Below are 144179 nucleotides of genomic sequence, written 5' to 3'. Positions count from 1 at the left end.
GTTCAGGAGACCTATCCATAGACCTTTTGCTATTCAATATTGACTCAACAGCACTTAGGGAGAGGGAACAGAACATGCTTTAGTGCTACCTTAAGCCAGGCTTTTGTAAACCAATCGTTTTTTCACAACTATAGCTGGGAGCTGCACCTTTGATGTGTAAGCTTAAAAATTATTTTAAAAATAATACAATTCCGATGCACATGTTATTAAACAGAAGTATCCCTAAAAATCAAAGAAAAGAAAGGCATGCAGCTTCCTTAACAGCTGTAGTTGCAAAATCTGCAAGAGCTAGACAGGCATCTTATTCTGGGTTATGTCTTTTCCTGTTCCTTTAAATGATAAAATGATAATGATATGAATATTATTACCCTAGCAGACACTTTTATTCAAAAAAGTCTACAATATTTGATAGATTTGTCTATTATTCAAAAGCATTTCATGGAAAGCCAAAGGTATTGCAGTAGTGGTACTTGAACCAGCAACCATTAGGCTTCATGCCCCTGCCCTTGAACTGCTATGGTACCTGTTATGTAACAAGCTGCATCATTACTTTTCTAAGAGGAATAAGCACAACTTTTTCAAAATACAGTTTGTTGGAGAAGTTAGTATTTTGGATTTGTTAAGAGTTATGGCATACATAATGTTCCAGCATGCATTTCCCAGTGCTGTGCGAATGACTGGGCGTTGACGTCACAGCATGGAGTGCACCCTAAATCAGGGTTCACCAATATAGATTGGAACATGCGAAGGGCGTAGCACTGACCACAGCCCTCTAATCACGATGTTGGGTGGGGAGAAGTTCCCAGGAGCCCCCCACTTCATTGGCATGCAATGGCCAATAATGGTGTAATTACAAAGCGTGGATGAAATGCACTGGAGTGGTTTCATCTCAGCTCCTTGGTGTATGGGGGACCTATCCCTGCGCTGTGGGCCCATGATGTGTTGTTCCGCTGTCTGTCACTCAGTGCTCTGAAACACAAGACTTCCTCAGCACCTACAAGGAAACATTTTGCATGCCTCCCGCCTTAATGAGACAGTGGTGACAGGCTTGCTGTTTCTGGGTAGTAGAAATATCTTTCTAAAACAAACTCCTCTGAAAGAATTTTCCAGCAATTAAGTAACTACAGTATTTTGTTGGACTCTATGTCAGACTGAACCAACACAATGGTTTCTTTTTCAAAAACAATGTTCAGTCTTTATGAGTACAACAGGTGTAAATACATTTTACATGCTTCTTTAAATATCATTTTATTGATCTTTTTCAATGCCATACAGTCAGTGTTGACTCTTGGTCACCATATGTATGGAGTGCCTCCAGAATTTTCTGTTCTCCACTTGTTCACTTTGAAAGGGATGTTTCCATTGTTGTGATTGAGTTCATCTATCTGGTTGCTGGTTGTCTTCTTTTTTTAAATATACCTATATATTTCATTTCAGCTGAACTGTTTGGGCAGATTCTTAAACAGGGAAAAAAAATTTTTGATAATGTATGTTTGCATCCAAAGTAACACACACACACACATTTTCAGAACCGCTTGTCCCATACGGGGTTGCGGGGAACCGGAGCCAACCCGGCAACTCGGGGCGTAAGGCTGGAGGGGGAGGGGACACACCCAGGATGGGACGCCAGTCCGCCGCAAGGCACCCCAAGCGGGACTCGAACCCCAGACCCACTGGAGAGCAGGACTGTGGTCCAACCCACTGCGCCACCGCACCCCCCTTCCATAGTAACAATCTTTAAAAATAAAAAAAAAAAATATCGATTTGCATCCAGATATTATAAACACATGATGAACAAGCACACCTTGCATCTTGCTCCTGTGAACACTAGGACTTGTCAGGACTTCTGCTGGCATGTTGCTCCACAGTCGCTTTACTGGCCACAACAAAAGACTTTTCTGGTGCCATGTTCCCCATGTGAACCCACAGCAACCCCAAGCCCTGACGTGAACTAAACCACTATTTGGCCTTTTTTGTGTTATTGACCCTTTAAAGGCTTCACACAGTACATTCATTGAGACACCACAAGAGAGGGAATGAGTAAACGGTTCCTCCGTTTTGGCTTGACATCATGCTTTTCGCACTGGCATACTGGAAATAAAACCTTTAACTTTATGATCAAAGCTTTTTGCAGAAGTTATTACCATTTCTGTCTCTATGGATTCTATTTTAATACAGATTAAACAAATCCCTTCATATTTGATATGTATTACATAACTCTCTAGGCTCATTTTAGCTCTTTAGCCATTGAGTTGAAGTCTTGAATCATTCAAAAAGACTTTTCTATATGTGTTCATACTTTTGTCCTTTCAGTTTCAGGCACCAATAAGCACTGTTCTTGATGACATAGGTGAGGATTTGTTCATGTTACACTAACATTAGATATTAGTACATTTAACCACCTTACTTTGTGGTAATTAGTGAGATGCAGGCTAAATATCATGCCGGTATTACACATTTCACATCTCGAACAGTACTGGTTTTAGTGGAAATAGAGAAGAAAAGATGAAAAATAATTTGCCCCCTTTTTTTAAAATCAAAACTAAAATGGCTTGATCTTGACAATTAAAATGAAGTCATGTCCAGCTATCTGTCATCTTCTGAATTTTCTTCCAACAATATTAGAATCCATTCTGTAATGAATCCAGCACAAGTGAACTGATAGTGCAATCTGAGGGACCACATAAGAGGTTGGAAGGATTGTTACCACCTAATGCTTGTTTCACGTTTGAAAATTGATATACATTCTTAGAATCCATTTCTTCAGAAAGGGTCTTTTTTTTCTCTCGAGACAGGTACAAAACAAGGCCCACTATTATGGTCCCACAAATCAGAGTCAGCAGTGAGACTTCCAGTCTTCTCCGTTACCCCTTGCTGAGATCAGTGATCCCATTGTCTTTTCAAAATGCGATCTTAATCTGAGCTGAATGGAGTTCTGTTGCAAAACCCTTTCAACCGAACCGCCCTGAAACGAGTTCGACAGAACTCCTTCCATCTTCAAGGCATTTTACAGAGGGATGTTTGACAGATACACAGCTTCTACCTGAGTTAGGTGATCACTTCTCAAGGGAAACAAAATGTCCATTTTCAAAGAGCCAAGTTCTGACTGCAAGTATGCAGAGGGTATATACAGTATGTACATGCAAAAATAAAAGTATTAAATCCATCTATACTTTGGAATTTTGAAATTATCTTTTTTCAGAGTTTGGTGTTTTACAAATGAGGGAAGAAAGTCGATGTTTGTTTTTTTTGAGATATCGCTGTTTGCTTAACTGTGTAAAGGAGCGAGGAGCTTCACTAGTCCATCGCTAAAAACAAAGGGCTTGTAAACTTTAAGCAAAGGAAATGAAATATTCACTACCATAGTTGTAATTATGACAAAATTAGAGTTCTGTTGTCTTCTGTAAAATAGATCATGCGATGCAGGCACAGCCTCCCCACAGTGTCTTTTCTTATTACACACTGTAACACTCAAGAGTTTTATGCCTTCTTATAAAAGAAACTGCATTTTCTTTGTTGGAGCAACAACAAGGCTGTCTTTACCCTTTCATTTGTCTGGGGTAATTCTGCTTGGCAATGGCAACCAGGAAATGTACAAATGAATCTTTTGGCAACCTAAATTTAGTGATTTTTAAAGCTATGCCAGTCCTTGTGGTTATATTTCCAATATTCTTTGATAGACACTTTGCCTGCCAAAAAGGAACTGCAAAACGTTCTGAGATTGTTGGTATACGATTGGACACATGAAACACTTTCTGTCTATTATAGGCACCCATTTGATCTTCTCAAAGTATTTAGACATGTATAAGCAAACCATGCTATTTTTCTTTTCAAAGCCGATCTAAATATTGCAGAAAAAGGTAAATATTATTCTCCTTGATTTTACTAGTCACGTTAGATAAGTACCCAGCACAAATAAAATCCTCAGATTTTACCCTGGTATGTGACACACAGATTAAATGGGATCAAACATTTTTTACCATCCATGTCAAGAAATATCAACAGTGCTTCAATCCAAAAAGAGAAAGTTTGTTAGATTTGCCCCTTTAAATGGATCTGCAGTTTAATGCTCAACATCAGTTCAGGCAAGCTGAGAGTCTTAAAAAAAAACATTTTTGTTTGGTCAGAAATGATCAGTGCATGGCTGAATGAGTAAAAGAAACTGCTACACCAGAAATGCTGTTGATCTGAAATGCTGGGACATGGCAACATCATGGTTCTCCTCCATGCCTCCCAATTCTGTTGTGGAGTGAATTGACCCCATTCGATCTATATGCTGATGTCATGACAAGCAGGGTGACCCCTTTGGCAATCCTAGGCAGGATCTATACCTTCATATCCTAAATATCCTATCCATATCATTCCTTGGTCACCATGGTGATCAACTTCTTTGAGAGACCTGTCAGTGACCACCAGGAATTTCAGGGTTTGCTCATAAATGAATAAACAGGAATTCCAGGATTGGGAGGAGTTATTGGAATTCCTGCTTATTAATTTATGAGCAAATCCTTCTGACCATCCTAAGTGTATTGTCAATTCCACCCTATAAGGTATTACTGTAAAATAGTAAACTTTAATTTCATCTGGAGGGGGTGTGGTGGCGCAGTGGGTTGGACCACGGTCCTGCTTTCGGGTGGGTCTGGGGTTCGAGTCCCGCTTGGGGTGCCTTGCGACGGACTGGCGTCCCGTCCTGGGTGTGTCCCCTCCCCCTCCGGCCTTACGCCCTGTGTTACCGGGTAGGCTCCGGTTCCCCGCGACCCCGTATGGGACAAGCGGTTCTGAAAATGTGTGTGTGTGTGTGTAATTTCATCTGAACCTTATCTGATCAGTATGGCACCTAGCTATGGACCATCTCTCATTGAGGGACTTCTGTTTTAGAATTACTTGAGGGAGGGGTTTCAATTTAAGTTTCTGTTCACTGGAATGGAAATCTGTAGTTATTCAATCTTTATTTATGCTGAACAAAATTAAAGTACATTTTTGTGCTTATGTGGTAGTACAATGTAAACTACAACCTGGTCATGCAAAGTTCATTTATCTTGTATGAACTGATTGGAACAAGTATTTGTGGAGTCGGCGTGTTCACTTTGAATGCCAGGAATTAATCTAACTTGAATTTTGACAATGTAGTTGGGAAAGTAAATTGGTTCATATTTTATTGTTGATTGAACTGAACAAATTCAAGAATTATATAGTAATTATAGCTTTGGTGATTAATCTGTCATTAAAGTTTCTGCAATTACTGAGGCAACTTAAAGTAAGCAGATTGACCAAAATCAATTTTTTTTTATTTTAATGCTACTACTTTGAAAGGGAAAAAAGTGTTTTACTGTAATTTAATTTTAACTTTGTTGTCAGCATTTTTTCCAAAATATTGAATCTGCCATTTCCTTCTGGTTTTTGTCTCTGCCTGTCCCTTAGAACGACACCTGTAGATTGACTGACCCCTGCCTGTCCCTGACAATTTGCTTGCCTGCCCCTTCAAATAAAACAGCACTTGCACTTGAGTCCGTCTACTGGAGTACTGTGTGCACCATGACAGAAGGTTCAGCCAGAATAACGGACTCGGCGGTGATGGACCATCTGCACCACGCAGTCTCGGCACAGGGAGCCATGTTGGGATCCCATGAGCAGTCCGTGCACGTCATTGAGGAGATGCTTCAGGGCGACAGTGCTCCTAGCTACGGCATCATTCAAACAACTGAAAACCCTGCTGCAGTACACCACGCAGAATATCGTGGCTGCTCCTGTGCCGAGCTCACCGCCCGGAGATCCACACCTGGCCACACCAGAACAGTATGACAGCTTGCCGGATAATTGCTAGGGATTCTTAATGCAATGCGAGCTCGTTTTTCTCCAGCTCGCTGCAGACCTTTCAAGTTGATGACACAAAAATTGTGTACCTGATTTTACTTCTTACTGGTTCTGCATGATGGGGGTGCGGTGGCGCAGCGGGTTGGACCGGGTCCTGCTCTCCAGTGGGTCTGGGGTTTGAGTCCTGCTTGGGGTGCCTTGCGACGGACTGGCGTCCTGTCCTGGGTGTGTCCCCTCCCCCTCCAGCCTTACGCCCTGAGTTGTGGGGTTGGGCTCCGGTTCCCTGCGACCCCGTATGGGACAAGCGGTTCAGAAAGTGTCTGTGTGTGGTTCTGCATGCCACTAGGCCACAGCGGACTGGCAGTCCTGCACTCGGAGCACCTATGTGGAGTTCAAGAAATGCTTTGTAGCGGTGTCTGATCATCTGCTCTCCACTCAGGCAACTAGCAATTGCATCATATGGATCCAGCAGGGAAATCACTCGGTAGCAGAGTATTCCCTGGAGTTCTGGATGCTGGCTGATCAAAGTGTCTGGAAATCCGTCTCTCTTCTCGCCAGCTTCTGTAATAGGCTCCACCCCCGAATCCAAGCCAAGCTTACCTATTGCGGGGGGAACTGGGACCTCGACTGCTTCATAGAAACGGCCATCACCATCGACAATCTCACCAGGGAGTGGACCCCCCGATCATGGATGGCCTCACCTGTTGTCGAACCCATTGGAGACACCCCCGAACTGATGCAGATCAGACACAGTTGGGCCAATTCCAAGACGGCGCCCCATTCAAGACCGGCTTTGCCTCTATTGTGGCGCCCCTGGACGCTTCCGCACTTTCTGTCCCTTCCGACCTCAGAGAGAAGCCCGCCCGGACCCCAAAGTTACTGTAGCAGACCCATCCAAGTGATGGCCAAGACTGATTGATGGTTTAGTTGATTTATTGAAACTTTAACTTCACAACCTCCACCAACGTAAAAGCTGGTGTAAAAAAACAGAAACACGAATATTTAACATTTAGTTTCCATTCCATCCTTCAGCAACCACAGAGTACACTATATGTTAAACAGCTGTAACATAACCATCTAATTTCCATAGAGGAAACAACTACAATTAAAAAAGGATATTACATGTACAAAGCTTGCTCCTCTTCGGAGGGTTGCTAATCCTTGAATTAAATAAATTCCTTTGATCTTGGAGCGTGCAGATAACCACAGGCTGGGCTAAGTTAGATCTGCGTGCCAACCGCATTAAACTAATTCGGCAATCCTAAACGCGTTTTCTTGGGAAAATGAGACCGTATCAGAATAAAGGTCCCCTTTGAATAACCGTACACCATTACAATAATATGACAAAATAAAAGTACAAATACAAAAGGAAAACAAATCTAACAAAGGTATTCACGAAGGAAGACAAGTTTTAAACATCAACCGGGGTCCTTTACAGTCAGTGTCCCACACCAAACCGAATTGCAATTAATCATTCCAGTGGTGATTGCTTGGGAGGGGGACCAGATACATACACATGCTTTGGTAGATTTTTGGACAGGTAGCTGCTGAGAACCAGAGCGGTGGATTGTTATACAGACTTGTTACAGTTAATGGTCAGTTCGCGTCATCAAGAAGAGCTCACGTTCATCCTTATTAAAGCCCCTGATACACTGGTGGTCCTGGGCTTCCCTAGCTTATCAGGCACAATGTTCCAGTGGAGCACCGGTGACTTGGTATCCTGGGGAAAACAATGCATGTGGGCATGCATGCTCCTTCCCTGCTGGGCCACTTTAGTAGAAAGTCCAGAGGGGGCACAACCAGTGGTAATTCCTCCAGAGTATCATGATCTCAGTGAAGTGTTTGGCAAGACCAGGGCAGCGGCTCTTCCCCCACATAGGTCATGGGATTGTGCCGTAGACCTCCTACCCGGCACCACACTGCCCCGTGATTGCATATATCCCCTGCCCCTCCTGGAACAAAGGGACACGAAGAACTACATCACTGAGGCGTTGGCTGTGGGTATTATCCGACCGTCTACCTCTCCAGCCTCCAGGGGGTTCTTTTTTGTTGGAAAGAAGGACAGGGGCCTACATCCCTGAATAGACTATTGAGGCCTGAACACCATCACAGTCAGGTACACCTCACCCCCTGCCCCTGATCACAGCGGCCTTGGGACGGGTGCACGGCACGGCAGTGTTCACAAAGCTCGACCTTAGGAGGGCGTATAACCTGATTCAGATAAGTGAGGGGATGAGTGGAAGAAGGCCCTTAGCACCACTCTGGGGCATTATGAATACCTGGTTATGCAGTTTGGGTTATCAAATGCACCTTCCATATTCCAGGCCTTCATGAATCACGTTCTCGGGGACCTGGTCAATGATTGTGTTATTGTGTACCTCGGTGATATACTGATATTCTCTAGGACTTGGGACCAACATGTACAGCAGGTACAGGTTGGTTTACATTGGCTTCTCCAGAACCATCTCTACATGAAGGGGGAGAAGTGTCTGTTCCATCAGTCCTAAGTATCCTTCTTAGAGTTCATTCTCAACAAGGGTGAGGTAACCACGGAACCCAAAAAGACCAGAGCAGTGTTGGAATGGCCAAGACTGATGACCGTTAAGGCCCTTTAGCAGATCTTGGGCTTTGCTAACTTTTACTGGCGGTTTATCGGAGGGTTCAACACCATCACCGCTCCCCCTGACAGCCCTCATGGCAGGTAAGGGTCCCCGTTTAGCCTGGACCGGCAAACCCCAACATGCATTCCAGGAGGTAAAGACCTGATTCACATTAGCGCCCATACTCCGTCACCCTGATCCCACTCTGCCTTTTGTGGTGGCCTCGGTGGTAGTAGGGGCAGTGCTATTCCAGAGACAGGGGGACCCCTCCAAACTCAATCCCTGTGCATACTTCTCCCGTAAGCTGTCTTCGGCTAAACGAAACTACAACGTAGGGAACCAGGAGTTATTAGCCATGAAGTTGGCCGTTGAAGAATGGCGACATTGGCTAGAGGGGCTGAACATCCCTTCCGAGTCCTCACCGGCCACCGAAACCTCAAGTACCTCCAAGCCGCACCTTGGCTCAACCCTCGCTAGGCCCAGTGGGCTCTGCTCTTCACCAATTTCCAGTTTACCTTGTCTTACAGACTGTGGTTCAAAAACACCAAGGCAGACACCCTCTCATGTCTGCACTACCCTGACCCATCACCCGAGAGTCCTGAGTTGATCTTGCCCAAGAACTGCATGGTGGCCCTGGTCTGTAAGCAGTTTTTTCAAGATCTCAAGGCTGTGCAGATGAATGAGCCTGAACCGTGGAACAAACCCAAGGACAATGAATACATGACAGTGTGAATGAGAAAACACTTCCTTCAGTGGGCCCATGATTCTCCCGGAGCTGGGCATCCGGGTGTGTGCCAGACACTCTCCCTCCTACAATGGCTATTCTGGTGGCCCTAATATGTGGAAGCCTGTACAACATGTTCCCAGGCCAAGACCCTGACCCAGAAACCCGCTGGGCTGCTCGAACCCCTCTCAGTGCCTTCTCATAGTTCCACGTGGTGGTGGACTTCCTGGCGAACCTGCCCCTGTCTGACGGTAAAAGACAATACTCACCCTTATTGATCAGTTTTCAAAAGCCTGCTCCTTGATCCCCCTACCTAAGTTTCCAACGGCCCTAAAGATGGCCAAAGCACTGTTCCAACAGGTGTTTCACTTGTTTGGATTACCTGGCGATATTGTGTCAGAGCGGGGTCCCTAGTTCACGTCCTGTGTATGGAAGGCGTTCTGGAGTAAGTTGGAGGTTTCGGTCAGTCTTACCTCCAGGTACCACCGCTAAGCCAATGCCCAGGTCAAACGGCGACACCAAGACATCACCAGGTACCTGAGCAGCTACTGTTCCCAAACCAACATCACTGGACCCAGTTTCTGCATTGGGTGGAGTATACACACAACGCCCTGACCCACACCTCCACAGGTATGTCTCCCTTTCAGTGCATGCTGGGCTATCAGCCTATTCTATTTCCATGGCATCCTGGGTTCAGCCACGTACCAATGATTGGCACCGGGAGAGCAGTGAAACCTGGTGAACCGTCTCAGCTCCAGCAGAGCACTCAACATTAGAAGTGACAGGCAGACTGACACCTATGCACCCTCTCCTTCATGCCTGGACAGAGGGTCTGGCTCTCCACCTGGGACCTTAAGCTACATCTCCCATCCAGGAAACTCAGTCCCCGCTACATCGGGCCCTTCAAGGTTCTCCACTGAGTGACTCCGTCTCCTACAAACCGCTGTTACATCCCAGATTATGCACCCATCCCACATTTCACGTTTCCCTGCTCAAGCCCTGAGAGACGTTGGTTCTCCAGGCCTTTGACAGCTCCTCTCCACCTCTCCCAGTGCAGGTAGATGGGGGACCCGCTTATGCTGTACGGACGCTACTAGACTCGCAGTGGCGGTGTGGGGTATTCAAATACATGGTAAATTGGGAGGGTTATGGGCCGGAGGGGCAGTTTTGTGTACGCACATGGGATGTTTTAGATCCTGTTCTCATTGCTGACTTTCACAGGGACAATCTGGACTGGCTGGTGCCCCATTCCCAGGGCTGTCCCCCTCAGCATCGGACGGCAGGAGCCGCCCATAGGGGGAGGTACTATCCCACCCCCCTGCCAGTGGCCCGATTGACCACACCTGCAGCTAATCAGGAGGCAAGGGATAAAGAGGTAGCTCGGATGTTCCTGCGTGCAGAACTTCGTCAGTGCAAACCGCAGTGCTCCACGATCACCCAGTGTCCTCTACCTCACTCTTGTGTTTTTCTTGCCCAGATGCTTGCCTTTCTGTTTCTGTCCTATTGGTTTTTGTCTCTGTCTGTCCCACTGAATGACGTCTGTAGATCAACTAGCCCCTGCCTGTCCCTAACCATTTGCTTGTCTGCCCCTTCAAATAAAACAGCACTAGAACTCGAGTCTGTTTGCTGGAGTCCTGTGTGCATCATGACAGAATCTTTTCAAGTAAATTTGTCTTTCCATAAGTTTTTAAAAATAAAGTAACTCTGAAGACTCAAACTTATTGTACCATGTTTAAAAAAAAAAAAAAATCATTTTACTTCCATGGTTGGAGACCTGCATAGCTGTAAATTCAAAGGGTAAGTGAAGCTGTGGAGCCCAGCATCTGGGCTGGAAATAGAAGCTGAATGTTAAGTAACTTTTAAGAATTTAAGATTAGTCTGAGTCTGGCTGTAAAAAGAGAACTCAAAACACCAAACGCATTAAGTGGAGTCATTCATTGTCACTTTTTGAAAAGAGAGCTTCTTGCACACTTACAGATAGACAGATGTTCAGGATAATTGGAAAGTGGTATTGTCATCTGAACCACCCATTTTTGGTTGAGCTGGGTGAGGCTTACAGCAGTAATGTCAAGCTATAGTGTTAGTCAAAGGCACATGTTTCCACCAACTGTGAACTAAAAATTGCATGGAAACGCCTGTGAATACAGATCATTCATTTGAACTGGGTTTGGAAGCAGAAAACATTACTAGGTGAAAAAATAATTGCAATTTTTTAAATGTAACATGTTCAGAAAAAAATACTATTTAATGCTAAACTACACTACTGTTTATCACGTGTATGTTTCTGCTCTGGGGTGCATTGAAGTATGATTCATTTAAAAGTGAGTTTTTTTTTTTTATTATTTGTGGCAATATTTTAGTCTGAGTGAAAATACTAGTTCAGGAGAGTGCAAAAAACAGATTTAACTGAATAGCCATTAATGCAGTTACACATGTTTAAATGGTATTAGCTCAGATGACTTGGGAGCAGTATTTAGACTGTATACATGAGTTTCTTTGGGATTTGTGATTTGTCAAAGTGGTGTTTTCTTTGATGTTTTAAAACTTATTTACAAATAAAAATATTTCATATTACTCATAATAGTTACTGCTAAATAACAAGAATTCATTTGAACAAACAATGTTTTGAGCAAGTTCCCTTTGAATGTAATTTTATACAATACTGGCTCTATGGTAATTAGTCCAAATGTAATTTCACTAATATTCAAAGGAAAATTATACATAATTGTAAAACTATTTACTTCATTGTATAGAAGCATCAGTGCTTTTATCTTTGCCAGTTTTGAATCAAGACCTGTCAGGACAGGTGAACTAAACACCTCAAAGTTCAGAGTGTTGCAGAGGGAAAAGGAAGATGAATCACTTTTCATTGTGGAGCTCAAGAGCCTCCCATGTGGTAATCCAGCAGATTCTAGAGACAGCTAGCAACATGACTGGTGCCCAGTGCCCTGAAACAAACAGCCTTATTCAGCAAAGAAATTCCATTTGCATAAAAGTGTATGGAAATAGTTGTCATCTCAATATGCTTTTCATGATGTTTTCATTGACAACTGAAGGGGTGGTTAGGTCTTATTCTTCTCTCTTGTTAAATCTTTTGCTCCTAAAATGTTTGAAAGTGTAAGTTATACTAGTAGAAAACATGGAAAGGAATTATTCACGGTTCCTCTATATTTAATAATATTGTCTCTTTTAGTGAACACCTATACAAACCTCAAATACAGAGACCAAACCACTCAAAAATTAAAACATATTAAATAGTTTTTTTAATGTTTTTTTTTTTTTTTTTGTTCACATACATCTCTGTATTTAAGAGGGGTCTCAAAGCTCACCTCTCCATGACACTTCTTCCCAGATCTCTCGTAAGTGCTTGATAATCATTTACACGTTTGTTATATTTTATAATTTTAATAATTTGTTTATTAATGGAAAAGCCCATATACAGCAACTCATGAAATGCACACTGCTTCACACTGTGGTATGTGACAAATTGACTGTACTCATGAGTCACATGTCTGCATCCAAACCTCTCTTTGTGTTCATGTAATGTAGACTTTATATTCTGAGATGTAAGTTGCTTTGGAGTAAAGAGTCTGCTAAATCAATAAATGTAAATGTATGTGTTTTTTGCACGTTTACATGTACTTATGGTACAGCAGTCTAGTAAAAAAATTTAATTTCTGCCACAATTAATTTCCTTCTTGATTATGTTTCATATCTTATCCCAATGTTTTGAATACTATTTCTTGAGACTGTTTTGAACTGATTGGAGGGTGTTGGTGGAAACATTTGGGCACGTTGGTAAAGTCCAGGAACGCAGAATTTTTTTCCACCATTAAAGGAAACTCTGAAAGGACCACCCAGATTACAGACTCTTACGGACTGTTTTCAGGAACAAATTAGGTCCATATAACAGGGGATACCTGTACTTTGCTCAGTGAAACAATTTGGGTAGTGAATTATCAGTGGATCTGGAATCCTAAAAATACCTTTTTTAATTGTATGTTTGTGTTTGAGTGACCAAAGACAAACACACACCCCTACTACAAGGGCGAGGCAAATAGGGCAGACGGTACAGTGATTCACAGTTTCTCACGTCTGAGAAGGCTGGTACAGACAGTGAATCAATATTGCCTTCCTGTCCTGAGGGTTCACCTTCCTCTGTGACGGTGAGTACTGAGTTTACATGTGACATTGAAAATCCCTGTGCTGTCTAAGGAGGCAGTCCTTAGTGATGGAAATTTGACGTATGGGTCATTCTGAGACAGAGGTTGACAGATGAAAAATATGCCAGCTGAAAAATAATTGACGATGATAACATATTTTATAATATTGCTATTTGAAAAAAAAAAACTGATTAATTTTTTATCTGTTGTTCTTTTCACTTCATCTTTTTCTGCCGTTGCAGCCTTTGTTAAACATTTTTTCAACTTTTTTTAGGAGACATTTTGATAATTTGGCTTATGGGCGTTTATGATGGAAAGTTTTAAGATCACTTGCTCTGTTCTCCACTTTGCAAAGTGCATGCACTCTGTGCCTTCAGAGACACTTTGCAGTGTTATTAATACATTTTTGATCTTTGATGATCTTCAGTTGATTGTAGGACTTTTATATACTAGAAATCATTGTTTCTGAGGTAATTTAGAAGTTAATAGATTATCTAGAAAACAGGAGAGACAAAAACATTTTGTGTTTCTGATGCCAAATGTTTATTATGTCGCATAAGGTCTGACACAAGCAGAGATTCTACTGTGCAGACTAAAATAAAAGCTGTGGAAACAAAACGGACACATAATTGACAACAAAATAAAAATAAAAAAAAAAAATAAAACAAACAGCTGGTTTCATGAAAAGTGTACATATTCTCATAAGCCATTGTAGTGTTTCTTGGTTCCCCGTATATATGGGATGACCATCTTCCCATAAAACTTACACTCAGAAAGTGCTATTTTCACTCATCGGGGAGCACTAATCACCACCTGTGTTTTTTACCCTCATTTACCTGCTGCACTTTTCCTGTTTTTGGTATTTTTAGAAATTCAATTTTTAAATAATTAAGAATCAGATTAAAATAACATATGGAAAAAAATCTAGTTAATGAGCTGTGTACAGTATTTTTAACTTACATGTAAGAAAAAAGAAGGGTACATTCTGCAGCAATTTGCATCCAATGTTTCCAGCCATTCCCTGCTCCACATCCCCCAAGACTGCAAAGTGGTCCACTCCCTGGGACAAGAAGCAACTGAAGCAGTGGCAGGGAGGTTACAGGCCAAGCTCAGTCAGGTCTTTAATAAAGCACTTTTTGCTTTTCCTGGAAGAACGAGGCGTGAGGGTGCAGGGGAAGGGGTGGGAAGGGTGTGTCCTGAGACCCTCCCTGCAGTCGGGACAAACAATCCGTGTGTCTGGGCAAGGACCTGGGCAGGACAGCGTTGGCTCTGTTCAGCGCACTTGGGCTCAGCCTTCTCTGACTGTTTTGTCTGGTCTTTACAAGTATAGCATAATCTATTTATTTTCACCTTAAAACATTTCATTTAAAGGACAAGTAAAACATACCAATGGTATTATTTGCCACTGAAGGAGTCTTAGTGAGGCCACAAATCATACCTGACTGATACAGTAAAACAAAACAATCATTTATTGTTTGGTTTCATATTACACCTTCGGGCCCACAGTAGGGTAGACCAGTCCAGAGAAAACAATGAAACCACTGCCTACAGAGTCAGAGAGATGTAGAGCAATGACAGTGTTCTGCTTTGTGTTCTGCAGTGGTGGAAAAGGCCTGACTGTATGAGGCCTTCCTATTCCCCGAAAACATCCTCCATTTATGCAAGCAGCTGAACACATTTTCGATGTGCCAGCTTCCAGTGGAACAGCATCTTACTGAGCTAAATACTTCTCTCTCATGCACTTGTTTAAGAATAGGCTGCAAACCGCCATGACCCTGCCTAGGGAAAGTGGTTAAGGATAGTGAATGAGTGAACATGATAAAGCATGTCAGACATCTTTTCCATATTATTCCTTCTCCTCCGCTTCAGTAACTGAATTTCTTTTTCTAGCGAAGGTTGTAAATGTTTCATGAAAAGTGCCCAGAGATACAGACCTCCAATCTTGCATTATGATTTGGCAAATCTAGCAAAATGTGATTACTAGCCTATATGAAAGAGTAATGCCTAAAACAAAAGCAAATGTTTGGCAAAACAAAAGATAGCTGGGATGGTTTTAATTATGTCTTTGAAACTGAGGAATAATTTTGGGTATCTATTCTTGAAATCTGCCAGGCACAATACTCCTCTGTAGATTTACTCTTCAGTTTTGACAGAGGACAGTACGTAATTCTACCTTCTTCAGTTTGAAATTCCAAGTGTTTTTTTTTATGTCAGACAGATACTTTTTTCTTCCTTTCCCCAGTTGTCTACTACAATATAAGAGCTGTGACTTCTGTAGTAGTGCTGAAAGCATTCTTTATGTGGTATCAGCAGTTTTTCCCTAAAGCAAGAATTCAGAAGGAGCAATATTAATGGGAAGAATGAAAATAACAGAATTAAGGCTTGTTAATTTCTCATTCTACATGTTTAGATTAAGAATTCATTTCTATGGAGCCTCCCTTAACAACAGGGGAAGGTTTCATAACATTTAATTCTAAATTATATGGTCTAGGTCGAGAGAATGACAGTTTATTTGTTGGCACGCCAACAATGATATCATTTGAAATAATCCCCTTAGACAATAGTTAATCCTCAACCTTTAGATGATTCTGAAGAAAGAACTTCTGCATACATTTTCAAAACAAAGTATGCATAAATTGTGATCCTGGTGGCAACTACACTGTAGTAACACTTTTGCCCCTGAAACCAAGACATTAAATATTAAATACAATGCATATTTATTATATTCTGTAGACAAGAAAAGTGAAATTTAAAAATAAAGCCCCAATACTTTATTTCCAGTTTTTCAGCCAAACACCTGGAGTTTCTAGAAACATTTTTTGACGTTTTCTTTTTTCCTCAGCATTCTAGTCATTTAGGACTCTCCATACCAGTGCTGTAAAGACATTGGATACTGTCACATGCGAGGCCAGGTGAGACACAACTCCACCTACAGGAGGGAGGGGTAGTCTTTCTTCCAGATGCAATCCCCAGCAGCTAAAGATAGACAAGGGAGCCCCTGGGGCTCAATTTACAGCTGACTTGGGTGCAGTGGAGAGGAGCGCTGTGTGTCTGTGAGATCTGTCGCTGCAGTGAGACTTCTTCTAGAGTCTCAGGGTCCATAGGTGCGGCGCAGTTGCTCCTGACCCAGTTCAGAAAAAAGTGGCGGATTTATTTCCCCTGTACCAGCGGTTTGTGAGAAGCCACCAGGTGGGGCCGCTGGCTTGCTCGTACCCCAGGCCTTGCCTCCGCATGAGTCCTTGTCACAAATAATCTATTCACTCTTCTGCCAGATCCCAAGTAGGAACACAAAGAACAGACCTGGACTTTCTTAGACCTGTTTTGGACAGACAAGGGGCATGTGGTGTACTGTACATTCACACAGGAAAAAACCATTTTAATTTTAAAGCTTCCTCAGACATTCACTTTTCATTCAAATTTAATTCACAGAATTTTGATATTCATGACACTAATAGGACACTCCACCGTGAGAGAGTAGAGGGAGGTTTTTTGCATATTTCATCTCCACCTTTGAAGTCTTTCCAAGTCTTCAAATAAATGTCTTCTCTGTGCATGTTTCAAACATATGTTCAGTGGGTCAGAGAAATTAAACTGGACAAATTTTGCACAAAGGGGGGGGGGGGGCGCAGTAGGCTTGGCTGGGTCCCGCTTTCAGGTGGGTATGGGGTTCGAATCCTGCTGGGGGTGCCTTGCAATGGACAGGAATTCCGTCCTGGGTGTGTCCCCTCCCTCTCCAGCCTTACGCCTTGTGTTGCCGGGATAGGCTCTGGGTCGCTGCGACCCTGCTTGGGACAAGTGGTTTCAGCCAGTGTGTGTATGTGTGTGAATTTTACACATATTTGTGTTGGAATTTTATTGCTTAACAGGTATTTTTATTCAGTGTAGCTTGCAGTTTTTAAATAGTTATACAGTGAAAGGACTTAATGCATACTTATGCATTAAGGTTCCATTATGTTAAGGTTCCATTCAAGTTGAAATAGGAGAGTCCCTCCTGAGACTTATAACATGAACTTTAAGCCCATACCCTTAACCATCTTTCTAGCAGTTCCCTGAGTTTTGTTTTAGAATTGTTCCAGGATTCCAAGGCATTCCCAGCTTTTTCTCAATGTTCCGAGATGAATTTCTAAAGAATCCCTGCTGTCCAGCCACAATGGCTTTTGACGTTTTGTTCTCCTCCTGGTGATTTACAAAAGAGCAAAGTTTGCATTTGCTTTACTAATCACTGCTCGATTCCTGACTTGACATTTTAGGACAATAACTCTTATTGGATTTAAACGCGTCACAATTTGCCCTATTTTATTAATGCTTCCTGGGCATTCTAAAGAGTAAAGTGGAAGAATATTCCAAAATGACAAGAAAACATTCATTTATGCAATTCTGTAAGAAGTGGAGCACAGAATAAGTAATGAAAAGAAAAAAAATCTCAAGCTTTTGAAATAAATAATTCTATGTATAATTACTTTTGTGATAAAGTTTTCTCATGCTTCATTACAATTATTACCTCTTCGGTGGTGCTTCTCAGTGGAGAAGGAGTTAAAAGGTCTCACTCTAATCTTCATTTAAATGAGGCTTTTTGATGTATGGTTTCATGAAGCATGGCACTGACTCATATTCGCAAGCCGAATGCAGAACTCTCTTTAAACGGACATGCTGTTCTGGGCCAGTAAATATGTGCATTTTCAAAAGTCTTTCTGTCCCTAAGATGTGTTTGGATTTCAGCAGGAAGTTCAGGGAACGAATATAGGTGCAACTGTACTAAAATATTAATGAGGTTTTTATAAAGACTCTATTCAGACTCACTTGGCAAAAAAGCCTTCTCTGACTTTCTGTTTGGCTCATGTCCTGTTGGATTTCAGCCCTAGAAATGGGACGGCAATCTTTTTCTCTGAATTATATGCTTATCTAGCTACAGAGGAGGTTGGAGAGGGGGTTATGCTTTAGGGATTTTAAATCAGGGGTCCATAAACCCCTAGGGAGTACATTAGATGTATTTTTGGATGTGGAAAAGGAAAATTAAGTAAAGACAGATTATGAGGTATATCGCCAGTGAGAAAAGGTGCATGGTATACCATGCTGAGCCCTGTTGTCGATCCTATATTGGGGAAAAATGGAAAAGACAAAAATCAAAAAGAAAAAGCATACATTTCTTTCTTAACAACCTACAGAAGAGGTTTTTATTTAGATGAGGAAAATGAAAGGCCTTCATTAGATTGGCTATACAGGGAAAAACTGTGGTCATCTGAGCGGGGATGTCACATGTGATTTTGAGGAACTTCAGAAGCAAGTGGCAGAGAGCAAAATCAATACCAGGAAACAGCCGCGGTTTATGGCAGTTTTCTGGTGCCAAAAATAATACTCGGGATGGTGGATGGTAGAGGATTGGCTTGGCAAACATATATATAACCTTAATTATTGTACATGCTTCAAGAAAAATATAGATTATACAGCTACCAATTATCTCTCAGCAAATTTTCTTGCATTCAATAACTATCAGTTTATTGGAGAAAACATATTTAGGATTTTCTTAAAAAATTAAAAATCATTTTAAAAATTAGTCTTGAAAAGATAGCAGTGTGCACATCACTTTGCTTCCATCAAGTGAGTCTTGCACACATTGCTCACTAATTGCCGTGTTGTCAGTTTAACAGGTGGAAGTTTTCTGGAGAATACTTTGAAGATACCATGCATACCTGAGCTGCAGGTGTAAGCCCAAAGGAACTACACTCTTTCGTGTGTCTGATGCTGGCTGCAGCAAAACCAGCTGTAACATAGCATATGGTATGTCACAGAGGTCAGGACCTGTTTTTTTTCCATCTACTGAAGCGCTGGACCCCCCCTCAGTTTTTCAACGCTGTCAAACCCTGTCCTCCGATCAGGTTTTCTGCAGAGGCTTGATCTGCTCAAAAGTATGTAGGGCCTGTAAATGCCACAGGAAAAAACAAATCTCTGGAGCCACTTCTGGATAAGGAACTCAAGAGAAAAAACTGGCCACAGTGAACTCGGTAACCTCATGGCCCACTGCTTAGACCAGAGCTCAAGGTTCTGCGCTTGGATACCTCGCCACCAGAAGCCAGTGCCATATACCCTCAGCTACGAGAAAAAGCACTGGCTCTGCTGGAAACACTATGCTATCTGGCGTTCTCCCTGTCAAGATCATCTGTACCCCTTTATCTATAGAGTAAATATGTACTGTACGTACATGCAAACCTCTTTACATCACTATGAGACAAGTGGATCGTCTGGACTGACTTAAAATGTATATTGCAGACTCAGTTTTTCAGCTGTGTTAGAGAAAATTGACTAAGTAAGCTATTTAAATAAGTTGCTATCATCACGTGTACTAAATTATGGAGTTTCGGTTCACCAAAAGTCTTCTCAGTATCAGGGTTACTCAGGTAATTTGCTTCCCTCAAACCAGCCTGTTTCAACTCTCAAAGGTAGCGTTTTAAAGACGGAAAGGTACAAGTGCTGCTTGTGGCAAGCACTCCTGTCCAAAGTTAAGAGAAAGTAGCGGCCTCCTGGTCAGAAGGCCAAGCTAATGAGGGTAAGTCGAGAGCTTCCTTACTTCCACTGAGAGTGGTTCTCCGTCCTCAATGCTGCAGTATGGTCAGCTCATGGTTTCAGCTGTCCAGCCTTCTCTGAGACACCATTCACCTGGGCAGAGGCTGGTGTTGGGGGCAAATGGGGGTGCCTGATGAGAGGGTTGTCTGTTCTGCCCTCCCCTCCACACCAATGCCCCAACTATGAATTTCACTTTTGTGATGTAACTCTTATTTACTCTCAAAGAAATAATATTTACCTGAACATGCTGGCTACAAACGTTTGGTATAATTGTGCACCCAGAGGACTGTCCATTCATGGTTAATGGAAACTTAGTGTGACTTTTTGGAACTATTCAGAAGTACAAGCGCTAGAATAAGCTCCTATGTGCACTTAAGCATGCGTTTTTTAAAGAAAGAAAGAGACCGTGATTTTTACTTTGGAACACGGGTGCAGAGAGAATCCCTGCAGGAGCCTTTTTGAGCACAGTTCCTGCATCCCTCTGCGTTTCCCCTCTCCTGTCCCTACAGTTCATATCTCTCTGAGCCCATTTATCATGGACACTGTTCCTTTTGTTTTAACTAAGGACACAGAGGATTAGTTCAATTACTCCTGTGTAGGATCACTTCTGGAAGCATTTGAGGGCCTTCCTGAAGGAACAGATTGGTGGAACAGAGACCTGTAGAGAGACTCTTCAGCACGTGGTGTGAGGCAAGGTGGAACGCTGTAATATCCTGTTGCCCCACAAAAGGTAATAAGACATAGGTCTGTTCCACTGCCTGCTTGTTTTGGTTTAATTATGGCCGGCACTCCGCACCCTTCAAAAACCCGCAGCTCAGGTTCTGAGGGAGCACTGTGTCAGGATGAGGGCCACACTTCCAGTATCACTAGTCTGGCACAGTTACTCATATGCACCACCAGAGGGGAATAATGTGGGAAATGACAAAGTCACCATAAATGTACATTTCATTCAGTTTTCAGTTTGACTTTTGTATTGTTTTCAGTACAACAGCTGTAAAAGGCCAGGAAAACAATATATTGATCAGCAGGTAGAGGAGTGGCAGATGGTACAGTCTTGTAACCTAAATACTGCAGGTCTTTTCCAATTCCAAATTCCATTTGATTCAACTAATGACACTTAAGTATTCGTAGGGTCACTAAGGGTGCTGGTGGTGCAGTAGAAGAAATACACAGAATCATGTATCTTAATTCTTCAGAAACATGTGAGCTGCTGATATCAGATATATAAGTATACATGTGTTTTTTTTTAATGGATCAGAATGGACTACCAAGATACTAAAAGTACCTAGTACCACAAACTGTCTGACTGGACAGTAAATCTCTCCATTCATCACTTCCGCTATTAAAATTCTTATGCAGTAACTAAAACATAGGGTCCATTATGCCTTCCCTAAAATATATCCAATAAAATGTATTTATTTAATAAAATCAACCAATATAAATATTGCATGAGGGATATTTGAATAAATACTGAAAACCATACCTCAAAGCCCAAACAACAAACAAATGAAAAGAAACTTATCCAGAAACTCCACTGCTTAAGAGAGACAGTCTGCTAGGTTGTTCTTTTCTCTGTTCAGTTGACTACTAACCCTTAGGAAGAACACATACTTTGTCAAAACTAAGAAGCATGCAACACTGGGGTCAGCAATTCCTCTATAACTCCCCATAACGGTTGCCCTGAAATTATGTACAACACAAAAAGCTGCAAGGCATTATGGGACAGCCAGATCTCAACAATAGTACTGCTGCTGCTGTTGCTGGTGTTGCTGCTGTTAATAGTAACAACAACAACAACAATAATAACAAGAAGACAGAAAATACTTTAATACATTAATAATATGCAATATTATATAGTGAATGGGATTTGTCACCTTACAATCTGAAAGTCATTGGTTTCAATTCCTTTGCTGCTGTAGTATTCTTCAATAAAATATTTACCATGAATTTATACATTAACAATATCCTCTTGTATAAATGGGTGAATTATTGTGAAGTTGCTTAACATTGTAAGCTGTATTGGAGAGAGTCATACAGTGTATGCTGGACTATGCTTAACCTAAGATCTCCGTAGCTTTGTTAAAGTAGTTGTTTTGATTGTAAGTTACCTCACAATTTGTTTCAGATGTTAAACCTGCTAGGTGGCACTTATTTCAGGACTTATACATCCTCTGTGAGTTCATTCAATGGATGGATGTCTCGAAAATGTCAGTGCACATGTTTCACTTAGCTCCTTCCTCAAGTCTCAGGAAAGACGACATAAAAATTTAAGATTATTAGTAGCAGTGAAGGACACAATGACGCACACAGTAACAACTCCAGGTGCTTCAGAATAACTCCGTGCACTACCTTTCTTTTACATCAGGCTCATACTGAGTTAGTCTTCATCAATTATAACAAAATCATAACTTTACTCATTTGTACCATGAGTAAATTCACCAATATTATTCATTTTTTTAATTATACATTTTAAAAAGTGAAATGTGCTCACATTTATAGTCAGCTCAGTCTCATTTCTTAAAAATCTCTCACAAGGAATTACTGTCAATCTATGTGGATTTATGGGTAGACTTAGAAATGCTATCAGGCCTGATAATTTAGTTGGAACACAAACCATAATGCTGTTATACCGAGGTCCGACGGGACAAGAACTGAGAAATCTTTTAGATGCTCCTTGAAAATATTCTTAAATCCAAACGATCCAGCTGAGCCACGCTACTTTTTTAAAAAGCTATTTGTGAATTCCCACCAAATGTAATCCCCTGATGAAGTGCGTAGCGTCTTAATCATGTCTGAATGCAGAAGGGGTATGTGGGAGCTAGTTCCTTTAGTGGAAAACCGCCAGTCCCTGTGGTATTACCAGATTATTCAGCAAACTGGCAGCCATGACAGTTGGACTTGAGCCAGGCTCAGATAGAGAAAATGAGCACTATTTTTCAGTCTTCACTCCTCTCCTCCTTCGTATCATATAAACCTTTGCACTGCTTTCCAGGGGAAATTAAATGTTTATTATGTACCCTTCAGGGGGTTTTGAGGGGAGTTTTTGTATACTTAAAGAAAGAGGACAGGTCTCCCCCCCGTTTGGCAAACTTGGCTCACTCTGTGGTTATATGAAAAGCAGGAGTTATGGACAGGGTCAGATCAGCTGAAAGTATGGACTGCTGAAAGGAAGAGTTTGGAGGTTAGGGTTGAGCTCAGTTAAGGTATACTTATCATAACCTTAAACTCCCCACCTGGCTCTCAGTATATCGTGGTTGGATTCAATTAAATTGTAAACTTTAACACTGTTAGGTTTTGGAGCAAAGATGAGAGAGCACACTCAGGCGTACTGAAAGACGTTCTTATTTTCTGGGACGGAAACATTTTTCCTTCGTCGGTGTGTCAGCAAACTTTGAACTGTCCCGCACTATGGAGATTTTACCCTATGTATATGTCTATGATCAGGACAGACAGAATGTATGAAGGTAACACTGTTGAGAACACTGTTCTTTTATGACTTAGATGAGTGTTCTTCTGGGCTTCTTCTAACATTGCCTATTTGACATGTGTAGTACTTAACCTGTTACATACATCAGAGGAAAGAAACACCGATGGAGATACGGCTCTGCTTTGGATATCATGTAAAATATTGCAAAGATGCACAAAAGTAGTTCAGGTGTGCCTGTGCCCAGCAGTCCAAAAGCAGCAACCAAATTTATAGAACAAGAAGAACTAGGCACCTTCTGTTCTTTGTAAACATTATTCAGGGTCTCTATATTATGCAATCACAGCGTTATAATTTTAAGTTTGTCCAGTTCTGTCTTTTTTGGGCACACCACAGCAGTCTGCCTTCACTGTTGTTTACTTCTGTACTGTGTAATCAAGTCTCATGCTTTGTTACAATTTGTCTCTGAACTGAGTTTCAAACAGCAAGTGACACAAATACCATATAAACTGCTGTGATTTGTTGACATTTTCCATTATTTTATGTTATTGTCTTTGTTGACAGGTATGTTTGCAATTTTAAAATGTCGAAATGTTCATACTGTACAACGTAATGTTACTGCTTTACAGATGGTATCATGGTATTACAGCCCTGATTATGTTTACGGAGGGACTTAATTGAGGCAGCTACACATTAAGAAGTAATTATAATCGCAATTAATTTATGACATCAGTTACCACAGACCCCCTCCAGTTGAAATAGACTGGAATTGCGAAGATGGACTGAGGATGGAAATATGCCTTACCTTTTTGACCGACCCTCATATATATTTTTATCTGACTTTGAGTTCAACTCATTCCAACAGAGAAACCACCCATGAAGTGCAAATCTCTTTTGCTAATTTCCTCAATTCCCATCAACATGCACCTAAAAACATGCACTGCGTTCCTTCTCTAGAACTTGGTAATCTTTCGACCTTCTCAGCTCTCAAGCTGTTTTCCTCATGTAGCATGTCCTCCTGCACCCTTTCCAACCTGGCCCATGTTCAAAACACTCCACAGAAACAGCACACTCAAACACTGTCAAACACAGATCCCCTCTACTTGGCACGGTGCTGTTCTCCTCTTTTAATAACATTCTAACGTTCAAATCTGCGGACAACCACATTTTCCTGGCTGTGTTCTTCAAGCTGGGCATTTACGATGCCTCCACTGGCAGATTTTGGCCAACTGCCCGCGATCAGGTTTCCTGTAACATTTCCCTGTCTGTCCCGCAATCAGTTCTGCAGGGGTCCCTTGGAGCTCATTTGAGTGTTCTGTTACGCTGCCTTGCACCAGTTCTCGTGTTTAACATGGATGTGTGTCTGCTGGCATAAAAATATATATTTCTAAGTATGTCTAAGTATCTGCAGCATCCCTTGTCCAGAGCCTCACAGTTTCCCTGAGAATATCGTGGTATATGATCATCATGATATTCTCTTAAGGAGTGTACAATGCACGTACTGTTCTTGTCTCCTAGAGCAATATGCAGTGGATCCAGTCTTGCTAATTTTCAAGGTGGGGCATCAGTAGTCCACGCACTGTTTATAAACTGCTATGCCTAGCTTTTGATTCAAACATCGTGACTCTTCTCTCATGTTAACCGCTTTAAAATCCCTACAGCACCATGATTCCCACAATCCCAGAGCAAATCAGTTCCTTATCCTATCCTAAAACCTGTTAACTGTCTTGTGTTCTTTTGGCTTAAAAATTACAGTAGGACCCCCGTATCCGCAGGAGGTAGGTTTCAAGCCCCCTAGCGGATGCCTGAAACCACAGATAGTAGCAAAAACGGTAAACTGTACATACTGTACATACCTATGATAAAGTTATGCTATAAATTTTGCACAATAACACATTATCATAAGCAAAATAAGGGTTACTTGAACACAAGCGCTGCGATACCGCAACAGTCAATCTGATAACCTAGACGCTACTAAGTGACTAACAGGCAGGTAGCAAATACAGCGTGGATATGCTAGACAAAGAGATGATTCACGTCCTGGGCGGGACCGCACGAGATTTCATCACACTACTCAGAACGGCGCGCAGTTTAAATTATGAATGTTTACTGTATTTCTGGAATTTTCTATTTTTTTTTTTTTTGGACCGACGTGAAACTATGGTAATTGAAACAGTGGATACGGTGGTCCTACTGTACAGCAAAACGATTGATCTAGGTTTGCTGTTACTGATGTACAGATTTGAAAAAAATTTTTATACGTAGTATAGGACACACAAAGTTCCCTGATTTCCCTTAGAATATTACATGTTGTTTTTGTTCAAGTTTTAAGATTTTCATGTTATCATTTGAACCAACTAAGAGATGAATCTTGTTATATAAGAAACATTTCTGAGTGAGAGAATACATTGCTTCCTGTCAAAATTTTTGGCATACATATCAGAAGTTTCTTTTTTCCCTGTGGGATGCTCGGTATTTGACTGGACAGAGATGTGTGATTAATATGGATGGACCTCTGGTTGCAAGGCATTGGTTTACAGGAAAATCCTCCAATTTCCTGCAGCGACTGAGCTTATAATGAGGAGTGTAATATCAGAGTATAAAGACCAGCTGACTACCATTTACAGCCTCAAGTCAGAATGGTAGACATATGGAAGGTTTTGGACCACTCCTATTGCTCTGGCAATGACTTACATACAGTTTGGTTATCATGCATTAAAAAGTAATTTTAATATTATTATTTTAATAATATTGTTTTCTTATTTCATGCTATTTTAATATTAAAGGGGGTGCGGTGGTGCAGCAGGTTTGGCCGGGGACTGCTCTGTGGTGGGTCTGGGGTTCGAGTCCCGCTTGGGGTGCCTTGCGGTGGACTGGCGTCCTGTCCAGGGTGTGTCCCCTCCCCCTCTGGCCTTATGTCCTGTGTTGCAGGGTTAGGCTCCAGCTCGTCGTGACCCTTCTCGGGACAAGCGGCTGTCATCTGTTTCTGCGTGTATGTATTTTAATATTAGGACTGTTTACAATGACAAAGTTCTGTAAGGTGTTGTGAAACCTTAATTTCTTAGTTAATTTGTCATTAATTTAATTTTTTTATTTATTTTTATAGAGCGCTCTTCTCACACAGTGACACAGAGCGCTTTAACACAGGCATAAAGCAAGAAAAATTGATACAAACAAAGAAGACAGTCAACTAATGGCTACCATAATGAAGAACTTATTACAGAGCTGTAAGTATACCTACTGGCCACCGGGGAAAGGAACAAAAACTCCCAACTGAAGGTTGAGGGAGAAAAAAACCTCTGGGGGTCCACGGGCCAGTGGTTGCCCACCCCTCCTTGGCATTCTAGAAAGTAACAATTGTAAGCCAGTATAACAAGACATAATGATTATGTTGCTAAATGGCATCTTGGATCCCCAGCTTAGTAAGGAACATCTCGTACGTCATGGCAGTTGGACATCATCCTCTCTCAGCATGGGATTCGTCTGTCACCGCTGGCCGGCCTCCTCAGGTCTTATGTAGCGAGTTAGTGCTCAACAAGAAAAAAGAATGGAGTTAGTAATTTGTTACTTAAGTTAATTTATTATGCATTTTTAAAAAGGTGGTAAAAAACAACATTATATTTTGTAAAATATATTACACACTGAAGGGGGTGCGGTGGCGCAGTGGGTTGGACCACGGTCCTGCTTTCCGGTGGGTCTGGGGTTCGAGTCCCGCTTGGGGTGCCTTGCGACGGACTGGCGTTCCGTCCTGGGTGTGTCCCCTCCCCCTCCGGCCTTACACCCTGTGTTGCCGGGTAGGCTCCGCGACCCCGTATGGGACGAGCGGTTCTGAAAATGTGTGTGTGTGTATTACACACTGCATTTGATTGCTTTCCAAGAGCAGATCCTTTCATGATAGTTATCTGTGTTAGTCTTTAAAATGAAATTGCTATCTAATACACCATGTCACTCATATTAAGGCACTCCAAGTGTATATGGCAAATACCTAAAGTTAGTGAGTCCCAAAAGAGTGATGAAAGTGGAAGATGGTTAAATATGGTTGACATATGCTTAATGTTTTGTTCATAAAAAACCTGAATTGCACTTATAATGTCTTGGATTGTACTTATTGATCTTGCTGTACTTATTATTTGTTTAGTTTGTCATAAGCTCTCCAAGCCTAATTCCATTATTGTGTTCCATCCATCCGATTTCAGTAACCGCTTGTCCTGAGTAGGGTCACTATGATCTGCAGCCCATCCCAGAAACATTGAGTGGACACCAGTCCGTTGCAGGATAGCCACACAGGAACACACTGTCACCCACCCATTCACACACTTCAAGCTATTTAAAGTCAACCATTCCCCTGAACTGTTGGTCTTTGGACTGTGTGAGGAAACCAGAGCACCAAACAGAAACCCACACGGAAACAGGGAGAATACAAGCAATACAACCAAACTCCACACAGATTAAGGGGGGATGGAATTATCGTTGCATTTCATGTCCTTATTGACTTGACTTGTTTTGTATTTCTGTATTTACTGTTTGCACCAATTAGGTAGCGCAAAATATTCTGTCTGTTTGCCCAATGGACAATTAGCCTTGTGTCTTTGATACACTTGTATTTACAATTGTATATGTAGTTGTCTATTAAAATTTTTAATCACTTTATCCAATACTGCTTAGATCACACTGGCTTTCATAAGAAGTCGGGGGACTGAAAATCAAGTGGGAAAAGACGAAAGGATGCTGGACTGAAACCGGATCCCTCAATGGCAAGTGTCAGCAGGGTGTGAAAGAGCATCTGTGTTTGTACTAAAGAAAGGAAGAGCTGCAACTCTGAGGCAGAGCCACGGGGCTGCATCAGGATATACCAAAGCAACTGGAATGCTGGATAACCAATGCAGAGGAAATTGGATGCTGGGACAACTCCAGCTGTGCCCCCACGCCCTCACCTCAACCATCATCAGCAACACCACTTCTGCAACAGTTGAAAAACTTTCTAATGTTGGCATGACAGTTCAGACTTTAAAGGGTGTGCCTAAATTTGCACCTCCAATGAAGCAGTGTCTCCTTCCTTTTCCATATTTTAAAGAATTTTTTTGGGCTGGGCCATGTAGATGGCTACGAAAGTCTTGGTATGCCATAGGTAGTTCAGAATTGATTTATTTATTGAATTACTTTTTACTTTTTCTTACCGCTTCCCCTATAACACTCTTATGTTTATGCAGAGTCCTGTTAAAGACGTGTGAACTTGGAGGAATGTGTGAAGTCAGCCAGACTCGGCAACTGGGCAAACTTGTGTGTTTTTCCAGGCTTCCTTGTCAGTGCTGATATTTTGATGATAGTGCGGAAACTGAAATCAGTTAGAATTAGAAAAAAATGCTCACCAAACTATTTATTTAAATTGAATTGCTCTGTTAGCGTCTTCTGTTCGAGAGAATATTAAGGATAAATCCTGTCTACTTGAAATCAAGTCGTAACAACCACTCGCATTATTTTCTTGACAAGATAAGGCACAGAACTGGTTTGCCATTGCCTTCTTCAGGACACATCTTTGCGTTGTGAAGATAGGGAGAACAACTGCATGGAGAATGACTCCATGCATTCTAAGCTGAGCAGTTCAGGAACTAAGAGGCACTGGAATTATCCACTGTACAACTGTTCCACTGAAACAAAGGAGAACAATAATTAAATTTGTATTTACATAATTTTATTTTCAATAAAAATCTAATTATGTTGGTATATCCCAAATGCAATGTATCCCTAATGCATATATCCTTTATGCATTCCCTGTAAAATGACAAAAAGCACCCCTGCACTACTGTAAACTGTTTATTTAGCAAGACTAGAAGAGTAATGCTTGAAAAATGAATCTCTACATCTCTCAGTCTGATAAATCAGAATATTACCTCTCAGCAACAGACATGACTCTTACAAGACCATGTTAGCTTAAATATTACAGATTAGAGGAAAGTATATGCTTGCCTGATCATTTGAAGGTGAAATGGAAATTTTCAAAGGTGATTAGGTTACAAATAATGAGAATTCTACCATGTTACAAATCAACACCTCTGTCTGTGCCATCAGTACAATTAATGTGAGGCACAGTAGCATTTTTCACTCTTCCACCCACAGTCCCCATGAAGTCCACACCAAATGGAGCATGATGCTTTTGTTTTGCTCCCTGTAATAAGGAGAACGGGTCACTGTAGGGCACTCGGTGCCTCAGACTGCGAACTGGTGTCAGTACCAGGCCAGTCACAGAATCACAACGGCCAACAATCTGATTTTTCAACTCTACAGCAAAGGTCCTCTGGTTGCTTCATTGAAGCTGATTCACAAAAACCAGACAAGCTTGTTATTCTCCGCACTCAGGTTTAGCCCATGTTCCAAATTTTGCCATGTGCTTAGAGTTAATTTTGAATTAATCAGTTACTTAAGTGTAAAACTATTTTAACAAGTGTCAGTTGTTGCCAGTTTGCATTTCAAAATGATGAATACATAGTGGAGCTGACCAGGTGTTGCTCATGAGCATGTTAAACACATGGAGAAAAATCTAGTTTAACTGCAGAAAGAACCTATCTGGACAGTTCCTCCACACTGGGGCCTCAGAGCGAAGGGCCTTGTGCAGTACCGGTGACCCTCCCGGTGCCCAGCTGCTGTCCGTCCACTCTGAGTGCCTCTGTGCAGTGAGGAGGGGGTCCAGTTGCAGAGAACTGAATCAGTGCTCTGTTTAGTGCATGCCCTCGGAACCATTGGAACACTGCTGCTGCGTATTTGCCAGGGGCGGGCCAGGGAGAGCTTTATTTGACAGAGGAATTTCACAGCTCATGATGGCGCTAACAGTCTCCAGTGTCGGTCAGGTGCAGAAGTTGTGATGGGGCATGATGCTACAGGGCCAAGGGGATTAGGGATGGGGGGCATGGAGAGGCCCACAGGAGGGAAGTCATGGACATGAAATCACCATTGATCAACCTTTCAAGAACACAAATACAAACAGGTGTTGTACATGACAATCAATTTTAGCAGAAAATGTGGGGAAAAGCTCTGGCAAGGTATTGTAATCTAAACAAATTTTGCAAAACACATAGAGCAAAACTCACCCTTCTGTATCTGTGTGACATCGTTCTAGTACTTTAGACATGTATTATGGGGATGTAACGTACACTTCATGAACAGTAATCACACCCACAAGAGAAGTTAACAACTCGAAAGTAAGATTTTTTTATTTGCTATGGAAACTTCATTGAAAGGGCAAGTTGGTGGATAAGGTTGTTGTGGGGGCAAATCTCACTCAAGTTCCCTCTATGAAAAGTTTTCGTATTCTCTGATTTAGTATGAATTTCCATGGAGAGGTCCAAGACACACTGTTTAGGTAAGCTGGTGACTTCAAATGGTCCTTTAACTTCCGAACTTCAAGTAGACTAATAGATTTCATAAGATCCCTATCAAACATATTGTCTGCTGGGGGACAGACAAGGTCGCTGTGATATGGAGCAGAAGGATTCAAAAAGAAACCCAGAGGAACTTGGGTGGTGAAAAGCAATGACCTTAGAAACATTCAACTTGAGTGTTTCTTGGAACAAAGATGCACTAATTGTTTGGGCAGGTTGGTCATTTAATTTAGGGTTTAAAGAATTTTTGAAACTTTTCCTTTTTATTGTTATGAACATCACTCCTTCCCCAGAACTCGTTCCAGGTGTGTCATTACCCAGTTTAGAGTATGGTGGAAACATATGAGTGTGGTGAAAATATGTATATTCTCACAAGCCTTATTCGATGACATTTCTTTAAATATGTTACACTGGGTGATCAAATAATTGACAAACTACCTCCTTGCTTAGCTTTCTTCGCAGTTATAATGACTCCATTTTGGACAGTGACATCAACACTGGAAGCAGTTGGTGAGTGTCTGCTCAGTTTCCCATGCCTGGGACATGTGTCTCTTGGCAGAGCTAACTGGAAATCTTTTTACCAAAATTGGTTTGCATTGTAATTGCCAAAGTTAATGGTTCCAGTCATGCTGGAGGCAAGTCTAGTGTATGTATGTTGTGCATCCTTGCTTACTGGAAACTGTGGTTTGGGCCAGATGCACTTTAGCTAAGGGGGGTGCAGTGGAGCAGTGGCGCAGTGGTTTTGACCGGGTCCTGCTCTCTGGTGGGTCTGGGGTTTGAGTTCTGCTTGGGGTGCCTTGCGAGGGACTGGTGTCCTGTCCTGGCTGTGTCCCATCCCCCTCCAGCCTTGTGCCCTGTATTGCTGGGTTAGGCTCTGGTTCTCCACAACCCTGCTTGGAACAAGTGATTTCAGACAGTGATCATGCGTGTCCAGTATTCCGTCATGCCTCAGTGTTCAAGTCCCACTCACAGATTCACGTTTCACTTTTCACCTTTGCGCAAATACACTGTGTCTCTTTGTCCCACATTCATTGTTTCACCTTCACCCAGTACTTTAAAGTTTCCACAGTGCACTTCTAATATCACTGTGCACGTGGGGTCGTTTTACTTTTCGTCCATGTTCGGTCGTAACAGCAATGCGCGTCTGTGTCGGACTCTTGTCTGGACGCTACAGGGGTATTATAAGGCACATTACTGCAATACAGGTCTATAGACAGCAAGACATGGATTTTTGCCAGAAATTTGTAACTGTTGACACTGACACCTAAACTGAATCATTTAAGATGCTGTCTAAGAAATAAGACTGAAAGCAACTTTTTATAAATGCAAGGCTTCAGTCACAATTCAGGGAAATAACACAACAGTTACAGATTTTCTTCCATGTTTCCCAGATCCCTGTTGTATCCATCCAGAAACCCATAAGAGAGAAGAACCCAATGCCTGGAAACAGCCTGAAGAACTGAAGTAGAGGTCGCAGAAGAGGAGGAGCTTCCTGAGATAGTGTCACTAGGCAGCATTGGCTACCATGTCGTCAGAGCAGGAGAATGCTTTTCTTCGCGCTACTGGGATATGTTTGTTCTAGCTTTGCCAGCATCAGTTATCATTTTGAATCCAAGAAATTCATTCAGAGGTCCCCAGTGAGAAGACAAACACAGATGTGTCTGTCTTTAATCCCTAAGAAGTTATAGATAAATCAGTTCACCAGGAAGCAAGAAAAAAAAAAATCTTAGACAAGCTCTCAACTTTCAAAACAAATATTTATTGGACAACATCATAAGTTTTATTTTTGCTTCACATTAAATATTAAATATTCACTCGCATTTGTATCACCTGCTATAACGGCTGTTTTTCAATTCAAGGCCACCTGATAATGGTCGCACAAACATGAAGCACCTTTCGCCCCTGACATATCGTGACCTAAAATATGCATTTGAAGATACCAATCAACACTTTGCAGTGCAGAACTATATCGTTTAACTGTCAATTTGCTGCTGCTGGTGTACGGAATCATGTATAATTTGTATATGTTCAAAGTATTCTGCATTCAACAAAAGGGATTTTGTTTGTGGAGGCCCGACCACCATTAAAAGATGAAATATATATTATTAAATTACCTGATCATTTGAAAGAGTAAAAACCATGCAAAGTATGCTTGCTTCCCATCTGCCTTCAAAACTGCTCTCATTTCACCCCTGGTGAAGAAACCCTCCCTGGATTCCAACTCAGTCCAAAACAACAGACCAGTCTTCCCCCTCTCCTTCCTATCTAAAACTCTAGAATGGGTGGCGTGTGATCAACTATCTGAATTTGTCACCTGGAACCATCTCCTCGACGGTTATCAGTCTGGATTCGGAGTTGGTCACTCCATGGAGACGGTGCTCCTTACAGTGTTTGATGCTCTCCGGTCAGCTAGAGCCGTCTCCCTCTCCTCAGTCCTCATTCTCCTTCACCTGTCCACAGCATTTGATACTGTCAAGCACCGGATTCTACTCTCCTCTCTTCATCAGCTTGGGCTCAAAGGAACAACACTAAGATGGTTTGAGTCCTACCTATCTGACAGATCCTACCAAGTGGTCTGGAGGAACTACTGTTCTTCTCCTCTGCCTCTCTCAACCAGTATCCCGCAGGGCTTGGTACTGGGTCCTCTGCTCTTCTCGATCTACACCTCCTCCCTCGGCCCTGTCATCACCTTCCATGGATTCAAATACCACTGCTACGCTGATGATACCTAGCTTTTCCTCTCCTTTCCACCTGGAGCATCAGACATTTCTGCACGCATTACTGCCTGCCTGTCAGACATCTCTGCATGGATGTCTGATCACCACCTCCAACTCAACCTCTCCAAAACAAATTCTTCACCTCCCAGCTGGCCTGTCTTCCTGTCACGATCTCTCGAGCAAACTGGACAACCAAATAATTTTGCATACCTCCTCAACTAAGAATCTGGGAGTGTTGATTGACTCAAGTCTTTCTCTCAGCACATCAAAGCCACAACCCAGACCTGCAGATACATCCTGCATAATATTCATAGGATCCGTCCTTACTTCACAACTGACTCTGTCCAAAAACTTGTCCAGGTCATGGTGACATCATCTCTGGACTACTGTAACTCTCTCTTGCCTGACCTGCTACTGCTATCAAACCTCTACAGCTGATACAGAACTCTGCTGCCCGAGTTGTGTTTGACTTGCCAAAGCGTTCCCATGTATCTTCTGTACTCGTTTCTCTGCACTGGCTCCCTATAGTTGCACGGGTCAAATTTAAGACCCTGGTTATTGCCTAGAAATGCATCAAAGGAACTGCTGCCAGCTATTTACAAGACTTGATCAACCGCTACACCCCAACCAGACCATTATGCTCTTCTACATCTACCCGCTCGGTGGTCCTGCGCACAAAATGTAAAGAACGGAGGTTCTCTGTTCTGGTTCCATTGTGGTGGAACGACCTCCCCTTCTCACTCAGAACTGTTGAAACTCTGTCCACATTGAAAAGGGGTCTGAAAACTTACCTCTTCCAGACTCATGATTTCTTAAGCTCATGTAAGGTGTAAATGTTCATGCACCATAACTTTAAGATCATGCCCAGATAAGCCTTTACACAGCTACTCCTGTAATGTACGTAAATGTTTGTGTATCTCAAGAAAAAAAATTGGAGGAAGGTGATCAGGAATCGTCGATATTCTCAGTTATGCAACTACTCATGTGATGAACATTGGTGCATATACTGGAAAGAAACAAACTGTACTTAAGAATCACACGTCTGCAACTGTCTGTCTTTCTCCTAATGTAATGCACACATTGTATTTTCTGTGAGATGTACGTTGCTTTGGAGAAAAGGGTCTGCTTAACGAATAAATGTAAATGTAAATGTAAGTACAAATTGGGGCAAATTTCAGGCTGTAGACACATAGCTAAAAACTATTATATTACTTTTTGAGGCCCCTGCCCTGCATCAGTCCTTTCTTCTCTTTTTTGTGTTGCCATTCACTGCAAACTGATGAAGATGCTTTGGTGAACCAATATAATAATTTCTAAGAAACTTTGCTTAGGAAATACCCTCCCTTCCAATTCCGTTTCACGTCCATTTGTGGACATCTGCAGAATAGAACTGGAACATCTGCCTTGTTAGTCTTCAGTACTGTACACTGCCTTGGTAGAGAACAAATCTGGGTGAAATTATTCTGCTCATTCGCTCATCGCCTGCCCTGTCCTCTAACGAACTTTACACAATTTGCATAATCTATTCTTTTGCAGTATTTTCCTACTCAGTACCGGGACTCTTTGGCTAAAAAAGGCTGGTAATAATTTCTTGTGACAAACACAAGGGGACTTTGTTTCAAAGTGATCTGTACTGATTAAAACAATGCTGCTGTGTCACACTGCCTCATATTCCTTCGTTGAGCTATAATATGCGACTTCTATAATCTCCATTTCATGCAGGGTTGCAATAATTTGCTGCCAACTGAGCAAACGGGTACATTTTTATTTTGTTTCTTCCTCTTCTGTCCACAAAATCTTTCCATTGCAAAGTTAGCCAAATCTAAAAATTAAAAATGTAGCAAATTTACAAAAACATTCCAAACTAGGAATGACCCAGAAGTTGCCTGATTAAAAAGAATTTAAAAGGCAGGTCTAGAAGAGTGACCTGCATTGATAGGAACTGAACTAGGACTTCCCATGTACCAGGAAACGATTTTATGAAGCATCAATATATGCATCAGTATATGTGCAGGAGAGGGGGCGCAGTCCTGCTCTCCAGTGGGTCTGGGGTTCGAGTCCCGCTTGGGGTGCCTTGCGACGAACTGGCGTCCCGTCCTGGGCGTGTCCCGTCCTGGGTGTGTCCCCTCCTCCTCCGGCCTTACGCCCTGTGTTGCTGGGTAGGCTCCGGTTCCCCCGTGACCCTGTATGGGACAAGCGGTTCTGAAAATGTGTGTATATGTGCAGGTTTTTTCCATTTTTTGTTTTTAAATCAAGTGGTCATCTGCGTATAGTGATGCACTGTCTGGATACTGGACATGGGAGAAAACAGCCAAACTTGCAGAATGTCAATGAGCAAATGATATAAAACCATTCTGCAGAATCACTACAGTCACTAGAGGTACAGCAGGTGAAGGAGAGAACAAAGGTGCATAACGTGCTCAAAACAGTCTATGCACATAAAGTCTGCCCTTAACCAACGGTATAGCATACATAAACAGAACATGCCCTTGCAAACAAACATGATTCCGTCCAAACTTTGAGGAACACTCCTACTACACTGCCAATAGCCAAGTTTCATTTGCAACTCTCTAAAAAGCCCGAGTCTCCTTTCCTTGTAAAGAGCCGGCGCTGAAAGCCGCAAGCCACTCTCCAGCACTGGGCCACTTGAGACTACATGTTTATCTGAACAGATTGGAATCTCAGATGAGTTACAGAAAAATGGAGCATCCCTTCTGCATTATTATAATGTAATTAGAAGACTCAGCAGCTACCATTATGGGCTGAAATGGCCACATTTTCAGCTCTTGTGCCACCCATGAAAATGCCTGCGGCAGAGGGGAGAGAGAGCATCAAGCCCTGATCACACAGTACAGTGCTCTTTTTATACTTTACAGGCCTCTCTGTCGTCCCAAACCTGCAGCGAAAATAACACTGGGGAAAATAAACAACTGGGTGTAGCTACTGCGCAAACAAGCAAAGGCAGCGATTCTGCATGAAACCCCCGCTGTAAATTTACAGTAGAGCAGAGAGACACCGCTGTCTGGCTGTCAAATGCTGCCATTATTCACTGTACAGGCAAAAATGTACACCATTCTTTGGCTCGGGTGCCTCCCTAAAAACCAAGATTTACCTACTGGATATCCGGGTTTTTAGGTTCTGGCAGTACAAATCTGCGATTAGCTTGTTTTTCTTGCATTTTGTTACAAGTCTTAATTAAAGTGTATTCTGGGACAATTTCATTCTTCATGATTTTTTTCGCCTTTTCAGGAAATATTTCACATAGAGGAGAGGCACAGGTTAAGGAAAAGACAGAATGTGCTGGTCTTCCGAGATGCTGCAATGAAACACTGAGCTTCAGTATCATTATTTTCTGCAACAGCTTTGGCCTCTTACGGCTAGTAGAAAGTGTAACTAAACATTGTTTTGACATAAATGTTCACTGCGGAAACATGGTTCGTGGTCCAGTGTGGCTGGATTTCACTCTCTGGTGCAATCCCACATCAAAAAGCATGTGTAATTCGATGGTTTTCTCCACTGAGAGATGGGGGAGGAAGGTTTTTCTTCATGAAAATACACTAACCACCACAAACTACACGAGACGATGGATACTGAATCTAGCCAACATGTTCTGTCCAAACTACAACAAAAATGAAATACCTACAGTAAGCATTGTTCAAATCAACAATGAAAAGAACAGAATTATTTTTCTATTATTCTACAATTATAATTTGGAAATATTTTGACAATGGCGAGTTTGCCATTTGCTCCATTTTATTATTTACTCCACAGAAAAAAAGTAACTGCATAACAATTTTATTCTCTCTTTGTCTGTTAAATTCTTTCCATGGAAAACAACACATTTTATGAACTTTGGTGATTTTTACCACACTCATGTCTCTCCACCATACCATACCAAAAAAAAGGCATAGTGTACTGCACATTTATTTTTGCATATTTCCTAATAACACAAAAAGAATACTGTCTAAACCTGTCTAAAATCTCAAAATGAGGCAACTGCTAAACAATTGTAATTGCATTGCAATCCTGATCTATTTTCCCTTTTCAAAAATTGTATGTTTGCTCTTTGACAGAATATCTCAATTGCTACGTTGACATCCTAGATCATCCTACTAATGACAATGATGAAACGGCAGAAAAATGTTGGCAAAAAATGTTATAACTATACATATACTCAATGATTGTAATACGTATGTAAGTGTATCCCTCATTGCGAGGGGTAGGTGGTTGTTTAGAGATAGAAGGGGCAGAGGTGCTATGCACTCATATGCGTACCTTTGGGGAATGCTTTCAATGGTGTGCACACTGAAAGGCGCGCCTTGTGCTGTGCCAACAGCGGTTATCGCGAATGGGCATGATGGGGCACCCTTTGGGGTGTGGTGTGCCAGCCACAGCTCTAATCACTACCTCCACTGGGGAGTGTTTGATCTGGGTTGGCTGTGTTCTAAAAGGGGCTATTTCTGGAGAGCAAGGATAAAGTGCACATTGGGACCAGTGTGAATGACCATAATTAAACAGCTATTGGTGACGGCATGCCCGACTGAGCTGTAATTTCAGGAGGAAAAAGAAGTGCATCTAAAATATATGGGAGGGACATGAGACCAAGTGTTTCAGCACAAGGGGCCATCTGAGGAAGATGCTAATGGATGGCAGCAGAAATTATTTGGGACCTGTCTCAAATTTCCAGGCCTTTGTATCTTAGAAAGGGCTGAAGCTGTTCATCATTAGATTCTGCTATTTATCTGTTTACAGATGATAAGGTAAAAGACACTAATGCATTAATTGGTGTTGTAAAGAGTCATAAAATCTCTACTATCCTTTCTAAAAACAAATAAGAATGATCATTAACAATTTTTAAAGTATTTGGCCACCAAAAAAATAACTCTTTATCATAAATATTTCATCTGCAATGACAGTGGGCCTTATGGGCTTTAAGATGGTAAGGGTGCAAGGTCAATAGCAAAAAGAAAACCTATACTGTTACAGTCTTAAGTACATACCAAGTAAAAGGTTCATTGTAAAGAAAGTGAGTGATATGTATGTAGGTATTAATTCATGTATTTCAGAAAGGGTACCACAGTCTCCATGACATTTAAATGCAGTGGTTCCCTGAGATATGCCCATTAAAGTTATGACAATTTGACTTTACAGAGAGTTTAGTATCCTTACTTTGACTGAAAAGGCATTTGTTCACATTAACGTGGACTGAATTTGAAATTTCATATGCCTTCTAACAGCTGAGCAATCCAAATTTGTACATATACATTTATTCCTTTAACAGACACTTTTCTCCAAAGAAACTAAAAAAGATCAGGTAGTATTTTGCTGATATCCTCGTTTCAGGTTACTACATACACTGCATTAAACACCCTATAATAATTCACACATTTATACGACACAGCAATGTAGTACACATATTTACATGCATGCATACATACATACATACACATTTCACATCAAAAGTCAACACACTCTTATTGAAATTTCAGACTTTGGAGAAATAAAGTCTGAAATCAAGCCAAATCAAGCCTTTTTTTCACCTTTTAACAAACAGTATTTAAGTGAAAAATAAAAGGATTACTTTTTAGAGAAAATGAAAATAAAAAACTTTCAATGCCTTAGTTGCATAAGTGGCACACCCTTTACAACAGGTGTTGTAACTCTTTTCTGATTGAAGCACTTAGAATGCGAAGTACTTAGAAAGGTAATTTGAAGTCAGCTGACATCAATCAAAATTATTCAGATTTTCCTGAAATAAAAATCAGCTGCTCCTGAAGGACTTCCCTAAGGTTTTTTTTTTTTTTTTTTTTAAATTAGGCTTATGTTGTTGAAAGAAATACTAAATTATATTTGAAGGAATGCAATATATTGTGGAATACTGCCATGGCCATCATTATGAAGTAGAGGAAGTAGGACTACCTGGACTTTTCAAAGTTCAATATATCCTCAAAAGTTGATGATCTGGGAAAGAGCCTTCTTGATTGGTGTTCTACCAAAAACACCAATGGAAACTTTGAAGGAGCTGCATGCATTTATGGCAATAAGTGGCCATTCCCTGCATATTATGACCATTTCTCTAATGTCCTATAGTCTGAGAAGTAGGATAGGGTGGCAATACAAAAGCCATTGTTCATGGCGAAAGAACATCCAAGTCTGTTTTAAGGTTGTTGAAAGATATATTCATTCTCTCAAAACTTTATGTCTTATGGGCTCATGAAGCTAAGATTAAATTTTTTGTTTAAAGTCTAAAGTATAGTGTATGTTTGGTACAAAGCCAACACGGCTCATCACCCAGAAAACACAGTGCCTACAGCAAAGCATAGTGGTGGCAGCATCTTGTTAGGGGGCTGCTTTTCTTTGGTTTGGACTGTGGTTCTGGTTGAGATCGAGAAAATGGTCAGCTACAAATACCCAGACATTCTGATGTACAACCTCTTGTTTTCTCCCAGACAGTTGAAATGAAACAAGAATTTCAGGTTTTTCACAAGAATGATCAAAAACACAGTTAACTCAAGCAGGGAATGGATTAGGAATAGGATTACGAATGTCCTGGAATGGCCCAGACCAAACTTAAAATGCACTGCAAAGAAGAATGGAGCGAAATTGCAAAATCATGGTTCCGTAAGTAAATATCCAAACAGACTTGCAGCTGTAATCAAGGCGAAAAGTGTGTATATTTATACAACTGAGACATTGAAGTTTTTTCATTTTTATTATAATTTAATTTGTTTATTTTTCACTGAAATATTGCTTGTCTCAAGATCTTATGGTGGCTCTAATGGTGAAAAAGTCTGGCAAGAGTTTTCATTTTAGTCGTTATGTCAGCAAAATCAAATTTCAATATGGGTGTCTAGACTTTTGATATCCACATACACTGCAGTCAATTTAGTCACCAGCTTGCCTGAAAAATGTTTCTTTGGGCTGTGGAATGAAACTTATGTGAACACTGGGAGATGCTGTTGAGGGGGTCATTCACAAAGGGCACTTGTATGTATATTTTGTACTTTTTGTGGTTTTACAGTTTCTTCTTTATAAATAATTTATTTTTTTAAAACGTATCATGTTTTATTAATTTTGTGTAAGTGCAAGTTTTTTGTAGCATAAGGCTGATGTGATGACAGGTTTGAATGTGGTTTTTTAGCTCTCTTTTGGTGTCAGCAGCAGTGTAATAAAACACACACAGATTCACACACTACTGGCAATTTAGTGTCACCACTCCACCTGAAACATGTCTTTAGGGCACAGGGGAAATCAGGACACCTGGAGAAAACCCACTATTTGTTAAGTGCAGAGTCTGTAATAGCTATGAAAGAAGTGAACAAGTGTTGCAAACAGCCATAGAATATTATACAGTAAGTTATGAAGCAAAAGTGCCCTGTTGTTACAACAACTGTTAACCTTTGAATTAACTGTGACCATTTTAATTGGATGTGGTGATATTTCAGCAGTGAGTATCAGTTTAGGGGCTCAGAAACACAAATTTTACCATTCAAACTAAATTAAATTACAGCTTTGAGTAATAAAAATCTGCCTTAAAGGTTTTTCAGGAATACGTTACCTTCATAAGGCAGGAGAAAACTGTACAGCCATCAGAATTATAGATTTCTTCACAAATGAACAACTTTGACACGGTCTGTTTCAATTTATTCTTCATAGAGCACTTATAGCAATACACACACACACATTTTCAGAACCGCTTGTCCCATACGGGGTCGCGGGGAACGGGAGCCTACCCGGCAACACAGGGCGTAAGGCCGGAGGGGGAGGGGACACACCCAGGACGGGACGCCAGTCCATTGCAAGGCACCCCAAGCGGGACTCAAACCTCAGACCCACCAGAAAGCAGGACCGTGGTCCAACCCACTGCGCCACCGCAGCCCCCATGAGTGTTAAACAATAGATTTAAATGGGGCAATTACAGAAACAGCAATAATGTGTTGCAAAGTTGGACAAATAAGACAACTAGCAGCTGAGGAGAGGAAAACGAAAAAACTCCTGGTCATGAACATGGAGTGAGAAAACCAGTGTGGGTCCAAGTGCCGACAGCTGCCCATCCCTCCCGGATATTCTAATGTAAGTAAGACATGTGTAGACTTATCTATGACTAAATGACCAGTGCAACAGGTAGCACTGGGATAGAGTCAATGGATACAGAAATCATTGTGGATACAGAAATCACTGAGAAAACCGACGTGACTGATCCAGTGAGGTAGTGAGTGATTGTCGTATTCTGGCATCAGACGGGCAGGGACTTTGGCACATTGGTTCAACTACCAGCTTCCTACTCAGATGTTCAGATTTGCACCAGGATAAATAAATTAATTTTGAGTAATTCATGTAGTATTTTCCTCTCATGTTTTGTTATACAATAGAAATGTTTTATTTTTCTTAAGATCAGTACAAATCTACTTATGTTGCAGTTCTGAGAGCTTGCCATTATACATATATAACAATATTTGTATTTTGTATGTCCCATCCTATTGTTTGTACGTCCCGTTGACTTCAGTAGTAATTTGAAATGTGAAGCAGCTAAAATTAGCTGACATGCCAGAGCATGTGAATTAGTTTATTCATGAGAACCCGAACTCCACCCTGGCCTTTGACCTAAAGTGCCTCACCTGGCAACTCCTAGCAAGTATTGACACAGCTTGTGAAAAAGTCCGCAGGGCCCCATTTGACCTCTCCCCGAGACCAAAGTGGAAGTTCTCTATCATTTCAGAAGACACCTTTAGAAATGTACTATATGCTGTATGATATGGAAATGCAACCAAAGCCAGTGGTAAAAAATGCATGATATGTTGAAAGTAACGGTACCAAATAGTGCAACATTAAGCATCAAATCTTTGAAAAAAAAAAAAAAAACCATAATTCAAAGTCATCCAAACAAACCAGGAAACTTAAGGAGGCTTGGTGCTTTGACCTTAGTAAAGGTCAGTAAGGAGCCTGTCCTGTTGTGTTCACCCTTCACACCAACTGAAAGTACTTCCATTAACAATTTTGAATTTAAGGGGTTAAACTAATGTTGACAGTGACTGGCCAACATGAAAGAAAAACGTTTGATTCATGACTGGGAAGCAACCTGGGGGATAAGGCTGAGTAAGCTGCATTGCAACTGAAAGAACTCCCTAGGGCCTAAATACGTATGAATTCCACAGGGCTTTTTATCAGTGGATTTGCAGATTTTAAAAATTTATTCACCTTAAATGTTTGACCCATCTTTGATCAGATATTCAAATATAATAGAAAGGTATCCTGAAATGGTTCAGCGTGTCGAGTGCTTTTAATACAGCTGAGTATTACAAATAAATGCACGTTATTGAGTTTAAGTGAACTGGTTAACAAAACAAAATTTTTGTATAAAAAAATGTGAGGGGGAAATCTGCATTGTGGAATGTTCAAATATCAATTAACTATAAAGACAGCATTGTGTTAAAGATTGGGACTATGTTTTTTATATTTCTATTCACAGTTGGCGGTTCCTGTAGTGATACTATATATAAATACTACTACTATATGAATTTATATGAATATATAGGTGGGGGGGCGCGGTGGGTTGGACCGGGTCCTGCTCTCCGGTGGGTTTGGGGTTCGAGTCACGCTTGGGGTGCCTTGCGACGGACTGGCATCCCGTCCTGGGTGTGTCCCTTACGCCCTGAGTTGGCGGGTTAGGCTCTGGTTCCCCGCGACCCCGTATGGGACAAACGGTTCTGAAAATGTGTGTGTGTGTATATACTTCTGCATCCTCCTAGAAAATGTGCAGAAATTGTGTGGGATCAAGAAGCAATGTGAAAATAATGTAGAAGTAATGTAGTGTCAGTGTGGGACCACAGTGAAAACAGTGTGAAATGTTGTACATATCCAGCGTACAGTATGAGAAGTGTGTGTGTGTGTGTATGTTCAGTGTATCTCGGCGTACAGGTAAGGGCTGTGCGTGCGTGAGACTTGGTTTATGTAAAGGTGTGAGTGCTGTGTTTAAACACAGGGAGAGAGCTATGTGTATGTACAGTGTGAGAGCACGGTGTGTGTGTGTGTGTGTGTGTGTGTGTGTGTGTGTGTGTGACTCAGTACATGTACAGTCAGTCAGTGTGCTGTGGTGCGTCCTGCCCCTAGAGGCGGTGTGTTGCCGCTGTAACCCGACACCTGGCGCTGCGCAGCCCGTGTCCCAGTCATCCTCTCCAGAACTATTTAAAAGGGAAAAGGGGATGATGATGAGCCCTTCGCTTCGAACACCAGCCTTCTCTCTTTTGCAACCCAGCCCCCCGCAACCAAATCTTCCTACAATCACACAAGTCCCAAAAATCCGGATTGGCATAAATGAATAAATCAGAGCGGGAGAACAGCAGCAGCAGCAGCAGAGCGCTCGCGGACACTTCCTGCCAAAATTCCCGTGCAGAATATAGGGATTTATGCTGGGCTCCCTCCGCGAGTCGAGTGTACCGTAGAAGTTGCTTCTGGACCGCCGTGTCAGACGCAGCCAATGCGTAAGGAGGCCGTCGGTGCTGCTCGTCCCCCAGCCGAGGAGTCACGCTGCGATTAAAGGATCAGCCTGGTTTTTGACTGCCGCCGGGACAAATGAATACAAATGAATTTAGGGATCCGAAGGAGAGATTGCAGAACCTCTCAAGTCGCCTCAAAGTAAGTACATCATCATGATCATGTGTCTGTCTGGGGCTGATGCTGCGCAGTGGCGAGCGGGGCGCGAGCTCTCGCCTCCCTTCCCACTGCCGTTCGTTCGGGGGACACAGTCACTAGTGTGCGCGCGGTGGGACCTGGTCCGGTGTCGCGCGCGGGCTGGTCCGCTTTCGTGCCCGGGCTGTGCTGCTTTCTAAAATGAATCCTCCCGTCGCTCGCACCGCTTGGCTCGTGCCGCGGCTCGTGGCTCTGTCTGTGTGTCTCCGTCTCTTCTTCTTGCTGGTGATCTACAACATCTTTGTGCCGCGTTAACTTGACCTCAGCTGCAGCTGCAGCTCTGTTCCTCTTCGGAGACAGCTGAGGGCGGTAGAGAGAGCGACTTCGCGTCCCTGCCGCTCCCCCCGCCTTTCTTGGCAAGCTGGGACAATCATTTCAAGGGTTGAATGTTTAGCGCCAGGAATATCTCTGTGCCGGGGAATACACGATGATCGCTGCGTTTCGGGGTCCCGGCGCCAGTAGGGTGTGCGATCGCATCCCCTTCGCCAAGTTGTAACCCCTTTCACATGGAGCTCCGCGCGACCACATCCGCAGCCGCTCTCAGCACGCAGAGGCGAAACAGGGACTCCTCGCTCACTGCCTGTTTCTAAGACGTTGCCAGAAGTTGCAGAAGCAGGCAGGGGGATCCCGACTGGAACGGTCAATGGAAGGAAAGCGCGCAGCTTGGCTGAGGAGGAGCTGCTGTAAAAAAGCACAGGAAAGAATGAAGTAAGACGAGCAATGGAGGCGCGCAATGCCCCGCACTCCAAACTCAAAGCAGCTGGAGTCGGGGGGTGAGTAACGACCCTCTCTCTGCGTTCCTTCTGTGTTAATGGCCGGAGGGTGACTGTCAGTGGCTGCCTGGGACATCGGCGAAGTGCTCTGATTTCACATCCGTGGTCCAATGGAGTGTCTCTGCACACGTGTCCACCGCCAACATGAGTCGTGGATCATCTTTTCGCAGGGAATCACCATGATCATCAGGGCTGTGCCCTCTGCTGCGATCCGTGATGTTTCGCACGCACGTTTGGAGTTTATTTCGTTTCTAAGACAATTCAATTATACTGTGCGTAGTTGGAAATCGACGACAGCATCGAATGAATGAATGAATGAATGAATGAATGAAAAGTGCGTTCATCGCAGTTTGCGCGCTGCCATGTGTTTCCTGTGATGTGTCTCGATTCGGTGCCAACAGCTGTCAAAGTTCACGCTAGTGCTGGGGTTATGTCTAAATAATATGAAAGCTACTGACGTATGTAGTTCATGACACATACTCTCCCAACCACATAACACCTGAACATAAATGAAACGATTCTCATGTTAATTTTGAAACACTCAGTTGCCGAGCAGTTACGTAAATATATCCATTTTCTATTTAAAATGACTGACTCTTTTCATATAGAAATGCCGTACGATGTATATTACATACATAGGAGAGTTGCAACTTGTGAGATGGGGTAAACTTTTACTTGGTGGAATTATGAGATGTTGAGGCTGCTTTGAGCATTGGGGAACACGTCCCCCCCCCCCACACACACACCTCTGGATGTATACATAAAATAAATATATAGGTGTATACTGTAGGTACAGTCATTAGTTTCGCTGTTTCTTTAGCAGATCTTATTCTTGCTAGTTTTTCTTGCCCACAGCCCGATGTAAAGCAAAGATCGCACCTTGGTGATGGGGGCTGGATTGTTGAAAGACCACCAACAAGGGCAAAATAGGCTGTGTTTCATTCATTTTATGTCCTGACAGTCGGTTTGGGTTCTGTACAGCAGCTTGAACTGAAATGAATGGAGACAAAAAGCAAACATGTACAGATGTGCCTTATAAACACGAGCAACATTGGAATAATCAAAAGCAGAACGGCTGCATGATGTGAGCCGACAGTGTTATTTTTAGATGGCTGTATTAAAACGAGCATCCAGAGACGCAGCGCTGCATGATTTTCCACGCAGAGCACTTAAAAAAGTTCAATGAAGGCTCCTCGAGCGTGTGAAGGAGGAGTTTCTTTCTTCGTTCGTGCGCTGCGAGGAACACGAGTGTTACAGGGACACGATGCCAGTTGTTTGGGCTGCGCGGAGGTTCCTGTGCCCGTCGCTTACTCATCCTTTGAATCGTTTACGTGGGGCTGGGGGGAGTGATGGGTGGGTGGGTGAGTGGAGGGAGGAGGAGGTGGAACGACCGCCTGTCAAACAGCGCTCTGCTGGATCCTGCCTCCACGTCTCGCTGGTCGCGCACGCACTTCCCCACTCCGGCCACTAGATGTCGCCACCACTTACCGCTCTCCGCCAGATGTTTGCGTGGGTTTGGCGGCTCTCCTCTGCTGGAATGAACCGCTGCTCTCGAGAATGTGTAAGAGGAGAGCGAGTAACACACGCCGCACTTCCACGACCCATTATCTCCTCCGAATGTCCTCAGTCGTGTTGAGAAAGCATTGAGAGGGAACTTGGAGGGATTGAACTTTCTTCCGTCCCTTTCTCGTAAACGAAAAGGTCTGCTGGTGTTCTGAGGTGATGGAGAAGCCTAAAGGTGTCTTGGGCGATCGCTGGGGACGTGTGGTGGGGGCTGTCCCGGAATCCGGCGTTAGAAAAGGGGAGTCCTTTCAGCAGGCCCCACCCCAGACTGTGTCCCTGGTGCTTAAGAAGGACCAGAATTTTCTGCTGAGCTCGCTGGCCTGAGAGCAGAGAGGGGCCAGGCCACATGCGCTACGTGGGAGTCCCCGGAATTCCTCCCCCTCCCCCGCTTTAAGCAGGAGGTGGGAAAGAAGGGCTGAGAAACAGCCTGTTGCAATAAGTAGAGGTGCTCTTTCATTTTCTGCGAAGGTCCCTTTCGCCGTTCAGTGACAGCATGCCACCTGACACACCACACGATTCTGGAGCTGCCCTTCGGGTTGCGCTCTGGTTGCCGGAGCCGCTAAGGGTCACAGGACCTCCGAAAGCACAGCCGTCCATTTCCTTTACATCCAGGGTGCTAGCAAGTGATGGGCATGAGCGAATTGGATGAGTAAGCAAGGGAAGGACGATGAGATGGTATTTCCCTCTAATACTGTTCAAATTAGTCAAGCATGTGAGTTGCATCTCGATTTCTGGGTCGCAACCAAACAGCTGGGTGCACTAGCTGAGGCTGGATGGCCTGTGCCGTTGCCAAGGAGGTTGGCCAGTTTGTGTTGGTGGGAGGGTTCTTCGGGGGATATCAGTCAGATGCCCAGTCTGCTCAGAAAGTCTGGGAAGTGTTTCCGCCGGTCTTGTCTCCTGCCAGCTGGGTACCCGCGAGCTTTGTGGCGCCGCTCCCGAGCAGTGGTAAGAAAACATCACCGGAGCGTCATGGTGGAAGAGCAGCCAGGACATATGGGCACAAGGTTTCTAAGAAAACCACGAGCCAGTACCGGTAAACCCTGGCAATGGACAGCTGTAAGAAAATTACATTTAAGCAGTCAGGAAGTAGCTGTCATCACATTTTTAGCTGCTGCAGCACAAATTAACCAGCATTAAAACAAACCAGATAGGCATCAGCAGAAGAATAAGGAAAAACGGAGAACGGCACAGCAGTGCCAACCCTCCCTGCCCCTGCTCTTTGTGTCCAACCCCCTCACCATGCTGAAGAGGTCTGTGACAGGCCCTGTGCTTTTGTTAGTGTTTTTGTGGTCGGGTGATGTGTGGGTTTCTCCTTTTTCAGGCCGCTGGAGAGTCCAAAAGCACACATAGAAGCCCATGGGGCTGGGGAACATGCAGAGGTGGTGGGTGGTTAAGGCTGCAACAGCTGTAGGTGCGGTTGTCAAAACACCAGGTTATTTTTCCAGGGACAAAGAAATTTTATTCTTTTGTGAATTTTGTGTTGGAGCACCTGTGTAGATATTTCAAACAACTATTACTTTTAAAAATCTATAAATATTTTTTTTTAGTTCGGAAGGACTTTTGAAGTTAACTGACCTTTTCATGTTGTCATCAGCCGTTTATTCTTGAAGAAATAACATACTGTTGCGTTGCGTTTTCTGTTCACAAAATGATTCTTGAAATATTTCACACCAAATTAATTAACATAAACATCCATCCATCCATTTTCATTAACCGCTTGTCCTGGTGAGGGTCGCGGAGGTCAGGAACCTATTTCTGAAAACTGTGGGTAAGGTTGGAAGGAGCACCTTGGATGGGGCAACAGTCCATCACAGGGTAGGCACACACACACACTTACTCATTTACACACTACAGGCGATTTAGCATCACCACTTGTCCTGAACCCTAATGTATATGATGCCCTAATATAAATACAACAGATCAGAACTTATTTATTTTGATAGATTAATCAACATTAGGTTTGTAGTTCCACCTTGTATTGAGCAAATTTGTCTTGTATCTCTGTTCCTTTTTCTAAAAGAAAATTTTGTACTGTGTCAAATTGTAGTAGTTATAAAACGAGAAACTTGAGCAAAGAGATGCAGCTTTAAACCCTGTAAGGGAACTGTTGTTGTTACTCAGAACATAGTCCAACTGTATTCCAATGACATGACTATACTGCCCAGCTGTATAATTTCGCAATTGTCTCTCACCACAACCTATAATAGCCACAGGGTCATTGTTTGAATAGAAAGAAATCATCACCTGGCTTTTGCTCCCATGAATTGCTTAATAACTGAAAACTCGCCCAGTCAGCAAATGATTCACAAAAGGCGAGTCATTTCATATATATACAACAGCCTTAATGAATCAGCTTTTGGGATTCAGTGAAACCACAGGACTGCATGTGATTCCCGTCACCACAGAGGGTGCCCCTGCAATGATGTGGGACGTCTTTGAGTCTGTGTCATGGCCCTGACCCTTGCTTCTCACACCGCATGCCAGCTGTTTTGTAGATCTCCTTCTCTGGCCTCTACGCAACATTAACTTGCATGGAAAACACAGACAGCTTCCTGTTCCAGTTGTCAGTGACCCACTAGTCGGAATACGTTCACACAGTGCAGACCAACCGTGTCACGTGTTGCAATGGTGTACCCGCAGACAACATTCTGTGGCTTACCGCCTTCATATCAGTCATTTAAGCTCATGCAAATCTTGACACACCAGCTAAAAATATCCTTCTTGCCAGTATTACATGACTAGAGTTTAAAATGATCTAACAGTGTTTCCTTTTCTTTTCTACAGGAGAGCCTTAATTCTCTGTACTGTTCTATATTGTACTTGTTACCTGGGGCTTGCACAAGTACACTCTGAAGGTAAGACGTTCATCGTTTTCGGAATTTATTGTGGATGTGTTCATTTGTCCCTGCTTGCAAAGACAATGTAATAGCATGGATTGTGAGTGACTTCCCCCCCGTCCAGAAAAAGGCATGTGAATGCATTGTTAGGGTACAGTGTTATAGCGGTGTAGATAGGGTTAGCCGCAAGAGTTCTATTTAGAACTGCAAAGTGACTCAAAACTAGAAGAAATAACTTTGGTGAATTGATGCTGGTATCACAGAATTAATAAATTTTATTTTTTGGGCAGTTCCCAGCACACACTGTTCTATAGAGACTTTTTACCATATGGATAGTCTTGACTCAGACATTCAAGACAACTACTCTGGATATTAAGGGAATGTCTACAGAGTGTGAGGATTAAACATTTATTATAACAAATGTGAAGTGTTACTTAAATTGTACAATCGTCAGAAAACGAACAAAAGACATGATACATTATCACATGCTGTTAAGTGTGACAAAGTAGAGTTAATAAGGACAGTTCTGCGTCCGGTGGCCATCCAACAGAAATGTATCTACAAAATGGTATTTGCATGTTCTCATTGTTACTCAACATTAGGGTTGAGGTTAGGGTTAGGGTTATTGTTACCCTAACACTACAGTGAACAGTTGGCTTCACTGCGACCCCGCTGGTGGCAAGCGGTTGTTGACAATGGATGGAGTTGTAGGCACTGGATAAATATGACAGCATATGCCAAACATGAACAAACTGCACCAGCAATGAGGAACGGTGGTCACAGGTCCATAGCTCACTGACAGGGATTGACAGACACGTCGCATGATAGCTGCCGAATGTCACAAAAGTACAGCCTTAAAAATTACCACAGAATTGAATCAGCACCTCTGTGACCAAGTCGCAAAAAAAACTCTTCTTCATGAGCTTCACAAAGCTGGAATTTACGGCAGAGCTGCCATTTTGAAAACACTCGCATCCAAGGCCAGTACGCGAGGACGCACAACCTGGTTTAAGGAGCACAAACGTGGTACCCTGAGCAGTGGGGGGAAAAAGTAATACAGTCAGATGAGCAATCTTTCACCCTATTTCCAACATCTGGATGGGTTTACGTTCAAGGAAATCCAAAGGATGCAATGGGGGATCCATAATAGTATGGACAGCCATCTTGTGGGAGGTCCAATATTTGCTCTGCATGGTCATACAGCCAAGGAATATGAGGCCATTTTACAGCACCAGGTTCACTCTGTGGTCTGAAAACTGTTCTCTCCTGCTGTTCCTGTATTACAGGATGATAATGCCCCCAAACACACTGCTAAGCAAATTCAACACTTTCCCCAATCGCCTGATCTGAACGCCACTGAACCTTAATGGGGAGTTCCGGAGCACAGAGCTCACAGTAGATTTCCACCTCCTTCATCCCTGAAAGAACTGAAGACTTTTCTCCTTGGAGAATGGTGAAATATCCCGCTATGCACCGTTCAGGACTTGTGCTGTATGACAGCATTCCAGGAAGCACTGAACTGTTCCGAAAGCAATGGGTGGCCCTACACCTCATTAGATCAGTGACATTATATTAGTAATTGTTTCTGTAATTTTTGTCGACCCTCTTTAAACTGTAGGGTTTGCTTTTTTTTTGATAAAGTTATCGGAAAACACTTACCTGTACACACATACACTTCAACAGTTTTAAACTGCTATAAAAATATGGAGAAACATCAGCGGCCGTGAGCTCTGTTTATTTTCCCAGAGGCACTCGGAGAGACGAGCTGGTGAAGTTTACCAAAGAGCCATATGCATCAGCAGTCAGAAATCCGTGCGTAAATTGCAGGATTCATGCTGGATTGTGGCGCTCGGCGTTTTCCCCTGTATGTGACCGGAGTCACAGCCACAGCTGAGTAAAAGCCTTGCTGAAAGACATTTCTGTTTTGTATCTTCTCAGGCCAACTCACCCTGTCCAGACTCTGTCAGCTGTTTCACAGCCAGCGCCTTCAGGCTGCTTCTCTAGACACCGGCTAATGATGGAAACAATAGTCTGGCTGAGCTGTTCTTTAAAAAGATGTGCTCAGCAGAGAACAAGCTGTTACCTGCCCTTCGGCCTGGACGGTCTGATCAGGGAGTCAATTCTGTGGCCAGAATCTGGTGCCATATCTGGCACCTGAGCGCTAAATATGGTGTATTTACGTACGTTTATTCATTTAGCGGACACTTTTCTCCAAAGCAACATACATCTCACGGGTAGTCCTGTGGAATTCCTTCAAGGGCAGCATTTAGAACTTCGTGACATTGTATGTTAATGTTTTTTTTCTTTTTTTTTACCCAAACACAGTGTCTTTTTTGTTGTCCGCTTGTTTGCTGGAATTCACTGTAGACTGGCTAATTCCGATTTAGATGCAGCTTCCCCCGGTATTTCACTTGGACGTACCTGCCTGATCGGTGCCAATTTTTGCACTTTTTTGATTTTAAAAAGTGCCCTGATTACTCCTTGCGGTACTGAGAATTGTTTAAAAAAAAAAAAAAAAAATGACTCATGGATTTTCTGAGTAGAAACAGCATCTGCCGCACATAGATACTGACCTGTCAAATGTTTGATTACATTTGTGTTAAACAATCCCTTTCAGTATTGAATTCTAGAGCAATTGGGCTTTGAAAGCATAGCTACCAAATATTTTAGAATGGAAGCAGTAATTTCCTTAGTTCTCGCCACATCTTGGCAGTTTCCAGTCTTCATTTTGCGAAAGAGTTTGTCAGTTTCCCTGATTCACTATTTTGTCACACAAAGCCTTCCAGGAGAGCCAGCATGTCCTCACTGCTGTCAACTGTCAAACCGCTGGCGAGTGAAGCTGCTGTTGAAGAATCTTATGCAGCAGACACAAAAAATTACTTCAGCTGGAAAACATCAAGCTTCTGACGATGCCAGCTGTATTTTGCTGTTGCAGGACTCACTAGATGATATGGTTCAGACTCGGACTACAAAAGAGCCTCTTTGCTGGCTGAGCCACTTGGGGACCCCCAGAATTTCGTTCTCGCGTAATTTTAGCTGCAAAGGGGCCCCATTGCTCCCAAATAACTCTCGTCTGAGCTGTCAAACTTCAGCCGTAGCTGATAGCTTTCTGGAATTTTCCGTGATCTTAGCTTCACTATGGAGGCCTCATTAACAGTTTTTTGTCTGAACTCATTTGAGTTCGTTTTGCCCATGTGCATGAAACGTGCCCTTTGACACTAAAACTGCCCCGATCACTTGTTGAGGATTAACCATTTTAGCCGATATTACTCACCCTGGTACAAGTAGCTCCATTGCTGATCCTGAGGTTTTGAATTCCTTGTTCTAAAGTCCATGAGATCAGTTGCCACGACGGTCCTGCTGAATTCTCAATACGGTTCTATGACCTGGTGCCCAGCTGGCCCCCTTCTTAATCCAGTGACTTCATGTTCCTCAGGGTTTATTCACTAAAGGAGATACTTTGTCTCGTCCTATAGGACTTTTATGGGCTTAACTGAATAGTGAAATGTTTAACACTTGCTGTATTTGTAGATAGCCATTTTTATTCTAGTCCAAGTATTGTTTTGAGAATGTATGTGCTTGATTGTAACTACTGACTGAAGAAATAATTATACAGTTGGACCATGGTTATTCCAAAATAAATGCAAACTTGCCCATTCAACCTCTCATCAGAGACACATAAAATAAGTAGTTTCTCAGTGTCTTCTTTTAAAAGGCATGGAACACTGAGCCCTTGACAACTGACTTCACAGTGTCAAGCCATCATCAAATGAGCACTGTTACGGTTAATAAACTAATGAGCGGCTGAATCTACAGAGGGCATCCAAAGATAGTGGCAAATTGTCTGTGTCACGCGCATTGTTTACTGACTTGGAAGGATCTGTACTTTCCACAGATCTAATCTCTGCTTCCTCCAGGTTTTCACGTTAAAATTTGGCAACAGTTGGTCCTGTTTAAAAGGAGTTGGAGGGGGTTTGCTGGCTTAAGATATTTTCCTTCCTCCTGGGAGCCCCGTCAACTACTGTTCCAGAGTGTTTGCCACCAAAGCTTTGACGCATGTGTGTTATATAATTGCTGCGTGGAGACCGGTGGCCTGGGTTGAAGGCTAATGTATGGAACAGGCCCAGTGGAAATCTCAACCTCACTGTTCATAGTTGAGCCATATGCTTTTGTTTAGTCTCCCTGGCACACCAATCAGCAAGTTCCAACCTGGGCATGAAAGTGGTGGGGGCCAGATTTATTTTGAAGTTCACAAAATAATACAACAGGGAGAATTCATTCCCTAGGTCGAGCTTCTGGTCTCAATGAAAAAGGTAAAGTTTTTCCATCATAATTATATGGTTCCAATTTGGTATGAGCTTCCTGAAGTTTACGACAAATGTACTTTTGAAAGTACATTTCTAGCGAAAGCATTGTAATTCCAACTGTACTTTGAAGATAGATAAAACATGTTCTCTCTCTCAGGGTTACAAAGGCAAAGGTTCCAATGCAGGAAATGACGTTTCCTTAGCCTGGAGAATACGTATTTTTCATAAATTTGTTCACATTTCACTACCCTCATCTGTTTAATACACCTTATTAAGCACATTCTGCGAAAGTTTACATTAGCAGTGAGCAGAACAGCTCTGAGATGTTCTTAATGCTCAAATGATGCTCTTCCCTCATGAGCCTTTCAGCTTTAGGAGGAATATGTTCTGTCATCCCTCACTCTCCTGTTGGATAGCCATACTCATCCAGTGGGCCTGCCATCTGAAACCAGACACGGGAACTTAGTGAGCAAGAGTAGAATTGCTTAAATAAATAGTAAGGACAGCCAGAATTGGCGAGACACTTAGGATACTCCATTCTGTCGACTCTAGGGGAAAATTTACCTGGCAAGCTTGATAAGTTCCCCTGTGAGGCCCCTATTATTGAACAATATGTCATACAGTGTATTCAGCGTATTCTGTTTTCAGGTAGACAACCACTGACTGTGTTTGCAGTGTGGAACTTCTATCTGACCTACATACGGAGAACATACCCCAGGGAGGTGGTGGATAATTTAAACCTGGGTTAATCTTGACAGTTTATAAGAAAGGAGCAATGCCTCTGTCTGGTTCCAATCTCTTGTTCTGGATGACATAATGCTTTTTATTAGCTTTAACACGACTTCCAGCAGAAAAGAAATTCCTCGAGGGTAGAATACAGTTATCTGCTAACCTGGATTTTGCTGTGAAATGAAAAGTTGGTCATATAAAATTTCAGTAATGCTGTCATCATTAAGAAGCTTAATTTTATAAAACAGCTATAAAACATCAAGGGCTATTAAGTTTTTTAAATGTTAAGGATGACTCCTTATTTGGTAAAAACTCAGGTACAGTCAGACAGTACTCATAATAATAAAAACTGTGGTAGCTCATTCTTGTTTTATGCTCAGACTGTAAAAGGTCCAACATCTCAGTTTCTAGCCTGAGTCTGAACTGTGCATTGTGACCTGGAGTTCTTTGCTGATGGGATATAACTGGTATATTTCCATGAGGGAGGGGAAAGCTTAAGTCAGCCAGGGTATCATAGCTGATAGTTACATAAGCATTTTCTCAGTAATTCAAAGGAAATTATTGTGAACAGACTAGTATACCCCGAATAGGAACCTACTTTGTTCTGGTCAAAAAACAGAAGACAATTTAATAAAGCAGGAATACAGGGATGAGGAGCAACCCTTTAAAGTGCAATGCAAAAAAAGTATGCAATTAGCTTATGTGTTGTTTTGATGTCTTACATTTGTGTCCCCCCCTGGCAGATGTGGATGTCCTCCAAAGGTTGGGCCTTGCAGGAAAGAAGGCAGTGGCTCCATCCCCAGGCTCTCGCTCAGTCCCGCCGGGGGTCATCCCGTTCAAGTCAGGAGTCATTCTCACTCAGCGGGCACGTATTGAGGCACGGGTGGATGCTGTGGTACCACCTGCCTTTGGCACAGACCTTGCCTTGGTCCTGAGCCTGTGCTCCCATCGCATCAACAGTGCCTTCCTCTTTGCCATTGTGTCCAAGAAGAAGAAGCTGCAGCTGGGGGTGCAGTTTGTCCCTGGGAAGATTGTGGTCTACGTGGGGCAGAAAAAGTCTGTATATTTTGATTATGACATTCATGATGGCCAGTGGCACAACCTGGCTATGGACATCCGAGGCCAAAAGGTCACTTTATTTACTTCTTGTGGGAAGCAACGTGTACATGCAGATATGCATTTTAAAAAAGAAGAGACTCTGGACACCGAGGGCTCCTTCCTCTTGGGCAAAATGAACCAAAATTCAGTCCAATTTGAAGGTGCTATCTGTCAGTTCGACATTTACCCCTCTGCTAAGGCAGCTCACAATTATTGTAAGTACATTAAGAAACAGTGCAGAGAGGCAGATACCTACCGGCCCAATCTGCCACCACTCATTCCTCTGTTGCCTAGAGATCCAAATGTTACTGTCACCTTCAACAACCCTCTTTTGTTGACTGAAGTTACCAAAAAGGTCTTCACCCCAAGCCTGTCTCTGAATGTTGCTGGAACCAGTGTAAGGTATGTGGTCCCAACAACTAGATTGCCTACATTAAGCTCCATTTCATACCGTGGCAAGAAGAAAGCCCAACCCAGTGTGACGACCCCATCCCCCCGCACCACAGCAGCCCCTAGTGTTGTTCACCCTGGACTACAACACCCGATATATGCCCGAACACAGACTGTTACCGTTCCCCTCAGGACAAGTGCCACTTTCTCCAAAACTTCTGCTCAAAAACATCTTAAGCCAACCCCCAGCAACGGGTCCCCAAAAACCACGTCTGGAAAAGATGCCAAAAGTAAACTTAAAAGCTCAACTGTGACCACTGCTGCTGTCACAAAGAGACAGCCGCTCACACCAGCCAAAAAGAAAGCTGAGCCAAAAGGAACCACCCTGCGTTATACCAAACACACCTCCTTCATGCCAGTCACACCAGCAGCCACTGACAGCTACCAAACCTATGACTTGGAACCAACGCAATACTCCCTCTTAGTTGGACCCCCAGGACTGAAAGGAGAGCCAGGACCAATGGTAAGGTCCTTTCAGTCAGAAGTGGACATGTGTTTTGGATGTAAGCGTATGAATGTATGTGTATGAGTGTTTTTGTTTTCCTTTCATGAAAATATTTGAGTCAGGTATGAGTGGCCAAAAGCCCCAATGCAATTTCAGCAGGAGGCAAACATAGGTGCTGAGCTCAGTGAAGCAGTTTGTGTCGGCAATGGTCCATATGCGAGTGGCTCTCATCCTTCCTTTGTTCCTCTTGTACTACTGGAGGATGCACCTTCATGTCCCTGCCTTACAAAGTGAGGGAAGACATTACAGAGGTCCTCGGAGGGGTGGGAGAAAGGGGCAGCTATCATCAGAGCATGCAAGAAGTTCACACCATGGGCAATAAAGAGGATCTCACTGTGTGGTCCTGTCCAGCAGACCAGGGCTCTGATGGAAAGAAGTATGGCTGTGATCCCAGGATCAGTACAGCAGAAAACTGCTTCTTGCTGTTAGGGACAGAGTGAGTAGTGGGACTTGCAATGGACTAGTGTAATGTCAGGTGTATACCCTGATTATTCTAGGGCACTGTACTTCTGGGATAGGTTTAAGGCCGATCTGACCCTGACTTGGACAAGTGAATTATGAAAGTGAGCGAATGAGTGAGTGACTTTTGGACTTTGTTTAGGAGCTTCATAGAGATCATAAATCACTCAAAGAGGTAAAAGATTTACTTTCTATTTTTCTCAAAAATAACCAATTCAAAGAGCACCATTTTAGATTTCAGGACTCGTCTATCCCACTGCACCTTTGTAAATTTCTTCTTTTAATTATGTAATTTTTTTTTTTCTCTCACCAATTTACAGTGCTGTGTTCTTTTAGCAATGTGGAGAACCTCCATTAGCGTTGACTGTGAAAGGGCAAAGCGTAACGTCAGAGCCATGGTCGTCATTAGAAGTGTTTACTGAGTGTGAGATTTTTCTTGTTTTTCACAGGCAGGTTAGAAAAAGAACAGTGGACAGGATTCCTCTCTAGGAGCACAGGGAAGAACAATGGTGCGCTTCCAAAGCTGTGCTAAAGGTTAGGGCAGGGGAAATAAAGCACGACTGGTTAACATTCTCTTCCTCACTGCTGACGCAGGCTTCGGGAGAGTGTGAGGACCGGGTCCTTTGCACATTTCTTTGATGGGTCCGGTAGCCGCTGGAACATCTCGAAAATCTCTCTTTCACAGGCCATAAGGAGCATTGACATAGTTTAAGCAGGAAACGAGACATGATAACGACAGTAAACATTTTTTAAGGTTATCTCTTCATGTACGCTATTAATACCGCTTGCGACTGCCCTCCGACCACCGCTCATTTTTTGTCTGTCTTTGTCTGCATGTGCGCTTATGTGTGTGCCTGCGTATGTGCACGTGTGCGTCCTGCTGTAAATTACTTGAAGCACTTTCACCACTTCCAGCATTCCGAGTTTGATTAGACCATCTGCTGGTTTGTGTTGCCATGTAGTTCATCTCTCAAATAGCTCCAGTCTCTGTAATTAAAGCGCAATTACAGCCTTCAGTCTTTCAGGATGGCAAAGTGACTTGAGGTTGGATGTAAGGACACAACCGGCCTGTCATTACCTAGTCTTAAATTGCTGGCACACACGATACGGCACTTCTTTCTACGAGTGCAACTGTTACAGTCGTTTCACAGTAAAAGTCTATTCGCAGCACTACGTATGAAATTAGCACAGACGACAAACTGTTCGTCTGCAAATAAAACATGAAATGCCTTTGTAGCCTACATATTTCGGCTTATCGTAAAGTAGAGGAAGTGAAGAGTTTGACATCAGAATCTCCAATAAAATGAAAACACGGTTTGCATTTGATGAAAATAGGAATGGTACAACAAGAAGAATGACTCTTGATTATTTATTTCTTCTGCAAATAGCCTTTCTTTTCAGATGTTTGTAAAGCTTTTCTTCGACGCTACCTTTTCTATTGCGTTTGAACATCTGAAAATTCTGTCTAAATGTAATGTTACATAGGTCAGATTGCAGGATGCTGGATCATTAAATACCTCTTGCTTGGAATAATTTAATACGATCTTGGGGGTGTGTGAATTCTATTTGATGAATCGTGAGGTTGAACAGATTATATGCACTGACTTTGTCCAAAGAAAGGACATTTTCTGCTTGATTGTGTGACATTTTCAGTTGGTCCAGTTCAAACTAACCCTGCATATTGCAGGCCCCAGATTTATAAATGAAGCAGAATCAGACCTTTAAAGACGGTGCTGTATTTGATAGCAGAGGATTCTGAGTGCTGAGAAGAGTGGCACAACTCCTGCTGCAGCTAGTGCCAATGTGGGAAGGATGCTGAATAGGTGGCATATAGTAGATGACAATGACAATGTGATGCTACAATGAGCATCTGGCCTGATATGATGCCAGACACAATTTTCTCTGTTCATCATTGCACAGTGTAACATTAAGGTTTAAAACAGCTTATGCAAAGACTGTTTGTGTGGTTTTGATCTCCCATACCTGAGGCTACGGAGACCATGTTTTTCCTCCTGTTTCTGAATTCAGCAAATTCAAATTTGAATTGAACTTCAGTCAGGACACACTGCAGCAGGACGAAGAATGGGTGTATTAAGTTGCGTGAGGCTGACACAAGTTCAGCAGTAAATAGCTACAGTTCGTGTGTTTTGTTGTGTTTGAGAATGAAAACGTTCCCCCTGTGTTTCTGAGAGTTACACTTCAGTGTTAATGAAATCACAGATTTTTTTTTTTTTTTTTATGGCCAGGCTAACAAGCTTCACTTAGGCAAGGGCCTAACTCACACTTGAGTGTCTCTCATGAGTAAATTCGCTTCACCAGGGAGGTCACCGTTTACTTGCAGAGGCTCTGCTGTTGTTTGACGTGTTGGTTTCCTGTCTTATCAACTGAGGACCTCATCAGAAACAAACAGACACTTTTCAGCCACCCAGCCAAGGGAGGGGGGCTTTACATAAACAAACAGGCCGAGAACTCCCCAGCTCTGTCTTGGAGCATCATGGCCCCAGTGCCTTCCTCAAAGGGAGTCTTTCTTCTCGGGTGGTGTATGTGGGGGGTGGGGGGGATGCGCCACGTAGAATCTGGGGGGAGGCCCAGAGGGAGGTCTGCAAAGGCCTCAGGCCCGTCACCACTTCCGTCTCGCCATTAAGCTTGGGTAAACACACGCGCGCACACAGGCCATGCAGGTCTCACATTAGCATGTCACACTCAACTTGACTGCAGCCAGTGTTCCACATTTAACTTCAGATAGAAGGGTTGCTGACTGAGTGCCTTGTTCGAACATCCAGTTGGCCACATCTCTGAAGAAGCCATTTAATTCAATTTGCTGAGGCCTGAAATAAAAATGTACTTAGAGATAGCTGTCATTTGACTTATGTGTTATATGGATCAATGGTGTATTGTGACAGCCCAACACATTTTTCATCCCTCATCTCATTCAAACGCTTGTGCTTTTCTGCTCGGTGCCATAACTGGATTTTCCAGAAAACTGACAGCTCCAGGAGCAGTCCGTATATTCCACATACAAAGTATAACTCTGTGGAAATATTTGCGAGGCAGAATAATGGTATTAGCTTGCTATTTTGGATTATTTGATAATCTTCACACAGTTAGAATAGTTAATACTGGAAATACATTTTTAGCAGTTAGCAAATTTCTCAATTTACAGTACATCTGTTCATTTTATTAAAGATGAAAAATGTATTCATTTGGCCTGGTTTTTTTTTTTAACAAGCCTTCACGTGGTTTTGGCACAATGTCTTTGACGAGGAGCCAGAATGTAAATTGTTGAGAGTCCGTGCTCCCAGAGAGCAATAAGGAAGTGTCCTCACCATAACAGTCAAGGCTAAGGGATGCAAACAGAGGTCTGGGTGCACTTAGGGAACAAACCCAAAAGCTGGAGGACACCTGGTTCTTCTCTCAGTGAATGACAAAGATCGGCATAGGTGAACAGGGACAGGGATGGATAACAGGGGTGACAGGAACTGCACTAACAAGCAAACTGAATAACATGTCAGGTTTGTCCAAATGCCATGTTGACATTCCCTCACTGCTCAGCCTTCACACAAATGTCAGTTCATATTTATGTTTAAATAAAGCCCACTGGCCAGGCAGTGATACATTCATGCTGAAAAATTGAAGTGATTATTGTTAATTTTTTAAGAAGTATTTTTCTTTATTTTATTCTTTCTTATGATTTCCAATTTTTTCATATTCCGGTGTCTGTAGTTTTGTCAGTTTACAGTAAAGGCCTTTCTTACATATTCTTTACCATTCAGTTCTCTTACAAGAGAAAAGAGAGAGAAAAAAGCACTAACAATCATATTGTTCAGTATTACAATCTGAAGGTGCCAGAAGTCAGCAGTTTTGTGACACTGCTGGTTGGATATGACTCAGCTGGCTTGATACTGGAGTCCTTGTCAGTCCCTGTGTGCAAATGCTTTTCCAGCAACAACCAAGTGATGTGATTTAAGGACACTCCACTACGGGGAAAATGTACCTCCTTGTGTGCGTCGATCACTGACAGTGCGCTAAACTCACCTGACCTTCTAAACTGGGATGTATTGGTCCACCCCATAGATCCTAACAAAATTTATGAACAATATTCACATCATCTGAAACCGCTTGTCTCGTACGGGGTTGCAGGAAGCTGGAGCCTAACCCCATAACACAGGGCGTAAGGCCGGAGGGGGAGGGGACACACCCAGGACGGGACGCCAGTCCGTCGCAAGGCACCCCAAGCGGGACTCGAACCCCAGACCCACTGGAGAGCAGGACCCATCCAACCCACTGCGCCACCACACCCCCCTCTATGAAGAATATGATCTTTCTTAATTTTTTCATTATTACATTCTTTGCAAACAGTTGCTAGTTTAGTGATTCATACAGTTGGAAATTTGATGAAAGATATTAAAGCAAGTTAAAAAGTGTGTTGTCTCAACCACATTATACCTAGGGTCTCTCCAACTCTCCAACCACTGATGGAGCATGATGCTGACAGTTGAGGCTATGTTATAATAATCAGACTTTAGGAAAAAATCTGTGACTCCGAAAGCCATAAGTAGATTGTACTTAAATAAAAGCAAAAATTATATAAAAATGTAAACAACCAATGTTTTCTTTGAACTGCAAAAAAAAAGAATGGTGGTAACTTGCTGCCTCAGATTACATCCACGGTCCCCACCAGCTCTTCCTCCCATGCTGTCCAACATGAGACGTGTTCATTACGTTTGCAACCGCTTTACTGTTAAGTGTAAAAAGCAGGTCTGTGTCTTCTTAGACTCTGGTGCTGATCTGAAATAAAGTGTGCTTATTACATGTTTAGAGAAACAGACCTGGAAGCTCGGGGGCAGCCGTCTGGTAAACACAAAGGAGCTGCACCTCACTTGAGGCATTCTAGTGTTATGGGAACAAGGTGAGGTGATGGAGCAGGTAAACATGTATTCTGAAGTTTGCCGGTTCCCGGAGATGCCCTGCTGTAGTAGCGAGTAAGCTAGATCTTTACAATGTGTAGTCTCTGCTTTGCTGACCTCATGAACTTCTTACATCACTTGCAGCCAGGCTAAGAGCAGGCCTTAAATCGACTTGTGTCCAAAGTATTTTTGCAAGGGGTTATTTCAGGGGATGTCTTACAAAGATTTGCAGCTGTTTGCATGTGTGAGTGCATGTTTGTGTGAGCTTGCTATGTGTATTGTCCGTAGAGTGCAGTGCCAGCTAAAACTCAGTTCCCCTTCCACCCGAACATGCTAGACTCTGTAAACAACTACAGTACTTATTTTCATATGAAGGTGGACTTCAGACAGTGCAGCCCAGTACAGTTGTACATTGGATGTCACTAGACAGGTGGAAGATGTAGTTCTCACAGTTTGTGTTCTGTTCTCCCACCCACACCCTATCCTCCCAGGGACCGTCAGGACCACCTGGAAAGCCAGGCGTACCAGGCAAGAGGGGTCCACGGGTGAGTCTGAGTGTTGAATACCTTCTTTTCCGCTGCAGAAAAAGTGCAATGTTCTGATCTGTGCAAACTGGTCACTTACACACCTTCCAGTCTTAAAAATGATCTCGACCCAGTAACATCATGCAGAAATAACAGTTTCAGTGGTGCTGATTTAGATTGTGTAAACAAGATCCCTGGATTATAAGGCATTACACCCCCAGTGCTTGTTTTCTTTTGGTTTAGTTCATACTCAATTCATTGTGGGCTATGCCTATAGCTGAGAATCAAACACAAGAAAAGAATACTCATAGAATCATAAATTGTTTCTGTATTCTCACAAGTATTTTCCAGTAAATTATACAACATTGTTACCACACAACTGTGTTCAACTGATTTTTAGCCATTTTGCATAATATCAGCTCTGAGTTGTGGAAAAGTATCAGTGAGGCAACATTTCTCATTTTCAGCCAAAATAAAAATACAGATTTAAAAACAAAACGTTTTGTTTTTTATCTGATGCTCAGCAGGTTAAATGCTAAAAATGATTTTTTTTTATTTCAAACTTTTCCACTTTTTATCATGAGGTGTGCTTTGTGGTAAATAACCCATATGGAAATGGCCAATCTGACTATAAAGTGGCTGTAAAAGTACAAAGGGATTATTTTTCTTTAGCAGTATGTAAACAATGCCTGGCTTGTTTATTGCTTAAAGATTTTGCCCGTTGAGTGCTTTCATTCCTTTGTGGGACATCAGATGAACAGAATTAATATTTGGTGACGGTGTGGTTGTTTTGTTCTCTCAGGATTTTTTATAGCCCATAAACTATTAAAGCCCTTAGTAATTGCTTCCTTTTTTCTTCCACTCTGCCTTAATTTCTGCACTGCAGCTATTGAGCTTTGATTCTTATTTGGACATGTGTAACATGACCTTATTTTACAATGCAGTGCATTCCCAGCATCCCTGTCCCACTGGAATATTACTTAGTTTAATAAATGTAGGGATTGGTTTTCTCCCCATTCTCACTGTGACAGCCTCGTACTGTCCAACAGTTTGGACACCGGCATTCCTTTGGTAGATCTTTTTGAGGCTATGAGAACCAAAGCCAATAGTTATTTCATTGAGCTCTAAAAAATATAGCTTAATAAATATGTAAGCCATGTCTATGTCGTTTTTATGAAAAACAGTACAACTTTCTTAACTTACCGTGTGAAAAAGTAGATTTACAGTATCTTGTATTCTGTATTTGTTGGCATTGAGAAGCTATTGTTTTTTCTTTCTTTTGGTTTGGCGCCATCTAATGCGTAATGAATTCCAGTTGGAATGAAGTCATTAGAACTGAACATTGGTGATTTGCAAGTGTTTTGCATTGAAAATAGCAAATCGCTTCCATAAATCATCAATCTATTAATCCACAGTAAATGTGGCTGCTATGTGTGCATAGATCAGAAGCTGAAAGAGTAATAGTTCCTTAAATGGGAACAAGATTCTTAGGAAAAGGATGTGGCTGAGTTGCTAGCATTGATATATGACTCAAATGAGGTGTTGGAAATTCAACTTTTGTCAACAGGAAAATGATTATTCCTCACAAAATATAACTGAGCTGCAAACAGAAAAGGTTCTTTTAAGTGGTGCCATTTGAGTGTACTTGTTTGTTTATAGCTCACCCTGTTTAAAGATTCCTGTCTAGATGTGTATGGCTGTCTTTGTGGGTATTTGTGTGTATGCCTGTGTTTCTGTGTACATTTTCAGTTGTTTGTGTAAGTTCATGGGCACGCACACGTGTGTGTGTGTGTGTGTGTGTGTGTGTGTGTGTGCGCACATGTGCAGTTGGTCAGCCCACTCTGGAAGGTCCACTAGGGTGGGCTGAGAGAAATCCCTTTAAATGGAGAATGAGATCTTTGTACAGAAAGGATTAGAGATATCTAAAGCCCTGTGGTCAGCTGCAGACCATCCAGTCCTAAGTACTGCAACAGCACTGGATCGCTTTCACTGACAAGAGCAGCAGTCTCTTCATCAGTGTTTGGTGCATGGAAGAAGATTCTTGCTACATTCTAGATTCATGCTACATTCTTCCTCCATGGCTGACTTTATGCATTAGCCATGATGCAAAATGAAGCTGGTGTGGTAGTGATCAATTTAAGGGCGTGCAGTAGGCAACGGGAAAGCAAGAGCACATGTGGGGGACAGCAGGGGTTGGAGGAAGTGTGACGAACAAACTGAGCCATCGTTGACATGATTTAAATTCAGCACAACACATGGGCAGACCACTGGTGGGTGTTCAAAAACCCCTAAAAAGACAGTCTTCCACGAGATCATACACAACTCGTCATCCTGCAACAGCTCCAACACCCACAGCGATGTTAACAGTAAGCTGGGCAGACAGCTGCTACAGAGAAGTAAATAAAAAACAACCGTTTCACCTCCCTAGGGCATCACGTTGCCGTTCACCTAATAAACGAATATGTTTGCTTAAACTCACATCATCAAATGGATAGTCAGGAATTCAGTGTTTTTGTTTTAACACCTTTCCTTTCTGAGGATAGAGGATACATTTGGTGATGTATTCAACAGAGGCCTCTTTTCAAGTTGCATGTTCACTTGTCTTTTTGCTGTTTTCAACTGCAGTGGGTCTCAGACCAAATGTGCTGTAGAATGTACTGTACAAAGAGCTTCACCAGAAGTCTGTTATGGCATTATATTTACTTATGTCTGTTTCTTGGGAAGGGGGTGCGGTGGCGCAGTGGGTTGGACCGGGTCCTGCTCTCCGGTGGGTCTGCGCTTCGAGTCCCGCTTGGGGTGCCTTGCGGCGGACTGGAGTCCCGTCCTGGGTGTGTCCCCTCCCTCTCTGGCCTTATGCCCTGTGTTGCCGGGTAGGCTCCGGTTCCCCGCGACCCTGTATCGGACAAGCGGTTCTGAAAATGTGTGTGTGTGTGTGTTTCTTGGAGGGGGTCCTGCTCTCCAGTGGGTCTGGGGTTCAAGTCTCACTTGGGGTGCCTTGCGACAGACTGGGGTCCCGTCCTGGATGTGTCCCCTCCCCCTCCAGCCCTGTGCCCTGTGTTGTCAGGTTAGGCTCCAGCTCCCTGCGACCCCGTATGGGACAAGCGGTTTCAGACAGTCTGTGTGTGTGTGTTTCTTGTGTAATGTATGCTGCATAGTGGTTTGTAACAAATTGACTCTACTCAGTTTCTGCATTAAAATCTCTCCTTCTGTTGATGTAATGCACTTTTTGTATTTTTCTCTGACATGTATGCCACTCTGGAGGAAAGTATCTGCTAAATGAATAAATGTAAATGTGAAATGCTTCCAGTGATCTGAAAATGACCACGCAGGACCATAATTAATTTCTACTCACTACATGTGCAAATCCAAATTTTAACTTTACGGGCGCAGCTTCACCGATCAGGGACAAGTTTTCTGCAATACAAATGTCCCACTTCAAAAGCAGTCGGATTTAAAAAAAAAATCCATAATAGTTGATATCAAATGCAATTAAGATCATTATCAAAAACATCTGTGAGCCTTTGCACGGCATAGAAAAAATGCTGATGTGAGCCAAGCAACTGGTACACTTATGCAATTGTTTTCACAGAAGATGCAACATTGTTGTTCAATATAAGGGAATATGTTCTATTGGAAACTGATTCTAATTCTTGGCATCTTTGTGTCTGGAGGCGAAGGGGATTCATGAACCCGACCCTCAACTCCATTTATCTGGTACCTTCAAAAGTCTGACGTGTTTGTTCATCTGATTTCTTTACCAGAGCAGCACTAGGAGAACTGCACAGTAATTTTATTAGTCATGGAAATGTGTGTTGTGACTCGAAAGAATGGGATTTCTGTACTCTCGGATTTTACCCACAGCTCAAGCTTGCAAAACCCGGTTTCCCAAAGGGTTCATCGTTCAACCAGACCAGACACAACCTTTAACCCTTATGAGCCACTGCATGTGGGTGTGAGTTGTAGTTTAGCAACCATCGTCAACACAAGATGTGGAACAAAATGCAGCTGAAGTCTATGAACTCACCTCCACCTTAAGGCTTAGTGGGGGTGCCAGTTAAGTGAAATTGCTGATGAATTCTACATACTTATGATCACGCTTGCTTTTGACAACCTGGCAAGGAGGTGCCAAGTCAGTTCAGATGACCAAGTACCTATGTGTCTGACTTGCTGACCCTGATTTCAACAGCTCTGGGCTACAAAACGGCTTCTCATCTATGTTCTCCAAGAGTGGGGTCTAAAGTCTTGGTCAAAGGAGTCTTTGTCAGGGGTGTGAAGTTTCCTCTCCCCTTCACATTGCAGCTGAAACTCACTGCTGCAGAGTGTTCAGCTCTAATAATTAATAAAAACTAATGTAGAAGTATTTTTTTATAATTATGAATAAATTTTTGCAGATTTGCAAAAATTCCACATTCTTATTTGGTCACACATATAATGAACTATGGAAAATTCAGAGTCACAAGTTCATCTGAAACACATGTTTTTGGACCTTGAGAGCATGTGGAGCAAACCCAGGAGAATATACTGAGAACACCCAAACTCTGCGCAGACTGGGCCAATTTCAATCCCACATCCAAATCAATAGCCCTGGACCTATGACATATCAGCGATACTCCTTGTGATTCCATTCTCCCATAAAATCTATATATCCTTCAATAAAATAAACAGCAGTATAAATTAATGAAAACATCCACAATAATAATGGTAAAAAATCTTGTTTATTGTTTAAGAAACAGAGCATTTTGGATTTTTTATTTGGATTTCTGGAGGGACCCTTATGCTGACCATTAAGCAAAACAGTTAAGAGTTTCATTGAACATCCTTCAATATAAATGTGAGAAGAAACGTCGAAACGTCTTTGAGTGATTGCATCAACTATAGAGATACATGTAAAATTTGAATATTTTTCCTATTTTTGCATTTTTGACATGGCTAAATGCAATTTGTGAACAGAACTTTGTGAATACAATTCTTATGGTATCCTATTCTATTAGTGCTAAAGGTACAGAGCATTGAACATAGATTCCTGGTAGACAGTTTGTGTTTGTCAAACAGGTCAATGTTCCTTGTCAGAGGCTGACTAGCCAGCTATGCAGTATGTAGTTATTACAGCAGATGTTATGCTATGAAATCTATTTTCCAAGTCCTAAAATACCGCAAAGGGGAAATTACAGTCCGCTGGATTCTGGGTGCCCTGTAATTTAGGAGAGTTGTGAATTCTAATACAAGCACCAACTCTTGACTGCTGCTTTCTTGTCATTAATGTCTTCAGAACAGGAAGATGTTTGGTACTGGCTTATTGAAACCAACTTTTACAAGGACACTCTAAGTACTTAAAGAGAAAGGAGAAGAAACAGACATTCAACCATAGCTATCATTCTTGGACCTTTTGTTTGGCAAGAGAGGGGATTGTGTTGAATGTTACTGCTTGCATCAGCATCATGATAAGCAAGGTACATGACCTGTGCATGAGAGTGCAGAGATGAGTAACATGTAATTTTTATGTATAAATGTTGAATAGACTCTGCCAGAGTGTGGTCTCCCTGGTTGCTGTTTTGGTCATCTGGAATGTGCAGTGACCTTCCGTGGTCAGGGCTGTTGGCCAGTAGCACAGAGACTGTGGCTTTCAAGCTTGGTCCCTTCCCAGCCAGTAACGCTGAGCCCTGCATTGGCCAGCTTCAAACTGTTTCCTAGCTTGGTGGGAATTTGGTTTCTGTCTCCACTTACTGAAGACACGTGCTGCCTGTACTGTGTACTGACAGATAGCCCAAAGCCTCTGGAACTTCTTTCTCGGTGTACTTGTCTACTCAACGAGCCTCCTATCATCTCATTTCTGTTTCTTTTCAGTTTTCCCCCACATTTATGTGTATCCCAAGTAACAGTCCTGTTCCTGTGCATTAACTTTCAAAAAAGTGGTAGTAAAAACATTAGACAGTAGTATGTATATCCTGACCCTCACTGATTGACCTCCATTAAGCAGTTTACTGTAAGTCAAATCTAGGGTCAGCATGAGGTGCCATATGCAAGAATACAATTTCCTTACTCTGTTATTGTGTCATGTCCCTGGCTCCTTGGTGGAAGTGCCCCCTGACCTGAGGGAAAGTGAAAGCAAGACAGGCAGGGGTAATGACTTAGAGACACATGTTAAGTGGGTGTTATAGCGACAAAACAACCAGTAATGAGCATTTAGATGGAGAGCTGAAGCTCTTGAGAAAGTCTATGTCAGCAAAGGAAATATCACGACGTAACAATACATGTAGACTCTTCTGAAGATCAGCTCTCAAAATGGTGCAGGACAAGACTCATAAAAACTCCTTAACAAAAGCATAATAGCAGCAAAATATTTTGAAGCATGAAATTCAAAGAGGACTAAAGGCGTGTGAAAGAAGAGTTAAGTATTTGCAAGATGTTCTGTGTGTCAGAATGCATGAAAAATGACCACAAATGGCATTCTCTTGACTTTACAATTAGTAGCCAGAGCACCAAGTGTTCATATGAAATACTTAATCCTCCTCAGAACTTTAGCTTAGGTGATCTCAATTGGAATTATTGTCTTGGGTAACTCATTTTATCTCTGCTTCTGGGTTTGGTATAACTTTTTTGAGTCAATGGAGTTTACTTTGTTAAAACCATCAGCATTCTTGTTGAATATTTCTCTACTGCAATATGGATCCCATAGTCCTCACATAAACGCTTGTAGCTGAGATTACCTTGCAGCTCATACACAAGTTGCATGAGCAAATAAGAAATATTCATTATCTTGGCTGAGGAAGGCAAAGGTTTTAGTACATTGGGAGGTGGAGAAAATTACATCCACATGTCATAACTCAAACAAAGTTTCCATGCGGCAGACTCAGACACTGATAGCTACAGCAGGCTGGGTGTCATGATGACACGGGAAACGATGTAGTCCAGACTTCTATATAAGAAGTAACGTGGAGTTACACTGCCAGCATTGAGAGGCAAATATTTCACCCTATGTGGGAGACTGGGTAGTATTGAGGAATGGGAGGGCTACTTTTAGACCACAATGACAAATCCAGGAGCACTCTATAAAAATCAAGCTTCAAGGAATAAAATGACAGTGCTAGTTCTTTTGAGCTGAAGTGTTAAAAGCACAATGATATGATTCTGTAAGGTTTTGCTCTTTTGCTGTCACTTTTGATGAAGTTTTGTTGATGCACTACTACAAGTAGCTTTTTGGAAGACTATTGCTTCATGGATTAATTTTGCATATCAGTGTTTCTCTGAAGAATCAGAATTACACAGAAAAATCTCTTGTGTCTCAGCAATATTATTAGAGACCAGTTTCCTGCTCTCCAGTCTTTTAGTGTTCAACTATGCAAATATTTCCCCTTGTCCTCAAGGAGGTTTTTCTTTGGTTTATTTCGGCTGAAATCACCTTATGTATATTATATCATTTAACCATAGTTTCCATGCATTCTCAAGTGTTCCTTATATCATTCTTGCTTGTTATGTTCCAGGGTCCTCCCGGTCCACATGGAAATCCAGGCCCCCCAGGTCCACCTGGCCTTAAGGTATGAATAGATGGAGTATGTTCCGTGATGCAGAATAATGCAGTGCTGAGCTCTGCGTGCGCTAGCCCAGTGTATATTTACTTATGAGGACTGAAAATAAATCACTGAACTCAAAGATTTCCTCTCAATGCCACTGTAAACAGATTTAGGGATTTTTCTGCAAAAAAGTAACCCCAGCAAATTAAGATAACTGCCTCAAGTAATGCTGTGATTTATGAATATCTCAGAAATCCTCATATCTGGCTTTTAACGATGTATAAGAAACACAACTATCAAAAATCTAAAGTCTCCTGCATCAGCTATTCCAGAGAACCTTCTGCTATCCTCTGCTGTATAATCCCTTATTATTGCACTAGATATTTACTTTTAATCTCAGCTTTCCTTTAGCTAAGACAAGTGATTTAAAGCTGTATTTTCAGTCATAAAGCCTTACAAAAAGAATTACTTGTAGGATATCTTACTGAAGTTAGTAAGCATTTTAGTAAACTTTCGATGAAGTTTGCCAAGATAAAAATAAAGCAAATAGAAATAAAGGCACTCATTTTTTTCTTTCCATTTCATTTTTTTTTGGCATTTTTGGACATAACAGAAAAAATGAAATAACTTCCTTCCACATGCTAGAAGAGTATTAAAATGATTGCATCATGAATTGCTTGAGTAACAAAGTACTCAGTTACAATTCATTTTATTTAATAATTTTTCATTTTATTTAATAATGAAGAAATATGACAATTAAAAAAACTTTTACATACGTAGGTCATCACTGATCAGGTGATTATACACTGAAAATACAAAGGGGCAGCACATTATTTGAAAGCGGTAAAGGAAAAATCATTTTTCTTCTCTGTGATGGTAGTCTTTGCTCATCCGCACGGTATGTTGTGGAAAATTCTGAGTGGACAAAAAGTGAGTTGAATAATGGTTGGGTATTAACAGTAATTTAAAAAACCTGAATAACCTCCAGTAAGAAAAGAAAAAAAAACCACCAAAAGAACTAATAGAACGTCTTCTGTGTGGTTATCCAGTCAGGCAGGTCTGAAGAAGAAGTCGGCCCACAACACAGCTATGGAGCCTGGAACATTTCACACAGTCAGACAGGAACAATTAGGTGTTATGAATTTACTAGCTATCAATTGTATTTAAACCTGAGAAATATGCTGTTCCATCCTAATAATTTCCCTTGTCTGTAATGGCATATATGGAAGGCAAACTCGGACAGACTTGCTCACAAAGATCCTATTTTGCCTACAGCCCACACTCCTTCACTTTGGACAGAGCTTTCCCACTGCAAGTTGCCGAGCACAAGTACATTAAAATGTATACAGCAGTAGATACAGATCAACAAGGCAGATTCATACCACAAACTGTCAGGCCACTCATTGAACTTCTTTATGCTTCTTAACCTACACTGTGCAAGATCTGAGTTATCTTCATATTTTCTTGTATAATCTCTCACGGCTAAAGAGAGACTGCAGATAACAGTTTCCATCTAAACCTGCTTAGCCTTGTTAAACAGCAAAGAAATTTTCTTTGCTCTTGGCTCCATATTTCCGCCATTCTTTCCTGCGCCATGTTCTGCATTTATAGTCCTAGCTTTTTTGTATCTAACCCAAACAGAAAAGGATCCTTTTCATGTAATGCTTTGTGCAGACAGTTAACGGAACACTGCCGAAGTGGAAAAACACCTGGGCTTTGACATTCCATTTCATGTCTGCAGAACATGTAATGAATCACAGTCTAAGCAAGGAGGTTGTAATGAAAAATATAAGAGGATATACGAGAAAGGGCCACTCTTGAACATAAACAATACCATGGCACGATTTCAGACCCATCTTCAGTCACTCAGATGCCAAAACCACACTATGAGCTTTTTCTAAGTTTACCCACAGAGCAAATGTGTGCGGGATTTTTTGGAACTGCACCCTAGAAGTTGGAAACTGGCCATAATGGCAAAGAAATCTCTCCATAACTGTTAGAGCAAAGACACTGATGTAGTCATTAGTTGAAAAGGATGGCATGCACACAAGTAGAAGGTATTGTTTGAAGACAATGAATGGACAGTAACAGAGTGGTTCAAGTGTTAAAAAAGAACATTTCAGCAAAGCAAAAATGAGCCCAGCTGCATGCAATTACGCTCTCCTTTGCTACAGTCATGTATAAATCATTTTAAAATCATGTTTTCCTGGTTCACTACAAAATCTCATACTCCTGACATCTTTTTCCTGCTCAGGCTAAAATTGGCTCCTACTCCTGAATTTAACATTTGGGTACCTTCTCCCCATCGCTCTCCTACCTGCCAGATCAGCACCCTGTTTATTTCATCTTCACACTCTGTGAAACCTGGCACTTCACATGCCATTTACATCATGGCAGTGGAGCTTCATTAAGCCACAAGCAGGTCTGAATGCTGAGATTCGCTAGGAAATGTTTTTTGTTTCACATTTCACATGCTCAAAAATCAGATGGGAAGAATGGAGCCAGTAGGGGCCTTGGGTTCATACTCTTTTGTGGACATTTGAAACCCCAGCTGTAAAAATACAATTGCGTCTGCTCGCCACAACCCCCATTGCCCCTGACAGAGCGTTCATATTGCCCCAAATCCTTCCTGATGCTTCAGCGTGTCACACTTTCCTCAGGCCCAGTGTATCCTCCTGTACTTAGCATATTTTGTAGCAAGCCTTTCAACATTCACTTACACTTTCAGATTAACATTCAAGGATCTGTTTTTTTATGTTGTACCACTTCCTTGAAAGAAAGATGCAAGGTGCACAGCACCTTAGATTATTGTTGTTATGAAACTAATGATACATTCAAAATTTTAGTCTTGTTTTCAGACTTGTTCCAAATTGCCTTCATTTTTAGTAAAGTGTTGACACCACTACAAACAGCACTGTATGTTCCATTGTTGTGACACAGGATGAGGTAGTATTTTATTTACTGTGCTGTGCTGTCCTATTCTATGCAGTAAATCCGGTTACATCTGGAAATGGTCAAGCATTCACACTGTGCATGGATTCTTAATAACACACATACAGTATTTACAAATGTCTTCACAACTAAGCTGTCATGAAAGTCAGTGAGTACATTAATACAATTGATTAGTAGATTATTAATTAAAATGTATATAACGAATATAATGTATAAAACGTATATAAATATAAATCAAATATAAAACGAATATAAATATAATACGAATATAAAATGTATATAATGAACGTAGCAGAAATGTTATATATAAACCAATAAAATGAGTTTATTAGGCTGAACCTTTCCACTGAAAATGTAACACTAAAATTCTATAGTCACTTCAAGATAAAAAGGTCCAGATCTTTGTCAAAGCTATTTTTTTACTAGTCCTCAAAGCTTCCAAACAACAATTAAAGTTCCAAACAGCTGTTAAAACAGGTAATGTTTAAACTCTTTAGTGGGGAAAATAACAAAATTTGCACTGAGCTAAATTACTATTTCACCAGATTCAATTTACAGTATATCTTTTCCATCAATGAATTTCATAATTCCACTTATTTGTCCTTTTTCAATAAGTTTCATGTGAACAGAGCTTTTAATTTCCTTTTGTTAAAAGCAGGTGTTAAAACTTTTCATGAGGCAGATTAATGAGGACCTGTTTGGTTTATTGATGTTCAGACCCTTTCTAAAATTGTTTCGTTCACTGGGACCAAAGCGATGCAGAAGTTGTAAACCACAGGAGTGCTCGAGGGAGAAAACAGCTTTGCTCTGAGTTTAATTTCCTACATACAGCTTTGAAGTGCAAAACACCTTATTGTTTGCTCCAACAATGAAACGTCATGTTTCTTGAAGGAAATATAACTGTCTCATGCTGCTGTACAACTGCAAAGGTTCACTGAAGGCATCTCATGTGTCAATAAGTTCAATATACACAGATCACAGAAGAGTATTAACATTTTTAATGTTATTGGAGGTTTTCTGTAACATCACACACTGACCATAGTTCACACCAGTCTTGTGTGTGTATGCAGCAGAGCAGAGGGGAGGGCTACAACCTTAAGGATGTACGAATTTTGGAGGAAGTTATCTTTAAGATTTTGACATAGGCTGAGTTGTCCTTGAGTCAGTGATGCTAGTGAAAAAGGTACTTTTTGAGACTGGATCAAGTAACCTGGCTCTGCTGTCTTTCAGGGAAGGAAAGGTGACCCTGGACTCTCACCTGGCAGTGCACCCAGTGGAGAAAAAGTGAGTGCCATGACCTCACCATTTTCTGGCTGATCCTTGTAGATCTACGTCCTCAGCTCTATGCTATTGTGTTTTATACTGAAGAGAGTTTAAAAGAAATAAATTGAAACCAAACCCAAGAATACCACTCATTCCACAAAGCACAGCTCTTATGAGTGCATCAGATATTCTAATGAGATAAATACAATTTCATAAAAGAATCAAGATTCTCCCTTTCCACCAGCTAATTAAAAGCCCTTTCGCTGATGTCCAGTCAGCTTCACTGCTGGCCCTTGAGAATATTTTTCATTTTAAACACTTCTACTTTGCCTGAAGGATGTATGGAATCTTGGGTTTCAGTCTTCATACCAGTAATTTTGTTGTGACAGAAGTTAAGCAGCAAGCAAATTCAAAGTAACTATTTTGAATAAAAGTATATATTTGTGGTGAAGACTGTCCCCATTTAAATATTGCCTTTTCCTGCCAAAGCAGCAAAACAGGTCATTTTCTTTTTAACAAAAGGCAAATTAAAAAACAGAAAGATACATTTTTTTCTAAATTGCTCTGTGACAATGCTAGCAAGAGAACAATGCTAGAGAGTAACATATAAATCAAACAAATTTCCTCTACTTTCTACCTAAACACATCATGAATTTCACAAAAATCTCACATCAAGGTAAAAATCATTTTTTTTTACCTTTATGGGTCATTGTACCTACAGCAACATAAATTTACGCAGCTGGATGTTTCAAGTAAAGAGTCTTAGAGCTATTACAGCCGTTGCTCATTTGCAGTTTGAAGAACTGCTTCTTTACCATGGCGGAGTGAAAAATACATGGATGCAATCAGATTTATGTAAATGTCTGTGTTTTGTACCTGCATGTCAGAACTAAGCATGTGTTCAGTTACACAATAGAAATGGATTTAAAACAAATCGTGTATGGTCGGTTAACTAAGCATCCTTTTCTAAATGCTTGTTGTTTCAGGGAGACCCTGGAATTTTGGGCCCTTCTGGATTAAGTGGCCAACCTGGTCGAAAGGTAGGCAAAAGAAACACCCCGTTGCACATCCTTCCACAAAGGCCTTGCACAGAATCATTAGCAGGGAGATGTAAAATGGGCAAAAAGCATACATGACCACAAAGTGCGCTTTGGATGAAAATGGGCAGCTGGTAGCATTGTGGTCATTAAGGTTGCAGGTTTTAATCCTACATCTAGCTATAGTACCCTTGAGCATAGTACTTACCCTAAATTGCTCCAGTAATTATCCGGTGTATAAATGGCTAAATGATTTTAAATACTTTGTAAGCTGTTTTGGAGGAAAGTGTCAGCTAAATAAATATAAAATGTGCCAGCTCAAGTGTATTTATGTGAAGGAATGTTCCTTTACCCACTAAAAAGTATATATTTTAAATGTACAGAAAAGATTCAGCCATTTAAAAGTATATATTTTATTATTACTGTATATTATTGCTGCTGATCATGACACTGTTTGTTTTGGTAATTCAAGAGTTGAGGAGTGCCGAATAGTTTGAGTTTACACTCATATGAACCTCCCTTGTACTGAAGGGGGATAGTTTGGCAGATTACAGAGAGATTCTTGTTTGTCCTTGGAGGGCAGGCTGACATAGTCAAGATGCAGCCTCTTTTGTATCCAGATACCTTGACCGGGCAGTAGTCTAGGTTTATACAATATATAATATATGTGTTTATCACAAAAAAAGCCAGCAGGGATGCTTTCCTATATATGCGAGAGGAGCCACAGGATGAATTACTTGTTCATAAATTTTTATGTAACATTGGTCTTATTCCCTCAACATATAGTTGTCCGGAAGACACTGTGAAATCTTTAGAACTCCTTTGCTGCCAAACAAGCTTTCTGCAGTTCTACTTTCATATCTCTACTTTCTAGGTCACACTCATACTTTCTTAGCATAAATGAGTCCCAGTTAGTGTTGTTGGTGGGAACTGGAAGTGCTGGGTACTGCCAGGGATTGGGAGGGCTGGTTGGTTCTTATTTATTATGGCAATATGTGGTTTTGTAACTTAGTCAGAAGGGGACTTCCTGTGCAGTGAAGGTAACCTGTTGTCTTCTGGAGATTTTCAAAAAGTACAAAATCTTAAAGTCTTTCATTCTTTTTAAAATCAGGAAATCTTACTTAGTTTTGTGTAGTGCAATCAACTGTTGTAAATAATGTATAGTGTATAAAAAAAAAATGCAGCTATACTATACATTTCTGCCTATGTGTCTGTTATTAAAATACATCTTAAAATGAATATGTTAAAATTAAAAATTTCAGCTAAAACATATTAAATGGTAAGTTACCTGGCAGGCTTGAAGAAAACATGGTTTTTATTAAGCATCTGTGGTACAATGGAAAGTATAAAAACGATGGAAAAATAATGGGGAGACCATTTCATCTTTTGGAAACAGAAAACTGTTATTCCATAAATAATGTTTGGCACACAGAGAAAATCAGAAAATTAAGTGTAAAGGTCTGCAGTCATGAAAACTTCTCTAATTGATACAATTTATCTTTGTAGTTAAGTATGATCTCTTTGAACCTTTGCGTTTAGGTACTGTATTTGTATAAACATGCTTGTGATGTAATTGAAGTAGGAGGTAGCACCTCAGGACCTCCAGGTTACAGTCTTGCATTGACATCCTTGCATTGTGACTCTGGTTCTGATGTGGTGCTGTTTTGACAAGCTGTTTCACTGTTCCAGCAGCAATTTGCAATCACGTTGGTTGAGGCCCTGGATGTTGTTCATGTATTCATCTAGAAGACAGAAGCTGATGTAGACCTTTCATGGTGCCTTGTTTTAACATGGACTTCCCCAAGGCACTCACTATCTAACGTTAACTACTTGTGCAGCCTCTCCTGGAGGCCCATAGCTTATGGTGATATACCTTTGAACTTTATGCTAGTACATCACCAGGTAACACAGAAAACATTTCCTAAATGTTTAAACATTCCACCCTTCCCTTCATCCCCAGAGTTAATTGGATGGGAGATGGAGGTCAAGCAACAGACATTCCTTGTATCAGCTTAAAGATCAACAAAAAGAAATAATAATAATAATAATAAGAAGAAGAAGAAGAAGAAGAAGAAGAAGAATAAATGCCTGTTATTATTTGGTCCCTGCTGATTGAGCCCCATTACTGCAAGCAGGAAAAGTCAGTCATGCCCAACCAGTGAGGAAGGACATGTTTTATAGAACACAGAGACCTAGAAAATGGCAACCCTCCACTACTATAGCATGTCCCCCTTTGCTGTGTGGCCCAGTAGTATTGCCCCACTGAGCAGGAATGCATTTATGATGCTTGCCTGCAGCCCCCCCATATGTGCACACCCCACACCCTCTTTTGTGCCCAGTGGGCCTCCACTACTCACCGTGCCAAAGCGCTGCTGTGGCCCACAAAGAATGGCAATTAAATTAGATGCAACACTGATCAATTCTTCAACTCTAAGCAGCCCCTTAATATGTCACTGTTTTTTGCACAACCACTGGCCACTGATCCCATGACCCTTCCACCTGCTCCCAGGCCACAGGCTCTCATGTCACTTGCCAGATAAGGCTGGATAAATGGCAAGGAGCCCGAACAAGCCACAATTCAAGTGAGGAAATGTGTACACAATGTAGTAAAACAAGGTCATCCTCTAGTCACCAGCTGGGATAGGAAAATAAACAGGAGAAAGGGGTGGTGTGGGGAGTGGAGGAAGAGCTGGCATTAGCCCATGGTGTTATTCTGGAGAGCATTACTGCCCCTGGAGCTTTCAGTAGACCGTTGGTGGACTGTGTTTCCCCCAATGCCTGACTCCACATAGCAGGTGGCATCTCTAAAAAGAAATAATAACTTAAAAGGCGTTTTGGGTAATATTTTTCACTCCACAATCACACTAGTTCAGTGTGCCTTGCCACGTTTTACTTCGATCATGCAAACATCTCTCCTTTTGTCTTCTTATCAACAGTCGTTATGTGCTTGACCGGTGCTTCTGGGACAGACTCTGCATCACCACAACCCTGATCAGGACAAGCAGTTATTGAAAATGGATGGATGATGTGTGATACCTAAGAAAGCTTTGGGGATTATTTTAATGGTCATTATTTGGTGTATAGCAGGAATAATTAACATTAAACACATTTTGTTAAAATACTTGCCTAATGGGTACAAACACAACCACCAACATTCCATTCATTGACTTGTTTTCCATTATGCTCTGTTAGCAACTTCCTTCACACACCTTGCTTAGATTAAGAGTACCGCACCATAAGCATGTTTCTCCAAACCAGGAAAAATCAGTCACCCGAGTCATGTGAAATTACTCGTTTCGTGAGTCACTGAGCAGTCTAAGCTGGTCTGGAAGTTTATATGCAAAAGAAAACATGCATCAGATGGCATTCAGAAAGGTTTTATGTGATCATATTATTGAATTCAGGACCTCTGAATACTTTAATTGCATGTGCTGAACAAGTTTGGTTTGGCATGCATATGCTGGTAATGCTATGGGATTATAAGGAACCAGAATACAGGTGGTCTTCGGCATACAACAAGGTTCCATTCTGCCGACCACTTCGTCAGTCCACTTCATCATGAGTCCCCATTATACGAACCATAAAGATATATAAAAATTAATATGCATGAAATTTCTATTATATAATATGGCTTTGTTATATTTTGACTAATTATATACATTATTTGTAATTCATTTTCATTACTAATGTAGAATAGTATTAATATAATATTAATGCTGTATGATATAATTATAAGTATAATTTCATTCTGACTTATTATTTTCACTTTATTGTCTTATCAAGGTAAAGCATCATTACTACTATATCCGTCTGAGGACAAAGAAAATGCCACCTGTGTAAATTCTACTGCACCAACTTTAGTCATATTGAAAAGTCATTTGAGTGTTTCTTTCAAAAAGCTCCTTAACCAAAGAAGCATGTGTTATAAAACAGGAAACATACTGCGTTGGTCCTGAGCTGTAAAATGGCACATTTTCTTCAGGCTGTCAAATGATCTGTGTCAGTTTCATTTGACTTTTCCATGGAAAAGTTAAAGTTGCCGGCTTCACCTTCCAGTCTTGAACATCACACTTCCCTTAATACGGGCACTGTGAGAGGGGCAAATGGAAAAAAATGCACAAATTCTGGGTTTTTTGCCAGTTACAGTGAACTCCATACTTTCCCTGAGCAAGCACCAAGTTGTAGATGAGAAATTCATGATGTCATTCTCCCTGAGGGCTGACACACGAGAACACACTGTATTGTTTTATTTTATTCTTGGTAATCAGTCTGAATGTTGGTCTGAAGAACAGCTAAAATACTTTCGGAGGAAAAAAGACAGTTGTGTTTTACAATATATTTCATTCTTGAAATTTAAGGCCGCTAATTTTGAAAAAACTTTCACTGTTCATCGCTTCAGATGTGCCTTCAAATTAATATGAACCCAGCATTGCCTTTGGGTGGTGATGCCAGGGTCAAACTTGATCCAAGGCAGCCAGTGAAGGGTCATGTACTGGAAAGTGAGTACAGTTTAGCTTATGAGTTTTGCAAAGGGTTTTCAGGAATGCTTTGCCATCCTAAGGGGTGAGGGAAAGTTAATACATACCTGTGTATATATATATATATATATATATGTGTAGATATATATAGGCAGATTGTTTTAATTCATGTCTGTCCCAGGTACCGAAATCATAGCTTGAAACAGAAGTAACTGCAGAGGTGCATGGGAGTTTCTTTAAAGATCTCTTGGTGTGCTTTCACTTCATAAAAACTGCAAAATCGTCGGAAAAACCGAATCCGTCCCGGAAGAGTAGCGAACACAACACGGCTGGGAATGCACTTCTGTGTTGCCGGAGGGTTCCTACTTAGAGACAAACAGATTGCATTCAGAGTGCAAGGCGGGCATCTGGGTTAAGAAAGGGGAGTTCAGGGGTACAAGGCTGGCTTGCAAATATCCTGTACCATAATCTCACACTCTCACATACTGTAGGCAGTGCCTATCTGCCAACCCAGCATTTCGCCCACATAGTGAAACCCTGTCAAGCTTGTCTGTTAGCAGTCACTTGATGCCTTGTTTGGCTAGTACTGGTCATTTTCCTCTTTTTGGTCATCATAGCAGTAGCAAAATCATTCATCTGCTGTTCATTTTTCCTACACATGCTTGGTTTTGGAGTTGGTCTCAGATCTTGTGAGACTTATTGCTATGGTAGTGTCTTGATTATGACTCTAGTATTAAACTGGGTAGGGGACATGGTGGAGGGCGTGGTGATGCAGTAGGTTCGACCGGGTCCTGCTCTCCAGTGGGTCTGAGGTTCGAGTCCCAGTTGGGGTGCCTTGCGACAGACTGGCGTCCCGTCCTGGGTGTGTCCCCTCCCCCTCCAGCCTTATGCCCTGTGTTGCTGGGTTAGGCTCCGGCTCCCCGCGACCCTGTATGGGACAAGCGGTTCAGGCAATGTGTGTGTGTATGTGTGGGGACATGGTGATGCTGCACAGTATGTCAGCTACTCGGTGGGAGTGGAGTTCAAATCCAGCTCAGCGTGTGTAGAGGTTTTATGTTCATCCCATTAGTACCCTGACAATGTGCACAGAAGAAGGCAAGAACATATCACTTCCATTCTGTCTCTTGCCATGGAAACCTTGCTAGTGGTTGGCTTTGACTTGATAACATATCGATCGTCGTTATATTGAGTAATAACCCATTATGGAATATTTCTTGCAGGAGCAATCTTTATGCTGAAGTTCTAGAACATAAGCAAGATACTATATTGATTGCACCTGAGTATGATTACAGTATATAATTACTCACTATCATTATCCACTTATCCAAGTTAGGGTCATGGTGGTCCAGGAAGCACAGCGTGCTAGGCTAGTTTGGGTAAACCCTGAATGGGATGTCAGTCCTTCACAAGTTACAGTGCGTAATTATTAGAAATCAGTTTGTTTCTTAAATTTTGAATTTTACATACCCATTGGGGTTATCTCACTATTGTGATACTGTGTCTTAGTTTCACTCATATTCACCAGGTACAGTATTGCTGCAAACATCATAGAATATCAGAAACTTATCGAAGCAGTGATATCCTTAAGCAAAGTAACGCATCAGTAGCCAAAACCTCTAGAAGTTAAAATGGAAAGTCTTCATTTTGTGCATTTTTGGCTTTTGGTGGTTTTGAGCCAACTTCTGTTCCTGGCTATGGACTGGCATTGTAATAAGAAAAAAACATCTCCATAACTAAGTCAGTTAAGTGGAAAATTGCTTTTACAGAGCTTTCTGGATTCCACTCTGTTATCTGTTTTTTTCTTCTTTTTGCTTGAGGGGGGAGTTTAAGTTTCTGAATATGTGTATCTCCCAGTTATTTCCTAAGGAGCACACACACACACACATTTTCAGAACCGCTTGTCCCATACGGGGTCGTGGGGAACCGGAGCCTACCCGGTAACACAGGGCGTAAGGCCGGAGGGGGAGGGGACACACCCAGGACGGGACACCAGTCCGTCGCAAGGCACCCCAAGCAGGACTCGAACCCCACACCCACTGGAGAGCAGGACTGTGGTCCAACCCACTGCGCCACCGCACCCCTCTCCTAAGGAGCATAAATGCATTCATTTATCAATGCAATAGAGACCAAAGATACTGTATGTGAATGGAAAATGAAGTTTTAAGTGAACAGTGCACATTGTTTTGGTTGTGCATGGTTTCGGTCTTATACTGTAGGTCTCTCTCTATCCAAGCCAAGTGTAACCTCTCTGTGCTGGTATCCAGATTAGATTTCAGACACTACAATCACTACAAGATGGGGAAGTGGGACAACCATCTGGGGTGGCCTGAATACATAAGTATAGGGGGTGAAACATGATCTATTTTGAAACAGGGAGGCTGCAGACTTACCCTAGGGCAAAGATTCTCCTTCTTCAGAAAATAATTTGCTGTGATAAATGGTGTACACTGGCTTTTGTTTTCCATAGTGACAACACCTCTAGCACTAATAAATCAAGAATTTAAACTCTTGGTTTAAACAGTATGAATGGCCACAACACATTTTGTAGCTGTTTTTAAATTTCCGTTAGCTAGTGGGGGGAAAAAACAAAAAACCGTCATTTGGTTAGCTGCACAAGAGTGTGGGAATGTCGATTGAACAGAGAGCATTCCCTGAAATTGTTGCTTATCCCCGGGGTATGATGACATACTGTGCACAACTGACCCACACTTTGTGTTACTCAGCAGTGCGGTTTTGGAAAATGACGATGGGTTTCCTCGCAAGGAACAGAGTGTGTTTTCAAATGTAGCCTGTAACATGCTCCTACCCATTGATTCTGATTTTCCATCCTTTGTTCTGCTTCTTTTCCCTGCATCAGCAAAATCGAAATGTTATGTGATACCACAGTCGAATTCATGCGAGCACCCAATCTGGATGCAATGAGACTCCAGTTTAAATGGATATCATTTATGTTCCCAAAATACAATATGCCTTTTGCAATCAGTGAAAAGCAAGCAGCTGTTTTGCAATTTACATTCCCAATGGACATGTTTCCCTGTGATAATAGTTTGTCTGTGCATTTGGGACTAGTTTTTTATTCATATGCTACACATTATTAATCAGTCAAAACAAACTCTTGAGTTGTGATTTGCTATAAAGCAAACTTCAATAGATGAAAGCACATAAATTCCCTATTGCATTGCAGCGTGTAGTAAAAATTTCAGCTCAATGTGGCTTCCGTTTACATTTCTTTTCACAGGGACAAAAGGGCCATCCTGGTCCACCAGGTCATCCAGGAGAACCGGTGAGTAACTGTTGTGTGTCATTAGGTGGCTTAAGTGGGTTTTGTAAAACAAAAGAGCTGCCTATCAACATCCCATAATATGTCAACATTGAGACCTGATCTCTGGGCAAAATGGTGCTGCAGGAACTCTTAGAATGTTGACACCACAGTTTTCGGTAAACAGGGATTTGAGTGTACAGAACACGTGGCCTGTCACGTGGGCTACGCAGTGAGATACAAAAGGTATAGTGTTTCTTCAGCTGGTGTGTGCAAGAAGGACAGGACTGTTTCAAGCACAGTGTCAACAGATGAATCTTGAGTTAGTTTTTGAAAGGGCTCCTTAGATTGTTTACATTTTATATAGGTTAATGGTATATTTTTGATTTCTCGTGCATGTTTAAAATTTATTAATTTCTCAAAAAGGACAGCTCTCATGAATTTCCCTGCTGGACTTGGTTTTGAACTTCAACTCGGCATATGTTTTTCAGACATATACTGGTATATGTCCTAGGCAGCTAGTTGCTTTCCAAGACGAGTAATAAAGTAGTAGTACAGCATTGCCGGAAGAGGTCTTGGACTGACCCCATGGGAAAATCCAGAAGCCACATTTGCACTGTCCAGCCCCCCCATTTATTTTTAGCTCCAATATCCGCATGACAGAAGATGGTGCTCATCCCTCTTGGCTATAAATGGAAAAGGGTGAGTCAGAACATGGAACGTTTACTTTGGGTTCCGCTGTAAGACTTTTCCTCTCCAACTCTGAGGAAACTGGCGTCACATAATCATGCTAAATCGCTCCCAAAATTTCCAGTTGCTGCTACGCAAGTCTTATATACACATACACACAGTTTATATACATACGTATAGTATATAATACACACACACACACACACACATATATATGACCAGTAGATGTGCAAGCAGCAAAGAGTCCCAAACAATTAGTTTGCAGAGATGTGATGTTGACAAATTCCACTAATACATTTTGGACATCCATGCCTGGATGTGACTGCAGTGGGAAGCATGGGCCAAATAGTTGTGGTTAATCTGTTTTATAGTGTCAGCACAATTCAGGGCCCAACTGATTCCCTCTGCAAAGAGCAAGCACCTATGACCCCCCCATCATCTTCGTATAAAGCAAAGGTAGCCTAACCAACCTGGCATCAACAAGCCTTTTTTCAATGCCGGGGCCAAAATCTCTTTTTGTGCATTTTGTTAAAAGAAAATGAAGGGATGTCCCATGAATGGGAGCCTGTGTTCAAGTTGCAATCACGTCAAAGAGCGTTACACATGAACACCTCAGCACGTAAATCACCTTGGTAGGGCGGGATCCAAATGAAAATTGACCATATGGTACAAATATAACGAGACATCTGTAAAGCCAGCAAGAAAATAATACCTTATTTCAGGCCGGGCAGTGCCGTCCAAAAACAATATTGAACAAACGAAGGGCTTTTATGGGCTGTTAGGGGAGAGACGCGTGGATGTCGAGGAGCGCCACGTGCTGGGAGCCAGCTCAATGTTTATCTTTCTGTCCATATAGTAGGAGAGCCCCTGTCAGGAGCTACACACAGAGCAGGGGGTTTGCTAATATCGATAACTTCTCTCTCACGTTTTCCTTCTTTCCTCAGGGGGTTCGAGGGCCGGACGGAAGCCCGGGTGCCAAAGGTTATCCTGGCAGGCAGGTGCAGTAAAAACTCTGGCTCAAACTGGCTATGTACACAAAGCAGACATTTCATTTAGGACTTGGAGATACAATGCTAAATTTGAGGCTGGCGGCGTTGTTTTACGAAGTGTGTGCGCGCGCGTGCACACGAGAACGATAGAGAGAGAAAATACCCCCAAAAGGATGGTAAACTCCACAAAATAGACCTCGTGGGAGTGTTCTCATTAAGAAAGTATATTTAATGTTTAGTCAGCGTTAAAAAAAACACAAGTGCAAATACTGTTCAGTTGCAGTCAGCTTTCGTATGTTTTTGAGTTTTGTTGTGGTTATGAATCGTTTATTGTATTAAACTGAGAATCGGTGAATCGAGCGTGCATAAATGTGTGTGTGGGTAAATAGATGTGTGTGTGATTGCTTTGTGAGCGCTTTCTGCGAGTGGGCTTCGGGACTGAGCTGGGGTTTCCTAGTGTTTTTCTGAAGTCACATACTATACCCATGCTGATGCTAAGGAGGATGATGACATGTTGTCAGAAGCTTTAAATATCAGTCTTAAAAACAGAAAGAGAAGTGTTTCATTTTGGACAGTAATGGGACCCAGGGGGTTCTATCTAGTCTGTGCTTGGCCTTTACGCAGGTCTGCTCCACATATAAACTTTTCGTAAAGGCAGGCGTAAAAAAGAAGCATTTTTACATCCCACACAGAACTGAAATATGAAAACAAATCTAGGAGTCCCCAAAGGTTGCTGCTCTCAGGTTACTCAGACACGTACTGCTTTCTGATAATTGCCTCTACCTGCTTTGAGAGGTCAGTCCATAAATTATAGCCAAGGCTGCTGCTGCTAATGTCATTGGGGATAGAGAAGGGGTTCAAAGCTTTTTTGACTCCCAACCCCACCCCCCCCAGAACCCTTACGTCCCCCAAACGCTGCCAACCGCCCGGCAGAACATTAGTTACAGACTTCACTGCAATATAGGGAATGCTTTATTTCCCCTTTGCAAATACAAAACCCGACAGCTGGAGAATCATTTACAGCTGCCGTTTCAGACAAGCTGCACACTGGCTCTGGCCTTGGGTAGTCCTCTGGCCCAGTGGCACAGTGTGTTTGCATCGTCTTTCACTGCAGCCAGCTCCTGCTCTCACACTCCAGGCTCCATGCCTTACAAGTGCACTCGAGGAGGAGATGTACGTTTGTGTTTGTGTGTCTTATGGACATGCTGTCCACAGGTTCTCAGCAGATGGGTAAAAACACTAATGGATTAGGCTTTAGCACCCCCTGCCATTTGAGAGCTGTGGATGTCAGCATCAGCTACTTGGAGCTTGGGTCTGAAAGGGGATCTCATAGGCGGGGATGGCTGCTGTTGACATAGTGCAGCTTTCCTCAAGAAGCAAGACAGGGAGAGCGTTTCTCTTTCCCGTGGCTTCAGTCCCGATATGCTCATTCTGTCGTTTCCCTCTATATGTACATGTATTTTATATTAGATTGACTCTGTGTGTGTGTGTGTGTGTGTGTGTGTGTGTGTGTGTGTGTGTGTGTGAGAGTTGGCTGGGAAATATGGGGATTTATGCATAATTTGGTAGATTGGAACTGGAAAGCAGGATCTGGTGAAACAACTCAAATGAAGCTGATGAAATGTTGATAGTGGTACTTTTTACTAAAATGTAAAAAAAAATATCCATGTGTTTCATAAGAGTGAATGAAAACATTTTGCTTGCATGCAATAGAAGAATTAGCTGGTGGAAATGAGGTTGTACTGCAGGTTAAAATTCATTCAGATATGGAATACTTTCTCGCACTAAAATCCTTTTTCACTGCTATACATACTGTATAATGTATAAACCGCACAAGTAACCTACCAGTTATTTATATTAGTAGCTACCAGCAGCTTCTTTAAAGGTAATATTCACAGATGTCATGTTAGCTTTTGTTTTAGTAATGAAACATTATTACTTGTGTACATTCTTTTGGGCAATTTTTATAGAAATGTGTGATGTGTTACTGTCCAACTACTGTTTGTTTTTCTGTGTTTTAGGGTTTACCTGGACCCATAGGAAATGTGGGGCCAAAAGGCTCGAGGGTAAGTCAGAATTTATCAATATCAATCCTAAGACACTGAGCACCCAAGCCTCCCCCCCCCCCCCCATCTGCTCAATGTAATGTGTCAAGACAACTCAGTCCCATTATTTGTATATATGAAATATTTCACTGAGTTTTAATGTGCCAGTACCTCTAATAAATCCATAAGCTTGACTGCAATTTAACAGGAGCAATTTCATGATCCAACAGGACAAAGTTTCATGATTTCTGTACACATAACAAGCTTATTATCACTTTGTCTGTGCTGACAGCTATGAGTTTCCAGCAAAGCAGCAGGCTGTTAAATTATCTACTCATTGGACTTCACTGTACCTCAGGAGTCAGCACACTTGGTTATTCTATCAGTGATTCATATATACAAAAAACAGTAAACATCAGTACAAAACTGATGCTACAATATATGATGAACATGAAATATAGCAAGGTATTGCTTCAATGTTTGGTTTGCATAGACCTTGTTTCCTGTTTCCATAGCAAAAATCACAAGCAAAAAAATTCTTCCCGCTTCATCTAAAAATAACTAATGCTAAATTGCAAAATGTTTATGGCTTTTAGTCACGTATGTATTTAATTGAATATAAGCCAAATGTATGAACAGAAAGCCCACATTAATCACAGCAATTTAAAAAAACTTAGATACATGAACATCATCCTAGATTATTGGTACATGGATGTCATCTTACCCTAAGTCAGATGTGACATTCTATTTTTTGTTTTTTTGCTGGTCAGTGAGGAATGTGTTTTTCCTTGGTTGGGTGAAAAACTGCTGTGTTGACAGTTTCAATAATGCTTTCCATGCAGTGTTACCCCAAAGAGGTGGCTTTAACCCTGCCTGTGAGTTATGGGGACTGGGTAAAACAGGAGTCTCTTTGAATCTCTGACGTGTATCTTGGAAAAAATCAGGTTTATGCTAAAAAAGCAATTCTGGCTGAAAGGATTTCCTGAAGACTCCAGTATTTTGCCGATTAATCTCTGCATTTTGATTGAGTGAAAATGGTGTCCAGTTTGGTGGGTAGTTTATTTCTCTTCAGTCATGTGAGTTGTCAGTCAAGGACAGCTTACTGACTTTGACAACAGTAGTTAATCACAACTATCACTGAATCCTTTGCCCATTGTATTTACATGACTTAGTGTTTTTTGTTTTATATTACTCCACTACTGTATTACATGACTATTCCCCTGGCCCTTATCTTGGGGCATTTCCGTTTCATATCCAAGCTGACAGACTCTTGTCTCACAGCCACTGACCTTCTTGACTTCTAGGACCTGTCAAATTTAGCATTCCTGGTTTTAGCTTAAGTTAGTTTCCCATTTAAAGTACTTTGTTGTCACATTTTGCCAGCTATGTTTAACCCCCTTCTTGTCCCTGACCTGAGCAGCACGTGCAGATACATCAGTGATCCCTGGCGTGAGGGTATGTGCCCTTGGACTACATCGTGGAAGCCAGCACCATGCAGTCCATGGGCATATACACTTGCCTCAAGGCTTAGTTCTTCATGGAGAGCCCTGCCCCTCACTTCATGGACCCCACTCCTTCCGCCCCGCTCCCCTGCATCGGACCACAAAAAAGGACAGAAGCCTTGACCCCTCCCCCAGTCTCTCCCACAAACAGAAGTTCTCATGCCTGTCTTCTTCCCATCCTATTTCTCTGCAGGGTTTCATAGGAATCCCAGGGCTTTTCGGCCTTCCTGGGCCTGACGGCGAAAGAGTGAGTTATCCTGACATATTCTTCTGCCTAGGTAACACTGCGTATCAGTAATGTGTGTGACAATTACCTTGACCCATAGCATCAGATATAACAGCCTGTTTTGCATCACAACACATCAAGCTCCTAATTGGTGATTAGCTGGCTCTAAAACAGAGGCAGGCCTTTACATAGATTCTGACTCATCTTCCATCAGACACTAGCAGGCTACATTATCTTGCTATCCTTAATAGAGTCAGCTGTGCCCTTCACCCTTTACCTCTGGCTGCAGAAAAGGTGTGTAGATTGGCGTGAGAATAAATCAAGCTATTTGAATGCTGAATCCATGCATTAACTTGTCTAGACCAAGCTAGAGCTAGGAGTTGTACTCGCTTTCTATGTCTGTATCAAAACAGTCTACTCATATAAGCTGGTCTCTTTATCCACTTCTAGAATGATTCTGGAGTTCATGGTGAAGATGACACTGGGAAGAATTAATTTACGTACTGATGGTTTCTGAATAATGGGTGACTTTTCTTTCCTTCTTTCCCTCCTTCTGTTCTCCTCTGCATATCCCCCCATTTTTGGCTCATGTTCTAGGGCGCACCTGGAGTTCCAGGGAAGAGGGGCAAGATGGGTAGGCCGGTAAAGTTTTCTCTCAACATACTTTATAGATAACAGTCCTGTAAGATTGTCTTTTTAAAAAACTGAGTTGTTTGTTGATGTCTAACATGGCCCTCTTGCGGATCAGAGACCAAATAAGAAATAAGGCTCAGTAAACAAAAGAACACATCTCTGATTCTTCTTGAGTTATGTTTGACCGTATTTTGATTTCCTATTGCACACTAAAGGGGGTTATCTGGTTTTACTGGGCATTGTGGGATGTTGTGCTTTGAAATTAAGGTCACAAAGATCAGGTGGAGTCTTGAAAAAGACCTGTTACTCTCATAGAATCAGCATCATATCAGCAATGAAGCATAGATTTGACTGCAAAATGTAGAGCGATATCTAAATTTTTCAGATAGTTTTGTACAGGCATGAATTTAAGTATGTATTTCTTTTTGTGCCTCTGTTCTTTAAAAAGCCCTGACATGGCCCCAAAAGCTGCAAGGAATTTACTGTATGAGCTGCTGATGTATGATTCAGGTGCTGGATGCCCTCCAGTGCTTTTCTTTCCAACTTTTTTTTTCTTCCTCCCTCTGGGGTAGCACAGCGAGTAGCGCTGTTGTCTCACAGCATCGGGATGGTGTGAAAGGACGTGGATTTGATCCCTGCTCAGTCTGTGTGGCGTTTGCATGTTCTGTGTCTGCGTGGGTTTCCTCCCACAGTCCAAAAATATGCTGTTCAGGTTCACCCATAGTGTGTGAGTGACAGAGAAAGTGTGTTCCACTGATGAATGGATGAGTGACCCAGTGTAAGTAGTGTATCGAGCAGCGTAAGTCACCGCGGTGAATAAGGTGTGTGGGCTGATAACACTACACAGAGTTAATTGGAAGTCGCTTTGGAGTAAAGCGTCTGCTAAATAAATAAATAAATGTGAGCTAGGAAGGATGGCTTGCCTTGTTTACTAAACGTCCTAGATCAACACACTGTCTTCGGCAGAGATATTTTTATAGCCAGCAAAGCTCAGGATGCCCTGTTGTGGAGAGGCAGGAAAGAAAAGGCAGCAGTCGGATGCATAAACATTGTCCACCTTCTTCCATCTGATCTGGAGAATGAACCAGTTACGGCAAATGTTTTTTCTCACACAGATCCTGCCCACAAAGAAGGGAAATATATTTGAAATATTGGAAAATTCCCCAAAAATCTCAGTATGAACTAAACATACTTTGCAGTATGTTTTATTTTGCATGGGTTACTTTTACATTGGAGGGCACAGTGGTGCAGTGGGTTGGACCGGGTCCTGCTCTCCGGTGGGTCTGGGGTTCGAGTCCCGCTTGGGGTGCTTTGCGGCGGACTGGCGTCCCGTCCTGGGTGTGTCCCCTCCCCCTTCGGCCTTACGCCCTGTGTTACCGGGTAGGCTCCGGTTCCCCCGTGACCCCGTATGGGACAAGCGGTTCTGAAAATGTGTGTGTGTGTGTGTACTTTTACATTGGAGGGCACAGTGGTGCAGTGGGTTGGACCGGGTCCTGCTCTCCGGTGGGTCTGGGGTTCGAGTCCCACTTGGGGTGCCTTGTGACGGACTGGCATCCTGTCCTGGGTGTGTCCCCCTCCAGCCTTATGCCCTCAGTTGCCGGGTAGACTCCAGTTCCCCACGACCTCGTATGGGACAAGCGGGTCAGAAAGTGCGTGTGTGTGTGTACGTACATTTATTCATTTAGCAGACGCTTTTACATTTCTCTCCAGAAATGTTGTCCACATTCATGTATTTTTGGTCATTTTCAGTGAAGTAATAATGTGTTTTAGGAAACATATTTTATGTATTACTTTTCCAAATGCGCTTCATACGCCACAAAAGGTCTTTGTTAAAATAGCTTATTAGTGCGTTTCTTTACAATTGCATCATTCTAAATCTGCTCTAGTGTTTTTTTTTTTTACATTGTGGCTCTAGTTTGCGTCAGCTACTGAATTTGAATTTGAACGTGAATATAAACCATCTTGCTCTTACTTGTATTTGTATTTTGCCTCAGTAAAGCACTCCTGTTGTTTCCATGCATCATTGCATTCGCTGCTTACTTTACAAGCAACTGTAGTCTAGACCATCAAAGAGTGTGTCAGTGTCCCTGTAGCTCAGAACTGGAAATTAGAGTAGAAATTCTAAAAAGACAGGTTATCATCTAGACCGTGGAAAAGAAGCATAAATTACCTCACACGTGGTATAACAAGAATGTCTTGTTCCAAGTGTCCTTCAGAGACAACCTGCATCATTTCTGATGCAGTTGGGCCAAATGACAATTCACTTATTCACAGGGTTGTTTTTTCTCCTGTTTCTTCATATTGGACAGCAGCTAATTTTAGTGTGAAAGAAGGGATATCGGGGGTGCGATGGTGCAGTGGGTTGGACCGGATCCTGTTCTCCAGTGGGTCTGGCTTTCGAGTCCCGCTTGGGGTGCCTTGCGACGGACTGGCGTCCCGTCCTGGGTGTGTCCCCTCCCCTTCCGGCCTTACGCCCTGTGTTGCCGGGTAGGCTCCAGTTCCCCGCGACCCTGTATGGGACAAGCAGTTCAGAAGGGTTATATATGGTGCAGCAGGCTGGGAGAGGTATTCACTCCCATTTCTGGATGGGTTCTCTGCTTTGTAAGGGTGCCAGAGCCTCCTGTGTATTCCTGGAAGACGGGTAGCCAGCTGCTGGCACAGCACTAACTCTGTCTGCAACACGTAGGCCCCCAGCCTATGTTCACCTTTCACATAATACACTATGGCCCCATCTGCTAAGTGGACATCATTCTAGTTTTTATTTTAATGAATGGATAAAGCTGATCTTGGTGCTTGTATCAAGATTGCTAGCCAGAGTCATAATTTTATATCCCTTTTATCACATTTTTAAGTAGACTTTTATACTAACAGCAAAAATCAATCAGTGTATGTAGTTACGGTCAGCAGCAGTGCAGCGTTTCAGCTGCCTCATTGCAAGCGGAAGGTCTCTGGTTTAAATCCCCTCTTGCTGTAACACCCTTGAGGAAAGTACTTACCCTCACTTGCTTTTATTAAAATACCCTGCTGCATAAATTGGTGCACAAGCCTATGACCAAAAGCTGCCGTGGACAAAGGTACCTGCTAAATAAAGGTGCACAGTAGAGTTTATGATGTATTGTTCTCACAGCAACAATTATTTTGAAATTATCTCATTGGTGCAATATGCTGAATACAGCCAGACCACATCTTACCACGAGCCCACTAAACAAGACATGATACATAACATAACAAAAAACTGCCCATGACCTATGAGCTGCTGGGCATACTAGTGCCATAGGCAGTTAATAGTCCATCACAAGATGGCTATCCGCTGCACTAAATTCCAGTTTTTCTAATAACAATTTTGTTAGCAATTTGTCGCAAACAGCTGCTTACTCTGTAAATGATCACAAAACGCTGCTTTTGCCAGTACCCTGTATAAGAGTGCATTTTGAATGCACTATTAATGTAATCAGCTGATTGTTTTGGAGATGTAGTTATTTCAACAAACTAAAATAGCCGCATGATAGTCCTTTCACATATAGTTAATTCTTTGTCTTTCTGCTTGCCTGGTGTTCCACTTTCTAAACTGACCTGATTGTTCCCAGACTGCTGTAAACGGCAACAAAACCTTGCTCAACGGATGTTATTCACCATTAGAACTATACCTGATGAAGACAAACTAGTAATTAAATCCTAAATTGGGCCTGATAGGGGCCGCTAGAATGTGCACTTTTAACCCTGCACGTTAGTATAAAACGGCTAGATATAATAAACAGTTAATAGTTCAATTCATGATAATTTATCACTTCCATAACTATATTATCAATATCTTTCAAATTTATATTGTTCTTAATTGTTCTTCACATAGGTAAAGAATAGAAACCCAGTTTATGAGGACTAGTTATGCGGAGACCTACTGTGTTATTGTAAAAAATAAAGTTTAACTGAATTGCTCTGAGTGCATAGAACTTACGGTCATTGTAACCACAGTACTTTGTTGTAATGCTTCTGTAATGACTGTAATACTGCAGTCTAACACTAACACAGGCACGGGATAAAACGAGACTTTGCCGCTGTTTAGTGTTGTGTGTATACAGTGTGGCCTTAGTGCAAACTTGTTCGTTTGTGATGTTTTCGGTGTGGGCTGTCGTTAGTGCGGAGCATTGTTTTAGCACAGTGTGATATTTTGCGATCACTGTAAGTCCCTTCCATCATGTTTTGCTTTCCCTGTCATACTTTACATTAGAAGTGGTCGCAGTGGGGATAACTGGATGTCATGGGCATATCACATTCATATGTGATCATTTAGCTGATGCTTTTCAATGTGAGGGGGGCGTGGTGGCCCAGCCGGTTTGGCCTGTGTCTGCTCTCTGGTGGGTCTGGGGTTTGAGTCCCGCTTGGGGTGCCTTGCGACGGACTGGCGTCCCATCCTGGGTGTCCCCCCCCTCAACTTTCCACCCTGCGTTGCCAGGTTAGGCTCCGGCTCGCTGCAACCCTGCTTGGGATGAGTGGCTTCAGTCAATGTGTGTGTGTGTGTATGTGTGTGTGTGTGTGTGTGCGTGCGTGCGTGTGGGTTTTCAACGTGAAATGTTATGCAATTATTTACACTTTTATAAAGCTGCATAATTTTTATTAAGGCAGTTGAGGGCAAGCATCTTGCTCAAGGGTAGTACAGTAAGAGGTGGGTTTCAGCCCTGCAACCTCTGAGTTCAAAGGTAGAAGCTTGAGCTGCCACTATCTGCTGCTCTTCTGCAGTTCTATAAGTCTCTGGACTAAGACCACATTGTTATCATTCTACAATAAATGGAGACATTTTAAAAGACATTTTAAGCAGTTCTTACTAACTGACATTTAGTCCCCCTAAGTAGTTCCATAAATCTGAGTATCTTTGATCAAGCATAAGTATATTGGTATTTTCTGTGATTACATCTTGTAAAAAAAAAAAATGAAGAAAACAAACATTCTGCAATCTTTTCTGACATGTCAGAATCACTTTTTTCTTTTGATGTTTTCTATACAGTAGAGTTTAAACCCTGGTTGAATATTGTAGCCTGCCTCTGGAAGACTACCATAACGGGTATTTTTGTAATGGTTTTTCTTGAAAAACAGAGTAAGACAAAGAGTTTGGAGTGTTATATAATATTCTGAGCCTTATATTTCTTTTTGGAAGTATTGTTTTAAGCTTAGTGGGGGGTGCCCTGGCGCAGTGGGTTGGACCGGGTCCTCCGCTTTGGTGGGTCTGGGGTTCGAGTCCTGCTTGGGGTGGCGGACTGGCGTCCCATCCTGGGTGTGTCCCCTCCCCCTCTGGCCTTACGCCCTGAGTTGCCGGGTTAGGCTCCGGTTCTCCGTGACCCCGCATGGGACAAGCGGTTCAGAAAGTGTGTGTGTGTGTGTGTGTGTGTGTGTGTGTGTGTGTGTGTGTGTGTTTTAAGCTTGAATATGTTACTGGCAGAACATTTTTCCTACCTGGAAAACTCATCTACTTTTTCTTAGTAACACTGCACAGTGAATGGCTTTTGTTTCTGAACTACTTCCTTTACATTAACCCGCCTTTCTGCAAATATAGTAGTTCTCTGACACTTCCGTTTTCACAAAGCGAAATAAGACAAATGGATGCGCACTCTGCAGTGTGAATGAGTTTCTTCCATCCATTGCTGAGGTTCATCGCCTTTCACAGGCTGTCCTCTGATGCTCGCGTTTAATCAGCTGTCAGAGTTATCGCCGAGCCTCCTCTCCTCTCCCCCCTCCAAGGCCTGTCTTGGGCTTAGAGGTCCCAGATCACTGGACAGGTCAGAGTGAGGATAATCCACTCGCAGCCACCCAACTCCAAGAGGTTCACGGCTTCAGTCTACCACAGAGTTCACCAGAGAGGGCAGGAGGGGAAAATAATAGAAGAGTAAAAGCCGGAAATCCGTGAGAAACTGAGCCAGGTTTTTCTTCAACTTGTAATAAGACCTTTAGTGTCAGAGAAAGAGGGAAGCTGTGGAAATTGCTGAGAGAAAGCCTCTGGACCAGGAGCTCAGTGTAGTTGACTCTTAATCACTTTGAAAAGGCTGAGTGTTTTTTTTTTTTTTTCAAACTGTGTCTGCATAGTTTACCCTTTCTGTTTGTCCAAAGGGGACAATATATAGATGTACCTCTATGCTTTCCTCACTGTGTGCATCCATGTAATGCAACAATAAAATTAACTAAGAATTTAGAGAGCACTATCCTTTCATTATAAAAAGTTCTTCTTTTACTGGGACTGAGAACCCATATCTATCTTTTTTTTTTTTTTCTTTAACAAAGTCAGAAGCCAGAATTTACTTGGGTGTGAGAGTGAATGTGAGAGTTTTCAAAAGATGACAATGATTTATGGTGGAGACTGGCCTCTAGACAGCAGTCTTAAATAAGAATTGTGACAAAACATGTAGGGCTGGGCTCAGAAATATCTGAATTTGGTTTGGGAAATTTTGAATGACAGAATCACATTCATTCAGTTAAGAGGTAGACATTTTTGTTTGTTTTACTGAGATGTACGTCGCTTTGGAGAAAAGTGTCTGCTAAATGAATAAATGTAAATGTAAATGTCTTATGGTAAATAATTAACTGGTACAGAAGTCAAGTCTATCCTGCTGATTTGTCAACTGGAAAGAGAAAAACAGGAGTGAAAATTAATGATGCTTGTCCTGCCTTCATACAGTTTTGGAGTCTATGGCCATGTCTGTTTCTCATAAACAATATTCATGCTAGGAAGCCTGTAATAAATTAACATATTAAGGGAACTATATTCTTCACATTGCTTAAATAGGGCTACAGTGGTACATTTAGCTTCTAAAATATTAGCAGATTCTGCACACTTTGACTATGTTGCATGTGAATACGTTACTTCAAAATTTTGCTTTACTATTAGTCTACCCCAAAACAATACCCATTCAGCATATTTCAGGTGAACTACATATATAGAATTGTATGTGGAATAGTATTTACTCAGTTTTAATCTTGCCTTGAGTTTCTTTTAATTGGACCAATCTGTGACAGAGAAACTGGTTGGGATTGTAACAAAAGGAAGCATTGGTAGATTGGTATATCCTAGTCAGGCCCAAGACAACAGAAAAAACATCAAAATTTTTCTTCACCACTCTCTGCAGGTCATATTTCAAGACCAGGTTTTAAAAGAACTATCACTTGAAACCCCCTTATTTCTTATGCCTGCTGGGCACAGAAACATTTCAGTGATAAGCAATATGCAGAAGAATCTTAACACAACAACTTCAGTTCAAACCTTAAAGCCAGTCTCTTACTTCACAACAGTTCCTTTTTCTGAATCTAACCTGTGAGGGATGGCTTGGCTCTGAAAGGCTTTCAATGTATAGAAAACACATGCAGTAGCAACAAAGGCTCCAATGGAAAATGGAGGCGAGGGAACTGTGGTTGGAACACCCACTGCAGGCATGAGTACTGAGGTACTCATTTGGACAGCAGTACCAGGAAGACCTCTTTTACCTTTTGAATGAGACCCAAGCCATTGTAATATAGAGAAAATTGCAGTCTTTTTAAAAAATGATTTCAGCCTCCATCTAGGTTGAGTATTCACTGCAGATGATGTGTACACCCATTTCTTCCAATCCCTCCGTGATTTTCACCAGCCTGAGAGTTACCCTCTATTTGCATAAGTTCTGTGGTTCTGTGTTTGCACAGGGCTACCCGCATTGACCGTTTTTCCACATTTCTGCCAGTGTCAGATTGCAGTAACCATAGCAACAGATTTTTTGGACACATTTTCCCATTAAATGTCTCAGTTGTTTGTGAAACCAAAGTCCTAATATTTAACATGGTTAATTTTGCTGTTCAAATTATCTTTTTGCTGTCGTCTTGATATGTGATTTTCCAACGGACATGTTGGAAATGGAGCCCTACTTTTATTTCTCTTTTTAATGTGGCTTTTGAACAGCTGAAACTACACATAGAAGCCCATTCTTCATTAAAATCAATCTGAAAGATGATGGCACAGAAGGCACATGAAGGCTTGGTTCCATTCCCTGACACTAACCTGGAGCACTCCATTTCTCCTTTCAAATCACAGTTCTTTTGGCTCATTTGAAACACTAGAGAGGTCTGTGGCCTTTTCAGGACCCATACATGTTATAAGGTGAAGTGAGAAAACATCCTTATATTTTGAATGTTAGGCAGATGTTGTCACCTTGTACTGAAGTCACGGAATGGCGAAAGAAACTGCATAGTGCAGATTTAGGCTTTTATATAATGTAAAGGAAAACCAGAGCAAAAAGGACTCTGTCAGCATATCCCTGCCACTGGTTGTGGCTCTTGCCAAATTGCTACGAAAGACTCGGCCATGGAATTTCCTGCTGGTCTGACAGGAATGAAGGTTTTGCTTGTTTCGGGGAAGATGTCTTCTCTCTCGCTTGTTTCCTACAGGCCTGTAACAAAGCTGAGCTTTATATGCAAGCAGAACAAGAAATATACACATGTCTAGATGATACTGTATACGTGCAGGGACAAACAAATGCTAACTCACACGTACAAAACTAAGAAACAGACAACAAAATGTTTTGAAAGTAGAACAAGAGAGCATGGCAACCCAACCTCCAAGTTCATCTTACCCTTGTGCATCACATTTTTTTTCCTGTTGTTATACAGAACTTTTCTCCTTGCTGAGTACTAGCATTTTTTTTCCAATAACAAGCTGAAGTACTGTATACTCTTTGACGCTGAACCTCAGGAGATACAAGTTTTACGTGTTTCGGCTGATTACGTTAACTAGAATATGAAGCCACAACTTTTAATTTTTTACGAGTTTTTTGTTTGTTAAATCATCGGCTGGCATCATTTAACGAAAATGAAATCTACTGGACAGCTCTACATTTGTCAACTAGATCACTCAGTCTGCACCAAGAACGATAAGGCGTGTTGGCAGAATACTGGAGGCTGGTTTTGGGAGAGATGAGCGGTGTTGAAAAGCCATTCGTCTCATAGCTGGACAGGACCGCGCACAGGGCTGCCAGTCATTCAGCAATCAATGTTCCTCCATCAAGGACCCTTTGTGTGCAAGGTCGTGTCCGGTGTGTTTATTCTGTGTAGGTTTAGTGCATTTTAGTGAGCTGTGCTAGCCTTCCCATTTGTAGCAGTGTTATTGGCATAGTTCCTGCAAACCAGTAGTATGCCTGTTTGCACCAGTGTTTAGCTACGTTGTACATATTTACAAATGCTTTGCAATCTTCTTTAACAGTCATAATTCTTGCTGTCTCAGCAGTGTTATACAGACCGAGCAACAAATGGTTGCTTGGTGACCTCGTGGATGTTCTATAGGTATAGAAAGATTATACACCTTCCAAGCGACAGCAGCTGTTCATAGTTGGTGCAAGTACATCACGAAAACCGGGTGTATTTTGCATTTTAATGACTGTGGACTGAATAAATGGTATTAGGAATCTTGATGAAATCTAATGAATGTCTCTACAAAAAACATGTTAACCTTAATTTTCTGCATCAGCAGCAAAATTTGAACTGCTGAGGTTGTCTTCTATCACCTGTCTTGTCTGACACTGGTTAAAGAATTTTCAATGAAAGACAAATCATCAGGTTGCTTTCATTGCCTGGGTAAAAATGTGTATTTTAATACACCACATGAAATTTTAGGCTTGAAAAGAGGCATTGGAAGCTCTGTAAGCACAAGTCCACATTCCTTCTTTCCTTGATTAGTATTGTGTTGATAAACTTTTGTACATACGTTTAAAATTCTTAGAGCGCACAATGGTACTCCCTCAGAATATTAATAAACTCGTCCCACAGGACCTGCATAAACTATTCCCATAGATGCCCAGAAGGTTGTTATTAAAATTAAGAAATAGTCAAGAACACAGCATGTGTCAAATTTGAAAAGCTCTTCTTCTGTGGAATTTTTAACAGTGATATTGTATAAATTTTTTGTATATTTACATATACTGTCACATGGTATATATGGATGCTAAGACTTCAAGGCATTTCTCTCATTTTTGTTTTCCAGGGGTTCCCAGGGGATTTCGGTGAGAGAGGACCACCAGGGGCTGATGGGGAGCCAGTAAGTGACCCACTGGAAGTAACTGCCTCTGCACTGATTATGGAGATGTACACCAGCAATGAAAACTTGCAATATTGTGTCACTATATCTGAATCCACTACAACATGTCATTGTAGGCTCCAGGATATTTTTTCAAATGTATTATTTATATGTATTATAAGTACCATGCCACATGTACATCTAATACTGGAGGAAACTTGTTATATATCATTTAAATTTATTCCCATTGCATAAAGTGAGCAATGTATAGAGAAAGATTTCTTTATCCACTTAAATTACTTAAAAATATTGTACTGAAAAATAATAATAACTTACCTAAATGTTCCTCTCTTCACTTTTGGAAGGCTAGCTTTCCTTGTGTCAAATAGTGTATTTAAACTGGAATTTATTGTCTTTTTCCATTCACTTTTTACTGCTTCATTCAGCCAGTGCTTGGCCACACATGCAGCAGAAAATTTCTTCCTCCTGAATCACTAATGAATCTGCCCTGATTGTTATTACCTGTCAAAACAAAGGCTTAAATATCCAGAAACTCACATCTGAGTACAGCAAGAAGCCTGACTTCATACATGCCTGCTATTAAACCTCTGTCTAATGGAGTTTGAGCTGTGTCTTGAATAGTAGTTTTTTTATTAATCCCTGTAGTCCAGTAACATAAACAAAGTTTTCTTTCATTCATCAGACAGTAGCTGTGTGTATTATTGTCAACCTAAACGCAAGAATGTATTAGCTGGCTTTTTCAGATGTTTCTTTTTTCACAACCTCCTAACATAGTTAAGGTGCTAGTCTGGATGAACTGTGCAATTACCACCCAGTCAAAAATAAGTCCCTGTTATTGTCATTGCACATACACACCTACTGTGTTTTTAGCCTCAAAATACCTTAGCCCTGTGATTGGCTACATTACTGTGATGTGATGACAGTTATGGGCAAGGAAGAGTGGCGTCTTTTTTTAAAGTCTTGGCACTTTTTCAGAGGCCTTGACTCCTGTTCATTTCACCTAAAGCAAACTTAAAGCTCCTTGTTAGAACTTTCTGGAGAAAGAAGAGTGACGAGTCTTTAGAACTCTGACACTTCCTCTAGCACTGGCTGAGAGCATGTTATAATGAATCTGGCCGGTGCTATCTTTTCTTCCTATTAAAAAAAACACTTTTCCTTTTATCCTGACCGCCGGTAGAAAAGGAAGTGACCGTGGCACGTAGCAGTGGGTTAGCAGGGCAGAACAACAAGCCTCTCTCTGTGTCCTACAGCAGGGCCCATTCATTAGACTGGCCGGGGAGATGGGCGCTCCAGATCACATAAGCTATCAAGGGACAGAGGCCGAAACACCCCCCTCCCCACCGACCCCCTCCCCACACCCCCATGGAACACTGGGCCTCTCTTCAGACTCTGTTTGTTTAAAATAGAGCCAATAACCTTAGAAACCTGTTCTTTCTCCTAGGGAGAGTTGGGTGCCCCTGGTCCTAATGGAGTTCCTGGACTCATTGTGAGTATATCAGTGCCCATTAACTCTTTGCTTGCCTTTCTGTCTGTGACTCAATTGATGTGCTCCTTGAACACTTATGAGTGTGCATTTGTCTGTAAATCTGAAAACGTGTCTTTTTAATTCTTCGGACGTTCTAACTAATCTATACCTAAACTACATACCCAACTATCTAAAAACAATACAGTTGAAAACAGTTGCATAAACAGACACACTGAAGAACATATCTTGCAGACAGCATGCATTAGAAGAATTAACTGATTCAGATGAATCAAATCAAAGACAAAAATGGAACCCTTAACACCTGCCACTGCACACTCATTAACATGTAAAAGTCTCTTTGCTTGTGCTGTTCGGTTGCTGAGCTCAAGGACTGTTTTTGAAGAAACACATCCTGCTCTAGAAAATAATAACACCCCAATTCAGAAGTACAAGCACAGAATTGTGGTGGTTATGTGTGAGGAATGGATTTACACGTTGATACTGCGAGCTTCAGCAAAGCAACACTAACCATGGAGATGGCATCTGTCTTAATTAGCTTTCTTACATCAGCTCTTTAGTCTGTTTTCTGTTTACAGTTCCATAAGCATCTTTTTTTTGCTATCTTGTCTTCCAAATGTTATGACTTAGGTTAGTTATGTCTGTGTTCTCTGCAAAGTGTGAACCTGACAATAAAGGTCAACACAGAAAACAATGCACGGGCTCAAAACGACAGAGTCCTTCAGAAGCACAAGCGGATTTTGACTATCTAAATACGATGTAGTTGTTCGTACTCACAACTAATGAGGAGCTGGGCCATTTTAAATTCTTAAAATAAGCTTTCGAAGAGCTTGAAACATTTACGAACCGGCACTAAGCCGCATAATAACTATGGATTATATACTTCCCCAGTCTGCCTTCCCTCCTACACTATTCTAAGACACCTTAATGGTAGTAATTGTGATGTTGGAAACCCTCTGATTATAGCTGTTAAAAATGTTGCACACTGCTTGCTGCCGAATCTGTGTCTAATCTGAGGCAGACAGAGTAAACAGTCTCTTTTTTTTTTTTTTTTTACAGGAAAAGGGAGGTTTGCGTTTATAAATAACCAAGAGAGGATGCAGTGTTTGTTCTATGGGAATGCTCTGAAATTCTTTTTTTTTTTTGTTTTGTATCATATGCATTCTCTATAACAATGGGGGATATTAACAATCCATACTGAGATTATTTCAGATGTAATTTAAAGCACTTTTTTTTAAACAAAAAACATTCATAAGGAACGCTGATTAAGCACTCATATTTCAAAATAGGGACGCTCCTGGAACTGATACATCTTTATTTATTTATGTAATTTGTTTAATATCAATTATTTAATTTTTAAAATGTTTATTTTACTTTGTTTGCTTTTTAATAGTTTATCCTGTCAAACGGAATCTTAAAGCCCCACACGTAAAAATCATGCAAGAAAGCCAATGTCACAAAGTCATAAGGCGTAAGGGCAAAGGACTAAATTAGAGGGTTACACCAAGTGTCTTTCACCCTCAGGACTGGCATCCAGTCTATAATGCCTAGTTCTCTTTGTGGTTCTGAAACTTCTCCATGACTGAGTTAGACAGATAATAACGTGCCAGCTATATTGACAGACAGCTGGGGAGGCCTTTAAACATCCTATAAAACACAGACAAAAATGTTTTTATTTATGATTAGAAAAATAAGGGGACTGAAATATGAGAAGGAAAAACACAACTGACAAATACACAACAGTTCCAGAAGTCAAAACTTCAGAGCCGTGGAACCATTTGGACTGGAATCGGCTCTCTGAAGGCAGATGAGTGATGCATTTGTCACCGAGCAATGGCTGCCCCATGTTTAAGCTTTCTTGGTGGAGAGTGGAAGTCCTGAGAAGAGGGATGAATCCAGATTACATATCTCTTATCTCTGTCCAGCTCAAGGGAATTATTATTTGCACCTGAAGGCATGCACAGTGCTGTTGAGACTTTACCGTCAGAGCTTATACCAGTGACTCATCCTTGAAGTCATCTAAAAGCCTCACTAGCAGTGTCCTGATTCAGTCTGATTCAATTGCTTATTGTGCATTCTATAGAAAGGCTTCGCAGTCATTGTGGGTGTAGGTACTGTGGGTATTTTTTGTATCCACGCACACTGTCAAACAGATCTATGTCCCTGTAAGTATTAGAAAAGGCATCAGTTATAATAATAATAATAATTGTTGTTATTATTATTGTTGTTGTCATTGTTATTGTTAGTATTAGTATTATTGATCATCTTGGTTTAAAGTAAAGTAGTTCTTGTGGACACATCTCTTGTTGGTATTTCTTTCAGTTATGCACTGCACCACTTGTTTTATCTAATTTGTTCACCTTTTAGTTTAAGAGTTTTTGACATAGAGAATTAGTAAAAACAGGTGGTGTTTTGACATAGAGAATTAGTAAAAACAGGTGGTGTAGTGCCTGGTTGGAAGAAACGCTGACAAGAGAGGTACCCACGAAATCCGCTGCATGGTACCTTGGCACTCATTTCCCTTCCATCCATCCTTTCTTTTTGAACACCCAAGCATTACTTTAGATAACAGGTAGCAATGAAAACATGGCAACTGAGGTGCCAAGGTGGCAGCCAGGTAGCAATAGTGACCTTTCCTGTTCCATCCCACTGCTTCAGAGACAATACAGAAACAGGATGGTGAGTATCTGCTCCCCCGTAGCAGGGGCTGAGCAGATGGTTTTTGATCTGGTGCATTCCCAGAATACCTTCATACTCCTCAGATCAGCCCAAAACTAACTTCAATAGCTGAATTGGACACGCTTTGAGCAGCGTGCTTGAAGCTCTTTTCGTTGCCAATGTGAGCCAAGACGGGTATTCAGCATGTAGCGTGTCTGAAGGATGACTCAAACTCTTTAATTAGACTCAGTCGCTTTGTGCCATTCTTTCCTGTCCAAATATTTATTCAAATATAAGCAGAAAGTGTAGTGTATGAAATAAAGATACATAATCTGTCAAGCAAAATGATTATATGTGGGATACTTTCATTTTTACTGGACCAGACTACAGAGTGTAGAGACAGGCATCTTTTTGCCCAGAAACATTTTCATGTTAGATTATACAATTAAGGTCATGTAAATTGTTTCTTCTCCACATTTTTGACCGTAGCTTGTCTATAGTTCTTTTGGAGGGTTTACTGGCATTTAGTGTGTTGAAATATTTTTTGTTACAGTTTCAGTATGTTTCTTAGTACATTTACATTACATTTATTTATTTAGTAGAAGTTTTTCTCCAAAGCGACTTCCAATGAACTCTATGTAGTGTTGTCAGCCCTCGCACCTTATTCACCAAGGTGATTTACACTGCTAGGTACACTACTCACAATGGGTCACTCATCCATACATCAGTGGAACACACTCTCTCTGTCACTCACACACTATGGGTGAACCTGAACAGCATGCCTTTGGACTGTGGGAGGAAACCGGAGCACCCGGAGGAAACCTACACAGACACAGGGAGAACAGGCAAACTCCACACAGACTGAGCAGGGATCGAACCCACATCCTCTCCCACCACCCAGGTGCTGTTATCTCGCAGCGCATGTGGTGGTTTCTTTTCTTTTAGTAAAAGAAAACTAATTTGGTAGACTTACATGTCATCAATACCTTCTCCAGTGTCATGCTATTCAAATCCATTGACATCATTGATAAAATATTAATTCAGGAACTCGGAAGCTAAAACAATTCATAGTACTTTTTGTTTACGATCCAGTTCGTGAATTCTGGAGGCACTGTGGACTGCATTTTTGTATCAAGATTGTTTGAAAATAATATATGGAATTTGAGATCAATGTCAGCACTGAGAAGTTGTATGTGACAATTCATACTGAGGTTAAAGAGCTCGGTGGTTCTGCAGTGGTGTTCGTACTATGCACTCCTGCAGAACTGGGAATGGCTGATTTTCCCTCCATGGCAGATGATGGCACCATCCTTTAACATCCCTTTTTCACTTTCCGCTTCTGATGGCAGGGGGACATAGGTCCAACAGGAGAGATGGGGGCCCCAGGACCTCGCGGACTCAAGGTATTTATCCTTTCCAGTTTGAAGTGTTGCCTGTTGTTAGAGTTAGACAAATAAAAATGTCCAGGTGCTCCCATAAGTTTCTCTCACAAGAATAATAAGCAGAGTGTTTTTCCTGAAAGCACAAGGAATGTCCCTCAAGTCATCTTAAGCTAAAATGTGAGTTACAATAGTAATATCACACATCTACAGAGGTATAGGCTGGCATAGATCTTATATTAGACATTTTCTTTTCATTGTGCTCTTATTATGAGCTCACTGTTATATACTGTTAAATAATTATATTACTTTTTATAGTATTAGTAATATTAGTATTTTTGCTGGTCGATGTATTAGTATTATTGCTCTTCCAAAAAAGTGAAAGTATTAAAAAAATTTTATGTGGCAAGTGGGGTAGATTAGAGTGCAAGAGATAGTAACAGTCAAGAGTTTACAGTGTGTCTGGGTATTTTACAGGGGGTACCCGGAAATCCAGGTGAACCAGGACTGAAAGGTGATAAGGTGATCTGAATACTCACTTATTGGCCTGCAATTACAAAGCATGTGATCTCTGAACATTCACTTGTGGTGCTGTCGTCAGCTTGATTGTGATCAGAAAAACTTCTGATCTCTGGCATCATTACCCACCGTTCCTCAGCTGCTTTCGTTCTGCTGAGCATGCAGCCCTCCATACATACTTTTTAGACAATGTAATAGTAACCATTAAAATCCTAAGAGTTCTGTGTTGAGCAGTTCTGATGTCTCACAGCAAGCACACTGCAGAGATGCTGTTAAACTCATCTGCTGTGGACATAGGTTGTTAAAGAGAAACACACATGAAGGCATAAACATAAGCCAGACAAGTGTCAGTGAGTAAGGGTGAAGATATTGACCAGGATGTGAACTGAGAAATATTTTTGGGGGTTACATGTGGGTGGGAGGATATGCAGGCTAGAGGCAGAAAATAAAGACATTCTTATAAGCTGCAATATAGTGTGACAGTCTCAGACCACCTTACTGAGCGCAGTATCAGCTTTACTGAATACCTTATTGACTTTGATGCCAGTCACTGTACCAGTTGACATACAAATGATTAATACATATAGAATAAAATATAAATGTTTTTTATAAATGTTAATCAAATTGTCATGTTTTTTCCATTTTATTTGGGTGGAAACACTTCTCGACATTTTCTAATCCCACAGCAATACTCAATCCAATACCTCTGTCCATTTTTGCCAGGGTGAAATTGGCCTTCCAGGGGAGCAAGGAGAAATCGGATTCCCAGGTGACAAGGTATGTCTGTGTTTTAGTTTTTCATTTCCACAAGGATTGAAATACCATTTTCAAGGTCTTACAGTTTATAGGCATCATTATAGGTGTAAAATGACTAGCTGCCTTCATAAGGTAACCTCACTCTGAAAAACTTCTTCATTAAGTGTTGCTCAGTGTGCCCATTTGATGAGATAGGAGGGGATTGTTACTTTAAGGATGCACAATTTACCATGTTCAGACAATGTCTTCCATGTACAGGGAGTACAGGGTCTGCCAGGAATGCCAGGTGTCCGTGGGAAGGCTGGTCCACAGGTGCGTCTGTTGTTCAGCCTGAATGTGTGTATGTGTGGTTATAATTCCTGAATGCAGAAAAAAATTGAATTTCTACTCCGATATTCTGTATAATACAAAGAATAATGGATACATTGAATAATATTCTGAAACAGCTTTTCAGGTGCTTGTTCTTTGAAGTTCATTGGTGAACACTCCTTGAAAATGTAAGTCTTCTCTTCCCAGGGGAAACCAGGAGATAAAGGCCCAGATGGTTTAGCAGGTCCACCAGGTCCAGAAGTAAGTTTTACATCACATTAAAGAATAAAGCTACTGTAAATTATAACTTTGTTCTACTGCTGTTCTTTATGCCCTACCCCTGATCCATAGTGTAAGAGATATAATACATGTTTTTTATTCACACTTCACAATGCTGGTATTTGATGTTTCGAAGAGATGTCACACCTATAGGTATACTTCTAAAGCAATACATGGCAGCATGGTCCTTTCACTTCAAGTTAGACACACAGTGAGGATTTTTGGCTTTTTATCAGTCAACTACTGAGTAGACAGGCTTTTTAAAAGACTGATATTCGTTTAGCAAAAGCAGCTTGGAATGATAAGCTACCTACAATTATTTACAAAGGTGGGTTTTTTTTTTAAAACCAGAACAATTTAGGGTAAGTACTTATAATGTTATTATTAGTTCTAAATTGACTTAATAGTATTTTTCACATGGGGGGCGTGGTGGCGCAGTGGGTTGGACTGGGTCCTGCTCTCCAGTGGGTCTGGGGTTCGAGTCCCACTTGGGGTGCCTTGGGGCGGACTGGCGTCCCGTCCTGGGTGTGTCCCCTCCCCCTCCGGCCTTACGCCCTGTGTTACCGGGTAGGCTCCGGTTCCCCGTGACCCCGTATGGGACAAGCGGTTCAGAAAATGTGTGTGTGTGTACTTTGCTCAAGGGTATTACAGTAGGAGGTGGGATTCAAACCTGCAACCTTTGGGTTTAAAGGTAGCAGCTCAAACCACTACACTACCAGCTGCTTGAGGTATGCCTTTCTGGAACCTTTGGCCAGTGTGGTAGCAAAGCAACATTCCTCTAGAAGATCATACTGTTTTCTATGAGCTTGTAATAAAGACATTGTTGTGTAACCATAATGGGAGGTGTTTCACATACATTGTTTGATTATACTCCTTCTAATGGTGGTGGGTTTATGACAACTTATCACACTACCTTCTGGCCTACCTGAGACCAACGTAATAAAGCAAAAAATATCACATAGTCGGTGTATCATTGTATATTTTATTCAGTCATTTTTATTTCTGATGTTTAACTCAAATAAATAATTGCACATTTTTATGAAATCACCGCAGATCTTTCTATATGTTATTTTCTGTTATTAGTCTCGAATAAATCATATAAATCCTCATTTATACTTTGTAATAGTTAAAATACAGTGGTTTTCTCATTATTTAGGGTTTTCCAGGAGACATCGGACCACCAGGACAAAACGGCCCTGAAGGTCCAAAGGTTTGTTTAAACAATTTTGAGTATTTGCTGTCCAGCCAGTTGCATTGTAGGAAAACTTGATATTCGAGTCCAGCATTATTAATAATTCTATGCATTATAAGAGGCACAAGTTTTTTGTAAAACATTTAGCAGGTGAACTAGATACGTGTAATAATATGAATCTTCAGTTATTTTGCATTGTCGTGTATTATCTGCACAGCAGTGCAGGTGTTTAATTTGCTGTCGCTTTTTAGGGAAAACCAGGAGCACGGGGTTTACCAGGTCCAAGAGGAGCACCTGGGCAGGAGGTAAGCTGTGCTTATGTTTTTTCACCATCTACCAGGAATTTATTAAGCAGTAAATTGGTGTATGTCTCTGTATTTTATGCTTACCCCATTGCTGTTTCCAGGGAGATGAAGGCCCCCCTGGACCATCGGGTGCCCCAGGACTGGAGGTGAGTTCTGATAAATTAATAATTGTATTATGATTTTTCTTTTACTGTGAAGCAGCTTGCCATTCTGGCAGTTTGATGTCAGCTTTCTGAATGTGTCAGAGTTGGTTGCCAATGAAGAGGGAACACAACAAAATGTAATTGTTTTAAGACTACATTCACCATGATGTAATCATTTCAGCTTGTTCTTAAGTATTGGTCGTTTCCAATGCTATCTGTCTCTAAATACATACTAAATAGTAATACTAACTTACCTTCTACTGTACATTAAAAATACATTTGTATTTAACTGATATGTTTATCAGAAGCAACTTTCAGTGTTAAGCTACAAAGTACCCATTTACAAAGCCAGGTACTATTTTACTGGAACAGCTTAAGATAAGTGCCTTGCACAAGAGTACTATAGCTGGGGGTGGCATTTGAATCTGGGTTCCTTTGAGTTAAAAGTGATATCTCTAGCCACAAGGAGATGATAATCACGTGTATCCTATTTTTTCTCACAATTAGGTATAATAGCTTATGATTTATTTAAATAAAGATACTTGCTGTCTTTCAATCGGATGGTTTTTTTTTAGAAACTTAGACTAAGAACAATCCTATCTCCAAGGTTGTCCGATGGAGAAAACTGTTTGAGGATACATGTCACCTGAATTCGTAAGCATTTGTGTATGCAGTATGCATATCTGCATTAGTATATACTAGCATATGTATTCAATGGCCACTTTATTAGATACACTTTGCTTGTATTGGGAAGGACTTCCTTTTCCCTGAAGATCAGCCCAAATTCAAAAAGATGCTACAAACGTTCCAAAGGGATTTTTGACTCAGTTCCATTGTATGTTTCTGCAGATTTTTGGGAAGCACGTTAATGCATTCCATTGTACTTCATCCTGTAGATGTTCTGTTGGTTGAAGGACTGTACAGGCCATTGAATTAAAATCATAATCATTTTCTTGAAAACAGAGCTAATAGCTGTTTTCTTACATATCCTGCTTCAGGTATCTATTTGAAAATAGTATAGACTGTGACTGTGTTATACACCTGGTCAGTAGCAATGCTTAGATATAACCTCAGCTGACCATGAGGCTGTACCATTGATACAAGCCAGAACAAATCTTTGGTTCATCCTCTTTATGTCAATGTCTGAAGGTCACAACATGCCACAGTACAAACATGAGATTTGGTGGACCAGACCACTTTTCCTCTTGTGCCTGTCAGTTTTTTGCTTTTGGTGATTGCATCCCCAGTGGAGCCTCACCTTCTTGTTTATAGTTAACAAGCATTTAACTGTCTTGGCCTCCTGCTGTTGCAGTCCATCCAGTTCAAGATTTTGAGATTTGTGCTTTCTGAGATGCCCTTCTGGACACCACTGTTGATCTGTTACTTGCTTATCTGTGGCCTGTTAGCATGCATAAATCTTGCCATTCTCCTCTGATAACTATTTTTTGTGTCAAAAAAATTGCCACTGATAAGACTTCCTTTTTAATATGTCATTCTCTGTAAACTCTTGAGAATGTTGTCCATGAAAGTCCCAGGCAGGTGGATATTTCTGATGTAGTGGAACTGGGGCATCTGGCACCAACTATCATTCTAAGTCATGTAGATTACCCATCTTGCCAATGCTACCATTCCTTGAAACGGTAGCAGTATGTCACAAACCTGTATACATTACACGCTGAGTCACAGTCATGCCACTCAATGTCTGGAGTTGTGAGGTATATGGGTAAACCGGCAGTTGAATATAATAAAGTTGTCAGTGAATGTATATCAGTGGATGGAATAACTATAGTAGTAATAATAATAATAATATGTACTTTTACTCGGAAAGCTCTTTTTATCAGGTATTCATTTGTAGGTACATCCTTTAGAAAGTTTCATGCACATAAGCTCCACCTACACTTAGAATTAGGTGAGTTTGTAAAAGCTTCAGTGTATGCAGTTTTTTTTATTGCTGATGTTAACAGGTGCTCTTTAAATAAATTCTATATTCTAATTGTGTTAACTGAACATGTTGTCAGGGCATCTTCAGTTATGTAATACTTGTTTTGTGAAATACCATTGTAGTTAAGATATTAAAACATGTTGTAAGTCCATTTATAAAAAATTAAGCATTCTCTTATTTTGATTTCTGAAAAATGAAAACAGAAGAAATTATTTAAAAGATTTAAGTTACACAACTGACCAAAGTATAAAAATGATGGAGTACATATTGACTGAACTCATTGATTGGAGTTTTTTAGTTTATTTTAATAATTTTACTCATATTCAATGAATATTTCAAATAAGCCAGAGCAATTACAAGGTTAGTTGGAAAATGAGCCAAGATTTACAGGATTCCACAGAGACAAGAATTAGAACCACATAAGTATTTAATTTATTAACTTTCCTTTGTTCCCATATAAAGAAGTTTAAAATTACATTTAAGTTTCAAAAGGCTGTTTGGTGAATTATACTGTATACTCCTGAAATTCAGAGATTCAGACAATTGCTTATTTCCTTATATATTTATAAAGTTGTGTGACCCTAACCTGTGTGGCTCTTGATATTCTAGTGTTTCTACTCATTTTTTGCCAGGCTACTCAATATCTTTTCCACTACAGCGGATTCACTCTCAGAAAAAGGCAGCACTACTCTATATGTTTACAGATCAGTTGCACATTGATTATTTAATTAGCCTGGGGATCAATTTTTCCCCTCTACACTGAAGAAGGAGAATAACTCCTCTGTGTTGAACAACACTGTAAAAATAGAGCAGTCCCTCACTCAACCCAGCCAATTCATTCTCAACCAAGCCTCAGGACACACATGAACCCTTTTAGTATAAAAAAGATGAAGTCATATTATTTCAAGTGTTGGAAACAATAGCTCATTGTAAGGGACAAAGATGGACACAGATTAAAAGGAAACTCGTTTCTGTGATGTGCAAGGGTAGTTTCAGTGCAGAAACAATATCTTAAAAGTCTCAGAACTCATATAAAGTATTATAAAACAGTTATGAAAGCCATCTTTAATCCACCAGAATACTTTTTTGCACTGGACCAATTAATGCACCAGATTACACTAGACCTGACTCATTTAACTTTAATTGATGTTACCTTGTGCTCATCTTTATCCTACCAAAGAGCACTGTATATTTGTATATCTTCTAAATAGAGAACAGTTTGATAAAGGTATAGGGATCACGTCACTTCTTTTCTGTCTTTTGTGCAGGGTAGGCCTGGGAGAAAAGGTTTTCCTGGGAAAATTGGCCCCGATGGATTGAAGGTGAGAAACAGCACAACGTGCTCTTAATCCATTTTAGATTAAATCTTCCATCAGAAAGTGAGTTATAATTTGTGCATTAATTAGACATTTCATTATCTTACACCTATCCTTCATTTATAAGTAGTCTTAATGGCAAACAATCTTCTAAATAGCAATGAGTTATTATTTTTTGGAACTAAGGAACATTGTTCATGTGAAAGGCTTATGTATGTTGTGATCACTGTGTATTAACATACAAGTTCACTCTTAACATAACTAAACTGAATCTTGTAATCTAGGGAGAGCCAGGAATACCTGGAAAGGTTGGAATGATGGGAGAAAGGGTAAGATAAATTCTGCTGCTTGATACACATATACAGTATGACTGTACCTCACCAGCACAGTGGCCAATGCCTCTTCTGTGCATTTTCACCAGGGTCATGTTGGTTTCATTGGACCTGTTGGAGAGACTGGGATTGCTGGAGAGAAGGTAAGAAGAAACTGGTGTGATAACATGATAGATTGACAGCATAGAAAGTGTCCATACAAATGCATTACTGCCCTTGACCTGCTTCTTATTCCCTTCCAGTTCATTTAAGTTTTTTATTATAACATCTAAGATATGAGCGTATTATTGCCACCGTCCTTGTGACTGTGTCTCTTACCCTGTAGTTGTGTGTTCACTGTATTCTTCATCTTATCAAGGGGTTTGTTTTTTCTAGGGGGACCGTGGAGAGATGGGCCTTCCTGGGCCACCTGGAGAAAAGGGAGCGATGGTAAGGAGTAAGTCTGCACCCTGCGAACGTGGGAGTTCAACATGCTGGGGAGGAAGTACAACAATATTCGGACATTTACTAACTGTGCCTCATCATCTTACATATTTTTTTGATCCTGTAGCAGATAGGCAGTTTCTGGCAATGTAGTGATAGTCACCTGGGGCAAACTGATGAGGAGCATTTTGAAAAGTGTAACGATATTGACATTTCAAGTGTTGTCCTTCTGAGGAATGGGTTTGCAACCATGGCAGGGTATAGACAGTAGCACCTGTACGCACTTCACCATGACAACTTGGCCCCACATTATTTTGCACTTTACACAGACCTGGTTTTCTACACTACTGTTATTTTTCTTTCTGTAGAGAACAATATGCAGCAGCTCTTCCCCAGAAACAAAGCGGCACCTCAGTGTAATGTCTGCCGCAATTTGCAATCTGAAAGCTATTAAGACACATAACACAAAGCAGATCGTTCCCATTGATTTTAGTAAGCTTCTTAAAAGAGCCAATGCAACTGAATAATGTTTCTTTCTTTGAAATTTAAACAAGAAGCTCCCTTTCAGAGCCAGTTATACCACTGTCTCCCTGGTCTGCCTTTCATTTAAATTCAGTTCAGCAGCTCTTGTGCTTCAGGACTTAGACTCCAGTTGAATGTACATGGAACTTTAATGAAAAGAGGAAAACACAATTATGGTTTAGTTGCAGAGGAGTCACTTAACATTGCATTTTTCTAGGTTGACCTGTGGCTAACAGATCAAGGCCAGTCTTGTGTTTCAAGAACAGTACAACGAAACACATATGTCTGAGTACGGTTTAGTGTTAGTGTATCTATAAAATACAAAAAATTTGCATAGAATTGCATGCAGATTTTTTATATACTTAACTTAATTTGATATTGATTCTTAAAATGAACCTCTTCTCTCGTACAGCTTGCTGGCTGAAGGCTAGTATAATCTCACAAGCCCAGCAAGGGCCCATTTTCACCACAGGCTGCTGATGTTTTTACCCAAACAAAACCCAAAGAACACCTTGAGATAAACACAGTGTGGAATCAAAACATATCAAACGGGCAGCAGGGTTGCAGCGGGTAATGAGACTGCACTGTAAACCTAAATATTTTGATTCAAATTCCAGGTAGGATGAAACACTCAAGTAAGGTTGTTCATGGTGATGTGTTCCATAAAAAATTATTTTCATAAACAAAGCACGTTACTGACAGATAAACATTGTGAAGGTGTTGGCAAAGGCATTTTGTATGTATAAACCACCTTTATTTTTAAAGTGGAACATTGTCATAGGCAGATTTGGATTTTTAACCATTAGGTCATCTGTGCATTTCTGAGAGGAAGCCCCGCTGCTGTACCCTACAGGAAATATTTTTAAGGCAGTATGGAACTGTAAACTATTTGTAAACTTTGTAATAAGCTGTTTTGGATAAAGCCATTAGTACTGTGTAGTAGTTTACTTTATTAGTGGTATGATGCCTGCAACTGTGTGCTATATAAGGGATATGATTCATATCATAATTACAGAATATGCCTTTGAACACATGGAGAGAAGTGTTTACTTAATAAATTTAAATTTAACAATTGCAAGAATCAAGATTTGCTTTGTATTTTTTCACCACGGTAAATTTATTAAATTTAACCATGTTAATTTATTGTTTATTTAGTATTAGAATGTTTTGGAATGGATTCAGTCTGTATTCAACTAATAATATATTACCCTATATTACCCTTACCCTTAATTGCTCCAGTAACATTACCCAGCTGTTTTAATGGGTAAAATAATTGTAAATACCTTAATGCTGTAGGTCGCTTTGGAGAAAAGCATCAACTAAATGAAAAAATGTCAGTGTATCAGTAATTAATATCGGTAACTGACTGAACAGTTACATCCTGTCTTTTAAGACTTGCAGGACAGAGGTTACAATATTTAGGTCCACTATGTGTAATTTTTGGTAGAACAAAAAAATTCAATGTGCAAAATAGTTCAGCAGATGTTCAAACCATGTACCAAAGCTGCACTTTTCTTCCAGTTCATTGAATTAATGTGACCATTCCTCACTGGAGCTGCCGCCGCAATTTGTTCTTTTTTATTGCTGAACAATTTGGGGGTTCACATTATTGCTTTTACAGCTGTAAAGTGGTGGAAGAAAGATCATGATGGGGCACTGCAGTTTAATTCTGTTGTTAAAATGTCATTGAACTCCTTTTTGTTTCTTCTTAGGGGCACCCAGGAACTCCAGGTGAAAGCGGACCCCCAGGGCCACCAGGAAAAACAGTAAGTACAATGTGAATAATAAAATTAGATGTTAAATAAATTAACCTTAAACCAGGCTTCTTTTATTTTGTGTTTCTGCATTTGGATCTATCAGAATGGTTGACCCCAAATGGCAGGAAGCTATGAAGACTCATAACATTCTAAATGTCTTTCCAGGCATGAAAAATAGTATCTATTAGTTCATTTAGCTTTTGCAGGTTATTGTGTGCTCATTGAACCTACAATAGCCTGACCAGAGTTTAGAGATGCAAATAATTCTGGGGAAAAAATTTTTATTAAAAGCAATCAAATCAGTTGGACAAACCAACTTGAATTTTTGGAACATAAACTAAAAGATTCTTTCAGCAAGTTATTAACAAATACATTTGTGTCTCGTTTGTCTATGTATAAAGTTTACAATAAGCTTCTGATTCTGCTAGTAAACCTTACTGAACATGATGTCCTCCAGTTTGAACCTTGGTTAAAGGCTGGAACAACAGATGTGACTGTCCTTCGGCAAACCTTTCAAATCAGAAAGAAGAATGTTTTTATTCTTTTCTTATTAGAGTCCAAAGTCACTGGTGGAATTTACCCTCAACTGGCCTAAGAAATTCCTTTCGTGTATACTTGTTACTTAAAATCCCTAAAGTTGATGAAACCTGACAGGCACCAGCAGTAACTAGATTACATCCCTTCAGCTGAAGCTTCAACACCTCACACTAATAAGACCCCCACTTGCCACAGTCCCTGCCCTTTGCTTTTTTGTGTCTTTTTATAACATGCGGTATTGACGTTACAGTTGTGACAGCAAATGCCTTTATCCAGCTCAAGTGAACTCCACGAGAGGCTGGAATTAAGGAGCTGAAAACAAACATAAACAGTAGACTCTGAAGAGCTGAATCTGGACTCAGAATAATTGGGCAGAGCAACTCTTTGTTTCAAGTCAGGAAGTATGGTGAAGTTGATGTGAGAGAGACTGAGGGTTCCCAACTCAAAGATGGTCTTGAAGAAATTTATCTTTTTTCTCTACAGGGGCCACCTGGTTCTCGAGGGCCAATTGGCACGAGAGGTCCAAAAGGCAGACGGGTAAGAACCATAACTGAGGTTGTGTTGTGTGGTGTCTCATATAGATCTCCTGTGTTGATCTCTGTTTCCAGCCCACACAGTTCTGAGTGAAGCTGGGCTAGGCACCTGGAGAGATATATGTTGCGGTGAGCCCTCCATTTTCCTATGGGATTGGAGGGACACATGTTTCTCTGGTTTTTCCTGCCCGTCGGTAATGGAGGGCATTATAAAAGGCATTGTGAGAAAAAGCTCCACTCTAAAAATAATTATACTGTGAAATTTCAGCACCCCCTGCAGATGCAATACGGCTTTCATAGAGATGTAATCCCATTGCTAGTGGATGCAGTCCCACCTTCCATGGAGGTTCAATGCAGTCCTCCATGGAAATGAATGAAAACTTATTCATTCCTAGAGATAGATCGTCACAAATGTTGTTCTCCATAAGATGCAGTTCTACCCATCAGCAAGATGAAATCTCACCCTCCAACTTACAATATCATCTTTAATGGAGATGCATTCCCACCTTCAGTCAAAATTCTGTTTCAGTGTATGTAGAAATACTATATTCACAGCTTCAGTGCAAACTACTGTAAAAACTAAGTCCTACTTGCTGAGTTGGACTGCTAATGCCCCGTCAATGTTACTGCAGGGTGCACAAAATATAAGTATTGTATACTAACCAAAATATTATAGAAAATCAAAATTTGTCTGTGGATGCAGTGGTCATAGTTAAAGCAGAAAGATCTGTTCAATCTCTAATTTTTTTTTGTAAAAATGATTTGTAGTTGGAATTTTTTTGAGGCCAAGTCTACAAATCTTTCAATTCACAGAATTTGAGAGCAGTAAGTCTCAGATTCACATACTATAATATGGAGGGGAAGTTTCTCGCTGTAGGTGGTGTACAAAAATATTTTGGATTTGTACTTTATGAAATATTTATCTCTAGAGTTTATGGGAATAGGAAAATACTGTGTTTTATTAGTAAAATATATCCAAATTACTAGACCAGAGTTTTAAGGTTGAATTTGACGTAATGTATGGAATAGGGCACAATTAAGATGGAAAATGTTAAGCAGCTGATGGAAATTCTGAACAGAATTAACTATTACTGGTTTGTGCATTATGAGAATTAATGATGTCATTTATGATTACAAGAAAAATAAATAAAGACCACAGTCCTGGAATCTTGTATAAGGAAGGAAACAATGTTTTATTAGAGAATGTTAAAGCTCATTATTATAATTTTGGGAGAAGTTCCAGATCCTCTATCAATAAAGCATTCATGAAAAAAAATGTAGGTTCTACGTTCTCTTTAAAAAAGTTACAACCATCTTGATTTAAACACGTTTTATAATGCCTTGAAAGCATATTTAAAGTTAGTGGCCAAACTTCCTTTGCAGTAGTACTAATTAGCAGTCCGTTTGTAAAACAATAAAGTTATTCAGGTCCAGTTTGGCTTCTCTTGTGTTTGAGAAGTGAAATGAGGACTTTAAGATGGACAGAAAGGGCATGTCTTCAAGTGTTAGCATCACCAAACTCAAAAAAAAGCAGGAGAACCCAAGGGGAGGAGCTTTTAACTTGTGTAGTGTGCAGCACGATGCTGACAGTACGCTTGCAGCATTTTCTGCTTTTGAGCTCCTGATAGGTGTCCTCTTTTATGTGCCAATGCACTAGATCCCTGGCTTTCAGCTTTAAAGATGCCTCTAGTTAAACAATGCCAAGGCAGCAGAAAATGTCTCAGTCTTAGAGTGTCTCTGCCGATCCATCAAGCTGACAAAGCTTTTGCAGTCAAATATATTGGCTTACCTTGTATCTGTTTGCTGCATCTGTCTGTGAGGAAAAATGTAGACACATAATAGTGATAAATTGCTTAGAAGATGAAACGGTTGCTTTATGTGAATGGAAAATGTTCATGGGCCTGTGTTACGGCAGATTGACTTCCTTATGTTCTGCCAGGTATAATGGAAGAATACAAGGCTTGTTGAGGAAGAGATCACAGAGCGAGTTGTATTTTCACTGGACAGGACCATAAGATCACAAGCTGTGTTTTCAATTAACTCTAATTGGAAGCACTTCCTCACTCGATAAATCTCTCTTGTGTGCTCTGACCTGGCAAGCTACCTTCAGTCTGGTATTCCAACCACAAACACAGGGGGGCTTCTTTGATGTCTCTCGAGCTGTGGCTGGGCATTTAGAATGTGTTGTACTGAACAAAAGGCAGAGAATCACTGGCCAAAAAGATGGCTTGGCTGAATGCGTAAATGTCATCTTGGCTTTTCCCTCCAAAAGTGAAGCAGAGGACGCTGTGGTATGGGGACATGCTTTCATCTCTGCGTTACTGATATAACCTGCAGTCCTGGCATTTTCCCATACTGAACGACGGTGCTTCTCTCGTGCCTGCATTACCTTGTCCTGTGCTCATCCATCTCTCCCTTCCCTCAACTCATTTGGCTGCTCTCTCTATTATTGACACACAATCGTTAGGAAGTCCCTGTGTCCCTCATGTTACCGGGTCCCACACTGAGTCATATAAGTACTTTAAGTGCTTTTTCGGGATCTGGAGCTCAACATGCTGATTCCTATCCATAGCCAAAATAGAGGGATTGAATGAGACTTGCAGAGCTCTTGTGTTTTGAATGACTTGAGTCCTTTATGTAAGTGGAGTAGAGTTTTTTTTAAAAGGTTTTCATCATGGAAACATGTTTCAGGCAGGACATTGGTAGTCCCTGAAAGACCAGTTTCAGGGAAAAACCACGAGTGGCTCATAAACCACGATGGCAACCGCCGCAGTATGTCCAAACAACACTCAGTAACCAAGGAACTTATGTGTTTATGAATTACCACAATTTAAAGCAAATTAGTTCCACATTGGCTTCCATTATATCCAGTATCACTCTGTCCATACCCACCTGTGTGAATTCCAGGAGTTCTCAGAAGTCGTTTTAGGGTGTCAGCATGTAAGTTTGTGGGTACGTGTTGGCCTGAAAAGAGTTCACATAAACCTCTACGAGTTGTCACGTTGTGGAATGCGTCTGCACAGAGCTATTAAGAAGCCTGGGGATTACTCAGTGAAAGACCACATAAAGAACTCACAAGCTCTCACAAGGCCAGCAAAATCCACACAGAATGCTCTGGAAAGGCTATGTACCACAGGCTGTTTGTCAAGCTGGATAAGCTCTTGGTCTAGGTGAAAAAGACAGCACGGAGCTTTTTTTGGGTAATTCCGACAGGTATGGCAATCTCAGTGGTGTCATTCCATGAGAACAGCACTCTGTGAGTTAGCAATATTATTTTAATCGCAGTGAGTTATTTTTCCTATGATCCTACCTCCTGGTTGCCTATGCATGTAACTGTTTTATGTGAGGTATCATAATAGTTAAAAATGGATGGAGTTGTCATTTGAAAGTTGCAGGTTCAAGTTCTCGAAGGTGTTACACTGGTCAGTAGAGTGCTGAGTTTGTCCTGCAAAGCCTCCAGCTGTTAAAAACACTTTAAAAATAAGACCCTTTAGATAGAGTTGTAATATGTTCAGTAATAATAAGAAGAAGAATAGTAATAATAGCTCACAGTAAATAGTTTGCTAATCCCATAGAACACATAATAGGATAGGACTGGGTTTTAGGGAAGACTGGGCTGTAATGGCTACCCCTGGAGAGGAGGTTAGTGGATTACATGTGGTCCTGCTAGGTGTTCATAGAGCCCGTTCATTTCTCAATTTCCTGAGCCCAGTAGCCAATCTTCATGAGTTCAGCAGTGTTCTGCTAATAGGCTAAAGCTGTCTCTTCCGCATGGTTAGAGGAGGCTGATCTACTTGACCCCATGGCCCCTCGGTCACAGTTGCAGGGTAATGCTCAGTGCGGGGTCCTCAGTAGACCTATGATCCTTCTATGTTTTGATGTGTGAAAGTGAGACGATGATGCGTCCCATTTAGCAATGGACTTCAGATTCAGAGGTGGTGCAAGCTCTGCACCACACATCACTGTAACACCTCTCCTGGGAGCTGCTATTATTTCATTGCTACAAGTCAGCTACTGATTTTGCTACATTCAATATTTGACTCTTGTTTCCTCAGTTTGCCTTCCTCTCAAATTTTTCCACTATGAAGGATTGTGGCCTTTATTATAGTGGCATGGTGCTCCAAACTGATTCTCAGCTGTTGTAAGTGCTGCAAGGTTTCTAAACAGCGAAAGCATATTTTGCCCACCTCCGTGCCAGAATATTTAAATGGTGTGCTGGGGCTTATTGTTGAAATGCTCTTTTGTTTTTTCACTGATCATTTTTCAACTCACCACTTTATCGTCTGTCTTATCTCTGTTATCACTTCATACTCTCTGTAGTGCCAACATTTTCCCTCTGAGTTCCTCTGGAGCACTCTCAGGCTCTAATAGTGTATATTTTACAGTCATGCAGAAATTACCCAAATAGCATGACTATCTGGACATCCACTGCGAGGAGGGAAAACAAATGGCTAATGGAGCTCAGCAGCAGTCAAGATGAAGCTCATCCATGCCCTGGATTGTTACCATATGCTGACCCCCCCCCCCCCAGTTTACTGACATCTCACATACATAAACACAGTGCAACAGGGAGAGGATCCTTTTTCCAGAGTCTGTCCACACGTCAGTTTGTGGGGGTGTGTGAGAGAGCGGTACAGGGGAATCTTCTTTTTAATACTTCTACTCTCTCTCTGGTAGTGGATTGCTGCAAGACAATGATGACCCGGAACTGTTGACAAGCTGTGCAGATCTCATGAGTTCTCAGATTCATTCTGTCTAGCTGCATGAGGGAGACCCCTACTGTTCACGCTCACTCTCACTCTCGCTCTCGCTCTCTCTCTCTCTCTCTCTCTCTCTCTCTCTCTCTCTCTCTCTCTCTCTTTCCTTGTCTATCTCTCTTACTCCCTCTCCTTCAGGGTGAAAGAGGGCCTGATGGTCCACCAGGCGAGCCAGGGTCACCAGGTGAAAAGGTTAGTGTCACAGCAGGTTCTGAGCTCATCTTGGTCAAGGTCATTCTATAATATAAATGTTTGGAAATCATAATAATAAATTCATATGGATTCATGTAAATGCAACTGTTTGCTTTAGGGTCCTGATGGTCCACCAGGAAAAATTGGATTTCCAGGTGATCAGGTAAAATTTGATTATTCTCATTATGACATAAAATTTCTCATCTACCCATATATATGATATAGTAAAAATATGTCATAAGAGGATATGTGATTTAACCAAAGCAGCAGAAAATAAGGTGTACACAGTGCAAGCGGTAGATGTTTAACTTTGACATACATATCACCATAAGTACAATCATCGCTAGCCCCTTTGTTTAGAATCCTAACTCCACAAGTGCTGAACCACAGCTTAGCAGGGAAGTAAAGTGTATTTAAATTTACCAAAGTCTTTGCTCTGCTGTTTATTCCACTGGATTTCAAACCTATTGGCTGTAAGGGAAGCTCTAGGCTTTTAATGGGGTGAAGTACTTCACACTGACTCCTCTAACATCTCAAAGCCAAAGCTCAGCTCAAATCTCTTTTAACCAGAATTCAGTCCAGATCTCTTGCTGGCGCTTTTGTATTTACTTGTGTTTATTAGCAATTGCATGTGTATTCCCAGCGGAATAACATGAATAACAAATAGCTTTTCTTCTATCAGTTCTGTGCCTCTATATGATTTATTATCTCCTGCAAATTGTCACTTTGGAGAAAAGTCGCTTTGAAGAAAAGTGTCTGTCAAAGGAATAAATGCAAATGTTGTGTAAATTTAGGTTGATGCAAACTGAAAGTGATTTCATTCTTTCTTTTCCACACCTGAATATGCTGTCATAATCATTACTGTCCATAATCCTACAAGCTTGGTCTTTCTCCATCCAGGGGAAAATCGGGGAACCAGGTGAAGCTGGACCTCAAGGATTCCCAGTAAGTGTTCCACCCTATCACAGCTGAGTCAAACTTGACAGGGTGACAGTAAGTGGAATTACCAATAGCCAAACACCTTATGAAGACTCTACTTGCAGTGCTAAATACTGACATCTGAAGACTGTTCACAAGCCGCATATGTACTTGGTTTTGTTATTTCAGGGCATCCCTGGATCATCCGGATCTCCAGGGGAGAAAGGAATCGCAGGAGAACCGGCAAGTTCCATTTCCTTTTCTTTTTTGACTGAATTCAACTCCTGGACTACGTTTCTGGTGATGTTTTTATCTGAATTTTTCAAAGGCTTAGAGGAAGAGCAGTTTGCATTGAGCCACTCTGACCTCACTCACCCTGAGGACTAAAACACTTTTGTCCTGGCAGATCTTCCTCAGTTACATAGCAACTGAGCCCCTGCAGTCTCTACAGTTACAAAGGAAAGTAGATGGGCTCTTTGAGAATGACCATCAGAGATGTTGCATTTAACTGCTGTCAGTTTTCAACTGCTGTTGATGAAAAGTTGTAGTACAAACAACTGCAGGCAGTAGTTTGGTGCCTAAGGGTCCAGATATAGCCAAATAGGTATGAACTCTCTGGGAGGAGGGGGTCTGGGGGGTCAGTTCGGTTGTAACTCTGAGAAAAGAGATTAGCTTGAATTGCTCCAGTAAAAATATTCATCTGTATAAAAAAAAATCTGTTACGTGATTAAACAAGGTAATGCAGTCTGAAGTTGATTGAAAAGGCCATGTTACATTTCAAGGTTTCAAGTAAATAGAGGAATGTTTTACATGGTTTTGAAATATTCTTGAAAAAACTCACCACAAGCCATACATTAAGTGTATATTAAATAAGTTCAGAAAAAGAATGTAATGCATATGTGAAATATGAAATATGATCATGATGGTCTGGAGCCTATTTCAGAATTACTGGCAGTAGTCTAGAGGGTGGTGCACCCTGAACAGGACACCAGTCCATCGCAGAGTAGCAACATACCCACACATTCAGTCACACAGCCAATTTATCATTGCCAATCAACCTGAAATGCATGTATTTGGACTGTAGGAAGTAACCGGAACATACAGAAAAAACCCGTACAGACACAAGGCAAACATGTAAACTCCATACAGACTGAGCCCAGGATAAATCTACACACCAGCCACCTAGGCACTGTGAGAGGGGAGCGCTACTGGCTGTGTCACCATGCTGCCTTTGTGCAATATAATAATTAGTTCTGTACAATCGAATGTGAGAAGTTACAGAATATTCTGAGTAATACTCATCAAAGTGGAACATGGTGCTTTTGGGAAAGCTATTAACTGTGGAGTGAAGCAATAGATCCAGGGTTATTTTGTCTGTCATTTGTTTCCCTTGTGTAGTTTGGTGACAAAAAGTAACTAAAACATAGGAAATGCCAGTCGTTATCACAGGCAGTGACCCAGAAATGTCTAACTTGAGTTGGTTATTTCCCTTCCCATATATATGTGGTTCAAGTCCCTGGGTCCCTGGTCAATGTGAGCAGCAGCCATGAGCTCTCCATGTGTCACTTCATAAACAAGCATGACACAGAAGACATGGCTGTGGCCGCATGGGTGTTGGAGCAGGGTCGTGTCCACCTCTTTCCACATGCTCTGCTTTGTTCCTCTGAGCTTGCCTGTATCTGTCCTGTGAAAGGAGTAAAATTGACCTGCACCTGCTCTTTTTTCCCCTGTCATCCATTTAAAGGGACCCCCAGGGCCTCCAGGGACAATGGGCCCGCTGGGAGAGATTGGTGAGAAGGTGAATCACACTGTCAGAATGAAGTTCTTCCCATCTACCAGCTGTGATGATGAACTGCACACAGCCACAGATCCTCTGCTGAATTTGTGGTCACCACACAAGCCTTCTGTGGTGTTTGCTGGGAAACACCACACTGCCTCACCCTATTCAATCCCCCCAGTAGATTCCTGCCTTTTCCACAGAGTCCTGTCTTCTTCACAAGGAGAACTGGATCTCTCTATAGCTACCTGATCTGGCACCAGACAGACATCTGGGTCCTGGCTAGCAGTGAATGATTAATGCTCCTTGATTAAAATAATGTGCCTTGTTAATGTGAAAGAAAAGCTAGAGACGGGTTCTGGAGTGTGCCTGACAGATGCTTGACAAGGCATTGCACACCTGCTCTGAAGCAGGCAGTTTCATCAAATGAGCCAGTAATGGTGAAGGCTGGGTAGTGATTAACAACACAGAATCTAAATTTAATTTAAATATCGCCTATACAAGTCCAATGTGTGAGTGTGCTGTGGTGCCATCAAGTAAAGTATTGAACTTCGAATAATTCCTCCAATAAAATTATCCCACTGTATTAGTGGGTATAATTGTAACCTTTTTTTTTTTGTTGTTGTGTTGTGTTGGCAAATCCATTAATTAACAATAGTTAAATTCTTTAATGACCTTTATATGGTCCCATTTCTGAGCACTTTTTTATGACAACTTCATATGATTACTCTTTGATAACTGTGTCTCTCTACACATTCTCTGACAGGGTCCACCAGGTAAAATAGGGGAGCCTGGTTTGCCAGGGGAGCCAGGTGAAAAGGTAAGATAACCAGTCACCCTCATCTGCTGCTCCTCGCAAACTGACCCCCTCCTCCGATTATCAATCTCATTCTCTTGTAATCCCAGTGTGAGCAGGCAGTATGTTCGTTGTACCCATTTTCTTCTTTTTCCTTTCAGGCTACACTTGCACTCTATGTTAGTTAAACACTGTTAAAACTATTGCAATTAACTGTTTGAGTGTAGCTATTATTCCATATACTGGTGAACTACTAGCAATTCAAAACATTGTATGTTTTGCTGAGTATTAGTCTGCCTCTCAACTAGCAATAATACCTGCCAAGTGTATTCAGTTCAAAGAATATGTCCTCATACTGGATAACACTTAACAAATAAGTGCGTATAGAAAATCTGGGAGTAGATTCTTAACAGTCTAATACGTCTTATGTTCCATTTTGTTTCTCATGCCTTCACAAGATGTGGTAACTTGAACCAATAACAGACAAGAAACCAATTTCCCATCTGACTTGTAAATTAGCAAAGGCATCTGTATGCATTGCCGCTTGTGTACTGCCTGACAGCAAGGACATCTGGTTCAGTTAGAGTTTATCTTTACATACTGTATATCAACTTGGAGCAAAAAATGGCACTGATATAGTAATATATGTCTCTTCATATCGTACTGATGAGTCAGTACACAGTGTGTCTAAAGGGCAACATATTTCAAGCTTAAACAAAATATTTCTGTGTAAAGCTTCTTGCCTTACTCTTCTTTCTATATCAGGGTGCCCTCGGGCCACCGGGGAACATCGGAGAGCAAGGCTTGATTGGACAAAGGGTAAGTATTCTCAGGTCTTAGTGTATGGAATGGAAGTGTATATTTGGAATGGTTTTGAGCTCAACACGACAGGTAACAAAGCTTTCCTTTGTCAGGGAGAACCTGGCCTTGAAGGAGAAGCTGGACCTGTTGGACCTGATGGAGCAAAGGTAAGGCAAGAGCCGCGCAATCATTCTCTGACACTCATCGACGAGTTACCATGGTTAAGATGGCTTACTATTGATAACATTTGTAGTTTATTGTTGACCGATGATACCTTATTTCATTTCCTAATATTGTTTTAGCTGAGTTTTCTGCATTTATCCTGAGTTCTTATTAGCAAAACATATTTCCTGTGCATGACTCCAACAACTTGTAGGATACATCATACAGTATCTCTTTCATTCAAGGTCCAAGTGTTGGATTGCCTTTAGGGAAAATCAGCAGGCATGGTAGCCCTACTCATCAAAAAGTCATTAACTCATTTACAAGACCTGAGTGGATTATGGTTCTGAACACGATTCAGTACTATAAAATTAGTGCAGTAGTCCTAGTGATGTTTGTTCTTCCCCTTGTTAAGGATTTTTTATTTCCACATTTTACAATAGCCAGTTACTTCCTGCACTAACCCTAGCATGCCAGGGTAAGCTACCATGCTTGTTTGTCTTAGCCTCACATGCTTTCAACTAAAACATTTCCCTGGTATAGATATCTTATTCCACTAGTTAACATTCCAAAAACTAGTAAAAGCGCCCAGTTTTATTGTACTGCTTGTTTTACTATTCATACAGTTGCAGAAAGGTTTACGTGTATTTTACCTGGAAGGTTTGCCTCAAACCTGCATGCTTATTTGATAGTAAGCTAGTTACAATTTCTTTCTGTCTCTTGTTGGTACAAAACTGAGAATGCAGCCATTTTTTATCCTCCTTGAATATGATGCGAACGTGGATTGTTGGGTGTGCACACTGCTTTGTTTTTCCAAAGAGGTCATTCCCAAAAAGTCCAGTTCTGCAGAAGGTGGAAGGCGACTGACCAAATTGTTTTCTGGTTGTCAGTCATTGTTCCATGGTTTCTGTATTTCAAATAACTGTTGTGTCTTAATGAAACCTGGACAAGAAGACAGTGTGCTGACTGTGTTTTACTTGAGGAACGCAAGGCAATTTGTGTATCTGTGTTATGATGGTCATGGCTGTTTCTCCAGGGTGAGAAGGGCGACATGGGACCAGAAGGTGACAAAGGGGAGAAAGGCGAAATCGGCTTGAAAGGAAAGGAAGGACCACCTGGGGACCCTGGTCTCACCGGTGTCAGGGTGAGCCTCGGCCTTTTCAGTCCCACAGTCATTTGATAAACATTTGGTGGTTTTGTAGCGTTGTGTGGTTTTCCCAAAGTTTTCTATACAATGAGCCTATAGGTGGCCATCTTTCGGACAAACTAGGTTATCTGCTCATTGTTTCCCTGATTGATTTTTGTCTCCCGTCAATCTGTCATAAGGTTTTCAAAGACCGCTGGCTACTGCAAGCGTATGGGTGTTATTTTGATATACTGACATGTGACTACTGCTACATACTAACAAGTAACCATGAATACAAGAACGTAGAAAGAACAGCGATCAAAGGGTTGTAGTTTTCCTGTGATGACTGGGAAAATCCAGTCTACTTAAAGTTCAAGGCTGCTGAAAAGGGATAAGATGGCAGATGTGCCTGCTATGTCTTAAAGACCACTGTTCATCTATCCAGCTTATATGCTTGCATTCAAGCCAACACATAGACATATGGCAGAAACAGAGCCTCAGATAGCAGTTTGTCTCCAGAACTGATGTATTTGTTGTGAAGGATTCTGCTTAAGTCTGAGAGTTGTTTTCTCATCTCATCTCAGCAAAACAAGTTTCGTCATGAGAAATTTAAGTTATTGGTCACGCTCAGCAGTAGAACTGAATCCCTTAAGGAAGTTTTACCTTATAACACACTCCTTTTGCTCATTTTACATGTCAGCATTGCAGGCAAGGTTTACTTACTCAGCACTTCTTTGTCACTTCTTTGATTCTACTGCTAAAATTCATATGTACTTTGTAATTCTATTGTTGCTTTGTATCATTCCAGGGCCCAGAAGGTAAACCTGGGAGAATTGGTGAAAGAGGCCTGCCGGGAAGAAAGGTATACTTCCTCTTTCTACTTAGTGCAGTAAAAAATAAACATCTTTTACCTTTGTTATATACCGTATGATGTGATTTAGTTTGTGCCTTCACTGCAGTCTATTATACTGATTACTGAGTTGTTTGACTCTTAATCTGAGTTTCTGTGCATTCTAGGGTGCCAAAGGTCATCAAGGTCACCTTGGAGAGACCGGGTCAATTGGTGAACAAGGACCTGCAGGTTTTGTGGGGCCAAAAGGATCTAGAGGAACCATCGGACCTGCGGTAATGTGGGCAACTGAAATTTTCTGCCATCGAAGAGTATGCGCTCATGAACAGCTTGTCCAAGTCAGGGTCATAGCAGTCTAGACACTATCTCGATTTTACTGAGCACAAAGCTAGGGAAGTTCACCTGGAGTGGAGCTCCTTTACAATGAATATCACAATGGCTCATGAAAATATATACCCTTTTTTTATACAACAGCTTATTATTCTGAATTTTTGCCATTTATGCGCTTACTTTACAGCAGAAAATTTATTCACTTCCTACTGCTTCGTACTGCTGGTTGCATAATATAGCTGCTGGCTTTGGACCTACATGTCGTAGGTTTCAACCCCACCTCCAGCTGTAGTACTTTTCAGTAAAGTACTTGCTCTAAATTGCTGCAGTAAAATTGCCCAGCTCTATAAATAGGTAAATAATTGTAGGTAGCTTAAAATTGTAAGTTACTTTGGGACTTAGCGTCAGCTAAAGGAGTAAATGTAAACTTATTTCCAGACAATCCCAATCAATTGCAATACCTGATTAGGTAAACACACACACACACACACATTTTCAGAACCGCTTGTCCCATACGGGGTCACGGGGAACCGGAGCCTACCTGGTAACACAGCACGTAAGGCCAGAGGGGGAGGGGACACACCCAGGACGGGAAGTGACAAACAATGTTAAGTTTTTACCCATTTAAACAGCAGGGTAATACACTGCATACTGGTGCAATTCAGCCTAAGTACCTCAAAGGTACTATAGCAGAAGTGGGAGTCAAAATTAGGTTCTTTGAGTCCAATTTAAGTTATTAACTCAGTTATTTAAATCATATAATCAATTTCTCTAGCATATATTCCTTAACATTATAATAAATAAAGCTTTACTCTTCTGATTAAATGAAGATCTAGTGCTATACATTGTATGTAAATGTAGTGTTATACATTTGTTAGTAAAGCTATACAGTGCCTTTAACAGCATTCCTTCCATGTGCTTTGCAGAGTGAAAGACGTAGGCAGTGATCTTATGAACTTTATTTCTTTATTTCATAAACATCCATGAGCCAAATTAGTTGTTTTGATTTACCCTGCCTCATACTCTATGCATATGAGATTTCTGCAGCTCTGCATAGGACAGGCAATTACTAATAATGAATTACTAAAAATATAGCATTAAAAGACAAGATAAAAATAATTGCTGTTACAAAAATAAAAGAAAAATATGTTGGTGTTAACATTGTTATGCATAAAAATATCTTCCGTGAAGGTGACTCTTGATTTTCGTGCCCCCCTACCCCTTCCTCTGCTCATAGGGTGCCCCTGGACGCATGGGCCAACAGGGGGAACCTGGCATATCAGGTTATGAGGTAAGCGCAGCATTCTGATTGGATATCTCCTATGATCCTTCCATTGTTATGAAGACTTAATGTTCATTTAAGTTTGTTGCAGTACATTAAGAAAATACCATAAAAAAATTTGCAGCACAGGAATATGTGTATCAAAGCATAGACACTCTGATTAAAGCCAATAGGCTCAGACAAGAAATGATCTTCACAAATAGTAATTATTATGCCTTAACAAATATGTCACCATTTTTGTACTGACAAGTATGTCTAAAAAAGGTCAAAATCACTTAGGCTCCATATATCATCGGGTGATTGCAAGAAATAATGTTAGTTGTTCACAAATAAGACAGTATACTCTGATTCTGATGGTGGTGTCTGAACTGTCTGCTCTTTGGGTACTTTGTGTCTCTAGGGCCACCAAGGACCACAAGGGCCAATGGGGTCTCCTGGACCAAAAGGTGAAAAGGTACACTTCCTGCACTTTGTGTCAATTTGTTTTCTCAGTCTCAATAAACATAACATGGGGATCAAGGCATGGTTAATAAGGGCATAGGAATGACCACCAGACATTCCTAGCATCTGAGAATTTGCAATATCCATGATAACATAAAAGTTGGTTTTGTTTTTACAGGTAGATGATAGAAGCTGCTTGTCATTATTAGGGTATGTTGGCATATACCCTTATGAATGCTCATACCGTATAGTTTATAGACAATGAGAAATACAGAAGGAAAGGATGAACTTTTTGCCAGCTATTATGAGTTTTTTCTGGAAAAGTGTCTTTGGAACTTGTGAGGCTTCCCATTGTTACATCCTATGTTTGTTGTAAAAGCAGAGTCACATAAAATTCACAAGAACCACTTTCATTTAACATTTTGTTTTGGTGATTTAGGCATGATATCAGTAATAATTAAAGGCAGAAGTAAAGAATACTGGTGCTTTGGTGGTTCCACCCAATAGTGATTTTGGGTTGACAACAACACCTGTCATCACCAAAGCCATCATTGTCCTTCACCATATGACAGGCAGTGATGTCCATCTCAAGTTTATTCTTTTTGATAGAGCTGTTTGATATCTTGCCTGTATCAAACAGTATTCCCATTTGCTTGAAACACACCTGAGACCACATACTGCAAGGGGTCCCTTAAGTGTGCCAAAATAAGAATCTGCTTTTGCAAAGGCAAAAATGAGCCAGACTATTACATCATACAATCTTAGGGCCTGAATAGTTTCCACATGCAAAACTTGTCTTAATAAAACTCTATTGTATGATGCCTATTGTGACCCACATTTGATCTTTAATGTAGCGTAACAGAAAACTTTTAATTTTTTTTCTTTTTAATGTCAGGAGCTTTAATACTAAATAGGAATTCTACACAAAAGTAACAGATCTAAATTGTTATAGTAAAAAAGATTTATTTAATAATCAATTAAACAAGTGCATCCTTTAAAACAAATGTATTGTTTTAGTTGTAAGATGTGAAATCTTTTTAAGTTTTCTTGTACTGTGTTTTCACGTATAATAACATATTTTGTTAAATCAATAAGTCATACAAGCACAACTGTCTTGATCCTTAATCCAGAGCAGGCAAAGTGAATGAAATCCTATGCATTTTAAAATGCATGAATTTTTTGTCTCCACAAACCCTTGTTTCTTAGACAAGATTTTATTCTATGGTCTTTCAAAACAATCCATGATTTTGCCAGGAAATTACTTACCATTGGGCAACAGAACTATTTTCTCCAGGTTCATGCCACATAAAAGGTCATTATGTAATTCAATAAATATTTTCTACACAAGTGTTTATATGGTTTAGTGCTGGGACTGTTTATTAAAATTAAATTTTCCTAGTTTTTCTCCAATAAATTCTTCAGCAGCAAGCTCCAGCAATGTTGCCTTTGTTCTTCCAAGTGTATGTACACTGGAAATACTATGAATATGATGCATTATTCATTACCCTTATTAAATTAGTGAGACCATAAAATAATGATGTCATGTTAAACTCACTGCAGCTTTCTATATGCACACTGTAGTTCCTATTGTCAATTAATTTTTACGTTTACCATGGGTGGCTGTTCAGTTTATTCATGGTTCAAGATACCATTATTTTCATCAGGAAATATTCTTCACCTTGAAGTGCCCTGATTCAGAATGACACACTCATTCTACATTACTTTCTTTTTTGCCAGGGGGAACAAGGAGATGATGGGAAAGTTGAAGGTCCCCCTGGTCCCCCAGGTGATAGAGTGAGTCTTTCTTTAATTATTTCAAAGCAGTTATTGAAAAACAACCCAAATGTAAGGGTTTACAGATTTTGCTCATTTCTCCCTCATCTTATCTTTTATGCTTGCCCAGGGTCCTGTGGGAGGCCGAGGAGAACGGGGGGAGTCTGGGGACCCCGGGTACCAAGTAAGTTCAGTGATGGTGTTTTTCATTTTTTGGATGGAGTCAGTCTGACAAACGATCACTGAGAAACAATCCACTGGATTTCATCATGTGTACCTGTAGTTTACATGACAGAGGGTTTCAGAAATTCGGTGAATTGGGGCAAGTGCTTATTTCAGTAGAGGGGCGCAGTGGCGCAGCCGGTTTAACCGGGTCCTGCTCTTCAGTGAGTCTGGGGTTTGGGACCCGCTTGGGGTGCCTTGCGACAGACTGGCGTCCAGTCCTGGGTGTGTGTGTCCCCCCCTTCAGCCTTATGCCCTGTGTTGCTGGGTTAGGCTCCGGCTCCCCGCGACCCCGTATGGGACAAGCGGTTTCAGACAATGTGTGTGTCTGCATGTGCTTATTTCGGTATGACCATGTCTACTCTATAGGGTCAGCAAGGTGTGGATGGAGAAAGAGGAAAGCCTGGAGCCCCTGGTATGCCTGTGAGTAAACAGCTTTCAAAACCAACTTCTTTTTGCAGTAAACCTATGCATACTACTGCATTTGTAACATGTATTTTTATGATGGAACGGTGGCACAGTGAGTAGCGATGCTGTCTCACAGTACCTGGGTGGTGTGAGAGAATGTGGGTTTGACCCCTGCTCAGTCTGTGTGGAGTCTGCATGGGGTTCCTCCAGATGCTTTGAAGAAAACGTCTGCTAAATGAAGTCACATAAACTTGACGGACATTAGTGAAAGCATACATTTCTATTTAACTTTCATGACTACTATACTGCTTTAGTTTGTATGAGTTAAATTTGATCTTTTCTCTTACATCATAATATAAAAAAGCTTCTTTCTGATTAGGCTATGACATAACCACTTGTTAACCAAACTTTTTGCCTGGCATATTTAACCGGTGTTACATTCCTTACTTTACATTACTTAGATTAAAATATTGTTTCTATTTCTGTCTGCCTGCACTTTAATAAGTCTGTATGTATATAAATTGCACAGACTTTAATTCACATCAGCTTGGTTCACAGTGTGAATAATGGACATAATTTGTGTCTTCTAGTTTTTATACACATTATCTGCATTTGCTTATAAGAAGGCTCTCCCAGTTTCTAAAAACAGGAAAGCTTTTCTTGACACATAACCATTGTGTTTTTATATACACATACAGTTCTCACAATAAGCTTTTGCAATTGGTTCACAGATGTGTATTAACCATTTCCATTAGGGAGATCCTGGACATCCAGGGAAGCAAGGACCTAAAGGATCCAAGGGCAGTGAAGTAAGAACCCAACACTGTGTTCAGTCTTCTATAGCTTTGTATCACTTGGTGCATAATGTTCGCATCTGAACATTGAGCCTGGACTTCATTTTTAAGATTCCATCCATCATGAGCAAATTTGTGTGAATCATAACATGAATCTGGCTTGAGAACATAACTATGTCAGCGTTCAGTTGAGTTGTATGGAAATACATATGTCATTTGTTAAGCTATTGAACACATGGAAACAGTGTTTTTTGTGTGACCTTTCTTCTCTCACATATGCGTAAGCCTATGGGGACTGATGACATGTGGCATTGTGGATCTACAAAATTGTTTATAGAGGCTGAACAGACAGCACAGCCTGGCCCAGTCCTCTGTCACATACTCTCTCCTGCCTCTGATCTAGGGTCAGAAAGGCAAGCCAGGCCCTCGAGGGGCATCCGGAAGCAGAGGACCACCGGTAAGACAAATCTCTTTCTTTGTCTTTCGAAGTCCTTCCTTTGGTCATTTCTTGCACTTGCTTGGTTCATGCTGTCTTAGATTGATGCTCCCCAGCGATTCTGGCACTGTGTTAGCACTTCTCAGTGTCTGTGATACAAATCAGATGTTCTGTAAACCATGGGCTGAAAAGAAATGCTTCTTTCTTCTGTGCAAACTAGAATTTGTAGTAACAGAAAGCCAAGGAATTTGATGACAGTTGAATGAATAGTAGCAAAGTGAAATTAAAGCATCTCGATGCTAATGTTGCTCATTGCAGTATGTCCTGAAGTCGACAGAGTGGGGAGCATAAGTTAATGCTATTGTTTCTTGTGCCTGAAACAGGGTCCTATTGGTCCTCCTGGCCCAAGAGGGGTAGCAGGCCGAGAGGGACTAGAAGGCAACCCAGGGGTGGATGGGATCCCAGGCAAGGATGGGTCCAAAGGCATGCCGGTAAGAGACTCTGCTGTCAGAGCAGCAGGCTTTTATTCAGATTTTTGCCTTCTATACATCTCATGTGGATGGTCGTTCTCTTCCTAACAAAGTCCCTGCCATCACCATGCTTTTTTGGATTTTTCTGTCCTGATACCATAGGGAGAGCAGGGAGATGATGGAGAAATTGGCCAGCCTGGCAACTTCGGAGCCCGGGGAAAAGTTGGTGTGCCAGGTTTGCCAGGTGATCAAGGTACCTTTGGACCAAAGGTGAGAAAGCAGATACTGCAGAATTGCAACATTACCCACATAGGGGCACTGTAATGGCCAATGACCTGTAATGGCCTTACCAATATTTTGAAATCAGCTCATATCTAAATTCAGCCATTTGCCTTGTTTTACCTTAGTTTTCATACTAATATTGTATCTGAGTACCGGGGAGGTCTAGTTCTCCTTGTTTTTCTTATAGACTGCAACAAAGCCAGCTTTCGCTGTTGTCCACCATGCCAGACTCTACTCTCTGGTTACTCTCTGTCTTGACTATACTTGACAGTACTTGATGAGTTGGGTGTATTCCTGTTTCTTCCTCTGTGGTGATCACAGGGTGAGAGGGGCCTTCCTGGCCAGGCGGGACCTCCAGGGAAGCGGGGGTCTGTCGGAGGGATGGGACTGCCAGGGAAACAGGGTGACAAGGGGGCAAAAGGCCAGCCTGTGAGTATGACTAGTGACCCCAGCAGTAGCCCAACCTGATGTAACCATCCTGTTGTAGTGCTAAGGATATGAGACTACGTTAATTGTGGGGAACTGATGTTTTGACTAATAGGATGCTTCATAATATGCCTAGAACATGTCTACCGGTTAGCCTGACATGAAGTTAAAGAACTGATAATCAGAAGGGCATTTTACGTCTACTACTTAGGCTACTTAAATACAAAAACAATAATAATAAATTCCTTTGACAGATTTATGCTACTCTAAAGCTGCTGGTAAAGCATTCATTTTGTTGTCTTTGTGAATGCCATAATACCATTAGAATTGCTGCTATTAATAACATTTTTGTTAAATGCAATGATTTTCCAGGGTGACACAGGAGAACGAGGGTTTCCGGGGATTCCTGGGGAGTTTGGACCAAAGGTACAATTTATTCAATAAAGATCTTTTGTCTCTTTCATTTTGTCTCATTGATCTCTTTGCAAGGCAGCACAGTGGCACATTATCTAGCACTGGTGCCTTGCAGTGTCAGCATTGTGCTTTAAGGTGTGGGTTAGAATCCAGCTCTGCTTGTACAGAGTTTGCATGTTCTCCCCATGTTTGCTTTAGTTTCCTTTGGATATTTCCACAATTCACACATTTTTAGAGAATTGCCCATTGTTTGGGACTGTGTGAGTGAATCCATGTGCATGATTGCCCTGCGATGGTATCAAATCCAGGGTGTACCTTGTACCCTATGTTTCCAGGGTAGGCTCTGAATCACCATGGCACCAATCACTATTTGGCATTAGTTTGATATTTCTACTGTTCCATTCGTGTATATTATGCTGGAAAGGATCATCAGTTAGAGAAATTAAAAGTACGTGTAATTTGTAGAAATTTGGAACTTTGTCCATGTGCTCTGATTAAATGTTTTGAATTCTGCAACATTAGCCATCATTTGTAAACTCTTCTTCGGAAGAACTAAATAAGGTTTTATGAACTCCTTCCAAGAATGTGCTTCTAATTTAATACGCTCAGAAAGCACTGACGATACTCAGTATTAAATAACATATTTACAGTGAGTAAACAAGAGCACTATAATAGAGTGTGTTTAGCGAGAACTGTCATAAGTTTCGAAAGGTCTGTAAGAAGGGTTAGAGAGCACAAAACTTATGGGTTCTTTTAAAGAAGACTTGAAAATTCTGTTTATGTCATTTAGCTAATAATACTGTATTTCCTCTTTAGGTGAAGTACAGCTGTTCAAACACAGCCTCTTGTAGTAAGCCTTAACTTTGCCTACAGCCAGTAAATCAGCACTTCAGGGCCCCATAAACTGAAAACCAAATGATTCAACGTTTCCTTTCAGCATGCAGGCCAGTTATTGTTCATTTGTTACACCAAGCTGAGGTCACGAGGCGTGAAATGGATTATGAGGCCCATAATTACAAACGAGATGTTGCAGGAATCCAAAGGGGCTACAAAATGCTCTTCAGGCAGCCTTAAGCTTATACATTGCTTAGAAGGATGTGAACTGTAGTTTTTCAGTTGAATCAAGTATGATCACATGACATGCAATCCATGCTGAATACAACATAGCCTGAAATGTGCTTCAGAAATCAAAGTACAGACCACTTCTTGACTCTTGTAGGTAATAGCCTGCATTTTAAGTGTCAGCAAATCAAAACCAAATGGCTTAAAGGATTGGTTTGCTCTTCCGCAGTTTGTCATGCCGCCTGGCTTATTACAATTAACCTGTTCTACAGCCTCAACAAGGACACTGTCTTTCATTTTCTTATTCTTTTGTGGCTTAGTGGAGAGCCAAAACACTAAGTTGTGTTTCTGCTTGACAGAAAATGTTGTTTTACTCGCATCTTTTATTTCCTTGTAAAACAACTTTACATCCTGTTGGAATTGTTACATTTGCTTAATATTTCACGTATCGGGAAGCAGGAAACTACACTAGCACTCAAAAGTTTAGAATGACCCGGAATTTTTTTGTGTTTTTGAAAGAATTTTTACTTTTTTTCATCAAGGTACCATTAAACTGATTTAAAAGCATAGTCGAGACATCATTACTAACCAAATACCAAATACCAGTTGTTTTCTGCAACAGTAAAGACTGAGATGCATTTGTCCATAATACTCTTTTCTAGTCCACCATCCAGTGTCTGCGTTCTTTTGTCCATTTTAACCTTTTCTTTGTCAATTTGCCAGTTTTCCTTTGACTCTGGGATGGAGAGCTGGTAGTGTAATGGTTAAAGCTACTGTCTTTGGACCCAAAGGTTGCAGGTTTAAGCCTTACCTCTGGCTGTAGTACCCTTGAGCAAAGTACTTACCCTGAATTGCTCCAGTAAAATTACCCAGCTGTATAAATGGATAGATAAGTGTAACCTGAACACTGTAAGTTGCTTTGGAGAAAATGTCAGCTAAATGAATAAATGGAAATTCTGCCTCTAAGGCCAGCATCTTGGAGCATCTTTTCACTGCAGGTGGTGTGTACTATTTAAGGAAGCAGCCAGGTGAGGACTTGTAAGGCATCTGTTTTTCAGCTACAAACTCAGATGTACTTATCCTGTGCATCTGGGCCTTCCGCATCTTTTTCTGTCCTGGTTAGATCCAGTTTGCCCTTGTGACAGAGGAGGCAGGAAAATGGTGAGGTGCTTGCCTCGCGGCGACTTTATTTAGGACCGTGCAGGGGAAGATAACAGTGGGGGAAAGGGGGGAACCGGGAACTGGTAGACAAGGACAGTGCTTTGTGGTTGTGGTTGGGATCATGGTGTCTCTCTCTCTCTCTCTCTCTCTCTCTCTCTCTCTCTCTCTCTCTCTCTCTCTCTCTTTTCCTCCTCCGTCTCTCTCGTCTCCCTACTGACGGGTCCGGGGTGGGAGAAATAGAGGTTGTAATTAGCCCCAGCTGCGGCTGGCTTATCCTGGACTCCGCCCCCCTCCCTGCCCGCCTCCGCATGTTACAGCCCTCTTCTCTAAAGACAATAGTGGACACCTTTGTATGAAATGTTCAGTTTCTTAGCAGTCCGATGCATGGAATAACCTTCATTTCATGAAACAACAATTGACTCCCATGTTTCTTGAGAAAAGGGGTGCGGTGGCGCAGTGGGTTGGACCGCGGTCCTGCTCTCTTGTGGGTCTGGGGTTCGAGTCCCGCTTGGGGTGCCTTGCGACGGACTGGCGTCCCGTCCTGGGTGTGTCCCCTCCCCCTCTGGCCTTACGCCCTGTGTTACCGGGTAGGCTCCGGTTCCCCGTGACCCCGTGAGGGACAAGCGGTTCTGAAAATGTGTGTGTGTGTGTGTGTGTTTCTTGAGAAAGCTGTTTTATTTTGGTCATTTTTGAATCCAGAAATTAACTTAAGGAATGCCAGAACCTTACCACCGATGAAAAGACAATTTATTTACTTTCTTGAACAGAACAGTGGGTTTCAGCTGTGCTAACACAATTCCAAAAGTTTCTCTACCATTAACAATACGGTTTACCATGAGGACACTGGAGTAGCGGCTGCTAAAAGTTGGGTTTTACAGTCATATGTCAATAATAAAATATAGATCAGTCATTTCTAGCTGCAGTTGCCATATGCAATGTTAGTAATGATGTCTTTGCTATATTTTTAAATCAATTTAATGGTACCTTCATTAAAAAAAAATAAATTCTTTCAAAAACATTAAAATTTTAAGGTGATTCCAAACTTTTAAAGGCTAGTGTATATCATATCCTATTGACTGTCTATTTATTACACTGTTTGTTGTGCATTAGCAAGTAAAATGTAGTTTAAGTCCAAATAAGCCAAAACTATGGTATTAGTTAAAGGATCAGAGAGGATAATCTATATGTGGGATGGTGTGGAAGCCAACTGATTAAAAGAAAACACATTTGATTTTTTTGATGAAGCTGGCAAATCTGAGTGGTTTGAATGAATACAATTTTCCTGGAGAACTTTACCACTTTACCACACAACCACATGTGTCAATGTTGTCAGCAACATTTAAACACCACCGAAACTGAAAGCTTTTCTTCTCCCCAGAGTTTCTGTGAGAAAAGAAACAGTGCTACATAGATGGAGACAGCTAGCAGACAGCCCACTAAACTTATTACACATGTCTGCAAACATAATAATAATTATTATGAGAATAATTACTGATTATAGTGTAGCAGTACAGTCCATTTGCGTTCCATTATTTTGTTTCCATTGCTTTTAGTGTAACACTTCACTCAAGTCCAAGTCATTTCTTCCATGACTTTTGTAAAAAAAAATTTAAAAAAACTGTGTTTTTTAAAATTTGTTTTATTGTACCCGTTCAAGCAATTTTAAAAATTGTACCTGTTTAAAAAATTAGAAGCTATTGCATTTTGCTTCTGGTCAATGCATTTTAAGTGTCAATAGTGACAAATATAGATTTTTTTTAAAGGGTTTCTTGTTATATATATTTTGCCAACAATTTACCCCTTGTTTCTAGGGCCCTCCAGGAGACATTGGAGCAGTAGGAATACAGGGGCCCCGGGGTCCACAAGGCTTGATGGTGAGCTTAAAAATGTCAATATAAATTGACATATCAGATTACTTCGGAAAGCATGGTAGCCTTTTCCTTGCTGACTTCATCTCTGTGTTTGTTTAGGGAAAGCAAGGCATAATGGGTCCAAGTGGAATAATTGGCCCCAGTGGTAATCCAGTAGGTATCTCAACCATAACTCTTCAGTTAGATGATTCGTGTTCTTTGCTTCAGTACTGCAGTGACAAACAGCGCCACATTTTCCATTTAGGGACCCAAGGGAGACAAGGGCAGTCGAGGGGAGATGGTGAGCTTCTGTTTCCATTCCCTATTTTATATCAGCATGTCTTTTTTGGTTCTTTGTAACTGTGTTATTTAACAAATGAGTGATGTAATGGTATGTGATAAACCATTTTTTTTACGTTTGGCTATAAAAAGGATAGCAAAGCAGTTGTAAGATTTCCTAAGTTATGCTATTGTATTGAATATAGTACACACACTAACTGTATCTTTTGTCCTTTGTCAACAGGGTGTACAAGGACCAAGGGTATGGCTTAATATGATTTTTATTTTAGTACTATTTTTGATTGCTGTTCTCACTGACCTACATTTTAACCAATATTCAACTTTGGTCAAGAATAGGTATTAGATGTATCCTGAGCCACTAAATTTTCATATATGAAATGTATTTTTTCATTATGGTTTTTAGGGACCTCCTGGACCTCGTGGTCCTCCTGGACCCCCAGTGAGTCTTCTTTACACTTTACTCATAGATTATATTTTATATGCATGATTGTGTTTTTAATTGATTCTGTTTTTTTTAAATTATTTTAAGGGACCCCCAGGAATTCCTCTGTCATTTGTAAGTTTTTTCTTCTCAGTCATTTCTTTGAAATACACTTTTCCACATAGCCTTAGGGCACTGATATTATTCTTAGTGGTGAATGAGCTCCTCAGAAACATATTAATTGCCTTTGATGTTAATACAGTTATTTGTAAATGCGCAAAAAGAAAAAAAAAATTGTTTATGTTTTAACAGTATTATCAGCTGTACTTGAAGTAGCTATATTATTCATGGTTGTAGTAATAAAAGCTATGCTGTTCAAAGAAAAGGAGTGTTACTGGTGTGAACTAAGCCACAGCCAAAAATCAGAAACCCATAACCTATGAGAAACATGTGTAATATAGAACTTATAGGTTTATGTTTTCAAAAAATATTCTGTGGACAGCAGAAATAATCATTTTTAACAGTTTTTCAAATTGCAAGTTTTTTCACCAAACACCTGGTATTTCCCATAATTATTTGCAAGTAAGATGTTACCTTCTTCTAGTAGTTCATGTTGTAGCATTTATGCAAAAATAAATTTGTTATTTTTACTCAGAAACACGACCATCTTGAGGCTGCTTTTCAAGTGTTTATTGACTCAAACACTGCACTCAGGAAAGAGGTAAATCAACCTGTATTCTCATGACCTAAATGATTAAGTAGATTTAATCTTGATGACTTTTGGGCTGAGGTTTTGCTGTGCAAAGGAACTCAGGCTGAGTTGTTGTATTGCTCTTCTGTGAACCTGATGTATTTTTTTGCTGTCCATTTTGCAGAGCCACCAGGGAATAGACCTCCCCATGCTGGACCAGGGAACAGAGATCTTTAAGACCCTCCACTACCTCAGTAACCTGGTGCAGAGCCTCAAAAACCCACTGGGCACCCGCGACAACCCTGCCCGCATCTGCCGAGACCTTAAGGACTGTGAGCAAAGACTGAGTGACGGTAAGTTAGTTCCTCTTAATCTTGCCGCTTCAGCGTTCTCCCGCATCATTTTCTTCATTGCATCATTGCGTTTGCTGTGTTGAAATGTTTTCTCAGGTACATATTGGATTGATCCAAATCTGGGGTGTGCCTCAGACACCATAGAGGTGACCTGTAATTTTACTGGCGGAGGACAGACCTGCCTTAGGCCACTAACAGTCTCAAAGGTACCTACCCTCCAGCTTGTCTCTTCTGAGTAATTAAATGAAGTGGGAATGTTGTAAAGCTAGGTCAGCTACAGGCATTTAAGTCCAGTCACCACTTGCTTATAAAAATCAATTTAATTAAAGGGAAGGGACTGCTGCATTTAACACAATCAAAGATTTTCAGTTATTCAACAAAAAACACGCTAAATTTTCTGCTTATCCAACTGTAAAAATTTGGCAGAATATTTGAACTCAGTGCATGTGAAGAGTATGTTCAGAAATGGCAATTGTATTCTGACTTGATTAAACATATGGAAGAATAAAATTCCCAGAGCCACATCAAACCAAGCATGGAAAAAATATGGTAAAGGCCTGTTTCGAATCATAGAGGGGGACCAATACCATTCAGAGTCCTTATAACAGGACAGAAAAGCCAGTAGAAATGTTTACAGTACTTTTCTCAAAATAAATTGGTGTTTGCTTTCTGTTGTGTGGATGTGGTGGCGCAGTGGGCTTGACCAGGTCCTGCTCTCTGGTGGGTCTGGGGTTCAAGTCCTGCTTGAGGTGCCTTTTGATGGGCTGGCGTCCCATCCTGGGTGTGTCCCCTCCAGCCATGTGCCCTGTGTTTCTGGGTTAGGCTACAGTTTGCTGTGACCCTGTTCAGGACAAGCGGTTTCAGTGTGTGTGTTTTGTTGCATAATAGCTTTACAACACTGAAAATAGTGTAATAGCATAGAACAGCAGAAAAGTCTACTGTGGTGTCATTGACTGCTGCCACATTTTTGTTAAGCTTTCCACACTTTTCAGAATTGATGGACATTGTTACTTATGTCAGGTCACTTCTGTGTTCTTGATTCTGACAAATTTTGCCATGCTGTCATTCACCTTTGCATGAAGTTGGAAATTGGCATCGGCCGCGTCCAAATGAACTTTGTGCACCTGCTGAGTTCGGAGGCAGTCCAGCACATCATCATCCACTGCTTGAATGTGCCAGTGTGGAAGTCCAATGCTTCTGAGCCGGCTTCCCAGAAGTCTGTACTCTTCAAAGCTTGGAATGGCCAAGTTATTGAGGCAGGAGGGGCTGTGGAGCCTAAAGTGTTACAGGATGATTGTTGGGTATGTCCACCCTCTTTATAGTCTCCCTTCTTTAGGACTGTTTTTGTAGTCCTGTGATAAGACTGCATGTTGTCAAAAACTAGATAATACACCTAAAATTTAGAATAGCTTTAACATGTTTCACTGCAATAAATCTAGTACAGTAAATTAGGAAAAGGGATGAATAGCTTTAGGGTCTCCATATTTTTCTGTGTTTCCTTAATAATACACTTTCTGAAATTTATTTATTTTTACATGACTTAGAAAGCACTGTCATTATTCCCGGTGATGTAACTTTTTAAATTACTACCTCAAAAAAAACATATTTTTGCCAACGCAAAATGGATTGTGTCACATATGAGTTCATATGTTTTTCTATAAGCAACCAGTAGTGTAGTGGTTATAACTACTTTCTTTAGACCCAAAGGTTTCGAGTTTGAGTCCCCTCTCTAGCTGTAGTACCCTTGAGAGAGGTAATTACCCTTAATTTCTCCAGTGAAATTACAAAGATGTATAAAGGGGTCAGTAACTGTAAGTAGCTTAATATTATAAGTTGCTTCAGAGAAAAACATCAACTAAATTAATTAATGTAAATATGTCTCTATACCCTCCTATCATTTGTCACTAATAACACTTTATAATGTCTTCTTTTTTCAGCTCAAAGATGGACGCTGGCATCAGACGCATTTTGTGTTCCGTACCCAGGAACCCAGCCTGCTCCCCATTGTAAATGTGTACAATTTGCCCAATACCAAAACCGGGTCACGTTACCACCTAGAGGTGGGACCTGCCTGCTTCCTCTAAGTTAGGCATCTCTGCGTGTGAACAAATAGCTCCTTCCCACAGTGAACAAGGGGAGATTCATTTCCATTTTCAGCATTCAGGAGAATAAAAAAAAAACCCTGTCCCTTGGTTTTCGTTGTTTTCTGGGACTGCTTTGAAAGGATATGGTTGCCAAGAAGACTGGGGCATTCTTATAAATGAAGAGAAACTGGGATTTCTCGCACAATTGACATTATGGAAAATACATTCTTTGTGCTTTTCAGGAACTTTTCCTTTTGTTCTTGCAAGTCCTGGATATTCTGGATAGTTTGGATGAAATTATGCCAAAAAAAATATTTTATGGACAATATATTAACTTATTCATATCATGTAATTTTAGTACCAAGGTTCTACATCCCAATAAAGAGAGGAATTAAAGTAATTGGGAACAACTATACGTGTGTACATATATATACTTATCCCATTTACTTTACTTATACATTTATGTCTTATGTAAAGAAATAATCTTTAAGTGCAATAGAAATGAAAAAAGAATCTTGACATTTGTTGGTAATTATTTTAGGCAATTCAGGGGTATTGTTTTATTGGAGTATTTTTATCTTCCTCCAATTTAAGTTCATTTTTCCTGTCATTATCTGGAGCTCTATCAGTATTTGTTTGGACCGGTGAAGTGAACAGCTACCCGTTTATATACTCTTTAAGTGTGAACCCATGTGTGGGCCATGAACAGGTGTGCTGATCCATGTCTCTCTGTGCCAGGTGTGTGTCCACAGATCCTAATGTGTTTAGAAGCAGGGAGTGATGTCAAAATTGGGGTGTGGCTCAAAAGCATTGTGGAATTGGCTATGCTGGCGGACAGTTGGTAAACACGCAGTTATTTCTGTCCTGATCCATCCCTCTCTCTGGCCACACTCTAAAGCCTTGCATGTCAACACCCTTACACCACAGAACTGTTTAGGTATGTGGATTCATGACGGATGTCAGAGAATCGGTCTACCTCCCATCTCTCATCCATGGTGCTCGGGGGAAAAACCTCAACAAAAAATGAAAAAGAGATGCTAACCTGGTGCTCTTGCTATGCTGCCAACAAAGATTCAGACTTCTGTGGTAGGTTTGTCTTTTGAAGCTAGGTGTCCCCTTACACTACTCCACAAAAATAGTGGCATTGATTTAGGTGCCTGCTATATTTTAAGGGAATATTTTAATACAAACATTTTAAGCATATTAAAAGTGATTTCAGTCAACATAGTTTTGTCTTCAAGCCAAACATCTTAAGGTTCTGAATCATTTTAAAAGTACTTTGTATGCTTTTGTACAAATCCCCTAATAGCTGTAATTAATATCTTAAAAATATTCATAAAGATTTAGTTTTAATAGTAAGCTTTTTTAAAAATGTGTATAATTATGCAAGCTTTGTTGTATACAGTGGATCCCTTCTTGCTAATTTAATTTTATTTAATTGTTGAAAATGATGTCTGCATAGGCAAGGTTCTCTTTATTAAAGCAAGAGATCTTTTAAAAAATGACTTTATGTATCAGTTTCCCAACTGGTCTTGGAGTTTATAGATTTTTATTTTATGTGTAAATGTGGAGCTCCAGAGAACAAATTTATTTGCAATGTTTTTGTTGGTTTTTCATTGTATTTTTCTATATGATAATCAAATCTGTACTGTACTGGGACTGTGTTCTATACTATTATTATCATGACTTTTTTAAAGGAAGGTATTGACAATATGTGAAAATTCTGTTTTTATGTCAAATTCAGTAAGTAGTACGACAAGCTCAGAATACCTCACATTTAAACACACACTTTGAGAGCAATCAGTTGCTGTTCTTTTCGCCTTCTGTTTTAAAATGAGTTCTGTGTCTCTATGTGATACATCGGCCAAAAAATTAGCAGTCATTGCGATTCTGAGAATGGTGCAAAGGAGCTCAGTGCTTATCCACATTTGTATTGTTTTTGTTTTCATTTTTTAACGTCTCCTGTTTTCTCTTGTACACCATTTCCAATACTTTTCATTGTCTTGCATTAACAATGTTCAGATGTTCAATAAATATTTGAACCTTAAGCCAGCCATTTGGACTGGAATGTTTAAGGTCCATTTTTTGTGTCTTTCAACTCATCTTTTCATTTTGCATTGCTGCATTGCATATGTTTATTATGAAAAAGTCCTGCCATTTATATCGTTTTTCCTTTTGAAAATGTGGCACCACTCTAGGCAAATTATTATTATTGTGAAAAGTTTTCAAAAAGTTCATGCAATGTCTATGATTCATATACCACAGATGTTAGCAGCTTACATCCTGAAGGTGGCAAGTTCAAGTCCCAGTGACAAATCCTTGGGAAACAGTACACAACCTGAGTTACTCCAGAATAAATCTAGCTGTG

General features: G+C 41.1%; 1 protein-coding gene across 2 annotated transcripts; it reads left to right on the top strand.

Moving 5' to 3' along the window:
* Positions 1 to 43722: 43722 nt before the first annotated feature.
* On the top strand, positions 43723 to 142182 carry col27a1b (collagen, type XXVII, alpha 1b). 2 transcript variants are annotated; one of them, XM_018748439.2, is made up of 61 exons: positions 43723 to 44014; positions 49189 to 49259; positions 55021 to 56288; positions 62188 to 62241; positions 69702 to 69755; positions 73914 to 73967; positions 74933 to 74986; positions 82700 to 82744; positions 84355 to 84408; positions 86421 to 86465; positions 88140 to 88193; positions 88770 to 88814; positions 98794 to 98847; positions 100289 to 100333; positions 104338 to 104391; positions 104845 to 104889; positions 105610 to 105663; positions 105901 to 105954; positions 106159 to 106212; positions 107387 to 107440; positions 107674 to 107727; positions 107829 to 107873; positions 111081 to 111134; positions 111413 to 111457; positions 111550 to 111603; positions 111836 to 111889; positions 114118 to 114171; positions 115183 to 115236; positions 120128 to 120181; positions 120300 to 120344; positions 121082 to 121126; positions 121289 to 121342; positions 122844 to 122897; positions 123643 to 123696; positions 124438 to 124491; positions 124587 to 124640; positions 125672 to 125779; positions 126570 to 126623; positions 126779 to 126886; positions 128179 to 128232; positions 128624 to 128677; positions 130402 to 130458; positions 130568 to 130621; positions 131029 to 131082; positions 131823 to 131876; positions 132265 to 132318; positions 132681 to 132788; positions 132930 to 133037; positions 133371 to 133478; positions 133848 to 133901; positions 137924 to 137986; positions 138083 to 138136; positions 138228 to 138263; positions 138486 to 138503; positions 138666 to 138701; positions 138792 to 138818; positions 139339 to 139404; positions 139559 to 139727; positions 139824 to 139933; positions 140810 to 141028; positions 141665 to 142182. In XM_018748439.2, exons 1-61 carry the CDS (start codon positions 43962 to 43964, stop codon positions 141809 to 141811), a joined length of 5067 nt encoding a protein of 1688 aa, XP_018603955.1. In that variant the 5' UTR covers positions 43723 to 43961; the 3' UTR covers positions 141812 to 142182. The 2 variants fall into 2 exon arrangements, with proteins under 2 accessions (XP_018603955.1, XP_018603963.1); XM_018748447.2 differs by lacking the exon at positions 43723 to 44014 and adding an exon at positions 44051 to 44841.
* Positions 142183 to 144179: the final 1997 nt, after the last annotated feature.

Source organism: Scleropages formosus, chromosome 6 (genome assembly GCF_900964775.1).
Source record: "Scleropages formosus chromosome 6, fSclFor1.1, whole genome shotgun sequence".
Classification (NCBI taxonomy): Eukaryota; Metazoa; Chordata; class Actinopteri; order Osteoglossiformes; family Osteoglossidae; genus Scleropages; species Scleropages formosus.
This window is presented reverse-complemented; position numbering and strand designations above follow the sequence as displayed.

Excerpts from the sequence above, each read along its gene's own strand:
- col27a1b (XM_018748439.2), top strand. The coding sequence starts at position 43,962 with ATGAATTTAGGGATCCGAAGGAGAGATTGCAGAACCTCTCAAGTCGCC. Across the intron at positions 115,237-120,127 it reads GAGGTCCAAAAGGCAGACGG|GGTGAAAGAGGGCCTGATGG; the intron begins GTAAGAACCATA and ends CCTCTCCTTCAG. Across the intron at positions 128,678-130,401 it reads CTGGACCAAAAGGTGAAAAG|GGGGAACAAGGAGATGATGG; the intron begins GTACACTTCCTG and ends CTTTTTTGCCAG.